This window comes from Salvelinus fontinalis, chromosome 21 (assembly GCF_029448725.1).
Source record: "Salvelinus fontinalis isolate EN_2023a chromosome 21, ASM2944872v1, whole genome shotgun sequence".
Taxonomy (NCBI): Eukaryota; Metazoa; Chordata; class Actinopteri; order Salmoniformes; family Salmonidae; genus Salvelinus; species Salvelinus fontinalis.
Genome location: NC_074685.1, coordinates 38,105,826 through 38,250,004, shown reverse-complemented (window position 1 = coordinate 38,250,004; position 144,179 = coordinate 38,105,826). Strand labels below are relative to the sequence as shown.

Below are 144,179 nucleotides of genomic sequence, written 5' to 3'. Positions count from 1 at the left end.
TATGGGTGTACTAGGCTAGATAAAAGGTCCTGTTAACCTGTTTTAAGACAACAACAACTCACAGCTCAGAGTATGTTTTAGGATGGTGTTAAACACTGCTCAGACAAACTCTGAATAAGGAGTAAAATCAACTCATAAAAGTTTCTCAGCTGGTAATCGTGACGGTTTGAGGTAAGGCAAAGGAAAGATAGTGATGACACTCAATGACAGTGTTACAAATAGTGGGGAATAACCAATCGCGATGAGGCATCGCCACCTGTGAACTCGAAGCACTCCCACGGTGAATGTGACTGTAGCCTACATCAAATGTTGCAATGGTAAAACGTTTGATAGCTATACATTTCGCCTGACACGACGACTTTGCCTACTCTTAATTCTGGCCTAATATGTTGGCATGCATAACCAATTCTGACCATTGTAATGACAGTATCATGGCTGTTGATATTTTTATAATATGTATTACCTTTTATGGTGTTTTCTGCAATGACCTTAGTGATCACTGTTTTACAGCCTGTGTTCGAAATGGCTTCACAGTGAAACAACCGGTCCTGATATGTCATAGACACTTGCTAAAAAACGAGTGAGCAAGCCTTCCTTCATGAACTGGCCTCTGTACAATGGTATAGAATCAGCTTGATCCCCTCTGTCGAAGACGCTTGGACCTTCTTTTTTTCCAGGGGTATTGTTAACAAACACACCCCCATAAAGAAAATGAGAATTAAAAACAGGTTCAGCCCCTGGTTCGACCGTGATCTTGCAGAGTTACGCCACCTCAAGAATTGCATTTGGCGAAAGGCTCGGCACACGCATACTCAGGCTGACTGGCTCTCGTTCAGGTAAATGAGAAATAAGTGCACTCAGGCTATCCGGAAGGCCAAAGTTAGTTACTTTAAGGAGCGGTTCTCCCTCTGTGTGTCTAACCCCAAGAAGTTCTGGAAAACAGTTAAAGACCTGGAGAAAAAACCTCCTCCTCACAGCTGCCCATCTCCTGTAATGTTGATGTTGTGGTTGTTACTGACAAGAAGCACATGGCTGAGCTCTAATCACCCCTTCATTAAGTCAGGATTCCTATTTGACTCAGCCATGCCTCCCTGCCCGTCCAACATTTCCTCATCTCCCACCCCTTCTAATGCGACTATCCCCCATGCTTCTCCCTCTTTTTCCCCTGCCACGCTACAAAGTTTCTCCCTGCAGGCAGTCACTGAGTCCGGGGTGCTAAAGGAGCTCCTTAAACTTGACCCCCAAAAAACATCTGGGTCAGATGGGTTAGACCTGTTCTTCTTTAAGGTTGCTGCCCCTATCATCGCCAAGCTTATCTCCAACCTTTTTAACCTGTCTCTCCTTTCTGGGGAGGTTCCCATTGGTTCATCCTTTATTTAAAGGGGGAGATCAAGCTGATCCTAACTGTTATAGGCCTATTTCTATTTTGCCCTGTTTATCAAAAGTGTTGGAGAAACGTGTTAATAATCAGCTGACTGGCTTTCTTGATGTCTATAGTATTCTCTCGGATATGCAATCTGGTTTCCGCTCAGGTTATGGATGTGTCACAGCTACCTTAAAGGTCCCCAATGATGTCACAATTGCCCTTAATTTGAAGCAATATTGTGCTGCTATTTTTATTGACTTGGCCAAAGCTTTTGATACGGTAGACCATTCCATTCTTGTGGGCCGGCTAAGGAGTATTGGTGTCTCTGAGGGGTCTTTGGCCTGGTTTGCTAACTATCTCTCTCAAAGAGTGCAGTGTTTTAAGTCAGAAAATCTGCTGTCTCAGCCACTGCCTGTCACCAAGGGAGTACCCAAAGGCTCAATCCTAGGCCCAACGCTCTTCTCAATTTACATCAACAACATAGCTCAGGCAGTAGGAAGCGCTCTCATCCATGTATATGCAGATGACCCCTCACCAGATGTTGTGTTAAATGCTCTACAACAAAGCTTTCTTAGTGTCCAACAAGCTTTCTCTACCCTTAACCTTGTTCTGAACACCTCCAAAACAAAGGTCATGTGGTTTGGTAAGAAGAATGCCACTCTCCCCACAGGTGTGATTACTACCTCTGAGGGTTTAGCGCTTGAGGTAGTCACCTTGAGGTAGTCACCTCATCACCTCAGCTTGAGGTAGTCACCTCAAGTACTTGGGAGTATGACTAGACGGTGCACTGTCCTTCTCTCAGCACATATCAAAGCTGCAGGCTAAAGATACATCTAGACTTGGTTTCCTCTATCGTAATTGCTCCTCTTTCACCCCAGCTGCCAAACTAACCCTGATTCAGATGACCATCCAACCCATGCTAGATCACGGAGACATTGTTTATAGATCAGCAGGTAAGGGTGCTCTCGAGCGGCTAGATGTTCTTTACCATTCGGCCATCAGATTTGCCACCAATGCTCCTTATAGGACACATCACTGCACTCTATACTCCTCTGTAAACTGGTCATCTCTGTATACCTGTCGCAAGACCCACTGGTTGATGCATATTTATAAAACCCTCTTAGGCCTCACTCCCCCCTATCTGAGATATCTACTGCAGCCCTCATCCTCCACATACAACACCCGTTCTGCCAGTCACATTCTGTTAAAGGTCCCCAAAACACACACATCCCTGGGTCTCTCTTTTCAGTTCGCTGCAGCTAGCGACTGGAACAAGCTGCAACAAACACTCAAACTGGACAGTTTTATCTCAATCTCTTCATTCAAAGACTCAATCATGGACACTTTTACTGACAGTTGTGGCTGCTTTATGTGATGTATTGTTGTCTCTACCTTCTTGCCCTTTGTGCTAAACGACTACCGTCTGCAACACGTGTGTAGATACCTGCATTCGGTGTAGTTACGTAGCTGCGCAAAATCGGGTGGTGTAGGTGTCCTGGAGGGCAGGTAGTTTGCCCCCGGTGATGCGTTGTGCAGACCTCACTACCCTCTGGAGAGCCTAACGGTTGTGGGCGGAGCAGTTTCCGTACCAGGCGGGGATACAGCCCGACAGGATGCTCTCGATTGTGCATCTGTAAAAGTTTGTTACTGTTTTTGGTGACAAGCCAAATTTCTTCAGCCTCCTGAGGCTTCTTCACCACGCTGTCTGTGTGGGTGGACCATTTCACTTTGTCTGTGATGTGTACGCCGAGGAACTTAAAACTTTCCACCTTCTCCACTACTGTTCCGTCGATGTGGATAGGGGGTTGCACCATCTGCTGTTTCCTGAAGTCCACGATCATCCCCTTTGTTTTGTTGACATTGAGAGTGAGGTTATTTTCCTGACACCACACTCCGAGGGCCCTCACCTTCCCCCTGTAGGCCAACTCGTTGTTGTTGGTAATCAGGCCTACCACTGTAGTGTCTGCAAACTTGATGATTGAGTTGGAGGCGTGCATGGCCACGCAGTCATGGGTGAACAGGGAGTACAGGAGAGGGCTGAGAATGCACCCTTGTGGAGCCCCAGTGTTGAGGATCAGCAGGGTGGAGATGGTTCCTACCCTCACCACCTGGGGGCAGCCCGTCAAGGAGTCCAGGACCTAGTTGCACAGGGCGGGGTCGAGACCCAGCTTAATGACAAGTTTGGAGGATACTATGGTGTTAAATGCTGAGCTGTAATCGATGAACAGCATTCTAACATAGGTATTTCTCTTGTCCAGGTGGGTTAGGGCAGTGTGCAGTGTGATTGCGATTGCATCATCTGTGGACCTATTGGGGCAGTAAGCAAATTGGAGTGGGTCTAGGGTGTCAGATAAGGTGGAGGTGATATGATCCTTGACTAGTCTCTCAAAGCACTTCATGATGACGGAGGTGAGTGCTACGGGGCGATAGTTATTGAGCTCAGTTACCTTAGCTTTCTTGGGAACAGGAACAATGGTGGCCCTCTTGAAGTATGTGGAAACAGCAGACTGGGATAAGGATTGATTGAATATGTCTGTAAACGCACCAGCCAGCTGGTCTGCGCATGCTCTGATTACGCGGCTAGGGATGCCGTCTGGGCCGGCATCCTTGCGAGGGTTAACACGTTTAAATGCTTTACTCACGTTGTCTGCGGTGAACGAGAGCCCGCAGGTTTTGGTAGCGGGCCGTGTCGTTGGCACTGTATTGACCTCAAAGCGAGCAAAGAAGTTGTTTAGTTTGTCTGGGAGCAGTACATCGTGGTCCGCGACGGGGCTGGTTTTCTTTTTGTAGTCCGTGATTGACTGTAGACCTACATACCTCTCGTGTCTGAGCCGTTGAATTGCGACTCTACTTTGTCTCTATATTGACGCTTAGCTTGTTTGATTGCCTTGCGGAGGGAATAGCTACACTGTTTGTATTCGGTCATGTTACCGGTAGCCTTGCCCTGATTAAAAGCAGTGGTTCGCACTTTCAGTTTTGCACGAATGCTGCCATCAATCCACGGTTTCTGGTTGGAATGTTTTAATAGTTGCTGTGGGTACAACATCACCGATACACTTGGTAATAAACTCGCTCACCGAATTACTCATCAATACCGAATCAGCGTATTCATCAATGTTGTGTTCCAACGCTATGCGGAACATATCCCAGTCCACGTGATCAAAGCAATCTTGAAGTGTGGAATAAGATTAGTCTGACCAGCGTTGAACAGACCGGAGCATGGGCGTTTCCTGTTTTAGTTTCTGTCTATAGGCTGGGAGCAACAAAATGGAGTTGTGGTCAGATTTTCCTAAAGGAGGGCGGGGGAGGGCTTTGTATGCGTCGCGGAAGTGGAGTCTTTGACAATTTTTAGGGTCTTCCTCTGACACCGCCTGGTATATAGGTCCTGGATGGCAGGGAGCTTGGCCCCAGTGATGTACTGGGCCGTACGCACTACCCTCTGTAGTGCCTTGCGGTCGGAGGCCGAGCAGTTGCCATACCAGGCAGTGATGCAACCAGTCAGGATGCTCTCGATGGTGCAGCTGTAGAACTTTTTGAGGATCTGAGGACCCATGCCAAATCTTTTCAGTCTCCTGAGGCGGAATAGGCTTTGTCGTGCCCTCTTCACAACTGTGTTGGTGTGTTTGGACCATGATAGTTTATTTTTGATGTGAACACCAAAGAACTTGAAGCTCTCAACCTGCTTCACTACAGCCCCGTTGATGAGAATGGGGCGAGCTCGGTTCTCTTTTTCCTGTAGTCCACAATCATCTCCTTTGTCTTGATCAAATTGAGGGAGAGGTTGTCCTGGCACCACACGGCCAGGTCTCTGACCTCCTCCCTATTGGCTGTCTCATCGTTGTCGGTGATCAGGCCTACCACTGTTGTGTCATCGGCAAACTTAATGATGGTGTTGGAGTCGTGCCTGGCCATCAGTCATGAGTGAACAGGGAGTACAGGAGGGGACTGAGCACACACCCATGAGGGGCCCCTGTGTTGAGGATCAGCGTGGTGGATGTGCTGTTACCTACCCTCACCACCTGGGGGCGGCCCGTCAGGAGGTCCAAGATCCAGTTGCAGAGGGAGGTGTTTAGTCCCAGGGTCCTTAGCTTAGTAATGAGCTTTGAGGGCACTATGGTGTTGAATGGTGATCTCTAGTCAATGAATAGCATTCTCAGTGTTCTACCCTGATTTTCAAAATAAGAATACATATTATTTTTGAGACCTTCAATTAGCTGCTCAGTGTTGATCTGTGGCTTGAACATGTTCGGCCTGGCAGACTCTCTACATCGCTCACGTAATCTTCAATGGGATCAGTCCCAGTCCCAAATTCATCATGAGACCAATTCTCATCTAAGTTGGAGCTTTAAAGCTCTCTGTGGTTTCGGCAGATGTGTGACCGATAGGCGCTGAAACATCTATTTGTTTTCCCACACCCACTAAGTCCACAGGTAATTAGAACATGTGGTACATGCAGGTGATAGAAGACAATATGTGTGAGTAGTCTGGACACAGAGAAAGTATGTTTTTTGCAAAGTGGACAATTGAATAGAGTTGGCATTCTTCAGACAGATTGTGAACCTTGGAATGATGGGATGGAATCATGACGATCATTGCTACTCAGCCACTTGCAGACATCCTCATTAAGGGACCAGTCTTCCACAGCCACTCTCAAGTTGACACTAAAAGCAAAAGTGAAATGTATTAGTGTTGAGGCTAAAACAAAACCTATACCACTCTTTCTAGACAAACCACCTGTCCTCCTAATTTGTAGTTATGGTTGTTCTATTATGAAGCAGAGCTTGTCAGGAAAGGTGAAGATGTCTCTCTCTTATTTATCTGACGCCATATTCCTTAGTATGGGACATTATGGGATTCTGCAGTCCCACGTTTAAGTGTTGACTCAGATAGTGTGATTCTCCAAATGGGGCATTACATTCTTCTTCCGTGTCAACCCGAATTGGCCTATTGGAGTTCTTAAGAAAGAGAGCCTATTTGGGCAGTTATAAAGGCTTCTTGATATAATTACATGTCAGGGAGCTTTAATCCTCTCATCTAAGTCTTTGCCTGAAGGTTCTGTCTTGCCCTGATCTGTTTCACTTGTCTTGTACTAGTCTCCACCCCCCACCAGGTGTCTCCCATTTGTGCCCATTATCCCCTGTGTATTGATACCAGTGTTTTCTGTTGTCTGTTGCCAGTTCATCTTGTTTTCATCAAGTCTTACCAGTGTGTTTTCCGAGTCTTTCTAGTTGCTGTTTTCTAGTCTTCCCGGTTCTGACCATTCTGCCTGCCCTGACCCTGAGCATGCTGTTCTGTCATTGACTCTGCCCTGGATTACTGACTTCTGCCTGCCCTCGGCCTGCCCTGGCCTGTCCCCTTGTATAATAAATGTGACAAGTGTACTATCTACCTCCTGTGTCTACATTTGGGTCATATCCGGAGTTGTGATAGGTTCACCCTTGCCATTTTAATAGTTCAAATAAACTGATAATCATTTTGTCTATGGTGTTAAAGGTGTAGGCAGATATGGACAGTGGAAACATGCTGATAACAGAATTCAGCTTAAGAGCTATAAGCATCTTTATAATATGTGGCCTACCCCACAATTATTATTTGTAGCTTATCCCAGTGAAACTGGAGTTGAATTTTGTTCAAAAATACAGAATGGAAATAAACATTTCCCTTCCCCTCCTAAGAAACAACTTCTATTCTCACATACAAAGAAGACAAAATGACCACATGGCCAAAAGTATGTGGACGTCGAACATCTCATTCCAAAATCATGGGCATTAATATGGAGTTGTTCCTCCCTTTGCTGCAATAACAGCCTCCACTCTTCTGGGAAGGCTTTCCACTAGATGTTGGAACATTGCTGCGTGGACTTGCTTCCATTCAGCCATAAAAGCATTAGTGAGGTCAGGCACTGGTGTTGAGCGATTAGGCCTGGCTTGCAGTCGGCGTTCCAATTCATCCCAAAGGTGTTTGATGGGGTTGAGGTCAGGGCTCTGTGTAGGCCATCCAAGTTATTCCACACTGATTTCGACCAACCTTTTCTGTATGGACCTCGCTTTGTGCACGGGGCATTGTCATGCTGAAACAGGAAAGGGCCCTTCCCCAAACTATTGCCACAAAGTTGAAAGCACAAAATCGTCTACAATCTAGATGCTGTAGCGTTAAGATTTCCCTTCACAGGCTTAGCCCGAACCTTGAAAAACAGCCTCGGACCATTATTCCTCCTCCACCAAACTTTAAAGTTGGCACTATGCATTGGGACAGGTAGTGTTCTCTTGGCATCTGCCAAACCCAGATTTGTCTGTTGGACAGCCTGATGGTAAAGCAGGATTCATCACTCCAGAGAACGCGTTTCCACTGCTCCAGAGTCCAATGGCTTTACACCACTCCAGCCGACACTTGGCATTGCGCATGGTGATCTTAGGCTTGTGTGTAGCTGCTCGGCCATGGAAACCCATCATGAAGCTTCCAATGAACAGTTATTGTGCTGACGTTGCTTCCACTCAGTGGTGTGTGTTGCAACAGAGGACAGACAGTTTTTACGCGATATGCACTTCAGCACTCGGTGGTCCCGTTCTGTGAGCTTGTGTAGCCTACCACTTGTTGGAAAGGTGGCATCCTATGATGGTGCCACGTTGAAAGTCATTGAGCTCCTCAGTAAGGCCATTCTACTGACAATGTTTGTTTATGGAGATTGCATGGCTGTGTGCTCGATTTTATACACCTGTCAGCAACGGGTGTGGCTGAAATAGCCGAATACACTAATTTGAAGTGGTGTCCACATACTTTTGTATATATAGTGTACTGTATTGATTGATTGACTGTAAATACATTCATTCACCATTCAGTATTGGAAAATACAAAGGAATTATACAGAAGACACAATAATCTAAATGTATTGATTGATTTATTAATTGACTGTAAATACATTCATTCACCATTCAGTTAGTTTTGGATAGACAAAGGAATAACACAGAACACACCATCATCACACTGCAAATGCATCCAAAGACTTTACAGAGGCTAACCTGTTTGTAGATCCATAGTGAGGTTTAAACATGGCCTTGCTTTGGTTTGAAATATAGAGGACAGAACAGGCCGCCCCAATACACCAACCTGAAAGACACAAACACAACATGAATTTTCAATATCAAATGCATCTAACGAATCTGATCTGTTTTATATATTCTTTTTTTTGTCAAGTTTAACATAACCTATACAGACATCTTCCATAAGCACAAAAAGCTTATTTCTCTCAGATTTTGCGCACAAATTTGCTTACATCCCTGTTAGTGAGCATTTCTCCTTTGCCAAGATAATCCATTCACCTGACAGGTGTGGCATATCAAGAAGCTGATTGAACAGCATGATTATTACACAAGTGCACCTTGTGCTGGGGACAAAAAAGGCCACTCAAAATGTGCAGTTTTGTCACACAACACAATTCCACAGATGTCTCAAATTTTGAGGGAGCATGCAATTGGCATGCAATCTCAATCGCACTCCACACTGCCCTTTCCCACCTGGACAAAAGGAACACCTATGTGAGAATGCTGTTCATTGACTACAGCTCAGTGTTCAACACCATAGTGCCCTCAAAGCTCATCCCTAAGCTAAGGTCCCTGGGACAAAACACCTCCCTCTGCAACTGGATCCTGGACTTCCTGACGGGCCGCCCCCAGGTGGTAAGGGTAGGTAACAACATGTCTGCCATCTGATCTTCAACACAGGGGCCTCTCGGGGGTGTGTACTTAGTCCCCTCCTGTACTCCCTGTTCACCCACGACTGCGTGGCCAAACATGACTCCAACACCATCATTAAGTTTGCTGACGACACAACAGTAGTAGGCCTGATCACAGACAACGACGAGATAGACTATAGGGAGGAGGTCAGAGACCTGGCCGTGTGGTGCCAGGACAACAACCTCTCTCTCAACATGATCAAGACAAATGAGATGATTGTTGTTTTGTTATAAGATCCGCATCGGTGATTCTCACGTACTTGGTATTTGTCTTGGTAGAGTGAAAACAGACACTGTTTTTCTTCTTTTGTAACGGATAACATACTATCTCAAATTATTGTCTGTTAAATCAATCATCTTTACCTTTCAGATTTTATGATTTTTTAAATGTATTTCCCAAGACCATGCACAAACAACTCTAATTACCATAACACTTATAAAGTTAGGAAAGAAACATAGCAAGGTGAAAGTGTTGCAAATGTTTTGAATGGCCTAAAAATACAGAAGTTAAATATAAAGAGCAAATTACACATTTTATGCACAGCTCAAATATTTGTAAATCTGTAATATTATTCAAGGAATATTTTATCATTGATGCATTTCGGTAATGAGATACATGTTTTGGTAGATGCGAGACCGCAGCAAAACATATCATTTGAAACATATTAATTAACCATCTGAAGCATTAAGAACAACAAATGAATCATTAACTCCCCACCACTGCCCAGCTCCACCACATCTCACCCTCCCAGTGCTTCATGTTTCTTTGTGTTATTTAGGAGTTAAGTCTGTCTGTAACGGCTCTCTTTCGGTGAGTGAGTAGACCAAGGCGCAGCGGGTGATGAATACATAATGTTTATTTGACAAGACGGAAAAACACGAAACGAAATACACTTGAATGATAAACAAAATAACAAAACGAACTAGACAGACCTAAACTATGAACTTACATGAAACGAGGAAACACATGAACAGACAGGAACGACCGAACGAACGAGACGAGACAGTACCGTGTGGTGCAAAATACACAGACACAGTGACAATCACCCACAAACAAACAGTGAGAACAACCTACCTTAATATGACTCTCAATTAGAGGAAAACGCAAAACACCTGCCTCTAATCAAGAGCCATACCAGGCAACCCAAAACCAACATAGAAACGGAAAACATAGACTGCCCACCCAAAACTCACGCCCTGACCATCACACACATACAAAACAACAGAAAACAGGTCAGGAACGTGACAGAACCCCCCCCTCAAGGTGCGAACGCCGGGCGCACCAGCACAAAGTCCAGGGGAGGGTCTGGGTGGGCATCTGACCACGGTGGTGGCTCAGGCTCCGGACGCTGTCCCCACACCACCATAGTCACTCCCCGCTTCTGTATCCCCCTCCCAATGACCACCCTCCAACTAAAACCTCCTAAATGAAGGGGCAGCACCGGGATAAGGGGCAGCACCGGGATAAGGGGCAGCACCGGGATAAGGGGCAGGTCCTGGCTGAGGGACTCTGGCAGGTCCTGGCTGAGGGACTCTGGCAGGTCCTGGCTGAGGGACTCTGGCAGGTCCTGGCTGAGGGACTCTGGCAGGTCCTGGCTGAGGGACTCTGGCAGGTCCTGGCTGAGGGACTCTGGCAGGTCCGGGCTGAGGGACTCTGGCAGGTCCGGGCTGAGGGACTCTGGCAGGTCCGGGCTGAGGGACTCTGGCAGCTCCGGGCTGAGGGACTCTGGCAGCTCCGGGCTGAGGGACTCTGGCAGCTCCGGGCTGAGGGACTCTGGCAGCTCCGGGCTGAGTGGCAGCTCCGGGCTGAGTGGCAGCTCCGGGCTGAGTGGCAGCTCCGGGCTGAGTGGCAGCTCCGGGCTGAGTGGCAGCTCATGACTGAGTGGCAGCTCATGACTGTAGGGCAGCTCATGACTGTAGGGCAGCTCATGACTGTAGGGCAGCTCATGACTGTAGGGCAGCTCATGACTGTAGGGCAGCTCATGACTGAAGGGCAGCTCATGACTGAAGGGCAGCTCATGACTGGAGGGCAGCTCATGACTGGAGGGCAGCTCTGGCAGCTCCTGACTGGCTGGCGTCTCTGGCAGCTCCTGACTGGCTGGCGTCTCTGGCAGCTCCTGACTGGCTGGCGTCTCTGGCAGCTCCTGACTGGCTGGCGGCTCTGGCAGCTCCTGACTGGCTGGCGGCTCTGGCAGCTCCTGACTGGCTGGCGGCTCTGGCAGCTCCTGACTGGCTGGCGGCTCTGGCAGCTCGTGGCAGACGGATGGCTCAGAAGGCGCTGGGCAGACAGATGGCTCAGACGGCGCTGGGCAGACAGATGGCTCAGACGGCGCTGGGCAGACAGATGGCTCAGACGGCGCTGGGCAAACAGATGGCTCAGACGGCGCTGGGCAGACAGATGGCTCAGACGGCGCTGGGCAGACAGATGGCTCAGACGGCGCTGGGCAGACAGATGGCTCAGACGGCGCTGGGCAGACAGATGGCTCAGACGGCGCTGGGCAGACAGATGGCTCAGACGGAGCTGGGCAGACAGGCAGTGCAGAAGGCGTTGGGCAGACGGCCGACTCTGCCCTGCTGAGGCGCACAGTAGGCCTGGTGCGTGGTGCCGGAACTGGAGGTACCGGGATGACGGCACGCACTTCAAGGCTAGTGCGGGGAGCAGGGACAGGGCACACTGACCTCTCGAAGCGCACTATAGGCCTGGTGCGTGGTACCGGAACTGGAGGTACCGGGCTGAGGGCACGCACCTCAGGGCGAGTGCGGGGAGAAGGAACAGTGCGTACAGGGCTCTGGAGACGCACAGATGGCTTAGTGCGTGGTGCCGGAACTGGAGGCACTGGGCTGGAGACACGCACCATAGGGAGAGTGCGTGGAGGAGGAACAGGGCTCTTAAAACGCACTGGAAGCCTGGTGCGTGGTGTAGGCACTGGTGGTACTGGGCTGGGGCGAGGAGGTAGCGCCGGAAATACCGGACCGTGTAGACGTACTGGCTCCCTTGAGCACTGAGCCTGCCCAACCTTACCTGGTTGCATGCTCCCCGTAGCCCGTCCAGTGCGGGGAGGTGGAATAACCCGCACTGGGCTGTGTTGGCGAACCGGGGACACCATGCGTAAGGCTGGTGCCATGTAAGCCGGCCCAAGGAGACGTACTGGTGGCCAGATATGTAGGGCCGGCTTCATGACATTTGGCTCAATGCCCAATCTAGCCCTACCAGTGCGGGGAGGTGGAATAACCCGCACTGGGCTATGCACCCGTACAGGAGACACCGTGCGCTCTACTGCGTAACATGGTGTCTGCCCGTACTCCCGCTCTCCACGGTTAGCCTGGGAAGTGGGCGCAGGTCTCCTACCTGCCCTCGGCCCACTACCTCTTAGCCCCCCCAAGAAATTTTTGGGTAGTACTTGCGGGCTTCCAGCCTTGCTTCCGTGCTGCCTCCTCATAATGTCGCCTCTCCGCTTTTGCTGCCTCCAGCTCCGCTTTGAGGCGGCGACACTCCACTGGCTCTTCCCAGGGTCCTTTACCGTCCAGGATCTCTTGCCATGTCCAATCCTCCTTTTCCCACTGCTGCTGTCGTTGCTGTCCGTTTACCCACTGCTTGATCTGGGTTTGGTGGGTGATTCTGTAACGGCTCTCTTTCGGTGAGTGAGTAGACCAAGGCGCAGCGGGTGATGAATACATAATGTTTATTTGACAAGACGGAAAAACACACAACGAAATACACTTGAATGATAAACAAAATAACAAAACGAACTAGACAGACCTAAACTATGAACTTACATGAAACGAGGAAACACATGAACAGACAGGAACGACCGACCGAACGAACGAGACGAGACAGTACCTTGTGGTGCAAAATACACAGACACAGTGACAATCACCCACAAACAAACAGTGAGAACAACCTACCTTAATATGACTCTCAATTAGAGGAAAACGCAAAACACCTGCCTCTAATCAAGAGCCATACCAGGCAACCCAAAACCAACATAGAAACGGAAAACATAGACTGCCCACCCAAAACTCACGCCCTGACCATCACACACATACAAAACAACAGAAAACAGGTCAGGAACGTGACACTGTCACAGACTTTCTCTTTCGTTTTTGGTACCTGTGAAATTTGGAAATTAATCAAATTACATTTCATGATAGCCACTCTTTTTAAAAATATATTAACAGTCCCTCCCTATTCTTCTTGTGTAATTACTTAAACAGCTAAACAGCTAAACTGCATTAGTATAATATGGTATAATATAATAGTATAATATAATAATATGATTACAGTGTTACTACTTCAGGCTAACTACAGTGTTACAACCCGTGTTTAAAATAATATGAATCGGCTAGCTAAATGCCCATTTTGCTAAATGCACTAGCTAGGGCAAAGCAAATGTTAGCTCTAACAGGTTGCTACCAGTGGTGGTGTAGATCAGCATGTTGTTTGTGCATGTTCTGAATCAGATAGGCTATTCTAAAATCTTTGTCTAAATGCTATTAAAATATGATTAGGGTCCCCTGGGAAACACCAAACACTTTGGTTCCTACACTGTCATAAATCCTACCTGGATTGTAATTTGTTATCATGCCAAACAACACCAACCATAGAATTAGAATAATCATTCTATTTCTACGATTCTAACAGTTAACCCCCCAATTTTTTTTGTGGTTTTGCTTAGCATTTATATCACAAACTCAATGCAAGTGGATATCCCAGAAATAAGCATTTTCACGTTCCATGTCCAAATCATTGCAAAGTGTAAAAAATTGATTGTATAACTCAGTAAAGTTACTTTGAGATGCTTTTGAGAGATGCTTTGGAAAAGTAATACGAAAAATTATAATATCAGGGATACTCATTTACATAGGTTTTGTGCTATAAATGCTTAAAAGTTTGGGACAGTGACCAGGTAAACAAAACCCAGGCATGGATTGCTGTCTTATCTCATTCATAGATCTGCTTACAGGGTAAGGGAATCAATGCGTCATTTAGTAATTTATGTGAACTATCCCTTTAAGTCCACATCCCAGGCCGTTCATTGTGTAGTGTAAGGGGTGCGAACTGGCGGCAGAGAAGTCAGACGCAGGAGAGAAATAACTGTGTTTCCAACGGCGCAGTTTATTAACAAAACCCACCTTGGCATCATACTTAATTCCAATCTCTCTTTTAAAAAGCATGTGAAAAAGGTAATTCAGATAACCAAATTCAACCTAGCTAATTTCCGATTTATACGAAATTGTTTGACTACAGAGGTAGCAAAACTGTACTTCAAAGCTATGATACTCCCCCACTTTACATACTGCTTGACTAGTTGGGCCCAAGCTTGCTGTACAACATTAAAACCTATTCAGTCTGTCTACAAACAAGCTCTCAAAGTGCTTGATAGGAAGCCCAATAGCCATCATCACTGTTACATCCTCAGAAAGCATGAGCTCCTGAGTTGGGAAAATCCTGTGCAATACACTGACGCATGTCTTGTATTCAAGATCCTAAATGGCCTGGCTCCCCCTCCACTCAGTATTTTTGTTAAACAGAAAACCCAAACATATGGCAGCAGATCCACAAGGTCTGCCATGAGAGGTGACCGTATAGTTCACTTGAGGAAAAGCACCTTTAATAAATCCGCTTTCTCTGTGAGAGCTTCCCATGTCTGGAATACACTGCCATCAGACACACATAACTGCACCACATATCACACTTTCACAAAATGCTTGAAGACATGGCTAAAGGTCAATCAGATTTGTGAACATGGTCCCTAGCTGTGTGTTGCCGCTTTCCATGTCTGTTGTCTGTAACTTGTGAGGTGTGGAAACACTTTGTTGCTTTTATGAATTTTGTCTTGCTGTTTTTTGTTCTATGTTGCTCTGTCTGTATGCTACGTCTTGCTTGTCCTATGTTGCTCTGTCTGTATGCTACGTCTTGCTTGTCCAATGTTGCTCTGTCTGTATGCTACGTCTTGCTTGTCCTATGTTGCTCTGCCTGTATGCTATGTCTTGCTTGTCCTATGTTGCTCTGCATGTGCTCACTGCTCAATGATTGTCTATATTGTAATTGTTTTTAATAACCTGCCCAGGGACTGCGGTTGAAAATTAGCCGTCTGGCTAAAACCGGCACTTTTACTGAAACGTTGATTAATGTGCACTGTCCCTGTAAAAATAAGATAAACTCAAAACAGAATAATAAAATAAATGGCTACATAACCCAACGCAAGCCAGGACAGACGTACACAAGCACTTACAATAAACAATCACAGACAAGGACATGAGGGGGAACAGAGGGTTAAATACACAACATGTAATTGATGGGATTAGAACCAGGTGTGATGGAAAACAAGACAAAACCAAAGTTAAATGAAAAGAGGATCAGCGATGGCTAGAAGGTCGGTGACTTCGGCTGCCGAACGCCGCCCGAACAAGGAGAGGGACCGACTTCGGCGGAAGTCGTGACATGTAGATACATCTACAGTATATACAAAAAACATTATGGAAAAAATAAGCGCCAAATAAGATCTGGAAATGAAATGGTGTTAATCTTTTCCTGATGGTGTTGAGGCATACAGCTTATATCAAAGTTTGTCCGATGTCTTCGGACCTCAAAAGTAATGTCCACATCACATGCTAACAATTAGAACATCATGCTACAGTGCCTTCATAAAGTATTCACACCCATTGACTTTTTCCACGTTTTGTTGTGTTACAGCCTAAATTTAAAATTGATTAAATTGATTTTTTTTTGTCACTGGCCTACACACAATTTCCCATCATGTCAAAGTGGAATTTTTACTAATTAATAAAAAATGAAAGCTGAAATATATCGAGTCCAGTATTAAACCCTTTGTTATGGCAAGCCTAAATAAGGAGTAAAAACTTGCTTAACAAGACACATAATAAGTTGCATGGACTCTGTGTACAATAATAGTGTTTAACATGATTTATTTATGACTATCTCATCTCTCTACCCCACACATACAATTATCTGTAAGGTCCCTCAGTCGAACAGTACATTTCAAACACAGATTCAACCACAAAGACCAGGGAGGTTTTCCAATGCCTCGCAAAGAAGGGCACCTATTGGTAGATGGGTAAAATAAAAAGCAAACATTGAATATTTTGGGCATGGTGAAGTTATTAATTACACTTTGGATGGTGTATCAATACACCCAGTCACTACAAAGATACAGGAGTCCTTCCTAACTCAGTTGCAGAAGAGGAAGAAAACCGCTCAGTGATTTCACCATGAGGCCAATGGTGACATTAAAACAATTACAGTTTAATGGCTGTGATAGGAGAAAACTGAGGATGGATCAACAACATTGTAATTACTCCACAATACTAACCTAAATGACAGTCTGAAAAGAAGGAAGCCTGTACAGAATAAAAATATTCCAGGTTTGCAACAAGGCACTAAAGTAATACTACAAAGAAACTGGCGAAGTCATCGACAAATCCAATACAACACATTACTGAGTACCAATCTCCATATTTTCAAGCATAGAAGAAGCAGCATCATGTTATGGGTATGCTTGTAATCGTTAAGGACTGGGGAGTTTTTCAGGATAAAAAAGAAACGGAATGGCACAGGCAAAATTCTAGAGGAAAATCTGGTTCAGTCTGCTTTCCACGACACTGGGAGAGTAATTCCCCTTTCAGCAAGACAATAACCTAAAACACACAGCCAAATCTACACTGGATTTGCTTACCAAGAAGACAGTGAATGTTCCCAAGTGGCCAAGTTACAGTTTTGACTTAAATATACTTGAAAATCTATGGCAAGACCTGAAAATGGTTGTCTAGCAATGATCAACAACCCATTTGACAGAGCTTGAAGAATTTCTTAAAGCATAATGGGCAAATATTGCATAATCCAGGTGTGGAAAGCTCTTCGAGACTTACCCAGAAAGACTCACAGCTGTAATGTACTTCTACAAAGTTTTGTAGATTACATATTTCTGTATTTAATTTACAATAAATTAGCAAAAATGTCCGGGTTAGGGCTTGGCCAGGGTAGGCCATCATTGTCAATAAGAATTTGTTCTTAACTGACTTGCCTAGTTAATTATAAATGTTTTTAACCTTTATTTAAGTAGGCAAGTCAGTTAAGAACAAATTCTTATTTACAATGACTATTACTATGCCTGAATGCATAGTGCCATCTGTAAAGTTTGGTGGAGGAGGAGAAATGTTCTGGGGCTGTTTTTTTTGGTTCGGACTAGGCCCCTTAGTTCCAGTGAAAGGAAATCTTTAAGCTACAGCATACAATGACATTCTAGACAATTCTGTGCTTTCAACTTTGTGACAATAGTTTGTGACAAAACCTTTTCTGTTTCAGCATGACAATGCCCCCGTGCACAAAGTGAGGTCCATACAGAAATGGTTTGTCGAGATCGGTGTGGAAGAACTTGACTGGCCTGCACAGAGCCCTGACCTCAACCCCATCGAAAACCTTTGGGATGAATTGGAACACTGACTGTGAGCCAGGCCTAATCGCCCAACATCAGTGCTCGACTTTACTAATGCTCTTGTGGCTGAATGGAAGCAAGTCCCAGCAGCAATGCTCCAACATCTAGTGGAAAGCCTTCCCAGAAGAGTGGAGGCTGTTATAGCAGCAAAGGGGGGACCAACTCCATATTAATGCCCATGATTTTGGAATGAGATGTTCGACGAGCAGGTGTCCACATACTTTTGTATTCTGCAATAGCTTATGTGCCGGGGGGCTAAAGTCAACTTGTCTTATCTGGACCCATATTCATAAAGCATCTTAGAGTAGTACTGATCTAGGATTCGTTTTTTTACTTTTATTTTTACTTTTAGATCATAATGAATCAAATTATATTGACTGGTGGGACCACCTAACCGTAGATCAGTGTTTAACCCAAAAGGCTCAGACATTTCAGTGTCTCACTGGGCCATGGCTCCGGCGGACCTGCTGTCCCTTGGAGCCAAAGCCAGGCCACTGGTGCTTTTTAGCCTGCATTTACATAACAACTGTGAACTTTAACACCTCACAAAGCAACTGTTTCGATTATGCAGAGGTTGTTGATTCTGCTCTTCACAAGTCCTCCCTTTTAGTCCTAGCTATGGAAACATTGTCCCTGGTATAACATAGAGGTGCAAACACAAGTGTAACACTGATGTTACAGTCTAAAAGCAGCATTGGATGCTCTGTGAATATGAGCCCTGGTGTAATGTGTGATCTTTGGCATGCTCCCACTAATCCCTCCCCCCAGTTTGCCTCTCTGTGTCTCCCCTCCCGGAGGACCTGAGCCCCTGGTTGTGCCGCCGTATCCGACTGCAGCTATGGACCCCTGGCCTGATTTCACCAAGCGTTCTAGCTTGTCCCAGACCCCTGCTGATGAAATTTAGTCAGGTAGTCACTCTGCTTCTGCCTCTGCATTGCTTGCTCTTTGGGGTTTTAGGCTAGGTATCTGTGACACACTTTGTGACTGTTGATCAGGGCTGTCTTGATTAACATGAGACCATAGTCATGCATTTGTAACAAGAATAGTGAATGTTGTATGTCTTTATTTTGCAAATGCAAACGTTTAGCTGATCTGGACGACATTTGAATGTATATGATTTGATAGGATGGCTGACATCCATCATTATCCATGACTACCATCCACATGCAATCCACCACCACTTAACCAATGAACACTCCTCTTCAAGAACAACTTCTTCTGTGTATTTAATGATTCATATTCCCTTTTGTCGATTACAGCTTCTACACATCATGGCAACATACTTGACTGAAAAAAAAATTCTTTCAACATGTCTTTAGACTTCATGGAGGTTGTTTCCCATCAGATTTCATATTATGCCAATATGTCAAAGTTATCAATTAGGAAGATGGTGCTGTTCAGAACGACAAGTTCGTGACTGTTGACGTTCACGGGACTCTCCAAATGCTATGTTGAACGAGCACCACGGATGAAGGAGGGGGAGGAAAACAGACAGCATGTGTTTGCGTCATGAACAATCTTCAAAAATAATATATAATAAAAATAATTCCTTCTGGGGTTTTTTATGCGGGATGTGAGTAATTTAGCAGGTCTATAGTATAAGGTATTATTTTTTAAATGTTTATTTAATATATATTCAGTCTCAAATCAATTGGATTATTTTATGTTGCTAAGTATGTTTTGTTACTTTGTACATGGTGAAACAGTCTAATTTTACCCCGTTTTTCTCCCCAATTTCATAATATCCAATTGCAATCTTGTCTCATTGCTGCAACTCCCCAACGGGCTCGGGAGAGGACTAGGTCGAGTCTTGTGTCCTCCGAAAGTCCCCCGGCCAAACCCTCCCCTAACCAGGACGACACTGGGCCAAATGTGCGCCGCCCTATGGGACTCCCAGTCACCGCCGGTTGTGACACAGCCTGGGATCGAACCCCAGGCTGTGGTGACACCGCAACACTGCCTTAGACCGCTGCGCCACTCCGGAAGTCCCTGGGATGATTTGAACAGTGCGATGCCACACAGGTAAGAGGGTATTAGAAATAAATGAATAAAAACACAAAACTAATTAAAGAGCACACAGACACCAAAAATATCCCTGGCATCAATATTTTCAACTGGCTCGGCTCGCTATTACAGCACCACCAATTTCCATTAAAGACGGGTAATATTCCTATTGAGAAGGGTGGCTGGAAACAGCCAATGAATCTGCCAAAAGCTCCAGCACTGTTTGTTAAAGTGTAAATCAGGTGATACCCTATTTGTTTAATTAAGCTCCTCTGCAAAAACCTGTTACAGAGTCTAGCCTTTGTGTAGTATGGCTCTGTCGTTGACTCCCTTGGGAAGAGGAAGAGAGCACCATGATCATGGTGAAGTAGAGGATGGTAGTGGTCACACTGATGACCTGCGGCTTGAAGAAGAAGTAGCGCATGTCGTAGACAAACTGGTAGACTGCCGTGAAGAGGCTGGTCAGGAAGGAGGACCACCACCAGCAAGTCTGTATACAAAACAAAGCACAGTCTTTAGGTTCGGCTCAATACATTTTGTTAACACTGTGTTCAGTGCTTTGGATCGATGAGCAGTGATAAATTGAGTGATATGAGAAAGGAGCTTTTGCATCCTTTAGAATGTTTTCATAAAACTAAAATAGATGTACTGTTGACACGAAGACTTCACAATTGGTAGTTAAACATACCGGCACAGATCATCTGGAAAACTGGAAATGCGTGTTACAAATATTACACAATGCATTTACATACAAAGAGAGTGAGCACAGCATGCCATTATTGTGATCCATGTACGTATGGGTGCACACAAGTGGAACTAGCACAGCAGCATGGTGGCCTTGGAGCAGGTGAGGAGGAAAATGATGAACAGAAAAAAAATTAAAAAAAATAATTGAATGTATTTATATAGCCCTTCTTACATCAGCTGATATCTCGAAGTGCTGTACAGAAACCCAGCCTAAAACCCCAAACAGCAAGCAATGCAGGTGTAGAAGCACGGTGGCTAGGGAAAACTCCCTAGAAAGGCCAAAACCTAGGAAGAAACCGAGAGAGGAACCAGGCTATGAGGGGTGGCCAGTCCTCTTCTGGCTGTGCCCGGGTGGAGATTATAACAGAACATGGCCAAGATGTTCAAATGTTCATAAATTACCAGCATGGTCAAATAATAATAATCACAATAGTTGTCGAGGGTGCAGCAAGTCAGCACCTCAGGAGTAAATGTCAGTTGGCTTTTCATAGCCGATCATTAAGAGTATCTCTACCGCTCCTGCGGTCTCTAGAGAGTTGAAAACAGCAGGTCTGGGACAGGTAGCATGTCCGGTAAACAGGTCAGGGTTCCATAGCCGCAGGCAGAACAGTTGAAACTGGAGCAGCAGCACGGCCAGGTGGACCGGGGACAGCAAGGAGTCATCATGCCAGGTAGTCCTGAGGCATGGTCCTAGGGCTCAGGTCCTCCGAGAGAGAGAAAGAAAGAGAGAAAGAGAGAATTAGAGAGAACATACTTAAATTCACACAGGACACCGGATAAGACAGGAGAAGTACTCCAGATATAATAAAATGACCCTAGCCCCCCGACACATAAACTACTGCAGCATAAATACTGAAGGCTGAGACAGAAGGGGTCAGGAGACACTGTGGCCCCATCCGATGATACCCCCGGACAGGGCCAAACAGGAAGGATATAACCCCACCCACTTTGCCAAGGCACAGCCCCCACACCACTAGAGGGATACCTTCAACCACCAACTTACCATCCTGAGACAAGGCCGAGTATAGCCCACAAAGATCTCCGCCACGGCACAACCCAAGGGGGGTGCCAACCCAGACAGGAAGATCACGTCAGTGACTCAACCCACTCAAGTGACGCACCCTTCCTAGGGATGGCATGAAAGAGCACCAGTAAGCCAGTGACTCAGCCCCTGGAACAGGGTTAGAGGCAGAGAATCCCAGTGGAGAGAGGGGAACCAGCCAGGTAGAGACAGCAAGGGCGGTTCGTTGCTCCAGAGCCTTTCCGTTCACCTTCACACTCCTGGGCCAGACTACACTCAATCATATGACCCACTGAAGAGATGAGTCTTCAGTAAAGACTTAAAAGTTGAGACAGAGTCTGCGTCTCTCACATTGGTAGGCAGACCATTCCATAAAAATGGAGCTCTATAGGAGAAAGCCCTGCCTCCAGCTGTTTGCTTAGAAATTCTAGGGACAATTAGGAGGCCTGTGTCTTGTGACCGTAGCGTACGTGTAGGTATGTACGGCAGGACCAAATCGGAAAGATAGGTAGGAGCAAGCCCATGTAATGCTTTGTAGGTTAGCAGTAAAACCTTGAAATCAGCCCTTGCCTTAACAGGAAGCCAGGGACAGGAAACCAAACATGTAGTACGTCTGATGAGATAAAATACTAGAAAATACTCAACAATCAATCAGATTACATCTCCTTGCTTAGAGGCTGAGTTGACCTTGGTTCAAAGAAATGATTAGGTATTTACTTATTCGTTATAAATGTTAATTACACATGAATAATCAATTAATTACTTGTGTGTTTCTTTATGAGTCATTATACAAGCACCACTAGGCTAATTCAGGGTCATGGTTGAGTGGCAGACTTGATCCTCGATCTTACCAGATGCTGTTGAAGAGCTGGATGACGATGCAGCCGAATGGAAGGATGCGCCCCATGACCGTTCCAGGCACGGGCTTGGCGAAGAAGAAAGGACAGTGAATATGTCACAGGAAAAATGGGCAACATGTTTAAATATTTTTTTTGCAGTCAAGCATGGTGCCATGACGTGTAGAAGCTGTTATATGACAAAAGGGAATATGAATCATAAATACATGGAAAATGTGGTGTTCCATGTACAATAGACTGAGAAGTGTTCATTAGAAAAGTAAGTGCGGACTGGATTCACAGAAGATTTACCAGTCGCAAGTTTAGTAAACGAGTTGCGTTCATTCTCAAATTGTGTTGCATGCTTGCAAATCTTATTGAATGTATTCACATATCAACTTACATGTTTGCAAGTGTTGCTGTACTTATTCACACATCACGTTATGTGCTGTCAAGTGTTGTTGTACATATTCACACATCACGTTATGTGCTGTCAAGTGTTGTTGTACATATTCACACATCACGTTATGTGCTGTCAAGTGTTGTTGTACATATTCACACATCACGTTATGTGCTGTCAAGTGTTGGTGTACTTATTCACATCAACACTGTCAAGTGTTGTTGTACATATTCACACATCACGTTATGTGCTGTCAAGTGTTGTTGTACATATTCACACATCACGTTATGTGCTGTCAAGTGTTGGTGTACATATTCACACATCACGTTATGTGCTGTCAAGTGTTGTTGTACATATTCACACATTACGTTATGTGCTGTCAAGTGTTGTTGTACATATTCACACATCACGTTATGTGCTGTCAAGTGTTGTTGTACATATTCACACATTACGTTATGTGCTGTCAAGTGTTGTTGTACATATTCACACATTACGTTATGTGCTGTCAAGTGTTGTTGTACATATTCACACATTACGTTATGTGCTGTCAAGTGTTGTTGTACATATTCACACATCACGTTATGTGCTGTCAAGTGTTGTTGTACATATTCACACATCACGTTATGTGCTGTCAAGTGTTGTTGTACATATTCACACATCACGTTATGTGCTGTCAAGTGTTGTTGTACATATTCACACATCACGTTATGTGCTGTCAAGTGTTGTTGTACATATTCACACATCACGTTATGTGCTGTCAAGTGTTGTTGTACTTATTGACACATCACGCTATGTGCTGTCAAGTGTTGTTGTACTTATTGACACATCACGTTATGTGCTGTCAAGTGTTGTTGTACTTATTGACACATCACGTTATGTGCTGTCAAGTGTTGTACTTATTCACATCTCACGTTATGTGCTGTCAAGTGTTGGTGCATTTATTCTCCAAAGACGTTACATGTTTGCAAATATCTTTTGCAACTACATAACTCATATTTGACATGTGCAAATCATTCTTTACATGCTTGTTCACCATTTTACCTCCACCATTTACAACTGGTGGACAGAACTACATAAAATGACATGAATACATGATACATGAATACATGAATATACAAGTAAAGATCTACATGGATAAAGAATCAAACTAATAAAATAACAATACATAGCATTAATAGACAGGTACAGAATTACATACATTTGAAATAAGAATGCACACTTTCATAATTTGTATGCCTTTACAATTTAGGCTACAACACACAATGTATGAATATGAAGTATTTAACAGCTGAATAGTCGGCATAATCAAACAGCACACACTCCTTATTGTCTATGTGGGAGACATTATGTTTACAAATTTAGAACAAGATTTGTTTCTATAAATTTCAACCTATTGCCTGTAGAGGGAAGCATTGAGTTAACATTCCAAAATCAGTTAACCAATGAACAGTTAGATATTCAAGGACAGGAAGAGAGACCAAGCGACACTGTGAAGGAAGGTATAATCAGGAAAGAAAACAGAGCCAGAGAGTGAAAGACAGACAGACAGAAAGAGAGAACGGCGTGGCACAGATCAGAGGAGAAGAAGAAAGGAAGGATGAAAGCGATCTAAAATGAATTTAGGAAGCTTTGGGAGGGCCTCCATCAACGAGCCGGCCACAGCACTCAGGTTGTTGGAGGGACAATCGAGTGTTGCCCTGCTCTCTGGACAGGGGACCAAGAAGGTCAAAGTGACCTCTATTCATGATACCCTGTCACACCCCCTGACCCCCCATGACCCGGTGGCCACTTTCCCAGCACCCTCTGCAATAGCAGATCTGGAAGAGTTCAGAAACTTTTCACTGCTTGGGTTAGAGGTCAGGGTTTAGGGTCAGTGCTGTGGTGTGGTGGGGTGGCAGGGTGTGGAGAGAGGGCCAAGGGGTCCCGGGCCAATAGGTTCACAGCAGAGCTAGATGGAGAGAGACTAAATATTTATTCAGTGAATGGAAGGGGTGGAGGGGAAAGGGGAGAACTCGGTTGAGGGGCCCTTGTCCCTCACTCACAGACAAATGTGCTCACACACACGCACCCAGCACGCAACACACACACACATGACACGTAGTGGGGGGTCTGCCAGCCAGGGCCCCTACTGATACATACTGCCCTCCCATCACTGTCTACCAACACCAATCTCCTCTCTCTTTTCAACCTCAAGTCCCAATCCCTCCAGGGGGCCCCAGTCGTGATGCTCTGAAAACCCTCTGGAATCTTTATTGCCGTGGCGACAATCAATAACCGCGTTCTCACACCGACGTCTCAGGGCTCGCTGGGTCAATAACTGTCATTCACGCTCCCACGGCTGGCACCTACATTCTTACTCAGTTGCAACGTCAACGTATTCCAAGAGACATTTAGGCAGTGGCATGGTTGGGGGTGTGGGGGGGGGGGGGGGTATTGGGGGTACAGGGGTTAGAGGAGTGCAGGAGACCAAAAGGACTGAAGACAAGGTCCCCAAAACATTCTATGAAGGCACAACTTTGGGAACAGGAAGTTAGTCTTGAGTCCAGAGTGCAAAACGAAAAACACAATCCTGCAATCAAACACCTGCTATGTAAAGACACTGACACGTATGTATATCTGGCTTGCGAAAGTATTCACCCCCTTTGCATTTTTCCTATTTTGTTACCTTACAACCTGGAATTAAAATTGATTTTTTGGGGTTTTGTATCATTTGATTTACACAACATGCCTACCACTTTGACGATGCAAAACATGTTTTATTGTGAAACAAACAAGAAATGAGACAAAAAAACAGAAAACTTGAGCGTGCATAACTATTCACCCCCCAAAGTCAATAGTTTGTAGAGCCACCTTTTGCAGCAATTACAGCTGCAAGTCTCTTGGGGTATGTCTCTATAAGCTTGATACATCTAGCCATTTGGATTTTTGCTGCTCCAGCTTCTTCAAGTTGGATGGGTTCCGCTGGTGTACAGCAATCTTTTAGTCATACCACAGATTCTCAATTGGATTGAGGTCTGGGCTTTGACTAGGCCATTTCAAGACATTTAAATGTTTCCCCTTAAACCACTCGAGTGTTGCTTTAGCAATATGCTTAGGGTCATTGTCCTGCTGGAAGTTGAACCTCTGTCCCATTCTCAAATCTCTTGAAGACTGAAACAGGTTTCCCTCAAGAATTTCCCTGTTTTTAGCGCCATCCATCATTCCTTCAATTCTGACCAGTTTCCCAGTCCCAACTGAGGAAAAACATCCCCACAGCATGATCCTGCCACCACCATGCTTCACGGTGGGGATGGTGTTCTCGGGGTGATGAGAGGTATTGGGTTTACACCAGACAGCGTTTTCCTTGATGGCCAAAAAGCTACATTTTAGTCTCATCTGACCATCTGACCTCATCTGACCATTCTTCCATATGTTTGGAGAGTCTCCCACATGCCTTTTGGCGAACACTAAACGTGTTTGCTTATTTTTATCTTTAAGCAATGGCTTTTTTCTGGCCACTCTTCCGTAAAGCCCAGCTCTGTGGAGTGTACAGCTTAAAATGGTCCTATGGACAGATACTCCAATCTCAGCTGTGAAGCTTTGCAGCTCCTTCAGGGCTACCTTTGGTCTCTTTGTTGCCTCTCTGATTAATGCCCTCCTTGCCTGGTTCGTGAGCTTTGGTGGGCGGCCCTCTCTTGGCAGGTTTGATGTGGTGTCATATTCTTTCCATTTTTTAATAATAGATTTAATGGTTATCCGTGGGATGTTCAAAGTTTCGGATATTTTTTTATAAGCCAACCCCGATCTGTACTTCTCTACAACTTTGTCCCTGACCTCTTTGGAGAGCTCCTTGGTCTTCATGGTGCCGCTTGCTTGGTGGTGCCCCTTGCTTAATGGTGTTGCAGACTCTGGGGCCTTTCAGAACAGGTGTATATATACTGAGATCATGTGACAGATCATGTGACACTTAGATTGCACAAAGGTGGACTTTAATTAACTAGTTATGTACTTCTGAAGGTAATTGGTTGCACCAGATCTTATTTAGGGGCTTCATAGCAAAGGGGGTGAATACATATGCACGCACCACTTTTCCGTTTTTCACTTTTTTCACCAATTTGGACTATTTTGTGTATGTCCATTACATGAAGTCCAAATAAAAATCAATTTAAATTACAGGTTGTAATGCAACAAAATAGGAAAAATGCCAAAGGGGATAAATACTTTTGCAAGGCACTGTATATCAGGCTCACACATACAAGCATGCACACCATGTTTAGGATTATGTTAGTCTATTCAGCCATTTCTAACAGAAACAAGGCCTATAAGGGTTCCACCAACACAGCAGCAGAGCAGAGCAGAGCGGTATAGCTGAATCCAAACTGCCATGGACATAGCACTAGCACATTACCCTAGCAGCACATAATCCTAGCGGCACATTGCCCTAGCGGCACATAGCCCTAGCGGCACATAGCCCTAGCGGCACATTTTCCTAGCTGCACATTTAACTAGCGGCACATTTCCCTAGCGGCACATAGCCCTAGTGGCACATTGAACTAGCGGCTCATAGCACTAGCGGCACATTGAACTAGCGGCTCATAGCACTAGCGGCACATTGAACTAGCGGCTCATAGCACTAGCGGCACATTGAACTAGCGGCTCATAGCACTAGCGGCACATTGAACTAGCGGCACATTGAACTAGCGGCACATAGACCTAGCGGGGGGGGGGTTCGGTAGGGCTTCGAATCCTGGTATCATATAAACACAAATAAGACATAGAAGACTTTGTAGGATTGTAGTAGATTAGCTGTAAAACAGCAAAACAATGAGCTGCCCCTTGAAAAATGTGTAGAAATATAGGAAATTAGTAACATTTTCTCTCCGCCGACTCGAAGGGTATGAACAGTTTGGTGTTGCATGGGTTGTGAGATGGGGATTTGTTAATACACCGATAAACGACAATATCCATCCGGACCTTTGCCACCTAGGAAATGTGTGACTGGACCTTCTCAAATAGTACTTGAGTACCCCTGCTCTAGCAGAGCAATACTCTAACAGCACATTTCCCTTGCGGCACATTGCACTAGCAGTACAATGCACTAGCACTAGGGCTGAGAAAGATCACACTACTTGACTACTAGTAACTACCAGGTCAGCAAAGGAGCAGAGACGTTTCAAACTGCAGTCTACCCCATGCACATTTCACTACCAGCACATTGTTCTAGCAGAACATAGCACTAGCATCACATTACATTAGCAGCAGGGTAGAGATGCCTTCATCTGAGGAGGCTTATTATTATATGTATTATTAGCCAGCAGCATACCACCCTGCATACCACTGCTGGCTTGCTTCTGTGACTAAGCAGGGTTGGTCCTGGTCAGTCCCTGGGTGGGAGACCAGATGCTGCTGGAAGTGGTGTTGGAGGGCCAGTAGGAGGCACTCTTTCCTCAGGTCTAAAATATCCCAATGCCCCAGGGCAGTGATTGGGGACATTGCTCCGTGTAGGGTGCTGTCTTTCAGATGAGACATTAAATGGGTGTCCTGACTCTCTGAGGTCATTAAAGATCCCATGGCACTTATTGTAATAGTAAGGGTGTTAACCCAGGTGTCCTGGCTAAATTCCCAAGCTGTCCCTCATACCATCACGGTCACCTAATCATCCCCAGTTTACAATTGGCTAATTTATCCTGTAACTATTCCCCAGGTTGTTGCTGTAAATTAAAATGTGTTCTCAGTATAATATATTAGAGGGCTCCTCTACCTTCATCCTAACCATCTCTCCCAGGGATGAGTTCATTGGCCACCCTGTTGCTTCAGCCCCCTCCCCCCCACTGCTCTTTTCAGCCAGTGAGCTGAACATTCATTTGTGAATGGAGAGGAGCCCAGTGGCACTGAGGAAGGGATGTCCCCCCCACTGTTTCTGTGTACAACCACCAAGTAACATAAAAGCAAACTGCTTCTGCTGTCTTGTCCTGGCTGGCTTCAACAACTCACATACTTGACCTGGCTCTAGTGCCTTTTTAGTCAGGTTTCCCCAGACACAGTCCCATGTTCATTGAAGATTCTTCACGTAAAGTGCTTTTTAGTCCAACACTAGGCTTAATCTGTGTCCCTTCAGGTGTTCTTTTGTATTATTTAAAGGAAATGAACCACCATATAAGGGCTTGTCTTTGGTCTAAGTTTTAGGCTACTCCCGAAGAGTAACAATGAGAGGGCTAAATGAATCCTCAAAACTCTGATGTTTAAGACAGAATAACCTGGAGCAGTTCATATTCTTTATTAAAACCCTCCTCATATCAGACAGAAACTGTCCTGCCACATCTAGGCCGACTCTATTTCTTCTTTCTGGAATAAAAGTTGACCTGTACAGCCACCCAATCATCCTCTCAGTAGAAAAGAGAAATTAGGAAAATGTCACATTTATTTACAGACTAGTCTCTGAAAGAGCATAGATGGTGGTGATAAACAAGGCCTGAGGTAGCCTGGTCCCAGATCTGTGTGATGTCTTGCCAACTGCAGGCAGCACACACAGATCTGGGACCAGGCCTGAGGAGGCTCCACTGTTAGCCTACTTCCTCTCAGGATTCCTTCTCTCTAGTCAGAACATGAAAAGGGGAGGGGGGGGGGGGGGGGGGGCATGAAGCAGCTGTTGGTGTGGATTAGAGGGAACATGCTGTAGGAATGGCCCAAGCTCTTTGTCCAGGGAGATACTGTGTGTGTGTGTGTGTGTGTGTGTGTGTGTGTGTGTGTGTGTGTGTGTGTGTGTGTGTGTGTGTGTGTGTGTGTGTGTGTGTGTGTGTGTGTGTGTGTGTGTGTGTGTGTGTGTGTGTGTGTGTGTGTGTGTGTGTGTGTGTGTGTGTGTGTGTGTGTGTGTGTACGTATGTGTGTGTGAGGAGAGCCCACCAAGCCGATCAGGAGAGGTTAACTCTCCTCCTTGAGACGAATGAAAAGGAAAAGGGTTTTACTTTAAGGAGGAGGCCCCCCATGCCTGAGGGCAGGCTCTGCCCAGTGATTTATCTGCTAGAGGAGAGTGGCTATGCGCTGGCTGGGGTTCCTTCTCTAGCATGTTACTGAGCATATATGCTGCACACACACACACACAACAGGGCCACATTTAGTTGACAAACGTTGTTGAGCGTTACAGATAGAAATGCCATGAATAGAGACGACATTATTCCTTGTTCTATATGTAGGAGAGGCGTGTTTGTTCTACATAACTCATTTCTTTCTGAACGTTCCGTAACGTTGCGTTCTCCTGAACGCTCCCCTGGCTAATGTGGTGATGTTTAGAACATGTGGATGGAATTAGTTGTCAAGGGTGAAGGGAGTGCAGGTGGAAGGCCTACCTATAAGGGTTAACGGTGTGTTGCTTGCTATTATTATGTGAAAGCGTTTCAGTTGAATCAATATCAAATGACCAGTTAAGACGGCTCTTATGCAAAATGTCATAAAGGTTTAAGTTTACGTAATAGTACTATCTAAATTCTACATTATTACTACAGTAAAACAACATGCTATAACTGTAGTGTGACCCATCTAAAACCTATATCCTTTGTCAAAAGAGTACTTGACATGTTTTCAGATTCTATAATACAATGTTATTCATTGATTCACCTACCCCTGTCAGTGTATAGGCTTAGAGGTACACCACAGACCTAGTTGAATAACCAGATTTTATTCCAAATAACCTTTGAAATAACATCAACTCATAATATAAGATTTAAACTAAATATAAAAGCGTAACCCATTCACAATGCAATCAGAATGTGGTTATGGGTGATCTATAATATATGTATTTAACTAGTTTAATTTGTTTGTAAATGTTGTGACATTTAAAAGCCGATGATTGTACTAATTCACATCCTTTCATACATTTGCACGCCATTCTTCGTATTGGCCTTTTACACTTTACAAAACGCTACAAAATGCTTTCAAGGGACTGCTTTATGTCCAAGTGCCTGGATACTGCATTGCACTTGTGTTCTTACAAAAAAAACAGAGAGCACAGAGCAAACAAGCGTCGTGCAGAGTTGTCAGAGTGGTTTGGCGCTGAATAAACAGTGTACGAATTGTAATCCCTTTTGGCTAGAAAATAGGACTGTTGTGTCTTTAAGAGCTTGCTGGTCCCCTCGCTCGCAGCTGCTGGCTTGTGTGTGTGCCCATAGAAGACGGTTGAGATTCATTACTTCTACAGCACAATGGACATTTATCGTCCACCCTGTGGTGTTATTCAAATTCAGTACCAAGCGAAGAGCATCCCCACTCTCTCTCGCCGTCCGTATTGTTACGGGAGTCTAAGAAAAGAGCCAGGAGAGGAGCGACGGTCCCAGAAAGTCAATTGCTGCGGAGGTACTGCAAGCCGAGACGCGAGCTTAATGCAACCAGCAACCCGCTCCGAGCATCATTCTTCCTCTGCACGCGTTCCCATCTTGCCTTGAGCGTTAGGAACGATGATCCAGGCTGGGCTGCGCACGTCGTGGGAATAGAGAAGAGAACGCACACAGGACTGAGTGGTTTTCTCGATTTCATCACCTCTTCTCACAATCGCCAGAGGACAGAAACACTACTACTCCAAATCCTAATATTGTTCATTATTTTTTAAAGATAACGTTTTTTTGGGGGAAATGGTTTATTTGCAGCAGATTTGTTTTTAAGATGACCATCAAGATTCTGACTCTTTCCTGACGCGGTGTGGAAACTACGTGGATGTGCGCCCTTAACAGGTGCAGCAGAGATGGCGAAAACGTTTTCGTTGTATCAACACAGCTTGGACATTGAAGAAGGGTGTCTTGGTTCATTTAAAACTATTTTACATGACTCATTATATAACTAATTGAGAATAGGCGATATTTCGTAGATGCTGTTTCTATCAGTTTAGGGCCACATAAAGATATTAGTGAAAGGCAAAGTGCGTTTACATTGCCTCTCATTAACGCACTTTTCAGTTCGTTTACTTTGCCTCGCACTAATCTCCTTTTGCGAGGAAAGAAAAATCACCTGCAAGTATTTGAGGGCTTTGAACTGTGGTAGACTGGTAAATATGAGTAGAGATCGTTTTAGGCCTAGGCCACCACATAACATTGAATTGTGAAGCCTACTTTTCCGACCGATGGGAATGAATTAATGAATGAATGAAACAGCAAGTGCATTCAACTTTTGATGCCATAATGTGTATTTCTTTCTATATACATGTTCCATCGAAACGAGACACTTGCTCAGTTAGAAGGCTTTTAGTTGGCTATAGGCTACTGTATTTGTTATTGAATGTTTGGAAATACACATTTATAACTTGAATTCAGGCTCATCTATGGCTCCGATGGTTGAACATGGAAGGACCATGGAAGCATGTGACCATATACAACGCAGCAAAAGGAATGGAAAAAAATATGCACAAGTGCAACTTTTCTTGTTTCCTCTCTCCCTCTATCTCGTTGTCTTTAGAAAATGATGGGTTGTTTTCCAACAATGAATGTATATATTTAGCAAATCATTTTGAAATGGAAGTATGTGCATTTTGTAGGCCTAATACTAATCTATGCATTTGTGTTGAATCGAATTAATGCCTGGATGTGTTTTTTCGAGAAGGCCATTTTAGAGTGTTAGCGACTGATTGTCCAAACGCAATTCTTGAGCAAAATCAAACGAAACCCCAAGAATTGTGCATGGACATCTGTTGCTGAAAACTCAAATTCATCCTGGCTTTATCCAAACGAAAAATCCAGAACATTCAAGAAACAAAATATGACAACAATTTTATAAAAATGTCTCAATGCAGGTAAGAATAATCCACATTTTTTCAGCAGATTAAAATGGGTTTGATTCGATATAAACATATATGAGATTATGTTGGGCCAATAAAGGGAAGAAAACCAATATGACTGCCTAATGTACTGTATGTTTCCTGGTGTATGTTTTGTGTAGACCCGATGGATCCACCAATTGGTGTTACACTTAGTCGAAAATCGAATTAAATCGGTTTGTTTTAAATGGCAACTATGGATTGGAGTCATGGATATATCGAGTGCTTTGGCCATTTGTACAATGCAGTTACTTGACCAGCCACACAGGCCTTCAGAGAGATTCGTGTCATCTGTAAAATTAGCCTATTCAAAGGACAAAAGTTATCAAAATGAACGGTGGCTTTAGGGCTCTATATCATTAAATGGCTAAAATGATCAAGCCATCCTAAAGTCTTGCATCTAAAATGTATGGATATGAGTTATTTCTTCACTATGCCATTGGGCAACCTGACCTCGCGACGGTTTCGGTTAGATGTAAATCAAGAAAACAGGCCTGTTTTATTTTATAGGTGTTTTTAATTCTATTGGTTTAACCGTTGTTTTTTGAGATAATAATCCTCATAATAGGTCTAGTAAAAGGTTGTCTTTGATCATGGCAATATCAAACATGATTCAGTATCAAAGTATCAGTCTGGTTTATGTAGCTATTTGCATAATTTACAGAACTGTCGAACTAATATGTAAACATAAACGATCTCATTTTAAAAGAGGGATGGTCGTGTTTTTAATGGTACCGCTAATTCCAAAATAAATTCCGATATTTTAGGGCAGGCCTAGGATTTATAGGTATATGGCCTATTTTAATTATAGTAGAACAGCTTGTTTTCATTTGGTTTGAAATATAACTATAGGCCTAAAACCTAACCTGTAATCTTTACATAATAGTTGATTGCACAACTGTAAACCCATGGATTTGCAGTACACTAGGTGTCAAGAGAGTTTGGCTGGATAGAGAGCAGTAGAATGCCAGTATTAGGGACCGTTTGATGAGGCTAGGGGCCAGAACACTTGGCCTGAATTTAGTTGCATGACACTTGAATCACGTAAAACAGTCCTTGGCCTAATTTGACGGTCAGTTGTAGTTTCTAAATTAAACGTTTGGTTAAAAAATATATTTAAATATGTTTTAGATCCGTTTAAATAAATTATTATTATTATCAACATCCTGAGAAGTGCTGCATGTGTATGAGAAAACTTGTAAAGAAGTATGCCTTCATAAGTTACACAATGCCTGTTCGATTGTATATGAGGATCAACATTTTTTAGGTCTCTGTCACGCACGCACGCACACACACACAAGATTAAACAAGGTTTTTGTACAACAAAGTATAGTTTAACAAATATCTGACAGACAACAGGCCCATTTATCAATTGTGGTTATATTTCTCCAGCCCCATCACTCAGCTTTGCCTGCAATTTGGCTGAAATACAAATTTAATGGTTGTGAATTTAAGAACAATTTAATATTTTTCTGAGATATTTGTTTTTGGTTATGTAACATTTACCAGACTTGAGAAATACGTTTTTGTGTTTTACACATTGGTAAAAAAAAAAAAAAACGAGCCATACCATTATTAATAATAAAAATCATGCAAATATAATAGTAATTTCATACAATACATAGCCTAATATTTATAGCTTTAACGTTCAAATAGTGTTAGTAATACGCTTATATTTATAATAGACAATATTATATAATCTTAGCCAAAGACTTAAGTAATGTGGTAGAATTGGGGTCGTCTTCTAACCATATGACATAGGAGAGGCCTACAACCTTGATTCTTTAATTTGCTGGTCAAACATAACCCCCCCATTTATAAATGCAGGATGCAGGGCATCATCTCACATCCCCCGATTCCCTGTATCCTCAGACTGAAGGTGCATTGATGTAAATTAAGGCCCCATCATTCACCTGCTATTATGGTTGGTTTGGGAGTGTTATTTTAGCTGTCAACTAAAAAACGATGCAAGGAGGTAACTGGAAGAAAAAAAATGCTTTAAAAATATATATATTTAGCCAATAAAACGCAGGGACCAGATTTTTTCTTTTTTGGGGGTCATGAAAACGTATAGGACTAAATGCTAAAACAAAAAAGCGTGCATAAGGTCCTATTAATAGTTATGAAGACTACAATAAAATGGATTTATATTTCTAAACATAACCCTATTCAACTTCCATAAATGCAGCGTTGTCCAAACTCGGTCCTCGGGACCCCAAGCAGTGCGCGTTTTGATTTTCACCCTAACACCACACACAGCTGAATCAAATTATCAAAGCTTGATGATTAGATGATTATTTGAATCAGCTGAGTAGTGCTGGGGCAAAAAAAACTAACTTTCACGCCGAGTTTGGGAAACCGTGCATAAATGGAAAGGTGTGAAAAGCTCGTTTATAAGATACAGTAATTTAAATATAAAAATCAGCTCACATATAGACCAGGCTTATGCAAGGAATCCAAAAATACCCCTTTCGTCTTACATTTAGAAGAATCCATCCATAAAGGCTTTAACACAATCAACTGATTTAAAAAAAAAGTTAAATGGTAATAATTAATAATTATTTAATTAGAACAACCAATGCAATCGTCAAATGTATTTGGTTATTTTATTTAGGGCCCTAGTCTATTTCTCACACTCGTTTATGGTTCAATAAGATTTAATTAAAAAGTTTGGGATTAAAACTCAATTACAATGTGCCGCTATTCTACAAATCACTTGGATAAATACACGCAGTAAAACGTCGTGCTAAAACAAGCCGTTTCTTTGGCTGGCTTTGAGTCTTTGATAATTATCCAGTGTTTTGTGGAGCCCAACCGACTCATGGCCTCTCGACAGGTCACGCCGCGGGGTGCACCGTGTGTTCTTTTCTCAGCCCTTTCTCCCCCTCAAAAAAAGGCTTCCACTCGCGCCACACACACGCGCACTCAAATTTGCAGCCCAACCTTCAAGCACTGACTGACACACCATATTTCTCCCTCTCGCAAAGCTCATTTGCATTGGCATTATTGCTACTATTATCAGATGGTTTCCCGTTGCAAATCCGAGTCCACAACCGCCGTGGTCTTTCTTTCAGGGTGATCTTATGAATATTCTTCGTGAAGGCTCTGAGGAGAAATAGTCCTTAAATCCCCGCTGTAATCAGCCTATAACTCCAATCCGATACCCCATTTACATCGATCAGTTTTAAATCACGATAGAACACTTTCAAATGCTTATTCTCGGCCTATATGGGCCGTTATAATAAACATATGCCATGCCATAATAATAACATTGTCAAGCAAATCATTCAAATGCGTGTAACTATAGGGGAATGGGTAAGGATAGACGACATAAAACAACGATGTAAACAGGTTGTGTATGCTTAGACATGTAGAGTGAGGCATAGTAAATTATGACCTATCATTCAAGTAGACTTTTGTTCTGTACTGCAGCAAACAGAAAGATGTCGTTGAAAGGGAAAGTTAGACAATTTGATAGGTAAAAAAATGAGTTAAAGTATGCAATCCTTTTCTTTTATTAATATGATCTAGTAAGTCAATTAAACACATTTGTTTATGGTTACATCATTGCAGCAAGCTAAATGCATATTTTTTTTGACAGATTAATCGTCTCAATTTCCATTGTCTCAAGACATACATTGTAGGATTGAAGCAGCAATTTGTCGGCGAATTTTTAAAAAAAAGTTAAAAAGGAGATAAATTATTATGATTCTTGACCAATCACACGCAGAGTTCAAGGCAAAAAAAGTATCAGCTCAAGTCCTACTGTCTCTTCTGAATCTATTTGAATGGACTCACGCCATCACCACAGAGTCCCTCTCCGTAGATGAAATCTTCTCCTCACTCCACAAAAAAAAAAAAACATTCTGGAGGACCAGCACCAATATTTAAAATAAACAAGTCGGAGTGCTGATCTAGAACCAGGCCCACCCTGTCCTTATAATTATAATAATTATGATCAAAAAAAAAAAAAGAGATCCTAGATCAGGAATGAATACAGGCTGAGGTCTTGGGAGAACCTAAAATCGTAGCATCCCAGTGTTCTTTTCAGTGGTTGGTTGGAGCGGAGAGGTCTTAAGAGTCCAGAGAGGTTGGTTTTGTGATGGAACAATAGCAGTAGGAGGAAGTGAGGGGAACTGTGTGTGGAGCTGCCTGTGGACATCTACACCCAGTGTATTCTAACCTCCATGGAGAGTAGAGATGAATACTACGTTGTCCTTGTCCTGTAGCTCGTACTCCAACTCGCCCTTCAGAGATAGAGATTTCATTCATTCAATTTATATAAAAAGGTGGGTGACACACATGCATGCTAGGGATATTTAAAACATACAAATACATATGTTTAAAGAAGGAAAGAGAGACACATGCAAACAATCAGACATTCACACGGATGCTATGACATGTCAATAGAAAAGACATGGAGGAAATAGACAAAAGGATTTGCTTCTGTAGATAAACACAGAAATGGTATCAAAAGGGTGCTCAAATAGATCTATTTTTAAAATGCATTTAGTTTCAAAAGACAGGTATAGTTTTTAGATGTACGCCGTAGCAGAATCAGATACAGAATCCATATACCGTGCAAATGAAAAACGTTGCGTGAGCTTTTTGTGGTTAGTCTTTTACACCCAATACACACTCTGATAGAACACCCACCATCAATTCCCAGTCGGCATCATTGATGAGTACCAAGATCCCAGGCCTCCTATTAAAATCAAGGAAAAAAGACATTGCATTGAACACCTCAGAATACCTCAGACACACAAGTAAGGCAATCTAGTCTGAAGAGAATTCTACACGATGAAGAAAAATCGAAGAAAAATCCCATGCATGTGTTTTACACATCACAGGAGGATGCAGATCGGGTGTGTGTGATCATGTGTTGTAGACGGGGCGTTGGGGACTGCGGTAGCCCGCTTAAATCTGACTATGGTAGCTGAAGGCATAGCGACATGCGCCACAACTGCGGGTCGTTTTTTCCCCCTCTTGCTGTATGTAAGAAGTTGCCTCCATCCCCACCGCGGTCGGTGAGCTCTTGACGTCACAGAGTCAGAGGGCTACACGCGATGCTCTGATAGGCTGCTTAACCTTCCAAACGCACTTCCCCTTTTCCATACTGCATAAAATACATAACCTCCCCTGACATAGCCAGTACACCTCAAAACATAGTCCTGTGTGACTCAGTTGGTTAAGGTTGTGGGTTCGATTCCCACGGGGGACCGGTACGAAAAAGTATGAAAATGTATGCCCTCACTACTGGAAGTCGCTCTGGATAAGAGCGTCTGCTAAATTACTAAAATGTTTAAAAAAAAATGTAAGCATTAAAAACAGCCTCCACTAATGTGGTGCAGCTGTTAAAAAAAATGTCTGTTTTCAGGTTAAAAGCAAACAATCCCCATTTGGAATACAATGAGACCTACAATGATTAAGAGTAGACAGATCTATAGGTAGTAGCACAGATTTCCTCCCTCTCTCACATGTCCTCCCTTCATTAGCTACTTACCCCTATAAATAGACCCCTATAAAAAAGGAAGAATAAAAGCCTATAATGGGTGAGGAGGACAGAGCATCCACAAACCACAACTCCTGTCTGTCCGGTAGTATCCAATCTCCTTTAATGGTGGCTGTGCCTTTTTGAACAAATATAAACATTTGTCTGCATCGCTCCTTTTGTAACTGTTTCACCCTAAAAATAATAAATAGCCGATCACTAAAACATGTATTGCGGTGTGTGTGTGTGTGTGTGTGTGTGTGTGTGTGTATAATACTCACACAGTATCTCCCTGGACAAAGAGCTCGGGCCGTTCTTTCAGCATGTTCCCTCTGATCCACACCAGCAGCTGCTTCATGTCCCCTACACACACACACACACACACACACACACAAACGCGTGCACACAGGTACACAGACAGAAGCAGAGACAGGGGTCAGAGTTCAAGGTGCATGGTCCAGCCCCCCCCGTCCCAGCCGGTCGATGTGACGCGACAGAGGGACCAGGGATCACCAGAGATCACGGTGTGTGTGTGTGTGTGTGTGTGTGTGATGCTGAGGGGGATGGAGAGACACACGTCTCGAAGCCAGCCATCGCCCTCATTCACCTCTGGGACATGAGGTTTTATATTAGGGTCTCTTGGTAAACAAAGAGGTTAAATATTAAAGGAGCTTTTTTAAATGGATAACATCCTGACATATATAATCCTCCACTTCCTAAATTGAGGTGTGCATGGTATGCATGCAGTGCTGTCCTCGTCAACCCGAAAGGTCCGGTTTCCCAGATTCAGATCAAGCCTATTCCTGTATTAAGAACGAAATAAATATTTTCTGTTGATTGAAATGTTCTGCCTTTTGAAAGAGAGAAATAATAGCTTAATCTCTGTCCTGGAAACCGCTCCTAAACGGAGATTAGTAATTGATTGACAGAAAATGCAAAGGCCAAATTAAGGAACTCACATTATGGTGTGTCTATATGCATTTGAAAATAAAACACGTGTATTTTTTAAGAACTTGAACGTCAGTGATATTTAAACATTTTCCATGAGTCTGACCTCTGGAACAATCGGCTGTTGTTTGGAAAAACGACCTCGCGTTAACAATGGCTTGAGCTACTTGAACCGTCAGGCTACAGAGAACAACATATACCGAACCGTCGGGTTACGAGAGCAACACACACACACACACACACACACCACAGGCAATTATAATATCCTCTCTCCGCCATTCGATATGATTCCATATACTGTAACCTAAGCATTCATTACTGTCCGTCAACGTGTGTGTGAATGCTATGTGTGGTTCCTTATTTTAAAAAACAATGTGTTCTTATAAGATCATGGCCGTCTGCAGATGTACAGGAGGACAAGGCCTCGCGATGGCTTACGAGAGCACGACTGGCACTGCAGTTTCCCATATCACAGAAACACACACACCAGCCTCCCCATCTCTAACACAGCATCATCAGCCTCTCTCACCGGATCCAACCAGTTCGCTCAGTGCTGATATGGATGTGAGAGGGAGGGAGGGACAGAGAAAAGGGGAGAAAGAAGGGAAAGGACATATAAAATAGCAAAAGTCTACGTTGCGGCGGAAACGACATCCGGAGGTAGGGCGCTTGATGAAATGTGACGAGGCTGTGCTCGACGCTTACTAAAGCGTAGAATCATTTCATTATTGCCATCTCCACTGACGTGCTATTCAGATCCATAACCTCTGAACAGGACATGTCACAGAAAGGACATGTAAAAGAAGTATAGGGGCCAGTCTACAGACAGACAGCCCTGGCCCATCAGACAGAGACAGAGAGAAATCCCTTCACAGAGCTAAGCACCACTCTTACTCTTCACTAGTGACTCTGGACATCGATAAAGCGGAAACCATGTGTAGGAGTTGTGGAATCCAGCCTGTCTAAAACATCTAGGCTCTCTGCTCGTTACAAAACAGTCCTAGTACCTGCGGGTACTGTATGGGTTTTGGAGAAGTGTTTGGTGGGGCTTTATAGTGCACCTCTGAGGCGTGGGGGGCAGTATCAGGTTAATTGGATGGCTGTCAGACCTCTTCACGAGTGCAATGATCGGCCTACCTTCCTTCCACCCCCCCCTCCCTCCCTGCCTAGAACCACCGCTCTCTCTCTCTCTCTCTCTCTCCTCTTCCCTCTCGCCAGCACCTATAAAGAAGAGTGATGCAGAGCAAAGGCAATGAATATTGACTTGTACCTCAGCACAGTTCTAAAAAAAGAAGCCAATCACTCCACTCTCATAATTTCGCCTTTGTGGGAGCAAGATACTCTCTACTCTCTCGCAAAACCGACTGAAATCTATCGCAACCCCCCCCCCCCCCCCCCCCTCCGCCGCCCTGACTGTCGACTTTCCTTCAGAGAGACAGAGGTCAGGGTGGCTGAGGGGCCAGAGATGAAGGTTCTCCTGGACTCTGGTCTGCTTTCATCGTCCTGGGTCGTACTCATTAGGATATGCAACAGAAAACAAGAGGTTCTTATTGGACAAGTTCAGGTAGTCCCTCCCCGATTCAGCCAGTCTTCTGTCGTTTGGTGCCTAGTGAATAAGACCCCGTTTGTGTTTCAGCCCATCCATAGGCTGTAGGGGTAGGAGCGCGCAGGCGGGGCGGGCCGAGGATGATGGAGGACAACAATGGAGAGGAGGAGGAAAATGTGGAATGTGCGTCACAGGCTCCACGCAGGTGCATTATGGGATAGCGCTGTTTGGGTCGGAGGGGAGAGGGCGTCTGAACGGCGGGCTCAAAGCATTCCCTCTCTTTTTCTTTCCTCTTAATTCCCCCCGTTCTCTACCGTGCTTTGCACTATTATTGTTATGGTGGTTATCTGTGGGTGGGAGGAAATAAAGTCATCCATCTTGCTGGAGATGTGTGATGGGACATTTTCTGTGATGTGTGTGGGATAGGGGGGGTTGGGATCTTAGGCAGGGGGGGGAATTCAGAGCCAGGGTCATCAATCACTCACAGGGGTTAAAGAGAAATATTGAGGATTCAGAAAGGGATTATCACACACACACACACACACACACACACACACACACACACACACACACACACACACACAGAGGTCCAGCGGACAGCAGATCAACAAGGTCATCCTAGGCTCGCATTCTCCGCTCTGGCCAACTTTTGTGTTAAGGTTGTCCTGGAAACTACATCGCCACGGAGACCAAATCTGTGTTTGTAGTGGTCAGAACAACCCTCACAGTTCCCTCTACCATGGGGTCTAGCAGGGGAGTGGACATTCACACACGTCAACGCGGTCACTCACACACACAGTCATTAAACAGACGCACATATTGACAAACAAACAAACAAAAAACGCACGCCACACACCTACACTAACGCTCAAAAGTTTGGGGTCACTTAGAAATGTCCTTGTTTTCCATGATACGGTCGAGCTGCTCCCACTACAGCTCAATAGGGTTGAGATCTGGTGACTGTGCTGGTGTAACAGTATAACTTTACGTCGTCCCCTCGCCCCGACATGGGCGCGAACCAGGGACCCTCTGCACACATCGACAACAGTCACCCACGAAGCAGCGTTACCCATCGCTCCACAAAAGCCGCGGCCCTTGCAAAGCAAGGGGCAACCCTACTTAAAGTCTCAGAGCAAGTGACGTAACTGATTGAAATGCTACTAGCGCGTACCCGCTAACTAGCTAGCCATTTCACATCCGTTACACTGGCCACTCCATTATAGACAAAATACCAGTTGACTGCTTCTTCCCTAAATAGTTCTTGCATAGTTTGGAGCTGTGCTTTGGGTCATTGTCCTGTTGTAGGAGGAAATTGGCTCCAATTAAGCGCCGTCCACAGGGTATGGCATGGCGTTGCAAAATGGAGTGATAGTCTTCCTTCTTCAAGATCCCTTTTACCCTGTACAAATCTCCCACTTTACCACCACCAAAACACCCCCAGACCATCACATTGCCTCCACCATGATTGACAGATGGCGTCAAGCACTCCTCCAGCATCTTTTCATTTTTTCTGCGTCTCACGAATGTTCTTGTTTGTGATCCGAACACCTCAAACATAGATTAGTCTGTCCATAACACTTTTTTTCCAATCTTCCTCTGTCCAGTGTCTGTCTTTTCCATCGTAGCAAAACGTTTTGCAACGAAAACGTAGGTCCTTCCTACTTTGGTTTCGTTTATGAATAGAATGCAATGTCACTGATTTATCTAGATCTAGACCCGAGATGACTCTGAGGTGCTGTACTATGAATGAAAGGAGTAAATCACAGGAGGTGGCTCTGAGGTGCTGTACTATGAATGAAAGGAGTAAATCACAGGAGGTGGCTCCGAGGTGCTGTACTATGAATGAAAGGAGTAAATCACAGGAGGTGGCTCTGAGGTGCTGTACTATGAATGAAAGGAGTAAATCACAGGAGGTGGCTCCGAGGTGCTGTCCTATGAATGAAAGGAGTAAATCACAGGAGGTGGCTCCGAGGTGCTGTACTATGAATGAAAGGAGTAAATCACAGGAGGTGGCTCCGAGGTGCTGTCCTATGAATGAAAGGAGTAAATCACAGGAGGTGGCTCTGAGCTGGCAGTGAGCTGCAGTTCCACTGCTGTAGGCCTCCTCCTCTAGGGATGAGCTAGGCAGTTTTAGGAGACCTATTCCTCCATTCTACCTACTTTCACCCCCCTATTTCCACCAGGAGAGCACAGGAATAGACAGATAGAGAGAGGAAACAGGGCCACTCGTCCATCCCGCCAACCCCCCAAAATGATTTTACACAAAAAGAACTTGGAGGCTTTGTCACAATTGTCCCCAAATACCCAAACACCCCTTCCTGGGCCCCCTTCCTTCTCCTTCTCCTCCACAGCCACCCCTTCCTCTCCTTTCCTCCCTGACTCTGCGTTGTGGATGGAAGACCCAACAACAGTAGCGCTGGCTGCATTTACAAGTGAATGAGGCCTAATAATGGCGCAGTTAGGAGGAGAATGGGTCAAGGCCCGGGGTGGCTCACAGATGTTGGTGGTGCTGGAGAGGGAAGGAAGGAGGGGGCTCCAACACCATGGTTACTGAGGAAAGACTGGAATGAGAGAGGAGAGGTGAGGGGGTGAGTGGACTGTTTTATACCCGATTTTCAATGGAGAAGGAGGGGAGGTGTTGGGGGCGAACTGAGGGGCCAAGGCAACCAGACAGGCAGGCAGGCCACTGGCTAGCATGGCCAGCTCAACAGCTGTCCAGGCACCATGTGAACAAGGGCTGAGAGAGGTCAGAGAGAGAGTGATGGAGGGAGGGAGGGGGAGAGAAGGGAGAGGGCAGACGCAAGGACAACAGTGGTGGGAGAGGGAGATGGATGCAGGAACAAGAGAGAGAGAGCAGAAAGATAGAGCAGCACGATTTAGTATGATTTGTACTGGGGGTTTTGTCTCTGCACATTAGCTCCCGCTGAGTAGGGGCCATAAGAGTGGCTGACGCACAACCCCCTCCTCCCTTTTAGCCGGGGTTAGAGGAGATGTACTGAACTAATGAAGTCATCTATGCACGTGACTGTTGAGTTTTGTTTCGTCACATGGAAGAGAAAGGCTATTTTCTTGGGATCAATTAAGAGGGGGGAGGGGAGGCAATCAGAGGAGGCAGAAATACCACACCTCCATCACCCTTCAGTCACTGAATTTAAACTGAATTCAGTTAGTGGTCTGTTTTAAAACAGAACTGTGCAGAATCAGTCTGTACTGCATAATCAGGGCCTATCCTTGGCTTCAAGTAATGTCTCTTAAAAATATATAGTAAATGAGAGTAAATATTCATTGACAATTGATCAACAACAATGTTGATAAACAAGTTGTACTCACAGGGTGCTGATTGGTTGGGCAGGGTCACATGATGCTCCTTCACGCTGCCAAACAGTAGCTCCGCCCCTCCCCTAGGAAGTAAAGGGCATTTAATGACATATCTGTTCCGTAGTTATTACATAGGTTGGTAGAGTAACTTTGCAGTGTCATATTGAATTGGTAAATAAAAAGTGCAGCCAGGGTGGTATTAGATTAACATAATCTGGAATTAGAGGGCATGGCGGCGAGTTAATCCCCGAGGAAAGGAGAACAGGCTGTGGAGACTAGAGACACTGAAGAATAGGAGAAGATATGGTAAGGAAAACGGGGAAGAATGGAGATGGGGAGAGAGGTGAGACCCTGAAGAACAGGGAGATGTGGCTCCCCTGCGGTGAACTAGTGTGTGGCATCGGACGCCAGCAGAGACAATTCAATAAAGCACGAGTGGACGCATATCATATCACAGCTGTGAGCCTCCACTTCAGACCATTACAACAGGTCCCACTGGCCTCCCTCAACAAGGACAGAGACAGACATCCAAGAGGCAACTGACAGCCACCACCCAAGAATAGGGACTATAAGGGGACCATCTATTTGCGAGGGACTAGGCTATAAACTGTGCATTCGGAAAGTATTCAGATCCCTTGACTTTTCACACATTTTGTTACGTTACAGCCTTATTAAAAAATATATATAATAATCCTCATCAATCTACACACAATACCCCATAATGACAAAGCAAAAACAGTTGGAACGTTTTTGCTAATAAAAAATAAACAAATAAAAATGAAATATCACATTTACTTAAGTATTCAGACCCTTTACTCAGTATTTTGTTGAAGCACCTTTGGCAGCGATTACAACCTCCAGTCTTCTTGGGTATGTCGCTATAAGCTTGGCACACCAGTATTTGGGGAGTTTGGATGGTTGGATGGAGAGCATCGCTGTACAGCTATTTTCAGGTCTCTCCAGAGATGTTTGATCGGGTTCAAGTCTGGGCTCTGGCTGGGCCACTCAAGGACTTTCAGAGACTTGTCCCGAAGCCACTCCTGCGTTGTCTTGGTGGTGTGCTTAGGGTCGTTGTCCTGTTGGAAGGTGAACGTTCACCCCTGTCTGAGGTCCTGAGCGCTCTGGAGCAGGTTTTCACAAGGATTTCCTGACTAGTCTCCCAGTCCTTACCGCTGAAAAACATCCCCACAGCATGATGCTGCGACCATGCTTCACCGTAAGGATAGTGCCATGTTTCCTCCAGACGTAACGTTTGGCATTCAGGCCAAATAATTAAATCTTGGTTTCATCAGACCAGAGAATCTTGTTTCTCATGGTCTCAGTCTTTTAGGTGCCTTTTGGCAAACTCCAAGCGGGCTGTCATGTGCTTTTTATTGAGGAGTGGCTTCCATCTGGCCACTCCACCATAAAGGCCTGTCCATGATGACATCACGGAGCTGGTGGATGTTAGAGACCTTGCACTCCTCCACCTTCCGTTTGAGGATGCCCCACTAATGCTCAATAGGGTTTAGGTCTGGAGACATGCTTGGCCAGTCCATCAGTGGAAGAGGACTCCAGTGGCAACCTGTGAAGCTCTGGTGAACTCCGTGCCCAAGAGGTTTAAGGCAGTGCTGGAAAATGATGGTGGCCACACAAAATATTGACACTTTGGGCCCAATTTGGACATTTTCACTTAGGGGTGTACTCACTTTTGTTGCCAGCGGTTTAGACATTAATGGCTGTGTGTTGAGTTATTTTGAGGGGACAGCAAATGTACACTGTTATACAAGCTGTACACTCACTACTTTACATTGTAGCAAAGTGTCATTTCTTTAGTGTTGTCACATGAAAAGATATACTCAAATTTTTACAAAAATGTGAGGGGTGTACTCACTTTTGTGATATACTGTATATAAGCTTAGTTGCACAATTAAAGCTCACTACACTGCATTTAAACAGTCAGCAATAATCGAATGAATTCAAAACTTGAAAAATGATACCTAAGCTAAATAAAAGCATTCCACAACCACTAATTATTTCAACAAAATAGTTTAACCTGCTTTTTTGTTGTAATAATGACTGATCTGGCTTTCAAATCTGTCCATGAAAATGCTTTTTGTTACAAATGTAACCAGAACCATGCAGTCCGCCACCAACAATGACCTACTTCTTTTAGCGGGTATTATAGAAAAATGAACACAGGTCACATAAACAATATCTCAAGAACAAGCCCACGTGCTCGTGAGTAGCCAGCTAACAGTTATATTTCAAGTTTGGCCAACTCTGATCTATTTCGTAGCTAACACGGCAGAACCAGTTGATCTGATATGAACACACCCACCTGTCCGTCTCCACCTGTTTGAACAGCATGCTAGCCTGTCCACTTTGTTCAGACGTTGAAATCAAGTGGAGAACGAATAGCTAATTCCTTATGCGCACGCGCGTCTCTATGTTCATCGCACATTGATAAAACACAGACTAGATAGCTAACACATAACAGTCTGTGGCTAAAATGCTGACAACGGTACACGGTGCCACATTTTGCCTAGCGACAGAAACAACATTTATTTGATATATCGCGCCAGCTCTACCGTCAACCCGCATAGTAAGCAGGTAGTGAACACATCCTAGTAAACAGACCAGCAATGACTAGCCTGCCAGCATGAGACAAACATTAGTCGCCTCTCTCCCTGCGTGGCAGAGAGAGGAGGGTTAATAACATTTCAAACGTCTTTCTCTTTTGAAACTGTTCTGAGTGTTTAATGTTAACTGTTAATACGCAAAAAGGCCAGAGCAAGTGAAATAAACTATTTAAACATATGAGCGCGCAAGAGATAGAAAGAGAGCGGGTCAAGTGCAAAGATAGGGTGAGAGCACAAGAGATAGTAAGGGGACAGATCAGAGAGGGATGGAAGCAAAGATAGACTGTGCGTGTGTGTGTGTCTGGCTGCTGCAGGTGCAGGCCGGGTCATTATAAAGAGAGCTCACATCGCCCGGAGAACGCAGAGTTGTCATTCAGATGCTCTGGTGCTGAGCTGGCCTAGAGCCCAGTATATCTATGCAAAGAGAGATCGAGCGAGAGAAGCACGCCTAGTAATGAATCACTCACTCTCTGGGGGTCAACGAGTTTCAAGCAAACACTGTGTTCGCTCATCGACTACAACATTTTAAAAGCATTCATCCATATCCTATATAGTCTATGACAGAGAACTGCATTTATCCTATACGATTGAGCAAAGTTCCTGTATGCCTACTGGAACACTCCCTCACTGGGGTCAACCAGTTCTCTCAGTCTCAAACACTACTTCTCTCATCTCCTACAACATCTTAAAGTATTCATCCCTCTCCCTATATGACAGACAAATGTTGTGATCTCATGGCAGCCCAGTCAGGACAGAATAAATGCTTTAAGGCTACAATCACAGACGTCCTGTATGCCTTTTCTTAGTGCAGTGTTTCACACACTGTGAAGCAGTATTCTTTTACAGAATGCAACACTGTAATTAGATTTGACAATTGCTGCTGCATAACAGTCAGAGAAGTGATGCCCTCGGTTGAATCTTGCACTAGCTTGTGACAGCAACCTTGGGGTACCTTGTCCAGAAATGCTTCTTTAATTTTCCTTCGTATTACTGCACAGTTGCTAGAGTGTTAGATAACTTGTCTCTCTGTTCAGGGTGTAATTTCTCAAAAATACGAAATGATCGACTTTTGAGACCTTTGTTACGGACAGACTAGCTCCGGTCCAAGCGCTTGCGGCAGATATAAAAATCCGATGTATATGAGTACCGGAGCTAATCTGTTGACATACACCCTACACTTTTAAAAAAACATTTTTTTACAACGAGCACTCACAACATCTTTACTTGGTGAGTTGCGAAAGTACATTAATTGTAAAAAATACATAACAAAAAAAGCAGAGGCAACTATTTATTGTCGTCGCGCGATGAACCAGAACAAAGCTAGTAATTCATAATAATCTATTCCAGCTAGGTAGATAACTAACATTAGTTTGTTAAACTATAGACATGCATTGGTTTAGCGTCAACGTTAGTTTGCGACTGCACGAGTCCTTATCTAATGCACTGTAGCGCTAGCGACACATTTGCGATAGTTAAAAGCAACAATGTATTTTCTGCCTTTTGAAAGTAAGACGACGACTGGGAACAGACGACGTCTTGTTAAATGTGTTTGAAAATGTTCAAAGGATGTGTCAAACTAACAAAAACGTATTTTATACCAACCCAAACTCCAGGTGTATCGCTATGGGCGCCGCCATACTGTTGTCGTCGGAAGCAGGAAGTTAACACACCAGCGCTGTAAGTGACGCTGTCCAATGATCTTCTCCCCTTTGAAGAAAGCTTTCAATCCCAAATACTACACTTCTAGTGTTACATTTATTGTTGCCTATCCCAACATTGTCTGTTGAAAATGAAGATGTAAGTCTGAAATAAGCTTTTTTTCTTTGCCTTTTTGTTTAGGGGCATTTCTAATAGCCTACTAGTTGAAGGAAGGTAACAATATCTGACTAACTGTCTCATAACAACACCATATGCAACAAAATGAGAAAACTCATACTTTATGTTTTGAGAAAGATGGGTGGTTGAAGTAGTAGTGTGTGTGTGTGTGTGTGTGTGTGTGTGTGTGTGTGTGTGTGTGTGTGTGTGTGTGTGTGTGTGTGCGCGCCATGTCAAAGGCGCAACCCCCCTCCCCCTGTCCTCTCTGTCATCGGTGACAGCCCTGTCCCGATATGGGTGGGGGAGATTGAATTGCAAATCTCCTGCCTTCTGTTAGCGTCCAAGGCTGCGGTGGCCCTTTCCAGGCGCCATTCATGTGGTAATGAGAAAGTCCAGGAGTAGAGGCTGGGTGGATGGGTGAGGATGCTGGGGGGGGTTGGTTCAGAAAGCGAGGGAAACGTAGACTGCAGACTGACTGATGTCCAGAGAAAAGGAGATCACAGACTGTCTGATGTCAAGGGGAGTGAACAAGACATCCTCTAGGGCTAAACAAGCACAATCCTTTTAGGGACGTATAATTATATACGGGCAAGATTTAAATTGGGGTTTCGTAGCCGGTGGAACTGTCCCGGCTCTCCTCACAACTCAATGCTTCCAATCGTAAAATTGTGAACACCTCATGTAACACTTGGTTTACAGGGCCAGACCAAACTAATTACACATTTGCAGACTAGTTTTAACAATATTATAGAGTGACACAGTCATTTTCTACTGGAGAGCAATGGTTCAGACCATGTGTGTCGCATGTGGCGTGCCTGTGACAGGAGGGGCGGCTACAAGGAGTCCCCATAGATTCTGATAGCTAAGTATTACCATATTAGTATTAACCCATCAGTGTGATGTCACTTCACATTTGCTAGGCTTGCTTGAGTTCTTCCTCAGCTGTTACCACCATCCCGTCATAACACACTGGCACTGATCCCAGACCAGTACATAACCTAGGCCCGTATTCATAAAGCTAATCTAGGATCAATTTTGCCTTTTAGATTGCAATGAATAAGATTACATGGACATTGTAACCTGATCCAAGATCAGCACTCCTCCTCTGATACGCTTTATGAATATGGGTCCTGGTTTACCACAACATTGCAAACGCACGCTCACGTATCTCAAGCCAACTTCACATATCTCATCAACACATTTGATCCGATGCGTTTGATGGTGGTGCATTGAACCCACATAGACACAACACAATTGATGCTGCTTTGTGATAAATCAGATGTGATACATTCTGTGATATACTGCCATGGACGTGCAGCTATGTCACACATGGATAGCTGACAATGGAGAACACAATGGATTTGCAGTGAAAAGAGGCAGAGAGGATTAGATTAGTAGTGAATTGGCGAGGTTTGGATGGGTTTGGGGCAAAAAGGAGCCATGGTCTGTTTGTGATCACATAAAGAAATAGAAGAATTAACATGTTACATGGATCATGGATCTTGGAGGCAGGGGATAGCAGAGAGAATGCACTCTGTGTGGCCTATTGTCATTTACACCCCCCATAGTTACTGCTGCGTAGGTTAAATAACTAATATGAAAATATATAAACTCCTTTCCTCACTTCCTCAGAAGTAAAACACTTGCTAGCTGGCATTTCCTCGTGGCCTTTTTTAATAGTTTCACCAGAATAAAACTTATGTTTGAGATTATTTCTCTGCCTCCCAAGCCTGTGACTCGCACAGGCTCACACTGACGTATGAGAGACAGCCTGGCCGCATTGTCTTCTTGGCGTGGGGGAGGGGGGAGAGACAGAGAGGGCTGCATGGGGGACATCGGCGGCAGTGCCCCTGTCTCTCCCGTCTCGTCCTAACCAGGGCGGAGGGAATGGCTGCGTCATTGTGCCAGACAGTGCAGCTCAGCGCGCCCCTTCTCTGACTGGCACTGGCCCACAGCTGCGTGGTCTGAGTCTGACTCTGAACATCTGTGTGCTACACCCCCCCCATCTCTACCACCACCTCACTCTAACGCACGCACACACACACTGCTCTGCCTGTTCTGTTCATCCCCATCTCCACCATCTTGTCCCCGCCCGCCCTGACCATAGTCACGTGACCCTGACGCACCCCTGTTATCTAATACTCATGCCCTGCCCTCAGCTGCAGTGCACATGCTCCGTAGCTGAAATACAGGCGAGCACACACACTCACACACCACACACACACACACACACACAACAGCATAGCCAGACATTTTAAAATGGAAACTCATCACATCCTCTTTGATGTCAAGTAGTTCTAAGTATCGCACTAGTATGCAACACCTTAACTGCACTAATGTCTGTACCCATGAAGCTAGCTGAAACACTGTGTACACAAGTAACAAGACAAGGATCAATTCAGGGATGATGATTTGACTTTCACTCTGCATCAGCGTTAGTGAGGCAGTGCTGCCATCTAGCGGTTAGTACCACGAACACATAGAATGAGTAAATAGAATCAAGTCATACAAGCGTCATTGACTCGAGCTTTATTTTATTTGAAAAACAAGTGAACCATTATGTACAGTACATAAAAAAACATGGGGTCACAAACATGGGAGTTTTTTGTCCTTTTTCTTTATAGGTTCATCATTTCAGAATGACTATTTACAACAGGAAAAAAGTACACATGTAATCTGTACAACATAAGGTGAGACAAACATAATTACATACAGTACATCATCAAATCGTTCCTAAACCAGTAGGCCTTATTAATAAATCGCAAAAACACACAAAAAAAAGATTCAAATCAAGATGCCTTCTATTTTATTTTATTTTTTTGCTTACTGAACTATAGTCCCCTCTACTGGACAAGAAAGGCAATTGGACTTTGGCTCTCCCCTTTATTCTCTGGCTGATTGGGGTCGTGTTCACTAGGGCACACTGTAGCAAAACGTTTTGCAACAGAAAACAAAATTGATAATCCATCCCCGTTTCAGTATGTTTTCCTTTGTTTGGTGCCTAATGAATACGACCTGGGATGCACTTTCTGGCTGGCTGGCACTTATGCTGCATTCAGAACCAAGTAGGAAGGTGGTTATTACCAGTTGAGAAGTCATAAATACCAGTTGGATGCATTCACGTGCTTTGAACTCATTGAGAAATGCTGATTGGCTCAACCATAAACTAAAAGTACAGCTATCATGCTTGTAAACCAATTATAGTGTTCAAAACCCATATTAATTGATTGCTTTTTATAAATTGTTTTGTTGTTGCATTGAACTGTCAAATGCGGTTATCAAGGTCATTTTCTTAGTAGGTGACGTCAGAGGTCAGCATGTGAGAGAAGTTGTAGCTCAGAGATGATAGACGAGTTTCCCCAGTAGTACATACCAGTTAGGAGGGGTGTTCAAATGGATTGTTCCCAGTAGTACACAACTCACATCCTCAGGGGCAGCAGTGTCTACTCTGCTTGTTTTCTATGGGACTCTTAATTGATTTAAAGTGATTGCATAGATCTGAGAGTCAGCTCTCTATCTCAGGCCTAAATACATCATGGATTGGAAGTCAATCAGCAGACACTGACACTTCAACAAACAGATCTAAAAGAAATCATTATCTTCATTCATAGTGCTTTTGTGTTTCAACGCAACACTGCTTAGGAGTCGGCGGAGGAAAGGTTGCCAGGTATTATTTGATCAAAAGGTCAAAGGTCACACTGTATTTAGTTCCAAGGAAGTTGACAGATTCCTTTAAGCCCTCATGTTGATGTTGCATTTTACTAAAGCATTTCAGCAACAATACAATTGAAAGAGACCATTTTATGAATTTGAGTGAGTGAAAAATCGCACGATCCTACAGTGAATATGTGAAATCAAAAACGCTTTTGATGGTTTTAAAATCTAATGTCCTTTTCAACACTCTGTCCATCTCATATCAAACACACAAAGCAAAACACATCATACAGTCACTGAGGGGGTCTGAGGTAGCCTGATCCCACATCTATTCATGTTGTTTTGCAATCTCGTATAGTTTCTTTGGCTGACAATGACCAGAGAAGTTGGCAGCACAAACAGGTCTGGGACCAGGCTAGGACTGAGGGGGCCTCCATTCTGCCCTGAGAACATTCTGATCACTTTCAGACTAAAGCGCATTCATTCACACCGGTTAAAACCTGAATCCTATACGGCAACAGCAGAGGCTCAAACATGTTACGTTACCATGTCAACAAAGTCTTCAAACATGTCACCATGTCAACAAAATCTGCCGGTCAGCAATAAAATCACACAGAAAAATGTCATCTAAATCAAGTTGAAGAAAATAGTAGTCAGTGTTTTTACATGGAAAAACAAATGTGCCTGAAGGACATTAATTCACACAAACAGGTCAGAGTGCTTTAAGGATATTTCTAATGGTGTGTTTGTGACAAGTGAGGACAAGGCAAACATGCTCATATGATGTAAATGGGACAGGAGTCATTATGAAACATTAATGGCATGCCAGAAATAAGGAGAGGGGAGGGAGAGGAATGCTTCCCAAAATAGCCCCTATTAAAATAAAGACTACCAAACAGTACTCAAACAAAATCAGAGTCATGAAAAATTTATGACATGCCAGAAATGAGGAGAGGGGTGCTTCTCAGAAGAGCCTCAATAAGAGAACTGCTTCTGAACAGCAGACAAACAAAACCCACAGAGAGAATTGCTTAGTCTCAAACAGCTGATATGATTTGGCAACATATATTATTGTGTGTTGTGGCGCAGATAAGTGTCTGTCTGTATGAGCACACTGCGTGTGTCATCAACAGGGGACCTGATGGACTATGTGATGAATGAATGGCAGCCACACAGAGAGTCTATACAAGAAGAACAGATTCTAGAGCACACAACCTCTCAGTCTAAAGCGGAGGTCCGATGAGACAGGTCAGAGGTCATAGAGATAGATGCCGATGTATCTCTGTGGTACTGGTGTCCTGAAGTACACACACACACGTTGTGTTTAATAGGACTGTCTCTTCAAGTCAGACAGAACACACACATTGTGTTTACTATTACTCTCTGACAGAACAGTGTGCGACAATGAGCCAGTAAGTACAGATGTAATAGTACAGGTAATAATGAAGGTATTGAAGACAGATCAGAGCTTCATGTGATCTACCAGAGAACAACTAGATCCAACCTCTCACGCACTGTTTGACCCTCAGCGCACACCATACCTGTAGTTCTTTGTAGCTTGCTGATGGGTAGAAGAATACCCAATTTCCCCACTCCTCCTCGACCCACTCTGTCTTTCAGCATTTAGGGAGGGAAATATTACAGCCTATTGAAGAGCTCTGAAAAAGCCCTTTGTGCCTTTTTTTGGGATATACAGTGAGATGCTCCTTCTCGCCTCTTGTCTTCTCTAAGTACACTCTTTTGTCTCTGTTTAGTCGGCCTCCTCCCCTCTTATTCACTTTGGACATCCACATCAAGGTGCCTTGCAGTATGGGGAGGCAGGTCGTAGCACTGTGAGCGCAGTGCTTTGTATAGGGGTGTTCAGTGAGATGGGTGCTATAGTTCGCTGTGGCGTACAGGAGGCTCCAGCTTGTGAGACAGAGCGGTCAGGACTTTGTTGAACTTCTCATAGCGTTCCGATTGGCTGCCCTCCGAACCCCTGCTTCCCCATAGCAACCGCATCTGGAACTCTGTCCGGAAGATCTCCAGAACTTCCTGACTCTCCTGGAAGCCTGGTGGAGTAGAGAGAGAGAGAGGAGAGAGGACAGAACAGAACATAAAAGAGAAGAAATCAATATTAAAGACATTGTGGAAAACCGGCTAGTTAAGGTAGTCATTGACATCCTGCTCAAAACACCAGTCCTCGCCAGGGACTGGAATCAATAAGAACACAATAAGGTAAACATACTGTAACCATCACACATCACACTGTACGCAACACCTCAATCATCATTTCAGATCAATGACAATTGAAGCATAACATATTCGAACACACCCACACCGTCAGATGTTACGATGCGTCAGCATCAGGGAGCAACATAACAATTTAACATGTAACGCAACACCACAGTTATTACTCGGTCAAATAAATCAATGCACACCAGACACTACTCAGACAAGGTCTTAGTGGTTAGTCCATAACAATGTCAATCAAGCTGACACCGCACACTACTCTATAATACTATTATATGCTCTATGGACGGATTCCTGGACCTGGATTAAGCCTAATCCTATCACTAGACTAAAAAGCACTTCCGACGGAGATTGAGTCTGTGATTCTTTGAATGACGAATGAGCAGTGGCGATTTTAGCATGTAAATCTTGGTTGGGCAAACTCAACAACAGCACAAATTGGATGCATGCCAGCAAAGCCACTACACAACACGACACTGAACAATACATGAATTGCACGATAATGGTGACAAACGGTGCCCACTGTTAGGGCCAGGGCCTACATAAAGCTGTCCCAACAGCAGAGCTTTCTTATCAGCAGCATGGAGTGAATCCTTATCCCCGCTACACCTGGCCATTGTCTGGCAGCGAAACCGTTCATTCAGCCTAATTTTTAAAACATAGCTGATATAGCTGCCTTGCTTAAACAAATGTGGTTTCTACTGACTATTCATATGTACAAACTATGGCATAAGGGGATGATGAGCGGATAAGAGGCAGTCCGTAATTTCGATTAAGACATTAACGAGCGAGCTAAAACAGACGTAGTCAATATAACTATTTGTTCAGCACTTTTGAAATGTACAGCGACAGGATTCAGAGCATGGGCCATTCTTACAGTATTCTCCCTGTACACCAAGTCAGAACCGTAGGATAAATAAAGGGGGCGTATGAGCAGACAATGAAAGCTTACATTATTCAATGATGACATTTCTCTAAAACAGGCTATAGGCTAAATGTGCACCACCAAGTCAGAACAGTAGGCTAAGGTATGAGGGGAAAAGGGAGCAAATTATTAAGCTGAGGCACATGGGCTACTATCAGTTTACTACACAACATTCACTTAGTATTACTTTGTTAGCTACAGTATACATACTGTATCTCCCTGACATATTACATAATTTATGCAGCAGCATAAAATACATTATTGGACTCACAGTTGTGCTATGCTCACTTGAACAGGAAAGTGGCGCAGCGGTCCTTCTTGTGGGAAAATTTGGTCATGAAACGTTGTCATCAAAGTCTGGCATTCTCTGGATTTATGATGCTTGCAACAACTGGGAACTCGGAAAAACATGGTTGAATCATAACTTCTGTGATCTTCAGGTCGGAGCTCTAGAAAGAGGCCAGAGTTCCCAACTTGGAATTCCGAGTTGGATGACCCTTCAAAACGTATTTTCCCAGTCAGAGCTAATTTTTCCCCCTGAGTTCCTAGTTGTCTTGAACTCACTGAAGTCTGAGATTTCCCAGTTCCGAGGTTCCAGTTCTTTTGAATGCAGCAGAGGTCATGCTGGATTGACAGCATGGCCAATGTATTCAACCTTTTCTGGTCCATGGCGTTGCGTGTGAATGTTTATCCTTCTAAGCTTGAAGAGACCCTTAAAACCTAGACCACAAACCCTCTCCACCGAATAGCAGACAGGGGAAGCAAAATAGGGATTGCTTTGCAACGCTTGCAGTTAGCCACTGATTCCTTCCAAACCACTCATTGTTGAATTTGTGATTTCCAACTTGTTGTGTAATGTTAATGTCCAATGGCCGATGAGCACCGATTCGTTTTATCTATCATTTCTCTTCATATGACAAGGATTGAAAAGGATTTGCCAGTAGATTGTCAACGTGATTCATGATGATGACTGCTTGTCTAGCTTGCCAGCTAAGATTGTGAAAGTATGATGTTGACATGATCAGTCCAATCAAAGCTATGGTAGATAAACAGCAAAAAAAGAAACGTCCTCGCACTGCGTTTATTTTCAGCAAACTTTTGTATGAACATAACAAGATTCAACAACTGAGACATAAACTGAACAAGTTCCACAGACATGTGACTTACAGAAATGTAATAATGTGTCCCTGAACAAAGGAGGGGGGGAGGGGGGGGTCAAAATCAAAAGTAACAGTCATTATCTGGTGTGGCCACCAGCTGCATTAAGTACTGCATCTCCTCTTCATGGACTGCACCAGGTTTACCAGTTCTTGCTGTGGGATGTTACCTCACTCTTCCACCAAGGCACCTGCAAGTTCCCGGACATTTCTGGGGGGAATGGCCCTAGCCCTCACCCTCCGATCCAACAGGTCCCAGACGTGCTCAATGGGATTGAGATCCGGGCTCTTCGCTGGCCATGGCAGAACACTGACATTCCTGTCTTGCAGGAAATCACACACAGAACGAGCAGTATGGCTGGTGGCATTGTCATGCTGGAGGCTCATGTCAGGATGAGTCTGCAGGAAGGGTACCACATGAGGGAGGAGGATGTCTTCCCTGTAATGCACAGCATTGAGATTGCCTGCAATGACAACAAGCTCAGTCCGATGATGCTGTGACACACTGCCCCAGACCATGTCGGACCCTCCACCTCCAAATGGATCCCTCTCCAGAGTACAGGCCTTGGTATAACGCCCATTCCTTCGACGATAAACATAAATCCGACCATCACCCCTGGTGAGACAAAACCGCGACTCATCAGTGAAGAGCACTTTTTGCCAGTCCTGTCAGGTCCAGCGACGGTGGGTTTTTGCCCATAGGCAACGTTGTTGCCGGTGATGTCTGGTGAGGACCTGTCTTACAACAGGCCTACAAGCCCTCAGTCCAGCCTCTCAGCCTATTGCGGACAGTCTGAGCACTGATGGAGGGATTGTGCGTTCCTGGTGTAACTCGGGCAGTTGTTGTTGCCATCCTGTACCTGTCCCGCAGGTGTGATGTTCGGATGTACTGATCCTGTGCAGGTGTTGTTACACGTGGTCTGCCACTGCGAGGACGACCAGCTGTCCGTCCTGTCTCCCTGTAGCACTGTCTTAGGCGTCTCACAGTATGGACATTGCAATTTATTGCCCTGGCCACATCTGCAGTCTTCATGCCTCCTTGCAGCATGCCTAAGGCACGTTCACACAGATGAGCCTGGGCATCTTTCTTTTGGTGTTTTTCAGAGTCTGTAGAAAGGCCTCTTTAGTGTCCTACGTTTTCATACCTGTGACCTTAATTGCCTACCGTCTGTAAGTTGTTAGTGTCTTAACGACTGTTCCACATGTGCACGTGTTCATTAATTGTTTATGGTTCATTAAACAAGCATGGGAAACCGTTTTTAAACCCATTACAATGAAGATTTGTGAAGTTATTTGGATTTTTACGAATTATCTTTGAAAGACAGGGCCCTGAAAAAGGGACGTTTATTTTTTTTGCTGAGTTTATAACGTGATTTGACGTCATTTTATCTGTGGCCAATGACCTTGAGCTTACTTGGATGGGCACATCTAATGTAAATCAATGGCAGCACCCAAAGTGGCTTGAACTTTCAAGCTGTCAGATTTTGCAGCGACGTAGTGTCCCCATGAGTGACAGAACACTGAGCCAATCACGGCGCAACCAGTTTCTGTTAGCTAAAACATTTAAATTTTTTACATTGTTTGCAAAGTGGTATGTGACACAAATTAATGACAAAATAACATGCAAACCAGGCTAACGAGTGGTGGTCTATGGCACTGCATCTCACTGCTAGAGGTGTCACTACAGACCCTGGTTCAATCCCGGGCTGTATCACAACCGGCCATGATCGAGAGTCCCATAGGGCAGTGCACAATTCTCCCAGCGTTGTCCGGGTTAGGGGAGGGTTTGGCCGGGGTAGGCCGTCATTGTAAAAGAATTTGATCTTAACTGTCTTAGCCTAGTTAAATAAATAAAAATATATTTAAAAAACAATAAAAACACACACACCAGTGACACACACACAGACCAAACCCTTACCTTGTAGTTTGGTCTCAGCGTTGGTGCGGTACAGCACCCCGTGGTGAGCGATGGTCCGGGCCGCCTCCAGGTGTGACATCACCACATCAACGCCCGCCTCCACGTTCTCCCAGGGTTCTATCCCCGCCCCTGGCCCCTCCCCCACGGCCACACCCTTCTCCAACAGAGACAGCAGAGGAACCACGTGAGGGAAGGACGTGTTGGACAGCACACTGCTCTCTTAAATACACACCGAGGACACACAGATACAGAGAGTTAGAAACACTGGTCACTGAAATACTATATAACATATAGTAGACAGGTAGAGAGACACTCAGACTCCTCTATCTTGAGACTTTTTCAATAGTGATTCATCTTTTCATTCCTTCACCGTGAGATATACATCATGCTTTGTGCGCTGTGCTCTCCTGTGACAGAGTGCCTTGTAAAAGAAGTGCTATCTGAGCCACCAGCTCCATACCTTTGCCATCGTTCATGTTCTTCATGAAGGGCTTGAGCTTCTTCTCATAGAGGATGGCTCCCTCTGTGTGTCTCTGACGCAACGTCATCCACGTCTGCTCCAAGCGAGAAATCTGACAGAGAGGTAGAACAGCATGAGTACTGCCAATTCAAATATAATTATAACGTGTGTGTGTGTGTGTGTGCATACTGTATGTCCATGTACCTGTGGCAGCTCCAGTGCTCTCATCACAGCGGCAAAGCCAAACATGTTCCCCAGGTTGCTCTTGAGTTCAGCAGCCAGCTGGATGGTCTTATGGAGCAGAGCAGCCCTCTCCTCTGTACTGCCTGTACACCCCAGCAGGTCCACAGCCATCATTATAGACATGGTGTAGAACCTGGGGAGGGCGGGGTGGTAGATGAAGGAAGCGAGAGATGAGTAGACAGAGTAGATGAGGACACAGTCATGGTTGAGGAGCACAATTGACTTATCATGACGAGAGTTCACTCGTCCCAAGGCTAATTGCGACAAAGAAAGAGTTGTCTGGGGGACGAGAATATGACGGGAGGGACATTTCAATTTCCCAGCGTATACTCTCTGGCTGTTTTATGTCCAGCATTGAGCTGAACCCTAACCTCTCCATCAGGTCCAGTCTCAGCTAACCCAAACACTAGCTTCATGTCCACATCTCAGTTCAACCCTTCATGTCTATATCCTAGCCTCAACCACAATCCTAACCCTAGCTTCATGTCCACATCCACGCTCAACCCTAGCCTCAACCACAACCCTAAACCTAGCTTCATGTCCACATCCCAGTTCAACCCTAGCCTCAACCACAACCCTAAACCTAGCTTCATGTCCACATCCAAGTTCAACCCTAGCCTCAACCACAACCCTAACCCTAACCTCAAACCTAACTTCATGTCACATCCCAGTTCAACCCCAGCCTCAACCACAATCCTAACCCTAGCTTCATGTCTACTTCCCAGTTCAACCCTAGCCTCAACCACGACCCTAACCCTGGCTTAATGTCTACATCCCAGTTCAACCGGGAGCCTCAACCAAAACCCTAACCCCAACTTCATGTCCACATCCCAGTTCAACTCTAGCCTCAACCACAACCCTAACTTCATGTCCACATCCCAGTTCAACCCTAGCCTCAACCACAACCCTAACTTCATGTCCACATCCCAGTTCAACCCTAGCCTCAACCACAACCCTAACTTCATGTCTACATCCCATTTCAACCCTAGCCTCAACCACAACCCTAACTTCATGTCTACATCCCAGTTCAACCCTAGCCTCAACCACAAACCTAACTTCATGTCCACATCCCAGTTCAACCCTAGCCTCAACCACAACCCTAACTTCATGTCCACATCCCAGTTCAACCCTAGCCTCAACCACAACCCTAACTTCATGTCCACATCCCAGTTCAACCCTAGCCTCAACCACAACCCTAACTTCATGTCCACATCCCAGTTCAACCCTAGCCTCAACCACAACCCTAACTTCATGTCCACATCCCAGTTCAACCCTAGCCTCAACCACAAACCTAACTTCAGGTCCACATCCCAGTTCAATCCTAGCCTCAACCACAACCCTAACTTCTGGTCCACATCCCAGTTCAACCCTAGCCTCAACCACAAACCTAACTTCAGGTCCACATCCCAGTTCAACCCTAGCCTCAACCACAACCCTAACCTCATGTCTTCATCCCATTTCAACCCAAGCCTCAACCACAACCCTAACCTCATGTCTACATCCCAGTTCAACCCTAACCTCATGTCTACATCCCATTTCAACTCTAGCCTCAACCACAACCCTAACTTCAGGTCCACATCCCAGTTCAACCCTAGCCTCTACCACGACCCTAACTTCATGTCTACATCCCAGTTCAACCCTAACCTCATGTCTACATCCCATTTCAACTCTAGCCTCAACCACGACCCTAACTTCAGGTCCACATCCCAGTTCAACCCTAGCCTCTACCACGACCCTAACTTCATGTCTACATCCCAGTTCAACCCTAGCCTCAACCACGACCCTAACTTCATGTCTACATCCCAGTTCAACCCTAGCCTCAACCACGACCGTAACTTCATGTCTACATCCCAGTTCAACCCTAGCCTCAACCATAAACCTAACTTCAGGTCCACATCCCAGTTCAACCCTAGCCTCAACCACGACCCTAACTTCATGTCTACATCCCAGTTCAACCCTAGCCTCAACCACGACCGTAACTTCATGTCTACATCCCAGTTCAACCCTAGCCTCAACCATAAACCTAACTTCAGGTCCACATCCCAGTTCAACCCTAGCCTCAACCACAAACCTAACTTCAGGTCCACATCCCAGTTCAACCCTAGCCTCAACCACAACCCTAACCTCATGTCTACATCCCAGTTCAACCCTAGCCTCAACCACAACCCTAACCTCATGTCTACATCCCAGTTCAACCCTAGCCTCAACCACGACCGTAACTTCATGTCTACATCCCAGTTCAACCCTAGCCTCAACGATAAACCTAACTTCAGGTCCACATCCCAGTTCAACCCTAGCCTCAACCACGACCGTAACTTCATGTCTACATCCCAGTTCAACCCTAGCCTCAACCACGACCCTAACTTCATGTCTACATCCCAGTTCAACCCTAGCCTCAACCACGACCCTAACCCTAGCTTCATGTCCACATCCCAGTTCAACCCTAGCCTCAACCACAATCCTAACCCTAGCTTCATCTCCACATCCCAGTTCAACCCTAGCCTCAACCACAATCCCAACCCTAACCTCATGTCTACATCCCAGTTCAACCCTAGCCTCAACCACAACCCTAACCTCATGTCCACATCCCAGTTCAACCCTAGCCTCAACCACAACCAGAGCTTCATGTCTACATCCCAGTTCAACCCTAGCTTCAACCACAACCCTAACCTCATGTCTACATCCCAGTTCAACCCTAGCCTCAACCACAACCTCATGTCCACATCCCAGTTCAACCCTAGCCTCAACCACAACCCTAACCTCATGTCCACATCCCAGTTCAACCCTAGCCTCAACCCTAACCCTAACCTCATGTCCACATCCCAGTTCAACCCTAGCCTCAACCACAACCCTAACCTCATGTCCACATCCCAGTTCAACCCTAGCCTAAATCCTAACCCTAACCTCATGTCCACATCCCAGTTCAACCCTAGCCTCAACCCTAACCCTAACCTCATGTCCACATCCCAGTTCAACCCTAGCCTCAACCACAACCTCATGTCCACATCCCAGTTCAACCCTAGCCTCAACCACAACCCTAAACCTAGCTTCATGTCCACATCCCAGTTCAACCCTAGCCTCAACCACAACCCTAAACCTAGCTTCATGTCCACATCCAAGTTCAACCCTAGCCTCAACCACAACCCTAACCCTAACCTCAAACCTAACTTCATGTCACATCCCAGTTCAACCCCAGCCTCAACCACAACCCTAACTTCATGTCCACATCCCAGTTCAACCCTAGCCTCAACCACAACCCTAACTTCATGTCCACATCCCAGTTCAACCCTAGCCTCAACCACAACCCTAACTTCATGTCTACATCCCATTTCAACCCTAGCCTCAACCACAACCCTAACTTCATGTCCACATCCCAGTTCAACCCTAGCCTCAACCACAACCCTAACTTCATGTCTACATCCCATTTCAACCCTAGCCTCAACCACAACCCTAACTTCATGTCCACATCCCAGTTCAACCCTAGCCTCAACCACAACCCTAACTTCATGTCTACATCCCAGTTCAACCCTAGCCTCAACCACAAACCTAACTTCATGTCCACATCCCAGTTCAACCCTAGCCTCAACCACAACCCTAACTTCATGTCCACATCCCAGTTCAACCCTAGCCTCAACCACAACCCTAACTTCATGTCCACATCCCAGTTCAACCCTAGCCTCAACCACAACCCTAACTTCATGTCCACATCCCAGTTCAACCCTAGCCTCAACCACAAACCTAACTTCAGGTCCACATCCCAGTTCAACCCTAGCCTCAACCACAACCCTAACTTCTGGTCCACATCCCAGTTCAACCCTAGCCTCAACCACAAACCTAACTTCAGGTCCACATCCCAGTTCAACCCTAGCCTCAACCACAAACCTAACTTCAGGTCCACATCCCAGTTCAACCCTAGCCTCAACCACAACCCTAACCTCATGTCTTCATCCCATTTCAACCCAAGCCTCAACCACAACCCTTACCTCATGTCTACATCCCAGTTCAACCCTAACCTCATGTCTACATCCCATTTCAACTCTAGCCTCAACCACAACCCTAACTTCAGGTCCACATCCCAGTTCAACCCTAGCCTCTACCACGACCCTAACTTCATGTCCACATCCCAGTTCAACCCTAGCCTCAACCACAACCCTAACCTCATGTCCACATCCCAGTTCAACCCTAGCCTCAATCCTAACCCTAACCTCATGTCCACATCCCAGTTCAACCCTAGCCTCAATCCTAACCCTAACCTCATGTCCACATCCCAGTTCAACCCTAGCCTCAACCACAACCTCATGTCCACATCCCAGTTCAACCCTAGCCTCAACCACAACCTCATGTCCACATCCACGCTCAACCCTAGCCTCAACCACAACCCTAAACCTAGCTTCATGTCCACATCCCAGTTCAACCCTAGCCTCAACCACAACCCTAAACCTAGCTTCATGTCCACATCCAAGTTCAACCCTAGCCTCAACCACAACCCTAACCCTAACCTCAAACCTAACTTAATGTCACATCCCAGTTCAACCCCAGCCTCAACCACAATCCTAACCCTAGCTTCATGTCTACTTCCCAGTTCAACCCTAGCCTCAACCACGACCCTAACCCTGGCTTAATGTCTACATCCCAGTTCAACCGGGAGCCTCAACCAAAACCCTAACCCCAACTTCATGTCCACATCCCAGTTCAACTCTAGCCTTAACCACAACCCTAACTTCATGTCCACATCCCAGTTCAACCCTAGCCTCAACCACAACCCTAACTTCATGTCCACATCCCAGTTCAACCCTAGCCTCAACCACAACCCTAACTTCATGTCTACATCCCATTTCAACCCTAGCCTCAACCACAACCCTAACTTCATGTCTACATCCCAGTTCAACCCTAGCCTCAACCACAAACCTAACTTCATGTCCACATCCCAGTTCAACCCTAGCCTCAACCACAACCCTAACTTCATGTCCACATCCCAGTTCAACCCTAGGCTCAACCACAACCCTAACTTCATGTCCACATCCCAGTTCAACCCTAGCCTCAACCACAACCCTAACTTCATGTCCACATCCCAGTTCAACCCTAGCCTCAACCACAAACCTAACTTCAGGTCCACATCCCAGTTCAACCCTAGCCTCAACCACAACCCTAACTTCTGGTCCACATCCCAGTTCAACCCTAGCCTCAACCACAAACCTAACTTCAGGTCCACATCCCAGTTCAACCCTAGCCTCAACCACAAACCTAACTTCAGGTCCACATCCCAGTTCAACCCTAGCCTCAACCACAACCCTAACCTCATGTCTTCATCCCATTTCAACCCAAGCCTCAACCACAACCCTAACCTCATGTCTACATCCCAGTTCAACCCTAACCTCATGTCTACATCCCATTTCAACTCTAGCCTCAACCACAACCCTAACTTCAGGTCCACATCCCAGTTCAACCCTAGCCTCTACCACGACCCTAACTTCATGTCTACATCCCAGTTCAACCCTAACCTCATGTCTACATCCCATTTCAACCCTAGCCTCAACCACAACCCTAGCTTCATGTCTACATCCCATTTCAACCCTAGCCTCAACCACGACCCTAACTTCAGGTCCACATCCCAGTTCAACCCTAGCCTCTACCACGACCCTAACTTCATGTCTACATCCCAGTTCAACCCTAGCCTCAACCACGACCCTAACTTCATGTCTACATCCCAGTTCAACCCTAGCCTCAACCACGACCGTAACTTCATGTCTACATCCCAGTTCAACCCTAGCCTCAACCATAAACCTAACTTCAGGTCCACATCCCAGTTCAACCCTAGCCTCAACCACGACCCTAACTTCATGTCTACATCCCAGTTCAACCCTAGCCTCAACCACGACCGTAACTTCATGTCTACATCCCAGTTCAACCCTAGCCTCAACCATAAACCTAACTTCAGGTCCACATCCCAGTTCAACCCTAGCCTCAACCACAAACCTAACTTCAGGTCCACATCCCAGTTCAACCCTAGCCTCAACCACAACCCTAACCTCATGTCTACATCCCAGTTCAACCCTAGCCTCAACCACAACCCTAACCTCATGTCTACATCCCAGTTCAACCCTAGCCTCAACCACGACCGTAACTTCATGTCTACATCCCAGTTCAACCCTAGCCTCAACCATAAACCTAACTTCAGGTCCACATCCCAGTTCAACCCTAGCCTCAACCACGACCGTAACTTCATGTCTACATCCCAGTTCAACCCTAGCCTCAACCACGACCCTAACTTCATGTCTACATCCCAGTTCAACCCTAGCCTCAACCACGACCCTAACCCTAGCTTCATGTCCACATCCCAGTTCAACCCTAGCCTCAACCACAATCCTAACCCTAGCTTCATCTCCACATCCCAGTTCAACCCTAGCCTCAACCACGACCCTAACCCTAACTTCAGGTCCACATCCCAGTTCAACCCTAGCCTCAACCACGACCGTAACTTCATGTCTACATCCCAGTTCAACCCTAGCCTCAACCACGACCCTAACTTCATGTCTACATCCCAGTTCAACCCTAGCCTCAACCACGACCCTAACCCTAGCTTCATCTCCACATCCCATTTCAACCCTAGCCTCAACCACAACCCTAACCTCATGTCCACATCCCAGTTCAACCCTAGCCTCAACCACAACCAGAGCTTCATGTCTACATCCCAGTTCAACCCTAGCTTCAACCACAACCCTAACCTCATGTCTACATCCCAGTTCAACCCTAGCCTCAACCACAACCTCATGTCCACATCCCAGTTCAACCCTAGCCTCAACCACAACCCTAACCTCATGTCCACATCCCAGTTCAACCCTAGCCTCAACCACGACCCTAACTTCATGTCTACATCCCAGTTCAACCCTAGCCTCAACCACGACCCTAACTTCATGTCTACATCCCAGTTCAACCCTAGCCTCAACCACAACCCTAACCTCATGTCCACATCCCAGTTCAACCCTAGCCTCAACCCTAACCCTAACCTCATGTCCACATCCCAGTTCAACCCTAGCCTCAACCACAACCCTAACCTCATGTCCACATCCCAGTTCAACCCTAGCCTCAATCCTAACCCTAACCTCATGTCCACATCCCAGTTCAACCCTAGCCTCAACCCTAACCCTAACCTCATGTCCACATCCCAGTTCAACCCTAGCCTCAACCACAACCTCATGTCCACATCCCAGTTCAACTCTAGCCTCAACCACAACCCTAACCTCATTTCCACATCCCAGTTCAACCCTAGCCTCAACCACAACCCTAACCTCATGTCTACATCCCAGTTCAACTCTAGCCTCAACCACAACCCTAACCTCATGTCTACATCCCAGTTCAACCCTAGCCTCAACCACAACCCTAACCTCATGTCTACATCCCAGTTCAACCCTAGCCTCAACCACAACCCTAACCTCATGTCCACATCCCAGTTCAACCCTAGCCTCAACCCTAACCCTAACCTCATGTCCACATCCCAGTTCAACCCTAGCCTCAACCACAACCCTAACCTCATGTCCACATCCCAGTTCAACCCTAGCCTAAATCCTAACCCTAACCTCATGTCCACATCCCAGTTCAACCCTAGCCTCAACCCTAACCCTAACCTCATGTCCACATCCCAGTTCAACCCTAGCCTCAACCACAACCTCATGTCCACATCCCAGTTCAACCCTAGCCTCAACCACAACCCTAAACCTAGCTTCATGTCCACATCCCAGTTCAACCCTAGCCTCAACCACAACCCTAAACCTAGCTTCATGTCCACATCCAAGTTCAACCCTAGCCTCAACCACAACCCTAACCCTAACCTCAAACCTAACTTCATGTCACATCCCAGTTCAACCCCAGCCTCAACCACAACCCTAACTTCATGTCCACATCCCAGTTCAACCCTAGCCTCAACCACAACCCTAACTTCATGTCCACCACCCAGTTCAACCCTAGCCTCAACCACAACCCTAACTTCATGTCTACATCCCATTTCAACCCTAGCCTCAACCACAACCCTAACTTCATGTCCACATCCCAGTTCAACCCTAGCCTCAACCACAACCCTAACTTCATGTCTACATCCCATTTCAACCCTAGCCTCAACCACAACCCTAACTTCATGTCCACATCCCAGTTCAACCCTAGCCTCAACCACAACCCTAACTTCATGTCTACATCCCAGTTCAACCCTAGCCTCAACCACAAACCTAACTTCATGTCCACATCCCAGTTCAACCCTAGCCTCAACCACAACCCTAACTTCATGTCCACATCCCAGTTCAACCCTAGCCTCAACCACAACCCTAACTTCATGTCCACATCCCAGTTCAACCCTAGCCTCAACCATAAACCTAACTTCAGGTCCACATCCCAGTTCAACCCTAGCCTCAACCACAACCCTAACTTCATGTCCACATCCCAGTTCAACCCTAGCCTCAACCACAAACCTAACTTCAGGTCCACATCCCAGTTCAACCCTAGCCTCAACCACAACCCTAACTTCTGGTCCACATCCCAGTTCAACCCTAGCCTCAACCACAAACCTAACTTCAGGTCCACATCCCAGTTCAACCCTAGCCTCAACCACAAACCTAACTTCAGGTCCACATCCCAGTTCAACCCTAGCCTCAACCACAACCCTTACCTCATGTCTACATCCCAGTTCAACCCTAACCTCATGTCTACATCCCATTTCAACTCTAGCCTCAACCACAACCCTAACTTCAGGTCCACATCCCAGTTCAACCCTAGCCTCTACCACGACCCTAACTTCATGTCCACATCCCAGTTCAACCCTAGCCTCAACCACAACCCTAACCTCATGTCCACATCCCAGTTCAACCCTAGCCTCAATCCTAACCCTAACCTCATGTCCACATCCCAGTTCAACCCTAGCCTCAAGCCTAACCCTAACCTCATGTCCACATCCCAGTTCAACCCTAGCCTCAACCACAACCTCATGTCCACATCCCAGTTCAACCCTAGCCTCAACCACAACCTCATGTCCACATCCACGCTCAACCCTAGCCTCAACCACAACCCTAAACCTAGCTTCATGTCCACATCCCAGTTCAACCCTAGCCTCAACCACAACCCTAAACCTAGCTTCATGTCCACATCCAAGTTCAACCCTAGCCTCAACCACAACCCTAACCCTAACCTCAAACCTAACTTAATGTCACATCCCAGTTCAACCCCAGCCTCAACCACAATCCTAACCCTAGCTTCATGTCTACTTCCCAGTTCAACCCTAGCCTCAACCACGACCCTAACCCTGGCTTAATGTCTACATCCCAGTTCAACCGGGAGCCTCAACCAAAACCCTAACCCCAACTTCATGTCCACATCCCAGTTCAACTCTAGCCTTAACCACAACCCTAACTTCATGTCCACATCCCAGTTCAACCCTAGCCTCAACCACAACCCTAACTTCATGTCCACATCCCAGTTCAACCCTAGCCTCAACCACAACCCTAACTTCATGTCTACATCCCATTTCAACCCTAGCCTCAACCACAACCCTAACTTCATGTCTACATCCCAGTTCAACCCTAGCCTCAACCACAAACCTAACTTCATGTCCACATCCCAGTTCAACCCTAGCCTCAACCACAACCCTAACTTCATGTCCACATCCCAGTTCAACCCTAGCCTCAACCACAACCCTAACTTCATGTCCACATCCCAGTTCAACCCTAGCCTCAACCACAACCCTAACTTCATGTCCACATCCCAGTTCAACCCTAGCCTCAACCACAAACCTAACTTCAGGTCCACATCCCAGTTCAACCCTAGCCTCAACCACAACCCTAACTTCTGGTCCACATCCCAGTTCAACCCTAGCCTCAACCACAAACCTAACTTCAGGTCCACATCCCAGTTCAACCCTAGCCTCAACCACAAACCTAACTTCAGGTCCACATCCCAGTTCAACCCTAGCCTCAACCACAACCCTAACCTCATGTCTTCATCCCATTTCAACCCAAGCCTCAACCACAACCCTAACCTCATGTCTACATCCCAGTTCAACCCTAACCTCATGTCTACATCCCATTTCAACTCTAGCCTCAACCACAACCCTAACTTCAGGTCCACATCCCAGTTCAACCCTAGCCTCTACCACGACCCTAACTTCATGTCTACATCCCAGTTCAACCCTAACCTCATGTCTACATCCCATTTCAACCCTAGCCTCAACCACAACCCTAGCTTCATGTCTACATCCCATTTCAACCCTAGCCTCAACCACGACCCTAACTTCAGGTCCACATCCCAGTTCAACCCTAGCCTCTACCACGACCCTAACTTCATGTCTACATCCCAGTTCAACCCTAGCCTCAACCACGACCCTAACTTCATGTCTACATCCCAGTTCAACCCTAGCCTCAACCACGACCGTAACTTCATGTCTACATCCCAGTTCAACCCTAGCCTCAACCATAAACCTAACTTCAGGTCCACATCCCAGTTCAACCCTAGCCTCAACCACGACCCTAACTTCATGTCTACATCCCAGTTCAACCCTAGCCTCAACCACGACCGTAACTTCATGTCTACATCCCAGTTCAACCCTAGCCTCAACCATAAACCTAACTTCAGGTCCACATCCCAGTTCAACCCTAGCCTCAACCACAAACCTAACTTCAGGTCCACATCCCAGTTCAACCCTAGCCTCAACCACAACCCTAACCTCATGTCTACATCCCAGTTCAACCCTAGCCTCAACCACAACCCTAACCTCATGTCTACATCCCAGTTCAACCCTAGCCTCAACCACGACCGTAACTTCATGTCTACATCCCAGTTCAACCCTAGCCTCAACCATAAACCTAACTTCAGGTCCACATCCCAGTTCAACCCTAGCCTCAACCACGACCGTAACTTCATGTCTACATCCCAGTTCAACCCTAGCCTCAACCACGACCCTAACTTCATGTCTACATCCCAGTTCAACCCTAGCCTCAACCACGACCCTAACCCTAGCTTCATGTCCACATCCCAGTTCAACCCTAGCCTCAACCACAATCCTAACCCTAGCTTCATCTCCACATCCCAGTTCAACCCTAGCCTCAACCACAATCCCAACCCTAACCTCATGTCTACATCCCAGTTCAACCCTAGCCTCAACCACAACCCTAACCTCATGTCCACATCCCAGTTCAACCCTAGCCTCAACCACAACCAGAGCTTCATGTCTACATCCCAGTTCAACCCTAGCTTCAACCACAACCCTAACCTCATGTCTACATCCCAGTTCAACCCTAGCCTCAACCACAACCTCATGTCCACATCCCAGTTCAACCCTAGCCTCAACCACAACCCTAACCTCATGTCCACATCCCAGTTCAACCCTAGCCTCAACCACGACCCTAACTTCATGTCTACATCCCAGTTCAACCCTAGCCTCAACCACGACCCTAACTTCATGTCTACATCCCAGTTCAACCCTAGCCTCAACCACAACCCTAACCTCATGTCCACATCCCAGTTCAACCCTAGCCTCAACCCTAACCCTAACCTCATGTCCACATCCCAGTTCAACCCTAGCCTCAACCACAACCCTAACCTCATGTCCACATCCCAGTTCAACCCTAGCCTCAATCCTAACCCTAACCTCATGTCCACATCCCAGTTCAACCCTAGCCTCAACCCTAACCCTAACCTCATGTCCACATCCCAGTTCAACCCTAGCCTCAACCACAACCTCATGTCCACATCCCAGTTCAACTCTAGCCTCAACCACAACCCTAACCTCATTTCCACATCCCAGTTCAACCCTAGCCTCAACCACAACCCTAACCTCATGTCTACATCCCAGTTCAACTCTAGCCTCAACCACAACCCTAACCTCATGTCTACATCCCAGTTCAACCCTAGCCTCAACCACAACCCTAACCTCATGTCTACATCCCAGTTCAACCCTAGCCTCAACCACAACCCTACATACTATATTACTATTAACCCTTACCTCTCCAGTAGGTCCAGTCTCAGCTGATGTCCGTGAGGTAGAGTCAAAAGCTCCAGTCCTGAACCTACTCCCATCATCCTCTGCATCTCCTTGGTAACGCCCAGTATCCTAGCAACCTGCAGACAGACAAAAGGAGGAAGCACAACACAGAGGGAAGGAGGAGTGAGTGAAGGAAGCAGAGAGGGCAGGAAGGAGAGGAGAGGGCGAGAGAGAGGAGATAGAAATGACAATAAACCCTTCCTATCTTAATGTATTCATGGTCACTGCAACGTGTGGTTAATTGGCTCTTAATTCAAATGTTATCAAATAATGAGTTAAGTAAATAGTGCTGAGAATAGCATAGTCATCCCTGTATTAACCTCAGGTTGCTCTCTGCCGCTCTACCATTAACAGGAGTTAATTGAGCAACACTCTGTGGCGGAGTAGTGTGGCTGACCGTAGGGGATTAGTGACATCATTGAGTTACGTTCAGGGGTCCAGGGTACACAGTGCCAGAATGCTGCTCTTATAACCCTATTCAAAGTCCTATGGGTCCATACTGTATGCACGTGTGTCCATACCGTGCAGTCAGCCATTGTGATGTGTTTAGCAGCCGTCCTAGCGTCCACCTCAGCCAACAACTCCTTGACTCTCTTCAGTACGCTCATCTCTAAGGGCTTGTTCTCCTGGGGGATCAGGGGTGACAGGTACTTCCCTGGTCTGAAGGAGGAGGCAGTCTCCACCAGGGGGACGCTGAACGCCTCTCCCCCAGCCCCTGCTCCGTTCTCCCTCCCCGGGGCAGGCCCTCGGCCCTCCTCCACACGCAGCCGCTCCACGTAGCTCTTAGCTGGAGGTGTCGGGGGCATGCCAGCGGCACACGGAGCCCCGGGGCATGGGGCCGGGGAGGGTCTGAGGTCGCAGTAGCTTCCCTCTGTTTCAGTGCCCACTGCTGGGGCTGGGCAGGAGCAGTGGGCCGGGGTGGAGTGGGAGCTGGCAGCTAGCATGTCGGGTAGGTTGTTGTTGGAGCCAGGGCTGAGCTGGGGCTCGCTGGAGCGTCTCAGGACTGGTGAGGGGGGCACCACTGCCAGAACTCTACCCCCTGACTGGGTTCTGTGTCTGTGGACTGGGGAGATAAGCAGGGGGTTACACACATGTATTGTATAGTCAATACGAGGGTTCAATTCGTCCTGTTTTTGTTAAGCTGTGCTTGATTGAGCTCGCCCGGGGCAATGGAACTAATGGAATTGTCTCAAAAGTGCAAACCCTACCCCTACCCATCTTACACTGTAGACAGGCATGTTCAATCAAATGCACCACGCCACCACGTCATAAAATAATCTGCATCTCCATGACAGAAACACTCACTGTGGCTGTATGCTGGGGAGAGGGGTGTTTCTCCTACAGGAGACAGGGGACAGCGATACTCCTGGATCTGATCCATACTCATGGCACAGTTCCTCATCACATCCTTGTGGTTGTGAATAGTAGAAGGGCTGCAAACACAAACCAACACAGTCATTTCCAATTGTTTTTTTAATATGGCTGGGTTCCCATGAACCGTGTGAGAGTTGTCATGGGATTATCTTTGATTTGATTAATGCCCCAAAATGTCTATATTTTAACTTAAGTGCCAGATATACATTTTTCCCTATTGGTCTATTAAGAAGAGGTGAAACAGGTCAGCCTTAGCCTGGTCCCAGATCTGTTTGCGCTGCACGGCCAATTCACATGGTCAATGTCATGTTTGGCATGACAATGACCATACGAGTTGACAAGACAGCACAAACAGATCTGTGACCAGGCTAAGCTTGACCTCTCAGCTTGACCTCGGGTTGCTGTGCCGAGGAGGAGGAAACAGACAGTCGTGCATTATAAGGATGTGCAGACACTTCAGTGTCAGAGTGACCGGTGTAGCAACTAGTTTAACATCGAGCCATATTGTACAGAGTCTAAAGTATGGCTCGGATCTAGCATGCTCTTCAGTGAATCAGAGGCAGGGGGTGAGAGTGAGAAGGGGTCAGTACTCTGTCATAACACTGCTGTTCTGACCCAAATGGGCTTACACACACCACCTGCACCCCATGACAGCAGCTTTCACTTCTGGCTTTGGTACCACTGGTACGGGTGGAGCTACTGGGACTGGTACTGGGAGAACTGGTGGTTCCCCTGGACTGATGGACTCCACATCACTGACCGCACAATGGGAATGAATGGGCAATGAAACATCTGTTTTACAACGCTGAGACGCGCACACACACACACACACACACACACACACACACACACACACACACACACACACACACACACACACACACACACACACACACACACACAGAACAAGACTGTCGTAGAAGAAGAGAATATAATAATGATACTATGTCAGTCCGTCTCTCACCTGTGAGGTATCAGCTTCTCTGTGGTCAGTCCGTCGTTCATGGTTACGCTCCGCCTCTTGATGTACGCTCCTCTCTGACTGGACGGTGAGTGGGCCAGGCTGTGCCTGCTATTGGCTAAGGCAAATGTGGCCTCCAGGTAGCGCAGGGGTAGGGTGCGTATGATTGGACAGTAGATCTGGGCTCCACTGGGCTGGGAGACAGGCCGCCGCCCGGCCACGTAGAACCTCACCAGTTCAGGTATGGAGTCGAAGCTGTCCTTCTCGAACAGGTACTGGACCTTAAGATAAAATAAGAAAAACTTAGTTGTCTAATCATTGCAACACAGTCACAAGGACAAAAAGGCGACGATCAACAATACAAGTAGTCAAATCAGATAGCAGCATAAAACGTCAACAGTTCATATACAATAATCAATAGATCATAAAAATATGTAAATAGTTTATCCGTAGTCACCTTATGCACTAGGCTTGTCATTAAATCTTTAAGGCCCGGTGCAGTCAAAAACGGGATTTTCCTGTGTTTTATACACTACCGGTCAAGAGTTTTAGAACACCTACTCATTCAAGGTTTTTTTTTTTTTTTTTTACTATTTTCTACATTGTAAAATAATAGTGAAGACATCAAAACTATGAAATAACAGATATGGAATCATGTAGTAACCAATAAAGTGTTCAACAAATCAAAATATATTTAATATTTCAGAATCTTCAAATAGCCACCCTTTGCCCGATGACTTGTCAACAACAACAAAAAAGTAGTTGAGAAGTGCCTGACTGTTTATGAGCAGAAGAAGCCACACCAGATTGCCTCAGTCTTGGATCCACGCTTTAAAACTGGCATGGTGCAATGCCACATCAGACATCAATGATCTGGACACAAGGTTCACCAGCACAGCATAGGATGTCCCACACAGTGAGCCATCACCACCAACAAAGTCGCTTGGACACACTGTTTGGTTGAATAGAACAACCAAAGAATAGAGAAATTGATGATTACTGTCAGGTTTTGGCCAGGACTGTTCAGGTTTTGGTCACTAGATGTCCCCATTGCACCTTTTTTTAACCTTTTGTTTTTTCCTTGCTCTTATTATTGTTTGCACCTGTAGGTCGTTCCCTTGTTTGGTATTTAAACCCTGTGTGTTCCTCAGTTCTTTGCTCAGTGTTTGTTCGTTAGCACCCAGCCCCAGCCCTGCTGTTAACTTTTTCTCTTGTTGGAGTTTCCAGAGATTCTCTGGTATTGTTCTTGTTTATTTTGGATTAGTCTTTTGAGGTTTGTTTTTTCCCTTGCTGTTCTTACCACTTTGTGGATTTTCTTTGTATTTTTGAAGAAAGCTATTTTTGTCTCTTGGCTTTTGTTTTGGACGTTGTGGATTTATATTTTTGCCGGAAGATCTTTCCTTTGATTAAACCACCGTCTCTAGTACTGCTGTGTCTGCCTCATCTTCTTTTATGGTGGGCCACCAGAACTTACGCTGGATGAACTCCAAGGTGCGACCTATGCCCGGGTGACAGGTGAGGCGAGAGGAGTGCCCCCACAGAAGGACTTGGGACCTTGCTGCCTTGGGAACAAACAACCGATTGGCAGGACCCCCTCCAGGACCCGGTTCGATGGCTTGAGCTTGTTTCACGGTATCCTCCACTTGCCACGAGATCGGAGCCACGATCTTAGCGGCAGGAAGGACAGTCATGTCAGTATCTTCTCGAATGGCAGGAGAGTAGATTCGTGACAAGGCGTCCGGTTTGAGATTCTTCGACCCGGGTCTATAGGTGAGGATAAACTGGAATCGGCTGAAGAAAAGAGACCATCGAGCTTGTCTGGAGTTCAACCGCTTCGCCTGCTGGATATACTCCAGGTTTTTGTGGTCCGTAAGCACTTGAAATGGTTGAGAAGCCCCCTCGAGCCAGTGTCTCCATTCCTTCAATGCCATCTTAACCGCTAGGAGTTCACGATCCCCCACATCGTAATTCCTCTCGGCCGGGGTAAGCCGGTGAGAGAAGAAGGCGCAAGGATGAAGCCTCTTGTCTTCACCCCTCTGAGACAGGACAGCTCCAACCTCTGATGCGTCTACCTCCACCACAAAAGGTTCATCCGCCGTCGGTAGTGTCAGGATGGGAGCAGAGAGGATGCGCTGCTTGAGTCCTTGGAAGGCCGTCTCAGCTTCTCTTCCCCACAGAAACCTTGTGTTGCCACCCTTGGTTACAGCTGAGAGAGGGGCTGCCACCGAGCTGAAGTTCTTGATGAACTTGCGGTAAAAGTTAGTGAAGCCCAGGAAACGCTGAACTTCCTTAACGGACTTGGGGGTGGGCCAATCCGCTACCGCCCCTACCTTCTTGGGGTCCATCTGGACTCGACCGGGTTCCACTACAAATCCCAGGAATTGTACTCGAGAGGAATGGAATTCACACTTTTCCGGCTTAACGTACAAATGGCTGTCAAGGAGGCGTTTGAGCACTTGTCTGACATGCTTAGTGTGTTCTTGAAGGGAGCTCGAAAAGATGACGATGTCATCCAAGTATAAAAACACGAAAATGTTAAGCATATCCCTAAGCACATCGTTTATGAGCGCTTGGAACACAGCCGGGGCGTTGGTCAGGCCGAAGGGCATCACCAAGTATTCGTAGTGACCAGTAGGCGTGTTGAAAGCGGTCTTCCACTCGTCACCGGGTTTGATCCGCACAAGATGGTATGCGTTCCGTAGGTCAAGCTTAGTGAAGACCACTGCTTCCTGGAGCAGCTCAAAGGCTGTGGCCATAAGGGGTAGCGGGTAGCAGTTACGGACGGTTATGGCATTAAGTCCCCGGTAGTCGATGCAAGGACGTAATCCACCGTCTTTTTTGGCCACAAAGAAAAACCCTGCTCCTGCCGGTGAGGTGGATGGACGCATGAGGCCTGCTGCCAGAGCGTCCTTGATGTAGGTATCCATAGCAGCTCGTTCGGGAGGAGATAGGGAAAAGATCCATCCCCTGGGGGGGCAGGTGCCCGGAAACAGGTCGATGGGGCATATCGTAAGGTCTATGGGGTGGTAGTTTGGTGGCCCTCTGTTTGCTAAATACCGGTTTGAGGTCATAGTAACACTCGGGAACTCGGGACAGGTCGATGGATTCTAGAGACTCGGGAGGGGAACTCGGGGAACTCGGGAAGATACAAGTGGCTTGGCACGTAGGACCCCACTGCTTGATCGTGCCCACAGACCAGTCGATGTGAGGGTTATGGCTGTGAAGCCAGGGGTATCCAAGGACGAGAGGGAACTCGGAACAGGAGATCAGATGAAAGTTCATCACTTCCTGGTGTTGGGAAATAGAAAGTCGCAAGGGGGTAGTGGCACGAGTGACAAGTCCAGATCCCAAAGGGCTTCTATCCAACGTAGTAACCCTTATGGGGTCACTTAGAGGTTCAGAGGGGACGCCATTCTCCTTCGCCCAGACCCCATCCATGAAGTTACCTGCGGCTCCAGAGTCTACCAAGGCTTGAAGGGGAAGCTCGTAGTTGTCCCAGGAAAGGGTGACTGGAATGAGCAGGCGGGAGTTGGATGGATGGGAGGAGGTTATATTTCCCGTTACAGTCCTCCCAGGCCTGCACGGGAGAGTGCGTTTCCCTGGAGCCCGGGACACGTGGAGCGGAAATGGCCCGGTTTGCCACAATATAGACAGCATCGTTCCCTCATCCGGCGGTCTCTCTCAGCCTGGGAGATGCGTCCAATCTGCATGGGTTCCGGTGGAGCCAGCGAGGATAAAGGTGGAGACTCGGAGCTGGGGCCGATAGGAGCTAGGGTGAGAGGTCTACGGTTGAGTTCTCTCTCTCTCAGACGCTGGTCTATGCACGAGGCCAACTTGATCAGGGACTCGAGGTTGTCCGGTGGTTCCCGAGTGGCCAGTTCATCTTGGATGGTGTCGGAAAGACCCTTCAAAAAGCACACTGTGAGCGCCTCGTCGTTCCAGCCACTTGCTGCTGCCACAGTGCGGAACTGGATGGCATAGTCCGTCACGCTGCGCCGACCTTGGCGGAGAGTCAGGAGCTGTTTGGCTGAGTCAGGGCCGTTGGTAGGACCTTGAAACACTCGCTTGAATTCTTCAGCAAAGGTAGAGTAGCTGGCACAGCAGGGACTTTGGGCATCCCACACAGCAGTAGCCCAGGCTAGGGCTTTTTCCGACAGCAGGGTGATGATATATGCTATCTTGGACCGGTCGGTGGGAAACGACGATGGTTGCAGCTCGAAGGAGAGAGAACATTGGGTGAAAAACCCCTTACAAACACTCGGATCACCTGAGAACCGTTGGGGAGGCGGCAGACGAGGTTCAGCCAGGGGGTTAACTGCCACGGGCACTTGAATCTGATGTACTGGAGCAGAAGCGGTTGCCGGGGAAAGTCGATCAGAAATCTGCTTTATGGAAGTCAGCATCTCTGACAGAAGTTGAGAATGTCTAGCCATTAAGGCCTCTTGCTGAACCAGAGCAGCTTCATGGCATTGGACAGTCACCTCGTGGTGGGACAGCATGGAAAAAAAATCCTGGGTACTGGCTGCCTCTGGGTTCATTATGATGGCTCAGTGTTTCTGTCAGGACCCGGTGTGAGAAAGTCACTAATAATCAGCAGAACCCAGAAGATGAGGCAGACACAGCAGTACTAGAGACGGTGGTTTAATCAAAGGAAAGATCTTCCGGCAAAAATATAAATCCACAACGTCCAAAACAAAAGCCAAGAGACAAAAATAGCTATCTTCAAAAATACAAAGAAAATTCACAAAGTGGTAAGAACAGCAAGGGAAAAAACAAACCTCAAAAGACTAATCCAAAATAAACAAGAACAATACCAGAATCTCTGGAAACTCCAACAAGAGAAAAAGTTAACAGCAGGGCTGGGGCTGGGTGCGAACGAACAAACACTGAGCAAAGAACTGAGGAACACACAGGGTTTAAATACCAAACAAGGGAACGACCTACAGGTGCAAACAATAATAAGAGCAAGGAAAAAAACAAAAGGTTCAAAAAAGGTGCAATGGGGACATCTAGTGACCAAAACCTGAACAGTCCTGGCCAAAACCTGGCAATTACCTCATCACCCCATATCTTCCATCAAGCTGATTCTCTGAAAATCTGGAAGACACGCCCAACACTGAGCAGAGTTGCTGCTGTGTACCTACATGTCCGAGCTGTGGAGCGGCTTTACAGCATTGGGGGGTGTATCTTCAGAACAGATCGCTACTCAATGTCTGATGAGCTTTTTGAAACTCTGATGTTTAAAAAATATATATATAACATGGCATCTTGTCCCTCTATCATGAGACACCAATGTAAAGTATGGGCTGCATATTGTGATTTAAACAGTGAAACAAGACCTATATAATGTTAAATTGTTTGTTATTTCAAATAAAATTACGATGGAATTATTTTCAAATATTTATTAGAAATGACTGTCTTTCAAATACTTCCAATGATATGTATTTGAAGGAATTGTAAATACATGACAATACTTTTCAAATAGTCTTTTCAAATGCATTTACATGTTCAACTACTTGTTTTTTCAAATACACTTGATTTAAAACTTGTTTTGAAATGTATTGAAAAGTAATTCAAATATCTGAAATAGTATTCGAACCTAGGTCTGCAAGTTACAATTACATACCTTCGACTCAGTGCTGGACTTGACCAGGACCTTGGTGATCTTAAAATGCAGAACCTCGTGGTTCCAGCGGGTCGTTAGGACGTAGTCGCCCATGTTAATCAGCGAATCACGGACCAGGAAATCACCGTTCTGCAGGACTACAGTCTCCGATAGCTGGAGGTCGACAGAAAGGAATTAGGAGGGTTATTTCATAACATTGTTAAAGTTATTATACCATTGTTAGATTGTTATGAGGTCCATAACATTGTTAGAGTGACATTTTTAGAAGACGGTTTGATCTACAGTTGAAATCGGAAGTTTACATACACCTTAGCCAAATACATTTAAACTCAGTTTATCACAATTCATGACATTTAATACAAGTAAAGATTCCCTGTCTTAGGTCAGTTAGGATCACCACTTTATTTTAAGAATGTGAAATGTCAGAACAATAGTAGAGAGAATGATTTATTTCAGCTTTTATTTCTTTCATCACATTCCCAGTGGGTCAGAAGTTTACATACACTCAATTAGCATTTGGTAGCATTGCCTTTAAATTGTTTAACGTTTTGGGTAGCCTTCCACAAGTGTCCCACAATAAGTTGGGTGAATTTTGGCCCATTCCTCCTGACAGAGCTGAGTCAGGTTTGTAGGCCTCCTTGCTCGCACGTGCTTTTTCAGTTCTGCCCACACATTTTCTATAGGATTGAGGTCAGGGCTTTGTGATGGCCCCTCCAATACCTTGACTTTGTTGTCCTTAAGCCATTTTGCCACAACTTTGGATGTATGCTTGGGGTCATTGTCCATTTGGAAGACCCATTTGCGACCAAGCTTTAACTTCCTGACTGATGTTGCTTCAGATGTTGCCTCAATATATCTACATCATTTTCCATCCACATGATGCCATCTATTTTGTGAAGTGCATGTCACGTCTGCTCCCGCTCTTCCCTTCCCCTGGCGCTTGAGGGCGCCAGATTACCCTGCATCACGCACTCCTGCCATCCATCACCCACACATGCTTTCCCTCGTCACTCGCATCAGCGTAATTGGACTCACCTGGACTCACTTATCACATGTTCATTTCCTCCCCTTTATCTGTCTGTCCCCTGCTACTGCATTGATTGTTTTTGTCTTTAGTTTTAGTTCTTGACGCTGTTCCTGTCTCGTGTTATTTCAGTTATTTATTAAATGTTACTCCCCGTACCTGCTTCGTCTATCCAGCGTCAACTCATGTGACAGTGCACCAGTCCCTCCTGCAGCAAAGCACCCCCACAACATGATGCTGCCACACCCCCGTGCTTCACGGTTGGGATGGTGTTCTTCGGCTGGCAAGCCTCCCCCTTTTTCCACCAAACATAACGATGGTCATTATGGCCAAACAGTTCTATTTTTGTTTCATCAGACCAGAGGACATTTCTCCCAAAAGTACAATCTTTGTCCCCATGTGCAGTTGCAAACCGTAGTCTGGCTTTTTTATGGCGGTGTCACGTTCGTTCTCCTCCTCGTCTGAGGAGGAGCATGGATTGGACCAAAACGCAGAGTGATATGAATACATATTCTTTTATTAGAGCCGAAGATGAAACGAACACTATACAAAAACAATAAACGTGAAGCTACAAACGAAAGTGCACACACAGCTACTAACGTTAGACATAGACAATTACCCACAACAGCCCAATGCCTATGGCTGCCTTAAATATGGCTCCCAATCAGAGACAAATGAATGACAGCTGTCTCTGATTGAGAACCATTCAGGCAACCATAGACTTACCTAGACACCTACACTCAACACATACCTATACACTCTACCAAAAACCCCTATACCATACAACCACCCAAGACAAGACAAAAACACAAACATACCCCCTGTCACACCCTGACCTAACCAAAATATTACAGAAAATAAAGATAACTAAGGCCAGGGCGTGACAGGCGGTTTTGGAGCAGTGGCTTCTTCCTTGCTGAGCGGCCTTTTAGGTTATGTCCATGTAGGACTCGTTTTACTGTGGATATAGGTACTTTTGTACCTGTTTCCTCCAGCATCTTCACAAGGTCCTTTGCTGTTGTTCTGGGATTGATTTGCACTTTTCGCACCAAAGTACGTTCATCTCTAGGAGACAGAACCCGTCTCCTTCCTGAGCAGTATGACGGCTGTGTGGTCCCATGGTGTTTATACTTGCGTACTATTATTTGTACAGATGAACGTGGTGTTTGGAAATTGCTCCCAAGGATGAACCAGACTTGTGGAGGTCTACAATTTTTTTTCTGAGGTCTTGGCTGATTTCCTTTGATTTTCCCATAACGTCAAGCAAAGAGGCACAGAGTTTGAAGGTAGGCTTTGAAATACATCCACAGGTACACCTCCAATTGACTCAAATGATGTAAATTAGCCTATCAGAAGCTTCTAAATCCATGACATAATTTTCTGGAATTTTCCAAGCTGTTTAAAGGCACAGTCAACTTAGTGTATGTAAACTTCTGACCCACTGGAATTGTGATACAGTGAATTATAAGTGAAATAATCTGTAAACAATTGTTGGAAAAATGACTTGTGTCATGCACAAAGTAGATGTCCTAACCGACTTGCCAAAACTATAGTTTGTTAACAAGAAATGTGTGGAGTGGTTGAAAAACGAGTTTTAATGACTCCAACCTAAGTGTAAGTAAACTTCCGACTTCAACTGTACAACATTGTGCGACGCAGGTACCCTTTATTCTATACGCCTGAAAAGTACATAAAGTGGCTCGAAGTCAATGTTAAGCACACATCTAGTGTGGAAACATAGCTTACACAACTAAGATTTCCTGTGAGAACTGTTATGAAGAGGCATCCTATAATAGGGGACATAGTGAGGAATACACATTGCCAGCAGCATACCACCCTGCATACCACTGCTGGCTTGCTTCTGAAGCTAAGCAGGGTTGGTCCTGGTCAGTCCCTGGATGGGAGACCAGATGCTGCTGGAAGTGGTTGGAGGGCCAGTAGGAGGCACTCTTTCCTCTGGTCTAAAAAAAAAAATATATCCCAATGCCCCAGGGCAGTGATTGGGGACACTGCCCTGTGTAGGGTGCCGTCTTTCGGATGGGACGTTAAACGGGTGTCCTGACTCTCTGAGGTCATTAAAGATCCCATGGCACTTATCGTAAGAGTAGGGGTGCTAACCCCGGTGTCCTGGCTAAATTCCCAATCTGGCCCTCAAACCATCATGGTCACCTAATAATCCCCAGTTTACAATTGGCTCATTCATCCCCCTCCTCTCCCCTGTAACTATTCCCCAGATCGTTGCTGCAAATGAGAACGTGTTCTCAGTCAACTTACCTGGTAAAATAAAGGTAAAATAAATAAAAAATAAATAAAAAATTGTCGAAAGGTGAAATTCCATAGTAAAGCCTTTCTCCATATGGCCAGCAGGGAGCGCTGTTACTACAGGCCAGACCACCACCAGCAGCAGGGACAGACAGACACAGACAGGGGTGCTGCAGCTTGCGGCTGGCTGCGTGGGAGCCCATCACCATGGAGACAGTGCATTGTTTTAGCAGTGAGGGTGAGCCACGGGTTCCCCCTGTTCGGTGTGTTTACTCCAGTGTGAATGTAGCATTATGTTAATGTGCTGAAGCATCGCAGACGGAGGGAGGGAGGGAGACTCACAGATGGTTTTACTCACACTACAGAGAGAAAGCGAGGGAGGAGTGCGGATGGGTGTCAGGAGGACTGTGGGGCCACATCGGTGTGTGTGTGTGTGTGTGTGTGTGTGTGTGTGTGTGTGTGTGTGTGTGTGTGTGTGTGTGTGTGTGTGTGTGTGAGGAACGTTTCACAAGTTCTGGATTTTGCCGTTTTTTTCCTAAGACTAAGAGCATATGGAAGGCTGTTCATTATGCAAATGAACCAGTAAGAATGTCAATAAACACTACAGTGGAAGGTATAAGTTGGCAAAGAAATGCACGTATGGGACTTTTATTGTGCACGAAACATCACTAACGCAGAACACAACAGTACGCATGTCGATAACCACTCTTCTTTGTGTGTGTGTGTGTACTCTGTGTGTGTGTACCTCTCGAGGGATGTGTCCATGGTACCAGCCATGGCTCCTGATGTCGCTGCTGCAGAGTTTCAGCTCCTCTTCCAGCTCCTTGCGTAGTTTCTCCGGTGGAGACTCCAGCAGGTATTTCTCCTTGGAGAACTAGAGGGAACAGGAAACACGCCCCTGTGAGACAGACGCTCACACCTCAGGCTAGCAGGACAGCAGTGATTCTGGTACTATTCAGTGATACTGGTACTATTCAGTGATACTGGTACTATTCAGTGATACTGGTACTATGCACACACACACACACACAGTACCCTGCAGTACATGGAATTCAACACTCATTGACCTGATTTCATAGAGGGTCTGATTTCCCCCATTGTGAAACCTTTCTAAATAAAACTCTTTCTTACGTGTGTGTGTGTGTGTGTGTGTGTGTGTGTGTGTGTGTGTGTGTGTGTGTGTGTGTGTGTGTGTGTGTGTGTGTGTGTGTGTGTGTGTGTGTGTGTGTGCGTGCGTGTGTGTAGGCTACAGTACTCTGCCTGTCTTTACCTTTCTGTTATATAGTAATCTATGACCTAACTTCCTCCATTCCTACGCACAGGAACACAGCACAGCATAACTCAAGCACCACAGTCCCGCCAACAACCATAGTTACACAATCAGAATGCAAGACTTTACAGTATTACACATTTCAACAGTACTGTTTTAAAGTTATGTTGAGACCACCGTGACGACAAAGACAGTTACATTTGAGTCCAGATCTAATGAGGAAATGTGCGGCCAGGAGGACAGAGAGAGGGACAGAGTGAGAGAGGAACTGAAAGAGAGAGACAGGGAGGACAGAGAGAGGGACAGAGTGAGAGAGGAACTGAAAGAGAGAGACAGGGAGTGGGAGGTGAGAGAGAGAGCATAGCCTTGCTATTGAGAAAGGCCGCCGTAGGCAGACATGGCTCTCAAGAGAAGACAGGCTATGTGCACACTGCCCACAAAATGAGGTGGAAACCGAGCTGCACTTCCTAACCTCCTGCCCAATGTATGACCATATTAGAGACACATATTTCCCTCAGATCACACAGATCCACAAAGAATTCGAAAACAAATCCAATTTTGATAAACTCCCATATCTACTGGGTGAAATTCCACAGTGTGCCATCACAGCAGCAAGATTTGTGACCTGTTGCCACAAGAAAAGGGCAACCAGTGAAAAACAAACACCATTGTAAATACAACCCATATTTATGCTTACTTATTTTAACTTGTGTGCTTTAACCATTTGTACATTGTTACAACACTGTATATATTTAATATGACACTCGTAATGTCTTTATTGTTTTGAAACTTCTGTATGTGTAATGTTTACTGTTAATTAGTTTTGTTTGTTTCACTTTTGTGTATTGTCTACCTCATTTGCTTTGGCAATGTTAACACATGTTTCCCATGCCAATAAAGCCCCTTGAATTGAATTGAATTGAATTGAGAGAGAGAAGGGGGAAAGAGAGAGAGACAGTGAGAGACAGGGAGTGGGAGGTGAGAGAGAGAGAGAAGGGGGAAAGAGAGAGAGTGAGAGAGAGAGACAGAGAGAGAGATGGAGAGAGAAGGGGGAAGAGAGAGAGTGAGAGAGAGAGACAGAGAGAGAGAGAGAGAGAGAGGGAGACAGAGAGCGAGAGAGAAAGAAGGGGGAAAGAGAGAGAGTCAGAGACAGAGAGCGAGACAGAGAGAGAGAGAGAGAGAGAGAGAAGGGGAAAAGAGAAAGAGTCAGAGAGAGAGAGAGGGAGCGATGAGAGCGCGAGAGAGAGAACGGGGAAAGAGAGAGAGTCAGAGAGAGACAGAGAGCGAGAGAGAGAGAAGGGGGAAAGAGAGAGACAGAGAGCGAGAGAGAGAGAGAGGGAGAGATGAGAGCGAGAGAGAGAGAGATGAGATAGAGAGAGGGAGAGATGAGAGCGAGAGAGAGAGAGATGAGATAGAGAGAGAGAGATGAGATAGAGAGAGAGAGGGAGAGATGAGAGCGAGAGAGAGAGAGATGAGATAGATAGATAGAGAGAGAGAGAGAGAGAGGGAGAGATGAGATAGAGAGGAGTAAACACACTGACAGCATCTCTATACTACCAGCAGAGGCACAACCACCAAAACAAACAATAACAACACCGTCTCTATGGACACAGGGATGAGATGCTAAATGGAAAGATATGACGTTATCTGACACCCACTGGGAGTCAACACTATCCAAGTGCACTTCTACAGATGTAGGATCTTAATTTGATCACCCTTTTGTTACAGGGAATATTCCTGTAGTGTGTTTGAGTTTTAAAAAGGGTTCTAAAGTTTGCCATTTCCACTTTGAAATGTCAGACTTTATTTGCCCAAACGAAAAATGTATCAATCCCCTACAGAAATGTCCATGAATTATATTCCACATAAATATTCACATTTCCTGTTGCTGCAGGATTATTTTCCTACTGTAGAAAATTACAATCCTACATCTGTACTATACAAACAAGATTTGACTACAAGTGAGACTATCATTGAAAGTACTGTATCTCTTCGTGTGTGTGTGTGTGTATGTGTGTGTGTGTGTGTGTGTCCGTCCATCCGTCGATCCATCCATCAGTGAAGCTGTCTATCTGTCTGTATGAGTGAGAGAAAGAGATGAGGGGGCTTCAGAAGGCAGACAATCAATACCATATCGCCCCGGGTCACTGTATGCTTCTGGTCTCCCCCCCGTTCTTTCCTCTTCTCTGAGATAAGTTGATTAAACCCACACTTTCTACTTCACCTCCTCCTCCTGCTCTTCTCTTTTGCCTCTCCTCCTCTAGGGAAGGATGGAGGGATGGAGGGATGGATGGAGGGGGGCAGGAAAATCGCAGCAGTTTCCACTCAGATTAGATTTGACGTCACGTTTCTGAAGTGAAGTGGGCGTGAAGTGTGTGTCTGTGTGAAAGGGATACTGGGCAATAAAAGAGCAGCAGGGTCAAGTGTGGAGTTATTGCTTTTCCTCGTCTCCGTGGTGACCCAGGAGAGACTAGCCCTGCCGCTGCTGAGCTGACGGACCCTCCTGTAATTGGGTTTTACAGTAGACACACACTGTGTGTATGTATGTATGTGTGTGTGTGTGTGTGTGTGTGTGTGTGTGTGTGTGTGTGTGTGTGTAGGTGAGTAGGTGGTGGGCAAATTGGAATAGCAGGGCTCTCTATGATTTGACTGAGACCAGAGAGGGAGACAGACCGACTGACAAACCGAGAGCGACAACGAGAAAGAGGGGCAGAAAGAGAGAACGAGTCAGAGGGACCAGGATGTGTGTGTGAGAGAGGACCAGGTTTTTTTTTCTCTTCCGACTCCCAAAGAGGGAGTTTGGGTTCCGACACCCATCCATCCTCTGGCTGAGCCCCATGTTATGTGGCCCAGTTACAGTGCTTCCCTGGTGGGTGGCCACACACTCCTTACTTTCCTGGAAAGCACAAACCCAATACTTTTTGTTAATGCAACATCAGAGAGACACAGACAGACAGACCCAGGCGAGAGACAGCGAGAGAAACAGCGAAGTAGAGAAAAGCCAGGTGACATTCATCGATACAGGGTGGGGAGAGAGAGAGTAATAGAGGAAGTACAATGGAGTGTGAAAGACTATGCCATTCATCTAACCCCCCCCCCCCCGCTACTGCAGCCTTGGTTGCTATGGAAACATATCAATGTGTGTGAATAGGCCAGGTGCCGGGCGACGTACAGTGAGTGCAGCATTCCTGGGTCCAACAGCACGCAGCTGGGAGTCTTGACACACACATACTTATACACACACACACACACACCGTCCTCCTCATGCATATTAGATGTTAAACACAGCAGCTCATTCATCTCAATATGGAGCCAGAAAGCCATTAGCTTTGGCTGTCTTACTGTAACTCTCTGACCACACAGTAATATCTTACTGTACATACCACTACGAATACATCACATTGGAGGTAGAGAACAACAGACGAACAGTGCATACCAACTTCATCATTCTTTTAAGTGCTCATTTTGTCTGTGGACTGGAGGCACAGAGGTGTCAGGTTTATTGAAGAGATGGGATGCTTAGGGACAGGGACAGACCGCTGGGTCTTGGTTCTTTTCCCCCCCCCCCAGCTGATTCTGGAGTAGGACATTAGGGGATGTGGGGGTTGGGCTGGAGATGGGTGTGCGGCGCAGGGCTAGGGACGGATGGAGATGGGGGGGCAGGTGGGAAATACGGGGGTTAGCTGGGGATGGATGGGGGTGCAGGTGGGGGGGGGGGGGGGGGGGGGGGGGGGGGGGGGGGTTGGACTGTGTCCCTGCACTCCCTGATGTCATGAATAATAACACTGGATGATCCATCACCTCGTTTACCCAGACACCTACTACCCTCCCACTTCCTCACTGCTGACCAATCAAATCGCACCAACTAATGACATCCCCCCCACCCCCTCCAGCAGATCACCAAACCAGAGGTGGCATTACCATCAGTCAAACTCACAGACCTTTCGACTGGATCCAAGATACATACAATCTACCAAATGCAATCTACTACCAAAAAAACAAACCCCCTCTCTGGCCCAAATGGTACAATGCAAAGCAAGGAACAAGGGATGCACTGAAACAGACAAGAAGTGCTCTTAGATCTAAACCCATGATAGAATGTAGAGCCTTTCTCTTTCAGCTTCCCCCTGCCCCTACCCCAGCCGTTGCTATGGTAGCAGCCTGAGATTGGGGGACCCCACCTCCTCCCCATCCGCTGGGCCAGAGCAGAGGTCCCTCTCTGTACCCTCTATCCCTCCCTCCCTCTTTCCATCTGCCCCCCTCTAAGGGGTTTAGGGGCCTGGATTACTGCTTAAAACCCTCCCATCCAACCCTGCCTCCCACCGTCTCAGCCTTATCCCATTATTTCACATGCTCCTGATCTTACCTGATCTCCTCTCTCTCCTCCTAGTCCTAACACTATCACTCCCCTTCCACGGACTCGCGGTACTCTGAGAAGCCACGTTGCAGTGTAAGGAATGTTAAAGGACATACAAGGCTTAAGTTAGACAGACTGTAACCCAAAGTAAATCCCATAGCTTTAAGGATAACCACCAAGCTCAACTGATTAATTTCTTCGGTATGTCCTTCACATACAGTAACTGCGTTATGTAGACGGTTAGCTAAGGAATCGCCGAGGAGCAACGTATCCCTCACCCTCTCCCGCCAACCAGATATACATCTAGTTACATTGTATGAATTCCATACTCCAGTCACTCTTCGGTCGACCCCTACTCCTCGTGGGTGTCTTGTCCTGCTGCGCCCCCTCTGTAGGGATCATCTCTGCAGGCTATAGTTTACATCCCCTCTGTAGGCTGATACATCTGTAGGCTGGGGTCTGGAGGTGGGACTGATAACTGGGACCTCCACTGTCAACACTGGCTCCACTACCACTACTGCCGGTATACACAGACACACACAGCTACTGCTTGCGACAGAGTGGCAGAAAAATCCTCATTCCTTTCCTCTGTCATGCCCTGTCTAACCCCCCTTAGGGCTGCTCAGTGCTGGCACACACACACACACACACACACACACACACACACACACACACACACACACACACACACACACACACACACACACACACACACACACACACACACACACACACACTCCCCTCCAGAGCTTGTCACTCAGCATGGTCTCAGTGCCTCTACCCCCACACTGACTGACAGCTGGGCCACAGGATATGACACGCTCCTGGACTCCCACTGTGGAACATCCATCTATTCTCTTTTGCTCTCTCTTCCAAACTATTTCCCTCTCTCCATCCCCCCCCCCTCTCTCTCTTTCTCTGTCTGTCTGTTCGTCTCTTTCTCTCCCCCCCTTTTCTCTATCTCTTCAAAGCATTTCTTCCTCCTACTCTCTGGTTCCTTAATGACAGTTGATTAAGATACTGCACATGATGGGTGTGATTTATGATGATAAGGAAAAGACAATATGATCTGAGTGGGTGAGAATGAGATGGTGTGGCTGAGATGTGTAGTGTGTCTGTGTGTGTCTCCCACCCCACTATCACACACACACACACACACACACACACAAAGTGAGAGAGATACAGAGATGCACTCAGCTCTAATGATTTCTGACTGTAAGTATGTCTCTGAGCTGATTCTCTTCCCCCTGACTCTCAGCCTCTGTTTTTACGGTTAAACACACCTGTAGGGTAGCAGAGTATGTTCAGAAGTAAACACACACACACACACACACACACACACACACACACACACACACACACACACACACACACACACAACCCCCATCCCCCAAAAGAATGCCTCTGGATGGCCACAACATGCTTCCAGGCTGCTTCCCTCCTGCATCTGGAAACATATTGGTATAGAAAATAGGTAATCTTTAACTCACTCTTTGTGTGTGTTTGTGCGTGCATGCGTCCATGCTAGACAGCCTTGTGACCCTACCAAAGGGAACAGGTCCTTTTTTGCGTTTAGATAAACTCATCACAGAGCCAGTCCTGTCAGGGGGAATCAGCCTCTACTCTGCAGCCTCCACCCACCCCACAGTGGGGGTCACTTTGTGTTCCCTCCACTGACCCCCGCTACCATCCTTTCACTGGCCCTGGGGGGGCTGCTGGCTGGGGAAAGGCCAGGATTGGAAGATTGGGGGCTGCTGGATGAGACTGAGGCAAGGCCACAGTGGGGTCAGGGGCTGGAGAAAGAACAGGGAGAGGGCTTGGGGTTTTGGGACTGGGGACTGGAGGCTCCATCAGGGCATGACTACCCAATTAGGAGAGGACAGCTGAGAGGTTTGACAAAACGCAAGGCTAGAGGTCTCACGCAACACATCTACCATCATCAACCAAGCCCTTTCCTCCCTCCCCCCTATCCGTCTCAGGAGACCCAGCAGGACCACACCGTCTACCATCATCAACCAAGCCCTTTCCTCCCTCCCCCCTATCCATCTCAGGAGACCCAGCACGACCACACCGTCTACCATCATCAACCAGCACCTTCCACCAACCCACTGCTTCCTTCCTTCCTTCCTTCCCTAGCCTACTCAGCAGGGCCACACCTGGGAGATACTGCCTTGGTAACCCCTTCCCCTCCATGGTGGCGCCCCCCTCCCTCTCTCCCCCCCTCCCTCCCTCCCATCCCTCCTAGAAGCTGGTGGAGAGGAGACTGAAAGGGTTCATGTGCACTGTCACGCCGGACTGGGCCTTGCCGGGCTGGGCTTTGCCGGGCTGGGCCTTGCCGGGCTGGGGACGATCCTGCAATGTGCACTGGGGTGAACTGAAGGGGAAAACATAGCTGGGTGTGGCCAACGCTTTCCTCTGATCTGCTACCCCATGGTCTGGGTCTCCACTAACCAATAACAGTAGACGACATACATGCACAGTCAACCTTGACTCATAACACTACCGTCCGAGGTACAGCTCTCTCCACGGCACGACACCACTACCTAATAAGACTTCCCCGGCCCTCCATTTACCAACAACATATCTCAACTACCCGACTTCTCTGTAACACTGAGATAACACGGCCCCATCTTCTCTACCCAAAACCTTGCTTTGTCACTGCTCAGCCTCCAGCCCCAGCAACAGCCTCCGGTCCACCTCCTCAGTACAGACAGGCAGTGAGTAATCTGCCAGGAATGGCTAGGACGGAGGGAGGGATAGAGGGAGGGCGAATGAAAGGGCACTTGTCTCACTTACCTGCTTCTGCTCTCTCTATTTCACTGCCTTCTTCATCCTCCTCTCTCTCCCCTCCTCTACTTTCCTTCATCCTCCTCTCTTTCTCCACCTGTCTCGCTATCGCCTCCCTCCCCCATCTATCTTTCCCACCTGCTCCCTGCCTGTCAGCGTGTGTGCTCTGTGTAGCAGCCTGTATCAGAGTGTGTGTGTGTGTGTGTGTGTGTGTGTGTGTGTGAGTGAGTGTGTGTCAGTGTGTGTGTTTGGTCCAGCAGTGAGACTGGTCGGCCCATTACACTGACAAGAACAGGAGCAACACACTGATGACTGGGCTCCGGGGAGAGAAAGGGAGGAGAAAAGGAGAAGGGGAGGAGGACGAGGAGGAAGAGGAAGAGAGCGAACAGGCTTACAGGGATACGGGTGGATAATCTACACACTAGAGAATGAGAAAATTGGCCGGATTAAACCCTGGATGGCTGTCGGCTGAATTTCATTGTTCAGGTCATATGAGGTTCCCAAAAACCCACAAACCTCCTCTGACTGGGATTTATTATTTTTTTCCTATTAAGAAAGATTCCCGCTTCACAAATTGGTATGGATTAATTTTGTTTACAGACATATCGACCGCAGAAATGATATAACACTCTGTTGGGTGATACCATAACCTGCCCGTCTGTGTGAGACGAATATCAAAATAAATGGAGTAGTCAGGAATAGACCGTGCTTTAGCCCCTCTCCTCACACACAGAAAAACACACACACACTGAAAGAATGGCCCATTAATGGCCAGTTTAAAGGCTCTCAAGGGTCAGGGGTCAGGGCCCTGATGGATTGTGGGTCTTGGTGCCTCATCAATACTAACCTGCTACTGCTCCTCTAGCCCAGCGGTGTCAGTGTGTGGGACGTTTTGTGTGTGTGTGTGTGTGTGTGTGTGTGTGTCGGCTGGGAGCCAGAGGCCAAGGCCAGAGGCTATCTGTTACCACGGTGACAAGCGGTAATGTGTTAAGCCGAGGCCATGGGATCTTTTTGTTGTTCTTTATAAATGGAGGCCTTTACACTGTCAGATAAACCACAAGTCCCACGATGCTCCTCTCTCTCCCCACCACCCCAAGGCAGGAGAGGAGGAAGCAGCAGGAGGAAAGAGTCAAGCGGAGCAGAAAGTGTGTGTGTGTGTGTGTGTGTGTGTGTGTGTGTGTGTGTGTGTGTGTGTAATGGAGAAATACAGAGATGCTGCATCCCTTCCATTGATTAATCAATAAACGCCAGGCCTGAATTAATTGTTGCTGCCTAAAAGACACAGCGGGCTGGAATTATGAAGATGTAGAAAGCCAATAAAAGATGGGAGATTTCATCTCCCCCCCCAAAACAGAGACTTATGTCCCTGATGAGGAGTCAGGAACACACGAGGGATCTGACAGACAGAGGCCGAGCAGATGAGACCAGACATTGACTGAACTGACTCCCTTTGATGCTACAGCCAGGCAGACACCAGATCGCTTTCCGTTTTAAACAACTCAACCCCTTTGTCACCACCTTCCATAGCGTTTATGACCACGACAAAGGAGTTGGCTAGCCTGGAATCCAAACTGAACCGTTTCATGGTGAAGCAAAGGGGCTGGCTAGAGACAAATCTGCCTACCACACTATCAGTCCATCATGGGTTCGTACACTTTTTCAGCTTGAAACCCAAATGAGAAATTGACCATCCTGCTGTGACCCAAATCATCCTTTAATGACTCAAATTAAGTTGAAATAGTGTGTATTATAGATGTATTCTCATAACTCGCAACCCATCTCTCACATGCCCAGGGCCAACATTGGGTCCCGACCCATAGTTTAAGAAACCCTGGTCTAACTTGCTGTATCATTCAATTCAGGGAGACATTTTTCTTCTTTTTTTTTTTTTTTATCTCTAGAGACTCCCTGGTGAAATTAAGGATAAATAGATTGCGAAACACAGATTGAAGGATTGTTTCTGTTTCAGACACCGAATGAATGGATTTACTCTGATGGTCAGTAATATATCCTGCCCCCACCCCCATCCCATCATTCAGAGGAAATTGATGAGAGCATCGTAACAGCATCTCATCCCTCTAAATGACTGACCACTCCCAATCCCTATCCCAGCCACTCGCTTCAGGCCTGAGGGGCAAGGATGGACAAGAGAGAGGAGGAAGGAGAGGAGGGAAAAGAGGGAGAGGACGGAAAGGAAGCGAGAACGGAGGGACGGGCCTGTCACATCAATCATCATCCATCACATCAAACCACAACAACGGAGAACAGCAGCACGTCTATTGTTGCTCGTACATTCGTCTCGATGTACCACAACAAAGACAATAGCAGATACAAAGCAATATGACTTAATATAGGGAGCCCCTGACAGCCTAAGCATTATTTGTAGCTTTGGCTGTAAGTGTTGCTATTTGATATAGTTTTAATATCTGATCGTCACACCCTTTCTGCTTTTATTTTCAGTTGTGCCTTTATGCTTTTGGTGTGGCCAAGGGCCTTTGTGGGTCGACGGTGTAACCGCCCACCAGTGCATATAAAAGGCTAACGTTGGAAAAGATCTCCTGTGTGTGTGTGTGTACATGCTGATGAGCGCACAGGAAGAGACAGGCAAGCACATGCACAACACAACACACAGACACACGCCAGTCGAATCGATACCTGGACACACCCTGCGGTGGGACGTTTTGCTTTGTGAGGGCGAAAAGAGGAAAAGCATCAATGCCGCTGACTGGCCGCGCGGTCTGCCCGGAGTCGACAGTCAGACACTGACACCCAAGGCTATACAGTCCTCGGTCTGTCAGTACACAAACAAACACAGGGTGACCTATTGACGGGCTTGACGCTCTGCACACAAACACACAGACCAGGGTCATAGGAGAGACGGGGAGGAGAGGGAGAGAGAACGGAGTGGGTGGGTGGGGGGGGGGCAGAGAGGGAGGAAAGTCGGGTGAAAGGGAGTAGAGAGAGAGAGAGAGACGTCGGCAGGTAGCCTAGTGGTTAGAGCATTGGGCCAGTAACCGAAAGGTTGCTGTATCGAATCCCCGAGCTGACAAGGTAAAAATCTGTTGTTCTGCCCCTGAACAAGGCAGTTAAAACACTGTTCCCCGGTAGGCCGTCATTGTAAATAAGAATTTGTTCTTAATTAACTGACTTGCCTAGTTAAATAAATAATACAAAAATATATAAAAGATGTCATCCCTATATGATACATATAAAATAAACAGATTATAGAAAGGGGAGACCATGCAGAGGCCAAGTCCTCACGTACACACGGCCTCTCCTCCCCATGTCCACTACTCCTCTGCTGATAATGATATGGTAATGAGGCAGCGTTTGATCTGATAGGTGGACTGGTGATGCATATAAATCAGGGGTGTGAATTAGCCAGGCCCTCTGATGGGCCGAGTACACGCACACACACAGCCCTGTCTGGCCGTGATAGAACCATGTCTTGCCCGATAAAGAACATCGAGTGTGGGGGTTCTTGACATCTACTGTTCTTCAGAATTCTAAAAGGTTCTTGAAATGTATGGAAGCCTGCAGATGTGTCCCTTTCACTATGTTAACTAGTGTTGATTTTTCAGTGTACCATTTCTAGCGTTGATTCGAGAGTTAAATTAACACAGTGGTGTAAAAGAATTAATTGGCATTAATTGGCATTAATAACCAGAGTTGAAGCAAAATCACGCCCATCATTATCATATTTCCCAGCATGCTCTATTGCAAGTTGATTTAAGAATTGTTTTGTTTCAATATCTCTATCGTTTCTGCATGTACACTACTCAAATATAAATGACATACATTTTCCTAAACTATTCCAATCTGTTACTTGGACTTATTGCACTAGTTACTGAAATGGTTCAGTTTAGATATTTAAGGTAGTCTCATATCTTAGCCTTCCCAAAATTCCAAACATTTGATATCCCCACTCTGGCTGGATTCCAATAGGAATTACACATCACTTTGCTAGCCAGCATAATGTGGCTTGCAGGCCTGATGTCGCCTGTAAACCAAGAGTTTCAGGCCACTGTATTATGGTAAAACTACGCCTTCAAAAGGAGGCCTTATGAAATATGTATTGTGTCTCAAATAATGACATTTAAATGACAACATATTCACTTCAGATCTCACTTGGTGAAGGCCACAGGACTGAAAATGAAGGAATGCAAGAACCATGTCTGTGTCACTAGCGAACACAGTCATGGAGGGTACTAGTAACTTTAAAATTCACTTGAAAGTCACCAAGGATATGCAATATGAATATGCAAATAAGGCTTGAAAACTCTACAGCAGGGATATCGAATTCTGGTCCTGGAGGGCCGAAACTTGTCTGGTTTTGCATTTTTGGATGGTTCTTCAAAGAACTATCCCATTATAAAGGTGCCTCAGAGACCCTAAAATGGTTCCACTATGGCATCGCTCTCACAAACCTTATTTGGTTCCAACTTGCACCTTTATTTTGAAGAGTGCACACAGAAATACCTCTGAGCCTTATAGCCTGTTTGAAATCTGGGCCCTGCTATCTCCCGTTTGCACTGTCAGTACAATATTCTCTCATTTCTCTCCATCCTTCCCTCTCCCCTTGTCCCAACTGATCATCGTTGGAGCTGCAGCAAGCAGCAAGCCCCAGAGCTGCGATGCTATTGGCTAGAGATGATGTCATTGTTTCCAGGAGGCAAGGTAGCGCTGAGTGCTATTGGCTGGCAGGGAGGAAAGGCTAGACAGTACGGGAGCGCTGAGGTATCACTTTCATTCATACAGAGCAGAGAGAGTGAGCAGAGCTCTGTGTGCCCGCTGCCACACATCTCACACAGACAGACACACGGGCGCACACACTCACTCACACACACACATTACGGTACAGCTCTTGCACAGTGTCTGAGGGTGGGGCAGGGAAAAGCTTTGATGGACAGCTAGTAACCCCTCAGTTACCTCAGACACAGAGGGCCATTTAAATTGACAGACTGAGATAGGAGCATCAGTACTGTACCAATACTAAACACACACACACACACACTCTCTTTCTTCCCCACAGACAGTATAATCATTGATGGGGGTAGGGATAGAGGGATAGGGGAGGTGGGTGTTGTCCTTGTGTGTGTGTACTAGGCTGTCACCATGGTGATGTTCAGATGGAGCCCTTCTTGCTGGCTTGAACTCGCGCTGTTGGAGAGGAGGGAGGAGGGGAGGGCCTTCCAAAAACACAACACACATCCCTTAAGATCAGTAATGCCCTTGCATGTCCGGACTCTCATAGCACACCGAAAGCAGCCTAAAATATGTGTGTGTGTGTGTGTGTGTGTGTGTGTGTGTGTGTGTGTGTGTGTGTGTGTGTGTGTACACTCCCGGGGGGAAACACTAGCCCTGCCTGCACACGATCGACGTGTTATTCCGAGAGACACTCATGGGAAATTAGCCTGTGATACCCTGCTGTGGTGTCACCCTTACCCGCCTTCATTCTTCCCTCTCTCACCCCCCTTCCTCACCTTCCTCTGTCCATTTTCCCATCCAGGGAACTATGTCATAGTTTTCTGCAAGTTGCTGTTGTCTAAGCTCCGCTGAGATGCATACACACTGTATCTAAAGAGAGAGGGACAATCATCCCTCCATCTCTCTGTTGAGACTGCTATGTGGCAGTCTCTTCATCTTTTCAGGAGCATGAGGGGATACCCCCCCACACGATGGTGTTGCCTATGGCACAGCTCATGAAGATGCATGGGGGGGGGGGGGGGGGGGTTTGTGTGTGTGTGTGTGTGTGTACCAGCAGCATCAGCGTCTGCTGTTCAGTCACACTAAATTAGTCCTAAACGTTCAGAGTCAGCTCAACACTTCAGCAGAGCATACTGTTGCCTCTCTGAACGCTGAAAAGCATCTAATCAGGGTAATTCTCTCCGTGTGTGTGTTCCCTCTGAACACGATCTAATCAAGGATAGTCTAATCCTTAGTCTAATCTAAATTGAAACACATTCAAAGCTTTTCAATTGAATTGTTTCATCTTTAGAGAATGTCTAACGAAATGTTATTCATTAATCCCTAACGTATCTTTATGTTAGATTCGATTACTTTAATCGTTTGGGTATCAACATTTTCATCTTTAGTCTCATCTTTTTCAAAATGAAATTGAATCCGTCACAGAAACGGTTGTTTAAATGTTTTCTGACTTCATTTTTGAAAATGGTTCAAACTAGTTTTATTTCGACGTTATCAGTAACAATGTGTGAAAAACATAAATTCTCCATCTCCTATGTCTTCTCTTCCACCATGATCAAACATATTGTCTGCTGCTGTGGAGCTATTCTCTGTCCTAGGCTGCAAATCACCTAGTTGCACTTTAATTGCCTGGGGTCCTTTCATAAAGTAAACTGAAACATTAAGAAATCCACCGGGACTCTGGTACCCAGTAACTCACAAAGACCTTTTTGGGGCCATCGCTGGAAGAGGATTTATTTCTGGTATAAATGTCAGTGAGGGAGATAGATTCCAGAGAACCTACAGCGTAACGGGAGACCTAGGTTACTCGTGCCTTCTGTTCAACCTTTACCTGTCCCACTGATGTCAGAAGACGTCTCCAGGGAGACCTGGAGTCCCGTCGTGCCATAAATAAACAATGCTAGTCTGAGGAGTACTGTGACCATGTTACCTCAAACTCCCCTGGCTGACCCACTAATCCTCACACCCATCTTATTATTACTAGTGCCTTAAACCTTAGCATGGGCCCGCCATCTGTAGTTGACGTACTGCTACAGCCAAAACCTTCTACTGCTAAAGCCGCGTCCAGTGCTAGTTTGAATGCAAGCGGTACTCCGAAGAGGTACAAAAACGGTTAAGAAGCACAGGGCTGAAGCACATCGAGAGCTGTGACCGCTAGGTTACCATAACCTTCCCTACCCTCGGCCCACTTATCCCCAGGCCTCTGCTCTCACCAGAGCGGCTCAGTAAGAGTGGTTCAGTCATATCTGGCCGGGCTGAACTCTGGCCTCCTGCTGGCGACCCCGAAACCTCTGACCCCCGGGGTCAAAGGTCAAGTGGACACACAATAGAAACCCTTCCCTTGACCCCGCCTGCCTAAATCCTCACTCCAGATTCCCTCCCTCTCTAACCCCATCAGAAACACACAGGATCAGAAGTCCACAACAGCAAACGGTCCACCACGTCAACAATGAAATGATGTTTATCAATGTTCAATAATTAGGAATTTAACAAGATATAGACCTACTGGTAGATGAATAGCTTGTGAGGCAGTGTATAGTGAGTTGGAGAGCGGGGGTTGGGGGGTGTACAGAGCAGGTGGGGGTAGAAGTAAGTTCCAGACCAAGTCTGTGATCTCAGCAGTGCTGTGCTGCTCTGCTCGCTAAAAGAGCCACACACACAAAGACTTCTGAGGGGGAACCATGCAGGCACCATGAGGGGTCCTTTAGATCTCTCTGTATGGCACACACATACACGGATGCATGCAACAACCTCCAATCCCTTTATGTAGCACCTGGATCCGAGACACACACACACAGTCTCTCTGGAGTGGAGCAGTTAGTGTGGGTAGCAGTAGTGTGAGTAGTGTGACTGAGGTGAGTCCGTCTGTCAACACATTCACACCTCCACAACTCTACCTGGTACAGTGGTAGATGCCCCTGTTCCAGCTGTATCCAGCACACCCGTTTCATTTAAAAATGTTCACCAGTCAGTGCCTCAGCCCTTCTTATACCGCACACGCGCACGCGCACACGCGCTCTCCCTCTCACATGACTCTGCTGTTCGCTATGTCCTCCAAAATGCCATCTGCAACCACCCTCCCACTGGTTCGTTGTAGTACAGTCCAGGGTGACACCCTCCTCAGCTCCTCTAAACCCCTACTAAATACTCACAGATGGATCGGTCCATTATATCTTTGGATCAGAAGGTTCCCGTGGGATACATTTCAGGTACTATCGAATGGCACTTAAACACGCAAATCCGCATCCTACGTTCTGACACGAAAGCTTGAACAGAGCCAACTATAAGAAACTGAAACGGGAGGTTTTTGAACTGACAAAGGACAGATTGGCTAATTGGGAGAAAGGTGAGAACCAGTGAGTGGGAGCAGCTACAGACCCTAATCCTGACCTGGGGCTATGGATCTGTGGGAGTGTCTCTGCTCTGCTCACTCTTCAGATCCCAGCATCCCTACCATTCCTCAGTCTCTAGTCATGTGTAACCCCTTGTGCTCCACTGTCTACCCTCTTCGCTGTATTCAGCTACAACTCCAAGCAGTTAGCCTGGGTAACAGTCTGTTTATGCACTCTTTTGTGGAATTCTCACGACAAGAGAGTAGATACAGACTGGCCCCCAGGCTACAATGCACTGGCATAGGGGTTTTGGGGAAAAGGCACTCATGGTTAGGACTCCGAGCAACAGAAAGAAAAAGAAAGCTAAGCGTGTCTCATTACTAGTGAAAACATCCCAGTGTAATTAGCTTCCTCTCTCTCGGTAACAGGCTGATTTTCTCTTGAACTTTAGCAGTTAAACAGCCGCTTAGCCCCTCGCTGTCCCGGGGGGAGTGACAGGCGGGCGAGGCGAGGCGGGCGCTGCAAAGAGGATTTGCTGTGAAAAGGATTCGGAGGAGGAGAGGAGCGCCGAGACGAGACACGAGAAGAGTGGAGCAGGGGGGGGATTACACAGAGGGTCGCATATTACAATACTCCGGCATGCCAAATCGGCTGCGGGCGGCGCAGGGTTGATGCTACCTAACGTCGCTAACGCAAAACGTTTCAGTACAAGCTACGGCTTCTGCTACGCGTGTCAGACGGGTGGGGTTGAACATGGTTAACCGACTCTGCGGAGGTTGAAAGAGCCCCCGAGGTAACTGGTGGTACGGGGCCCTGGGATAATCGGTGGCTGTGGTGGCCCCTAGAGCTCCCCTCACGATGGAAGGCAGCGGAGGCTACAGTGTCACTTGAATTCAGGGGACATGTTTGATACCGTTCATTCCTTTGAGCCGGTCCTCCAATTTAAAGTGACACCAGCCTCCACTGGTTGGGAGCCGTGGTGCCAGGCCATGGGCTCTGGGGTTGACAGAGAGGCTGGCAAAGCCACAGAGTGGATCGCAGCTGTGTCACTCTGGAGATAAACTGTGGCTACGCTGCCTGGATGGTTGGAGTTAGCCTGGCTGGCAGACACAGAAAGGGGGGATTAAAATCAAGAGAAAACAAAATGCACGGAGGGTGGAGAGAGGGGCAGATGGGGTTCAAGCGCTGATCTGCGAACAAACAGGGCTGTAACATCACAATGTCCCAGTTAGAGACCGACTGGGACAGCAGTGGTCTTAATTACAGACACAATGGTAGCACTGCCAGCATGCACTCCCATCGACCATACGAACAGTAGTAATCTCTCTGCTGGGAGTTTAAAGCACGATATCAGCTGGAAATTGAAAACAAGCTAATGGTTGAACTGAAGTGTTGGAAGCCTGCTATTTTGTTCCCTGGCCCGGGGCACTGAAATGAACCTCAATCAGATTTGTATTTTTGAGAATGTAGTGGTTGAAATGTTCCAGCATCGCCCTGGAGTCGAGGCTCTTTTCAACGCGAACTGTCACTGACAGACAGTGTCTCAGCATTTCTTCCTGTCCTGGTGCTGGTCTGAGATCAGGTGATGTAAACAGGACACACAGGTCAACAGACGGAGGATGTTACCAGACCATCTATCAGACTCCTAACTACAAATACTCAAATTAGCCCCTTCACTGAACATACTCCCACTTTCTGTACCAAAGTAACACACACGTACACACATCAGGGTCATGTTTTATTTCAAAGCCACCACTCTGCTATAAATCCTGTTACTAAACTCTGAATACTGCCACAGAGACTCTCCAACAGACAAGGAACAGTTGAGAGAGTATACTGACAAAATACAGAACAGTGAGTAGCAACATATTACAGTGAGGTCTCATACTATCACATACTAAAGCTTTCAATAACAATACACTACATTGAGGTTTCGTACTATCAGATCCAAAAGGCATGACTTTCAGTGGTGAGCGAATGTAATTCGCCTCCCTGCTATTCTCTCTCTGTTACAATAGAAGATCTGGCCACAACGTGCCAACAGCACACCCTTAGGTCATCTGTCAGGAATCAGCCATGCTCATGTTTCTCCGGCTTCTAAATTAGACAAGCACAAGTAGATAGTCCTGCCCGTATCGTATCTATGATATCACCAGTTAGCTGCTGGCCAAAACAGGAATGAACACACTCAAACACAACCGTTACACACTCTCATGCACTCTCACGCGCAAAGACGAAACCGCTAACAGAAACGTCCAAAAATTCACAAGCCAATATACAGATTCTGTTCAAACCCAAAACTCTCCAACAAAAACACTTTTTCTTTGAATCACAACCTCTCTCGCTTTCATTTCTCAAACACACACCTACACAAACCTACACAAACCCACACACACACCCTCACCTGCACCTGCATGAAGGAGCCTCTGTAGAAACAGCAGGCGGCTGCCGACAGGGCACTCCATAGGCTACAGCGTTCAGTCATGATTCCTCTCCTCACGGCTCAGCTCACGGCTGTACCCCACCCCGAGGACCCCAGCACCAGCTCTCCTCTCCTCTGTCACTGTCCCAAAGCAGGCAGGCAGCGCTCCTCTCCTCGCTAGCAGCCCCGGCCCCAGCAGCGGCTCATCTCACTCAAAACCGTGTGGCTGCTACGCTACTAACGCTAGCTAACACTACAGTTGCTACTGCTGCTGGTACTGCTGGTCAGGACTCCAGCTCCTCGCACTCTGCTGCTACTGACATCTCTCTCTCTCTCTCTCAGCTACGCACAGGCTCCTTCTCGTACTGCTTCTCTCTCTCTCGCTCACACTCTGGCTGTGCTTCACGAGCCCTCGCAGGGATTACCTCATCCCTTTCTGATGAAAGGAGTGGGTGGGGGAGGGTGGAAAGGAGGGAGGGATAGGGAGGAGGAGGGAGAGATGCTAGCAGGCACTGGCGGAGTGCTGTCGAATTGCTGGCAAGGCAGACCCCACCCACCCCCTCCTTCATGACCACAGAGAGACAATACAGAGAGAGAGAGAGAGAGAGAGAGAGAGAGAGAGAGAGAGAGAGAGAGAGAGAGAGAGAGAGAGAGAGAGAGAGAGTGGAGACTGGGAGAGAGAGAGACCGGGCGGAGAGAGAGCGAGAGAAAGAGAGTTAGAGAGAGGGGGGGTAGGAGAGTGAGTGAAAGGGGGAGAGAGAAGGAGCAAAAGAGAGAGAGGGGGGAGAAGGAGAGAGACACAGAGAGAGAGAGATGGGGGAGAGAAGGAGAAAGCGAGAGAATGAGAGAGAGGGTTAGAGAGAAAGAGAGGGGGGGTAGAGAGAAAGAGAGAGAGAATGAGAGAGACGAGGGGTAGAGTGAAAGAGAGAGAGAGAATGATAGAGAGGTGGGGTAGAGAGAAAGAGAGAGAGAGAATGAGAGAGAGGTGGGGTAGAGAGAAAGAGAGAGAGAGAATGAGAGAGAGGTGGGGTAGAGAGAAAGAGAGAGAATGAGAGAGAGAGAATGAGAGAGAGAGGTGGGGTAGAGAGAAAGAGAGAGAATGAGAGAGAGGTGGGGTAGAGAGAGAGGTATGCCTCTTTAGTTTCAGCACCTTCTCAAAGGAATCTGTCCTTTATTCCTAGTTGAAAGGAATTGCAGGGTAGCAAGAGGGGGCAAAGAATGCATTCACATACATTTGAATACACACACACATTCAGACTCTTTCCCTTACACACCCAGTACATCTTAACTTGTTTGTTCGGTATGGAACATCGGAGCAATATTTTCTGTCTACGAGTAAGTGTTTGCGGGCGTGTGCTCTTCTGCTTGTATGTTGTGAAAGGGTTGGTGTCCTAAGTATAGAATGTGTCTGAGGACATAATTCATGTTCTGTTTTTGAGAATCCGAGAAAGGCAGGGTGTTGTAAAAAAAATATATATATTTAGCGAGTGTGCGAAAACAAACACTACACACACACACACTACACACTCAATAACACATACACACCGCCACATGCACACCAATCTGAGTCGTCACGTCGTCTTGAGCAGTGGAGAGGTGGGGCTTTGTCCCCTGGGGAACTGTGTGACATCACAGAGGACGCCTCGCCATGGCAACGGATCTGGAGTCATGACAGCATCCTAAATTCCGGGAGCTTTTGATAGCCCTGCACTGCAGAGACCTCACAGGAAAGGACATGAAGGGTTGAGAGATTCTCTCTGCTTTATCGCCGAGGTCACCTCTACTACTACTACTACTACTACGTGTGTGTGTGTGTGTGTGTGTGGTGTACCCCAACACACACAAGAGCTAATCAGCGTGCTAATCTTGTCTTTGAATACATGGGAATAAAACAACCTATCAGAGGGAGAGAGAACGGCACACAAAGAGAGGAGACACAGGAGAGATTCATTAGCCAAGGAGTCTTTTCTTAAACAAATCTCCCTAAAGCAGCGCTCGGTAGGCGGATTACACTTTGTGAGCACAAATAATCCCATGCGGATGCATGCGTTTCCCGATCTCTATCCCTGAGCGTCCTGCACGGACAACCACGGCGTACCAGTGTCTGTGCATCCCATCACAGCCTCTGCTCCCGCTGCCATGGCTGTGTGAACACCAAGAGAGATAGATAATCCTGGGAACATGGGGCGTGGTAGGGTAGGGGAGCTAGTGTGTATAACATGCACAGATTACATATAGAATGGGATGGGCACTGCGTATTATATATGCATGAAGCACAGTGTTTCACTGTAGATATAACCACTGTAGCTAGTGTGTATGTGTGTGTGTGTGTGTGTGTGTGTGTGTGTGTGTGTGTGTGTGTGTGTGTGTGTGTGTGTGTGTGTGTGTGTGTGTGTGTGTGTGTGTTTGATGGGAGAGTGCATCGCAAAGTCACTATTCTTCTCTCTCTCCCTGCACCCTACCCCCCCTAACCCACTTATCATCTATCTCCCACTGCACTCACTGATTCTCCCACCCACCTTCTCTTAACAATAACACAAGGTAATTTAGACCAATCTGAAAGGCTCTCTCTGTGCTCTGCTCTCCGTCAACCCTTAATCCCCCTGTGTGCCGATCTCAGATCTTGTTTTTCCATCTCCATTTCTTTTTTCCTCTCTCCATCTCTGTTTTGTGTCTCTACACCCCTCTCCCACTCTCTACTTTCCCCGGAACCTTCTCCTTCTACAGTTTCTCTCCACACACACTCCCCGCCCTCTTTCTCTCTCCCCCCCATCTCCCCCTGCACTCTGTCTGTCTTCTTCAGTTAAATATTAATTACTGATCCTCATTCTGACGCTGTCCTGGGGGCGGATTGGGGAGCAGGAGCCCCTCACACACACAATGGAGAAGAGGGGAAACAAACCTGCCCCCCCTGTTCCCTGCCTCGGAGCACCACAATAATGGGGAGCTGGGGAGTGTGTGTGTGTGTGTGTGTGTGTGTGTGTGTGTGTGTGTGTGTGTGTGTGTGTGTGTGTGTGTGTGTGTGTGTGTGTGTGATCATCTGATGATCCATTAGTCTCAGATCCCCATCAGCATTTAGGGCTGCTTCTATTCATTGACTCCTATTCATTATTAATCCATATAAAGCCTCTAGATATTTGACTCAAACACCTTCAGAAACAAAGGCCCTGTAATACAGTGGAGCGGTTGGAGACGAGAGAGGGTTTGAATGGGAACTGTGGAGCCTGCTCTCACTGGCGCAGATTGTGCAGATAACGGCTATTTTTGAGGAAGCTTTTTCTTGCAATGAGTGTGATATGTGGTTGTTTGAGCTTCCTTTACTTGTATACACTGACTGATTGTAAGAGCTTGTGATAAATGGCTCAAATGTAAATGCAGATCTAGGTGGCTCAGTCGGTAGAGCATGGTGCTTCCAACGCCAAGGTCGTGGGTTCTGGGGTCACCCATATAAAAATGCATGCACTACTGTAGTAGAATTTGGGTGAGAGCATCTGCTGAATGACAAAAATCTAGGCCGAAATGAAAATACATAAATCAGCTGCAATTAGACACTAACTAGACTGTGCCTGTTCTTCCTGGCCAGTGGTGTAAAGTACTTAAGTAAAAATACTTTAAAGTACTACTTCAGTAGTTTTTCATGGTATCTGTACTTTACTATTCATATTTTTGACTACTTTTACTTCCCTATATTCCTGAAGAAAATTATGTACTTTTTACTCCATACATTTTCCCTGACACCCAAAAGTACTTGCTACATTTTGACAGGAAAATAGTCCAATTCACGCAAGAGAACATCCCTGGTCATCCCTACTGCCTCTGATCTGGTGGACTCACTAAACACAATGCTTCGTTTGTAAATGAATGTCTGAGTGTGCTAGTGGCTATGCTTAAATGAATTAAAAACAAGAAAATGGTGCCGTCTGATTTGCATAATATAAGGAATTTGAATGAATTACTACTTGTACTTATGATGTATATTTAGCAATTCCATTTACTTTTGATACATTAGTATATTTAATAAAACCAAAGACTTTTACTCAAGTAGTATTTTACTGGGTGACTTTCACTTTTACTTGAGTCATTTTCTATTAAGTTATCTTTACTTTTACTCAAGTATGACAATTGAGTACTTTTTCCACTATTGTTCCTGGCCCGCAGACAGTGTGTGTACTGTATACTGTGTACTGTGTACTGTGTATTTGTATTTTATTAGGATCCCCTTTAACTGCTGCCATGATGATCAGCTGTGCAGTCAGACGAACACCCCTTTGGCCTCATCCCTCTCAACCATACCATTTTTCAATTCCTTTAACAGTCATTTTCTTAATGGGTGTGTGCTTATTAGTAACTGGAATAAGCAATTCCATAAATGTGTCAAGTGCAGCATCTGGTTGCTCCTCATTACACACAACAGCCCAGCAAATAATCTCCACATCTTCAACATAGGAATCACTACAAAACTTTGTGTGATCTCTTATACACTATGTTAGGCCCAGCTTTTGGAACTTTGATTTTCCTAGATATGACTACTATTTTATGATCACTACATCTGATGGATTTGTATACTGCTTTAGAGCAGATTTCTGCAGCATTAGTAAAGATGTGATCCGTACATGTGGATGATTTCATTATTTTGCGGTTTGTAAATACCCTGCTAGGTTGACTGACACTAGTTACAGTTTGAAGCTTTTTCTTGAGTGGACAGAGGAAAACCAATCAATATTTAGGTCACCCAGAAAATATACCCCTCTGTTGATATCACATACATTAACAAGCATTTCACATTTATTATCCAGATACTGACTGTGAGCACTTGGTGGTCTATAGCAACTTCCCACCAGAATAGGCTTTAGGTGAGGCAGGTGAACCGGTAGCCACATTACTTCAACAGTCTTCGACATGAGATCTTCTCTAAGATTTACAGGCATATGACTCTGCATATAAACAGCCACACCTCCACCATTGGCATTTCTGTCTCTTCTGCAGATGCTCTAACCATATACTGCTACCACCGTATCATCAAATAAATGATCGAAGCGAGTCTCAGAGAGAGCCGGTGTATGAACGCTTTCCGCTTCTAGCAAGTTATCGATTTCACGAACCTTCTCAGGCTACATATGTTAACGTAACACTTTCCCAGGCTGCTTGATTTCTTCCACTGCTTCACAGCGGAGGTAGACATGACAGTGATATTTATAGATGAGCCAATAGTGAAAGGTTACCTGCTCACAGCGGGCGTTTTACTACGACACACCTTCTCGGTGATAAACAGTATAACTCTGGTTGGTAGACACACGATCGTGGCTGACTGTAGCCGTCTGATCGACAACGGCATTTCGAGGAACATAAATGAGGTTACTTACATTATGACACACCCCTAGGAAAACGTATATATGCAGCAGCCCCGCGACAGTTCAGCGACCCAACGGTAGGGATTACCTGAGCAGGGCTCAGTTTGCTAAGTGACGGAAACCCAAGACTATAAGAGACATGTTAGCAAGTCTAGCCCGGTCGATTTACACTCCCTCAGATCAATGAAGGCACAGGCCTAACTCAATCTGCCGTAGGACTCGGTGAAGCAATATCGCAGAAAGACTGTGTGTGTGTGTGTGTGTGTCTTGCGTAGCCTTATCATCACCGGCAGTAATACTGGAGAGAAACTATGGAGTGTGAACTGGAACCAGCTAGAACCCCACCCCCTATACCACCACTGCAGCTGAGCCCCTAAACTAGCACACACACACACACACACCATGCATGAGGCACACACTCTCCCAAGAAGCATGTGCGCCCACTCCGCATGCAGCCGGACGCACACGCACACACACACACACACAGACACACACACACACTGATGAGGCTTCATTAAACCACCAGTGTGTCTTGTGCCAGACATATGTTAATTAACTGCATATAAAACAGCCCAACCTCTCCCTCCAGACCCATTATGCCCATACAAACCTACAAAAGATACAGTGTCAGAGGCACTCTCTAGGATTCTGTGCTATAACGCACACTCACAGACATACATCTAGGCCATATTCATATGTACCCTACACCACTCGGGCTCCCGAATGGCGCAGCGGTCTAAGACACTGCATCTCAGTGCAAGAGGCGTCTCTCCAGGCACCCTGGTTCAAATACAGGCTGTATCACAACCAACCGTGATTGGGAGCCCCATAGGGCAGGGCACAATTTGCCCAGCGTTGTCCGGGTTTGGCCGGTGTGGGCCGTCATTGTAAATAAGAATTTGTTCTTAACTGGCTTGCCTAGTAAAATAAAAACTGTTAAAAAATAACTATACTTCATAACTATACTCTATACTTTAGAACTAACTACACTTTATATATCCATATATACACTACAGGCCATATTCAGTCTGGATTCATGTCCACGTTTCCAGGATAAAAAGCTGAACCTACCTACCAAGTCGAGTTTCTTCCAGCATATGAAGAATGATATTTAAAACCCACAATCTGTCATTTTTTTTCTTCAGCAAAATGGCAGCCCCACCACTTTTTTTTTGCTAAAAGCAGATTCCTGATTTAACTTCTTTGGGGTAGGGGGCAGTATTTTCACGTCCAGATGAAAAGCATGCCCAGAGTAAACGGCCTGCTACAAACCCATAAAAGCTAGAATAGGCATATTATTAGTATATTTGGATAGAAAACAATCTGAAGTTTCTAAAACTGTTTGAATGTCTGTGAGTTTAACAGAACTCATATGGCAGGCAAAAACCTGAGAAGAAATCCAACCAGGAAGTGGGAAATCTGAGGTTGGTCGATTTTCAACTCAGCTCCTATTGAAGATACAGTGGGATATTGGTAATGTTGCACTTCCTAAGGCTTCCACTAGATGTCAACAGTCGTTAGAACCTTGTCTGAGGCCTCTACTGTGAAGTGGGGCTGAAGGAGAGAGGAATGAGTCAGGTCTACCATGACCTGACCATGCGCGTTCACATGAGAGCGAGCTCTGTTCCATCGCACTTCTGAAGACAACGGAATACTCCGGTTGGAACATTATTGAAGAATTATGTTCAAAACATCCTAAAGATTGAATCAATACTTCGTTTGTCATATTTTTACGGACTGTAATATAACTTTTTGAACTTTTCGTCCGTACTTTCCGCTGGACCTGCCCGTGCGTTTGGAAAGTGTACTGAATGCTAGAACAACAAGGAGGAATTTGGACATAAATGATGGACATTATCGAACTAAACAAACATTTATTGTGGAACTGGGATTCCTGGGAGTGCATTCTGATGAAGATCATCAAAGGTAAGTGAATGTTTGTAATGTTACTTCTGACTTCTGTTGACTGCATTATATGGCAGCTATATTTGTGTCTTGATTGGGCTCTGAGCGCCGACTCAGATTATTGCATGGGTTGCTTTTTTCGTAAAGCTTTTTTGAAATCTGACACAGCTGTTGCATTAAGGAGAAGTGCATCTATGAGTATTCCTGTAAATTGATGTGGCTCTCTGCAAAATCAAAAGGATGTTTTGTGACTTCTGAACGTAAGGCGCCAATGTAAACTCAGATTTTTGGATATAAATATGAACTTTACCGAACAAAACATACATGTATTGTGTAACATGAAGTCCTATAAGTGTCATCTGGTGAAGATCCTCAAAGGTTAGTGATTAATTTTATCTATATTTCTGCTTTTTGTGAATCCTCTCTTTGGCTGGAAAAATGGCTGTTATTCTGTGAATAGGCACTCACCTAACATAATCGTTTGGTTTGCTTTCGTCGTAAACGCCTTTTTGAAATCGGACACTGTGGCTGGATTTACAACAAGTGTATCTTTAAAATGGTGTAAAATACATGTATGTTTGAGGAATTTTAATTGTGGGATTTCTGTTGTTTTGAATTTGGCGCCCTGCAGTTTCACTGGCTGTTGAAGAGCTAGGACGCTACCGTCTCACGTACCCTAGAGAGGTTAATTCCCATTAATGTATTGATTGATTGAATAAAGCACTGTGCTTCCACCCAGTGTAAAACTTACAGTCCAGGCCGGGCCAGTCCAGTCTAGTCGAGTCCAGGCCAGCCCAGCCCAGCCCAGTTCAGGCCAGGCCAGGCTGTCTTCTTCCCCCTGAGAGGTCTGTACCATAACACTGAACATTCAGGTCAAGTGTTTATTTAAACATAAGTGTCATAAATGTTTCAGAGAGAAGCGATGTTGTTGAGAAAACGAGGGACTGCAACACAGAGGGGAGGAGGGTGAGAGAGGAGGAGAGAGGAGAGCAGGAGGGAAGGAGGCTCAGAGGAGGGGAAGTGGGGAGGAGGAGAGGAAAGGGGAGGAGGGTGAGTATGGGTGTGTGAGGAAACTGGAAGGGGAGAGGTATCACCGCACAGAGAGCGATAGAGACTATATTACACCAGATGGATATATGGGTCAGTGTTAGTACTTTCTTCTGACACCAGTTCTTTTTGAGTTCCAACCAAAAACAGACAATGGATCCCAAGTGTTCAGTCAGAACTGAGTCAGAACTGAGCACTTGTGTGGATGGATTCAACCCAGAAACCAGGCTTACAGTGTCACCTAGCAGCCTGGTCCTGAACTACACCCAGCACACTGGAACCCAGAAATGCTGAAGCAGCGCTGTTGACTTTGGATTACATTTCCTAAATGGCAGAATGAATGAGGCTAAAACGCTGAGAGAGACTGCTGAAATGGGCAGAATCGCAAAAGCGCAGGGACGTAATCAACTACAATTACATTTCAAAGACCACATTAAAATGGAAATCCAATGTAACTAGAGAAAAGGACTTTTTTTTATAAGACCCTCAAGTCTGAATTCTGCAGAGTATTACATTATGGTTTGTGAAGTCACTTACTTTAAAACAGTTCAACTTAGATATTTTTTTAAGTTAAAAACGCAAAACAAGAGAAAACTTGGAGAGTTTGGCTTGTGAAGGTATCCCACAACTTATTTGTTTAGAAACAAGGCCTTTGGCCAAGATCCTGCTTCCTGCTCGGTTGCCCATGGAAACAAACATCATTCCCCAGCAGCCGATCGACTGTAGCAGAGCAGAGCCGAGCGGGGGGGCACTGAGCCTCTTTGTGCTACTGATCCTAATTCAATTACAAACACTGGTCCTGGAGTCAGGAGCTCAACTAGAGGTCCTCTTAAACTTCACTACAAAGCCAAAGCAGGGAGAGGAGATCAACTCACGCTGGTCCCCGAACCACACTAGAAAGACCAACTCATTGAACTCACCCTGATGCTAAATGGTTACCACTGCTCAGATGGGTTTTAGCTCTCAGTCCCTTCCTTTTCTCAGATGCTGAAGCCATTTCTGGGCCTTCTGAGTAGGAACCATGATGCTAGCAGAACCAGCCTACAAACTAACAGAAAGACATACTGTAGGAGGAATACAAGTAAGGAAAGAAAAAAATAAGTCTTACCTTGACATGTTCACTCTTGTTGTCTATATGGCCCATGTGACTGCCGGGAAGAGGACAGAGAGAACTTGATCAATGTGTGTGCAGATGTACAATGATAAACATATACCGTACCACACACAGTGGGCATATTCCCCATGCAGAAGCTACAGTGTTTTTAACTGTATCTCAGGGGATAAGAGATCACATATCAGGGTCTCGTAGAGAAGCAGGGTACGATCCCTCAAATCTCAAGGGCCCCATAACATTTCCACATAACTTACATGAAGAGAGATCAAATGTCAAGGCCCCACGGTGGAGCTGGGAGGAGACATACTGTATAGGCCTCATGGTGCAGCTGTAGGCCCCACAGTGTAGCTAGATCATATGACCCTGGTAATTACATGCCCACTGAGGACAGAGTTCAAACACCCTGTTAGTTCTCATAGTACACACACACACACACACACATCTCATTACATAGGTCCTGTAGCGGAGCTGGGCAATTCCCATTTTTTTTTACTTTAAAATGTATGCCAAATAAAAACCATTGATTTAAAAGTTTCAAAAAGTGTAATGACTCTCCTGATCGAGGATCCAAGGCCCCAGATCAGCTTGGCAAATGGCTGACATATAGCCAGACCGCTTTCTCTCCCACGGGAGAGGACAGGGGGGGCCGGGCCGGTTTTATGACACCTCGCGCCAATCGTAAGTATCAACCAAAGGAATGCCTTTGTCCTCCAGGAAACTTTTGCCGCCAAAACTATAACGTCCAAAAAAGTGAATATTGGAACAATATTTCTAAGATAGGAATGGTAAGAATGGTCAGTGGGGAGCTAAAGAATAATCACAACATATTGCTTTTCATTTTGTGATGTTATTAAAAACTGTATAACCAAAATACTGTAATTTGAAGAGCTTTCACACTGTGTATGTCAGGTTTACATCCTTTACGTTGTGTAGGAAATACGAAGTATGATGAACCTATTTTTGTTAAGATAGGAATGTGATTTTAGTTTTCTAACAAGATCCTTGCACATTATGACCATTGCCCATTAACTAAGCCACACCCCGAATGAAGTCAGAAGAGCGTGTCAGCGTGATGGAAACGCCCTTTTCGACCAGAGTGCTTAAAAGGACTTGCTAAGAATTAACTTACCAGACCAGCAGACGTGAAGCTTGAGCTAAACGTTACAAATGGTTGAAACTCCCAGACCAAAAGACGTGAGACCGTGGTCCACACGTCGAAATGGTTAGAAACTCAAACTCAACACGAATCAAAAAAGATAAACCCACTAGACCAAAACATTTAGAGTCTGCAGCTGTGCATGTAAAGGGATCAAGAACTTTGACTATCTACCTGAGAAAGGAAGGAGAAGATCCCATATCAGACAATCATTGGTGCATCTGAAGATCTGTTCTGTTTGAACACCCCACGACAAGACCAGGAAAACTACGAAGGACATTGTGACCTCTGGGGGACAACCAGAGCCTTACACCCATTGAACCCTTCCCATGGAAGGACTGATTGGTTGAAACAGGGAGACGACAAACAAAGACATCTGCACGTAAATACATTACATTTCTTACCCAGACGGACGGTGGTTCCTTTGCAAGGTATATGATTAATGTGAGAATAGTTATAGAATGTAGCCCCGATAAATGTCCCTTTCTCTACAGTGCCTTGCAAAAGTATTCATCCCCCTTGTGTAACGGCAGTCGTAATCCTCCTCCTCGGACGAGGAGAGGCGAGACGGATCGGACCAATACGCAGAGTGGCTAGTTTCCATAGTGATTTAATAATTAACAACAACAATATGCGATACAAAATAACTACCGTGACAGTCCTGTGTGGCGGAACACTGACACAAGAACAAACACCCACAAAACACACGTGAAACCCAGGCTGCCTAAGTATGATTCTCAATCAGGGACAACGATTAACAGCTGCCTCTGATTGAGAATCATACCCGGCCGAACACAAACATCCCAACATAGAAAATCACACATAGACAAACCCACCCAACTCACGCCCTGACCAACTAAATAAATAAAAGACAAAAGAAAACAGGTCAGGAACGTGACATAACCCCCCCCTTAAGGTGCGAACTCCGGGCGCACCAGCATAAAGTCTAGGGGAGGGTCTGGGTGGGCGTCTGTCCACGGTGGCGGCTCTGGCGCTGGTCGTGGTCCCCACCCCACCATAGTCAATCCCCTCTTCCGTAGCCTCCTCCAAATTAACCCCACTAGATTAAGGGGCAGCACCGGACTGAGGGGCAGCACCGGACTGAGGGACATCACCGGAATGAGGGGCAGCTCCTGGCTGGCTGGCTCTGGCGGATCCTGGCTGGCTGGCTGGCTCTGGCGGATCCTGGCTGGCTGGCTGGCTCTGGCGGATCCTGGCTGGCTGGCTGGCTCTGGCGGATCCTGGCTGGCTGGCTGGCTCTGGCGGATCCTGGCTGGCTGGCTGGCTCTGGCGGATCCTGGCTGGCCGGCTCTGGCGGATCCTGGCTGGACGGCTCTGGCGGATCCTGGCTGGACGGCTCTGGCGGATCCTGGCTGGACGGCTCTGGCGGATCCTGGCTGGACGGCTCTGGCGGATCCTGGCTGGACGGCTCTGGCGGGTCCTGGCTGGACGGCTCTGGCGGGTCCTGGCTGGACGGCTCTGGCTGGTCCTGGCTGGACGGCTCTGGCTGGTCCTGGCTGGACGGCTCTGGCTGGTCCTGGCTGGACGGCTCTGGCTGGTCCTGGCTGGTCGGCTCTGGCTGGTCCTGGCTGGTCGGCTCTGGCTGGTCCTGGCTGGACGGCTCTGGCTGGTCCTGGCTGGTCGGCTCTGGCTGGTCCTGGCTGGACGGCTCTGGCTGGTCCTGGCTGGACGGCTCTGGCTGGTCCTGGCTGGACGGCTCTGGCTGGTCCTGGCTGGACGGCTCTGGCTGGTCCTGGCTGGACGGCTCTGGCTGGTCCTGGCTGGACGGCTCTGGGCAGGCAGGCAGCTCAGACAGCGCTGGGCAGGCAGACAGTTCAGACACTGGCTGCGCTGGAGAGGAGGAAGGCTCTGACAGCGCTGGACAGGTGGGAGCAACTGGAGAGAGAAGACGGAGAGACAGCCTGGTGCCGGGAGCTGCCACCGGAGGGCTGGTACGTGGAGGTGGCACCGGAAAAACCGGACAGTGAAGGAGGACACGCGCTCTTGAGCACCGAGCCTGCCCAACCTTACCAGGTTGAATGGTCCCCGTAGCCCTGCCAGTGCGGCGAGGTGGAATAGCCCGCACTGGGCTATGCTGGCGAACCGGGGACACCATTTGTAAGGCTGGTGCCATGTATGCCGGCCAGAGGAGACGCACTGGAGGCCAGATGCGTTGGGCCGGCTTCATGACATCCGGCTCGATGCCCAACCTAGCCCTACCAGTGCGGCGAGGTGGAATAGCCCGCACTGGACTAAGCACGCGTACTGGGGACACCGTGCGCTTCACCGCATAACACGGTGTCTGACCAGTACACGCCCTCTCACTCCACATTAAGCACGGGGAGTTGGCTCAGGTATCCTACCCGGCTTTGCCACACTCCGCGTGTGCCCCAAATCCTACTGAGTTAATTGTTACATGATTAATTTAAATCGGGTAACAATTAAACATAGTTAGTTTATTCAATAAATAACAGTCATCACATTAAACAAAAAGTCACATCACAACAAAACTCTGTTTGTTACGAATCCCGCCGAGGATGGTGCCTCTTCCCGTTCGGGCGGCGCTCAGCGGTCGTCGTCTCCGGTCTACTAGCTGCCACCGATCCCCTTTTCTGTTTTCTTTTGAGTTGGTCTAATTGGTATCACCTGTTTTGTGTTTAGGTTAGGGGGTATTTGAACCCAGTTGGCCCGCCGACTTTTGTGCGGGCTTGTTTTTCTGTTTGTTGGTGTGGTGTTTTTTGTATAGTGGATTTCAGTCCTATTCATGTTGGACAGTATTTTGACGCGCCCGTTGTTTGTGTGGCGTCGCCGCTTCTAAGATTATTTCTGGGTGAAATAATAAATCCACTTGATCAAGATTACCCTGCTCTCTGCACCTGACTCCTTCCTTTCCACCATCGGAATTGTGACACTGTTAAACATCTGCTCTGAATTAAGATTTAAAGATGTCTGCAGAAAGACTAGGGTGTCAGCTATGACATGAAAAAATATAATTTGGTTGTTGAACTACAGTAAATTAAAAGGATTTACACCTGATAACAGAATTACGGTAGCAGAATGACATCATGGTTCCCTTATTTGGACAACACAGAAATGCATAATTCTGGATATGAATGTCATTCTCTTCATGGTGATGTGGGTCGTACAACCAATTAGGTACCTTTTGAGAAGTAAAACATGCAACAACAAAAATAAAAAGGGATTTCACAAAATGTTTACATTCTGCCATCAAGAGCACATTTTCCCATTTCAACAGGTTAAATAAAAAATAATGACTATTGTAAGTACCTATTAAGTGCCAAATAAAATAACAGGGTTGACCGTAACAGATTTCTTCTTAAAAATCAGCCATATGTGCAACAGGGAGTGGCAATTGCATGCAAGCTTCACCCCCAAAAAATTGAATTGTTAAAACATTTCTAGCCTAATAAATAATGATGTTCAGAAATGACTGTCAAAGCAACAAAATAACTAGGGACTATGATGGAGAAACGTGGAGTTATTTGGAGATAAGTGACAAAGGGTTGATGGAGGGACATGTCAAAGTGCTGCATTTTGGCAATTTAACAAGCCTTTATGCATATAAAATAAATTGGATTTATTGATTTCTCCATGTGGTCTATATTAAAAGGGCACTTAATATAACAGGCATTTAAATTCAATATTGGTGCACAACGTCTACTTAAAATATCAAAGGGAAGCAAGAATGCACTCTTTTCATGGAATGACGCAGGTAGAAATATGCAATATCATCCTTTGCATATATGGGTATTATTCTACACACATTCTACATGTTATTATTCTAATGAGCTCCGCACCCAAACAAGACCAAATTTGGTTGGTCCGGACCAAATCTGAAACCAATCATAGATCTATGTTTATGTTTCACAAGTTTGGACATCACAGCACAGCACAGTAGAGTACAATAGACTACAGTATAGTACATTATACTGTACTCTACGCCAGTGTGCTCTACTGTCCTGTGCTGAACTATACTCTACTTTTCTGTACTCTACTGTATTGTACTAATCAATACTCTACTGTGCCTCACTGTACTGTGCTGTACTTTACAAAAAAATGGCACCTGGGGACATTGAAATCAAGGCCAGAGCGGACTGACCACATCCAGTGTCTGTCGGTGTGGATCCTGGCTACAGTAAATGGAAAGAGAGGGGGCTCATGGGTAGGTGTCAGTAAGAGCTGGGAGAGATAACGAGTGATAACGAGAGAGAGAGAGAGAGAGAGATTTTGTAACATTTTGTTACGTTACAGCCTTATTCTTACATGGATTAAAGTTTGGAACCACCAAGACTCTTCCTAGAGCTGGCCGCCCGACCAAACGGAGGAGCAGGGCCTTGGTCAGGGAGGTGACCAAGAACCTGATGGTCACTCTGACAGAGCTCTAGAGTTCCTCTGTGGAGATGGGAGAAACTTCCAGAAGGACAACCATCTCTGCAGCACTCCACCAATTAGGCCTTTATGGTAGAGTAGCCAGACGGAAGCCACTCCTCAGTAGAAGGCCCATGACAGCCCGCTTGGAGTTTGCCAAAAGGCACCTAAAGACTCTCAGACCATGAGAAACAAGACTCTCTGGTCTGAGGAAACCAAGATTGATCTCTTTTGCCTGAATGTCAAGCGTCACGTCTGGAGGAAACCTGGCATCATCCCTACAGTGAAGCATGGTGGTGGAAGCATCATGCTGTGGGGAGGGTTATCAGCTGCAGAGTCTGGGAAACTAGTCAGGATCGAGGCAAAAATGAACGGAGCAAAGTGCAGAGAGATCCTTGATGAAAACCTGCTCCAGAGCCAACAGTACAACGACCCTATGCACACAGCCAAGACAAAGCAATGTCCTTGAGTGGCCCAGCCAGAGCCCAGACGTGAACCTGATCGAACATCTCTGGAGAGACCTGAAAATAGCCATGCAGCAACGCTCCCCATCCAACCTGACAGAGCTTGAGAGGATCTGCAGAGAAGAACGGGGGATACTCCCCAAATACAGGTGTGCCAAGCTTGTAGCGTCATACCCAAGACGACTGAAGGATATAATCGCTGCCAAAGGTGCTTCAAGAAAGTACTTAGTATAGGGTATGAATACTTATGTAAATGTGATATTTCAGTCATTTATTTATATATTTTCTTTTATTCATAAAAACCCGTTTTTGCTTTGTCGTTATGGGGTATTGTTTGTAGATTGATGAGGAAAATCTATTTAATCAATGTTAGAATAAGGCTGTAACGTAACAAAATGTGGAAAAAGTCAAGGGGTCTTAGTTTCCGAATAGTTTCCGAAGGCACTGTATGTGTGGGTTTGGAAACAGGATTACAAAGCAATGTTTCTTAAACTTACAGAAGGCAGAACATTTATTTGGCTTTGATGTATTTCTAAGCCATTATGACTTATGCCACAATTATTTGATGAAAATGATTGAAAAATGTATCTGTGCTTTCATTTCCCCAAAATATAGACTCTTAGATTCCATTTGACACCTAATTTGATAAGCTCCTATGAACGTCACAGTAAGCGTTTCACAGTAAGGTCTACACTTGTTGTATTCGGCGCATGTGACAAATAAAGTTTGATTTGATTTGGTGCTCATGGGTCCTTTTACATGGAAATGACCAGCTACACTACACATGTTCACAGTGAACCAAGATCAAACAGTGCCGGTAGAGCAGAGCTGGGATTTTGGAAATCCTAAGCATGAAACACACGGAGAATATGACTGCCTATAGACTGCCGTTCATTATCATGCTAGAACAAAAAAACGTACCTGCTGCGTACCGACCTGGTACACACGAACCTGACGTTTCTACTTGTAGAATCGCTATGCTCGGCAGTGGCCGACAACTTGACTTTGAGCCAATCAGAGAGCACGAATTCTCCACGTGGGGGAGCTGACAGGAGTGGCAAGAAAAAGAGGGCACTTTTTCTGGTCTAATCCACCACCTTTTCATCAGGATTGATCGAATTAAAAGAATAAAGCTGCATAACACTTTTTTTTCTTAAGCAAGTCTTTACGTCTTTCACGTCTACCTACTGTTCCCGAAATGGCAGCTTCTTGTCATAGTCGCTAGCTACACTGTATGTGGCCATTCAGAATCACAACAACACACAGACTTCTACCCAATTGAAGAGTGCACATCGTTTTCGTGGCGTTGTCAGCTAACCCGTCTATACCGGTGGCCATCTGGTTAGTATCAACAAGGGCTTTCTACAACAACAGCAGCATTAGCGCAGCTAGCTAGCTAGCTGACACTGACTAGACCATAAAGCACCATACATGGAAATGCATTGCCAAACAACGCCGCTGCCACCTTCCAGTTTGGAGTATTTGTAACGAGGCTGAGTGGCTGACGACTTCAAGGTCTTTGCTGTGTGAACACAATTTGACTGCCGACACTGTTCAGAGGTGCTGTGTACTGTTGGCAAGCAAACGTTTGACAACCCTACAGGTGTGTCTGAGCTCTTATAGGCCTTGTGGTGGAGAATGTGCAGAGAAGCTTGACTGGGAATTGTGTTTAGGCCCCACAGCAGAGCTTCATTCCACATAATAGCCCTCATGGTACTGAAGGGATAAATTAACCGTATGTTCACAACTGTGAACTGAATTCCGATGCCTGGTGCAATTCTTTTTGCAAAAAGCCCCTCACATACCAACAGTCTACATACCCAAAGAATCCAATCACTGGGCTCCTTGTTAAATGAGACAGGCACACCGCATGTGCAGATGCAGTATCTAATTTGAGACAGTTTCACACGTGTCATTTAGCAGACGCTCTTATCCAGAGCGACTGCGGTTAAGTGCATTGCTCAAGGGTACATAGACAGATGTTTCACCAAGTCGGCTCTGGGATTCAAACCAGAGACCTTTCGGTTACTGGCTCAACACTCTTAACAGCTAGGCTACCTGCCGCCTGTAGGGAAAACAATCCTGCAGCAACAGGAAATATGAATTGTTATGTGGATTATAATTAATTAACATTTTGTCGATACATCTTTCGTTAGTGCAAATTAAGCGTGACATTTTAAAGTGGAAATGACTCACTTTAAGCATGAATCTGACTGCCGATTGACTGCCAATAGGTATTTATCACAGTAGAAAGTCGTTCCTTCTCTTGCTAAAGCAAAATTTATATCTGCTGTGTACAGCCCTGGTACCGACAAACCTACATCTCACAAAGTCTCCCGCTGCTGCACTAGATAGGTCTGTCGCTCATGCACAGCGAATTTGATTACATCACCAGTTTACCATGGATGACCACCATCGTTAAAGCGAGAAAGAGACTCGTTTCCGCTACCTTCTTGCCTGTAATTGACTATGGCGACACATTGTATATGTATGCACCTGTAGCGTCATTTTGTATGCTGGACACTGTGTACCATGGCCACTGAGGTTTGTTACAAACTCTAAAGCGCTCAAACTTAAATAAATCATCTCCAAAACTCTCACCCATCACTGTACCCTCTATATGATAGTGAGCTGGCCATCCTTAGATCTTTGGAGACTAAGTCATTGGTACATTTTTATTTTATAAAGGCCATACTGACACAGCTCCCATTTTACCTGTGTACATACGGTACATTGTCAAGCAGACTAATGACAAACATCGCCTACACTCACAGGACTGTAATTATACGTATATATTTCTATGGGGAACACCTAATATTGAGTTGCACACCCCAAAGTCAATCCCTTGTTCCCAGTGCAGTAAGCACAGTCGGCATAGTGGACAGGGGCCCAGAGACTCGTTGCAGGATATCAAGTGGGGTCCATTTGTCCTCATTGGAGCCGGAGCGGGCAAGTGACATTAAACTCAGCTTCCACCAAATCTGTTTTGCTTCGATCCAGCAGTAGTTTCACCTTTTTTACAATTAGAAAGTCATGGCTCTCTGGGTCAAAGGCACGCAGGGCCTTCACAAATTGTCTGTTATTTCCGCTGAATCATTCAGACATTTCACCAATGACAGTCTTTTACACTCAATATTTTCTCCTCTGTCCTGCTGGCCTACTCTACTATCCACCACATGTTGCTGGAGATTTGTACTTACAGTTGAAGTCGGAAGTTTACATACACCATAGCCAAATACATTTAAACTCAGTTTTTCACAATTCCTGACATTTATTCCTAGTAAAAAGTCCCTGTCTTAGGGTCAGTTAGGATCTTCACTTTATTTTAAGAATGTGAAATGTCAGAATAATAGTAGAGAGAATGATTTATTTCAGCTTTTATTTCTTTCATCACATTCCCAGTGGGTCAGAAGTTTACATACACTCAATTAGTATTTGGTAGCATAGCCTTTAAATTGTTTAACTTGGGTCAAACGTTTCGGGTAGCCTACCACAAACTTCCCACAATAAGTTGGGTGAATTTTGGCCCATTTCTCCTGACTTTGCTGGTGTCACTGAGTCAGGTTTGTAGGCCTCCTTGCTTGCACACGCTTTTTCAGTTCTGCCCAAAAATGTTCTATAAATGTTCCACAACTTTGAGAGTATGCTTGTGGTCATTGTCTATTTGGAAGACACATTTGCGACCAAGCTTTAACTTCCTGACTGATGTCTTGAGATGTTGCTTCAATATACCCACATAATTTTCCTCCCTCATGATGCCATCTATTGTGAAGTGCACCAGTCTCTCCCGCAGCAAAGCACCCCCACAACATGATGCTGCCACCCCTGTGCTTCACGAATGTTCTTCTGTTTGCAAGTGTCCCCATTTATCCTCAGAAAATAACGAGTTCAATTTTTGTTTCATCTGACCAGAGGACATTTCTCCAAAAAGTACGATCTTTGTCCCCATGTGCAGTTACAAACCGTAGTCTGGCTTTTTTTTGGCGGTTTTGGAGCAGTGGCTTCTTCCTTTCAGGTTATGTCGATATAGGACTCGTTTTACTGTGGATATAGATACTTTTGTACCCGTTTCCTCCAGCATCTTCACAAGGTCTTTTGCTGTTGTTCTGGGATTGATTTGCACTTTTTGCACCAAAGTACGTTCATCTCTAGGAGACTCCTTACTGAGCGGTATGATGGCTGCGTGGTTCCATGGTGTTTAAACTTGCGTACTAATGTTTGTACAGATGAACGTGGTTGTGACGTTCCTGACCTGTTTTCTGTTGTTTTTGTATGTGTTTAGTTGGTCAGGGCGTGAGTTGGGGTGGTCATTCTATGTTATGTGTTTCTATGTTGGGTTAAATGTGTTGCCTGATATGGTTCTCAATTAGAGGCAGGTGTTTGACGTTTCCTCTGATTGACAACCATATTAAGGTAGGCTGTTCTCACTGTTTGTTTGTGGGTGATTGTTCCTGTGTCTGTTGCAGAACACGGGACTGTTTCGTTTGTTCGTTCAGTTGGCTAGTCTTTCCTGTTCGTGCGTTCTTCGTGTCTATGTAAGTTCTCAAGTTCAGGTCTGTCTACGTCGTTTATTGTTTTGTAGTTTGTTTAAGAGTTTTTCGTGTTCGTCTTGTCTTTAATAAATATCAATTATGTCTGCATAGAACGCTGCGTTTTGGTCCGACCCTTACTCCTTCTCCTCATCCGAGGAGGAGGAATTAGACAGCCGTTACAGTGGTACCTTCAGGCATTTGGAAATTGCTCCTAAGGATGAACCAGACTTGTGTCATGCACAAAGTAGATGTCCTAACCGACTTGCCAAAATTATAGTTTGTTAACAAGAAATTTGTGAAGTGGTTGAAAAACTAGTTTTAATGACTCCAACCTAAGTGTATGTAAACTTTCGACTGGTGGTGTGTCAGTGTCCGAATGGCTTTGTCACATGCACAGAATACAACAGGTGTAGACCTTACAGTGAAATGCTTACTTACAAGCCCATAAACAATGCAGTTTTAATAAAAAATAAAATAAATAAAAGTAACAAAAAATTAAAGAGCAACAGTAAAATAACAATAGTGAGGCTATATGCAGTGGGTACCGGTATAGAGTCAGTGTGCGAGAGTACTGGTTAGTCGAGATAATTGAGGTATCGCGTACATGTAGGTAGAGATATTAAAGTGACTATGCATAGATAATAACAGAGAGTAGCAGCAGCGTAAAAGAGGGGGGGGGACAATGCAAAAAGTCTGGGTAGCCATTTGATTAGATGTTCAGGAGTCTTATGTCTTGGGTGTAAAGATCCGTTGTTTTTGCCTGGAGTCATTTGTTGTTTGGAGGATCGAGAAGACTGAGGATTCTGGGCACCAAGGTGGCTGTGAAAAATCGGGATCCGTCACCGCCTTCGGCAGCCTCGAGTCTTACTTCTGTGTTGTACGAACACGTGCATTTGATGTCAGAGAGGAACTTCACAATGCTGTCACAACTTTTAACAACCACTGACACAGTAGCTAGGTGTCGCCTTCTCCTTTGGCTTTGTTTAGGTACTTTCGCGAAGCCAATTTCTGAAATCCATTGTGGCAGTGTCAGATTAGCTGGTTCGAGCTAGCTAAATAGGCTGAGGGTAATAACACTAACGCTTTTTACAGCTAGCTAAGAAGCTAACTAATCTCACTAGTGGTGGGCATGAGGCAGAGTTGAGAAAAGCAGCTTCAACTGTAAAAGTGACCCAGCCTTTACAAATCCAAATAAAATATTACAGATGATGTTTTTCACTTAGCCTACCACAGATGAGAAACGCTTTTTATGGAAACCCAAAGGAGTCATACCTAAATGGCCCGCTGGCTTTCCATTGTCCCCCTACACACACACACTAGTATTGCTTTAGAGCCAATAAACCAGCTAGATCGTTCAAATATACAAAAATATCTGAAATGTGGCCGTACACATCAACAACCGCCGTTTTATAGAATAACACAGAAAGATATTCGCTCCCCTACGACATACAAGTAGATTCGAAATGCAAAACATGGCTATCGAATTTGTTACACTACACAATGAGCGTAACCAAGCCGCCACTTCTCCAGGTGCGCAATATTTTCTGTGTGGGAGAGTTTCACACACACAAGTTCTATAGCAAGAGAGCAGGGAGGGGGCGCTTTCATATTATTGACATCATGCAAATGAATAATAGCGTAAACGTTTGCCTACTTCCTTTAGTAGGCTACACGCAGTATTGGTCTTACTACTGCGACATACAAAATAAAATAAAAATGAGGCCTACTGAAATGCAGGCATATACACAACAACTGTCCTTTTACACACAAGAAAGCAAGCGGTGTTGAAGAGATGCCCCACGAAGACTGTTAGCCCAAGATGCGCTCATTAAAACAGCACACACCACACACCGTAACCATCGATTCAGGACCGTGGACAGAAGGCTACCGCCAGTCAGCTTGATGAAAGGATAACATTTGTGGTGCTGCAAATTTCAGCACCACCGGAGTGGACAGCCAGGACAACAGGAGCACTGCGCCAGGACTCACCTCAGAGCACAACCAATTAGGCTACATTGGTAATTGTCCCTATACCCATCAAAAAACAAACAAAGCTGTATGTCTCTCAATAGCAATTCCACCCACAAAAGCAAGTAGCCTAATGACATTAAGAATCACAGATCAATCTAAAAGATGCACTGAAGGAGCCTCCTGAGTGACGCAGCTGTCTAAGGCACTGCGTCACATCGCTAGATGTGTCACTACAGACCCGGGTTCGATCCCATGCTGTGTCGCAGCCGGCCGCGACTAGGAGACCCATGAGGCAGTGCACAATTGGCCCAGCGTCGTACGAGTTGGAGGGTTTGGCCGGCCGGGATGTCCTTGTCCCATCACGCTCTAGCAACTCCTTGTGGCGGGCTGGGCGCATGTACGTTGACTTCAGTTGCCAGTTGTAAGGTATTTCCTCCGACACATTGGTGCGGCTGGCCCGCTTCCACTGGCTGAGTTTTGGTTAGATAGCAGGTCGTCAGGTGCTAGTGGCTTGGGTAACGGAGGTGCAGGTGCTTGTTGTGATGTTACCCTCATGCTGCTGGTGCTAGGCCCTGGCTCTTTCGATCTTGTTGGTCAGCAGGCGGAGTGGGGGATGGGCGGTTATTACATTTGATGCTAGGCTCCTCAACCTCAGTGGTTGGGGCTGTTGCAGGCTGGTCGCTGAGCTTGGCATCGCTCTTGACATGGTGGTCCTCAGTCTTTTTTGCTCTTGGCGGTGCCCACCTATTTTCGGCTGATCAAAGCTTAGCCAACTAGCTATAATTGTTCAGCGCGCCACTACCAAAACCTAACGTAGCTAGCCTATTATTAGCTGTAGCTGTCTGCAAAAGTGAACAACATTTTCCTCTCTCTGTCAAAAAAAAACCTGCCCTGAGATCCCATGAGCTTCCTAAACAAGGTAATTGCCCAATCAGAATGCATTTTAACGACTAAATATTACATTATTACATCCCCCCTCCCTCACCCCTCCTCAGATCATGAGTGCACACACGGCATATAGCCTCTGTCCTTGTCTGCGTTACTGGCAGGCCTGGCAACGCTACATTGGCAAAACCGGGCAGGTTAATTCATATACTCCTTATTTTGTTTATGGGGAAACAAAACTGGGGGGAGGCACACATTCTATCTGGGAGGTCCATGCTTGGCTTTGCCACCCCGTAGAGCCAGCACTCTGTTTATAGTCATGACACAGCGGAGATAAAGATTTTGCACAAACCTGTCACTCAATCATGTGAACTTTATTGCTATTCTTATATAGGGACATAAAACTAAAACTGAGGGCGCACAAGCCCCCTTTTGCCCCCTCGTGGAACCAGGCCCATTAAGTAGGCTTGATTGTGTTAAACAGACAAGGGCAGTGCCTCAAAATGGTCTATGCCTGGGACTTATCACTAAATTCACCCCTGCACACACACACCCTGTGTAACACGATCCATGTAGTAAATCACAGCACTATCACGCCTCAGACATGGAAGTTGAGTAGACTATAACCAGGGAAAAGTCACTGGGACAAGTTCCAGACCCCTCAGAGCCTGATAGTCTGGCTGTCATGTTGTGTCTATCACCCAGGCCTGCCCCCCCCCCCCCAACCCATTTTCTCTCTCACACAGTGTCAGTGACATCCTCACGTTTACACACGCACGCACACACACACCAAAAATACCCTTTAGGAGCAGAGATTGATTCTGACAATAAGGGGGCTCTCTGTGTCAAGCCTAATGATAAAACAATTCCCTCAACAGCCTTGCATTAGACTCACTAGACCAGTGGTTCCCAAACTTTTTATTGTCCCGTACCCCTTCAAACATTCAACCTTCAGCTGTGTACCCCCTCTAGCACCAGGGTCAGCGCACTCCCAAATTTTGTTTTTTTGCCATCATTGTAAGCCTGCCACACACACACTATACACTATACATTTATTAAACATAAGAATGAGTGTGAGTGACACAACCCGGCTCGTGGGAAGTGACAAAGAGCTGCTATTGGACCAGGGCACAAATAATAATATAATAATAATAATAATTTTGCTCTTTATTTAACCTTATCTTACATAAATCTTACATAAAAAACCTTATTTGTTCATCAAACATTGTGAATAACTCACCGCAGGTTAATGAGAAGGGTGTGCTTGAAAGGATGCACATAACTCTGCAATGTTGGGTTGTATTGGAGAGAGTCTCAGTCTTAAATCGTTTCACACACAGTTTGTGCCTGTATTTTGTTTTCATGCTAGTGAGGGCCGAGAATCCACTCTCACATATGTACGTGGTTGCAAAGGGCATTCGTGTCTTAACAGCGTGATTTGCCAAGGCAGGATACTCTGAGCGCAGCCCAATCCAGAAATCTGGCAGTGGCTTTTGATTCAATTCTATTTTCACATAACCGCTTGTGGCAATTTCAATGAGGCTCACTTGTTCAGATATCGGTAAGTGGACTGTAGGCAGGACATGGAAGGGATAATGAATTCAGTTGTTTGTGTCATCCGTTTCGGGAAAGTGCTTAGGTGCTTCGCTATATCACATTTGACAATGTCCGTAAGTTTGAGTTTATTTGCACACAAAAAATCATACAATGATGGAAAGACCTGTGTGTTGTCCTTGTTAATGCAGACAGAGAAGATATAGTTGCGGAAAATCCCTGTAATCCTAGATTCAGATCATTCAGACAAGAAAAAACATCACCCAGATAGGCCAGTCGTGAGAAACTCGTCATCATGCAAGCGGTCACCTAAATGTATAGCTCCGTTGGAAAATATAAATTAACTGTTTGAAAATGTGAATTTTTGGGGGAGAATGCCCCCAACGGCATTGCGCGTACCCCAGTTTGGGAATACCTGCACTAGACGAAGAAGTCACAGAAATTAAGCGATATCATTGACTTACACAACACATAAAGTTGTTCAAGCAAAGTTATCGCCTAAGAGTTATTTAATGCTATTCTTTACCTTTTCGCAAATTGAAAAAAGGGCCCACGATTTTCTCACCCAACCAAGAGTTCTGCTGCACACGAATCAATTCCTTTCTGATGGTCTGTTCACCGGCAACATGCCGCAAGTGAACTGGCCGGCCGTTGGAATCGGTTTTGAATAGTGAACGGAGGATGCTCGAGATGATAGCACCACCCTTTGCGTCACTGGTTGCATTCCGGGACGTCTTTACTGCAATCGTGCTGCGCATCTTAAAAGATTGCTGCTATAGTAATGCTGCTATACCCGTGTCCCTTTTGCAACACTTTTACTCTTGATCAATACAAGTTCGAGACACATTTTGCCATAGTCTCAAAAGTTAGTTTAGGATAGGTTAGAACTCGAACTCTGTGATATTTATATTCTCCTATAGGCCTTCCTGTAAAGGAGTGACATCATGAAGAATGCAGAATGTCCTCGGACAGAAAGACACACTATTTTCTTTCAAAGGCCAGGGGAGCTTAGTCATCAGTCTGTCTGTAGTACAGAGGCATCCAGACATCTTAGAAGTGTATATATCACAGATAATAGAGTTCTATATGTTTGATCTACACAAGAGATAGACAGTAATCAATTAGGAATCAGTCTGCTGTAGTACAGTTTTTCCACATCCAAAATGGCAGTTATGGTTGATATTCAATAAAATAATAAACCTCACCTGTCCACAGGTATAACAGCCTGGCTTTCCCTCTGAAGACCCTCTCCCAGGTCTCTATCAGTAGAACCACTGGAGGCGGGCAGGAGGCTGGAGTTACTGTCTGTACCCAGGTTATTGGCTCTCTTCATGGGGAGGCCCTCCTCGATCTGATGGGTGACAAGGGTGCCAGGCTGCTGCAAGCTTTTCTTTGGAAGCTTGGGGGTTGGAGATGGCTCTGTGTGAATAGTTTAGTTTATTAGGATCCCCATTAGCTACTGCACGTGCAGAAACTCTTCCTGGGGTCCACATAAAATGGACCCCAGGAAGAATGTAAAAAAAAAAATGTACAATTACACGACAAAGTACAGAACAAGAACTATATAAGATATTACATTAAATTCTAAATAAAAGTTATATTGGTAAGACACCAAGAGACCACAAACATACTATTTTAATACTATTCATATACACTGAACAAAAATATAAACGCAACAAGCAAAAATATCAAAGATTTGACTGAGTTACAGCTAAACTTGCTTTTTGCCTGAATAACCTCTGGTGGCAGAGCATTCCACGATGACATGGTTTTATACATACCTGATGGACGCATTAAATTCTTTTTTGTTTTGGAGAAACCTCTAGTGGCGTGTCTGGTGGGGTATGTACAGTTGAAGTCGGAAGTTTACATACACCTTATTCAAATACATTTAAACTCAGTTTTTCACAATTTCTGACATTTAATCCTAGTAAAAATTCCCTGTTTTAGGTCAGTTAGGATCACCATTATACCCATTTGGAAGACCCATTTGCGACCAAGCTTTAACTTCCTGACCGATGTCTTGAGATGTTGCTTCAATATATCCACATCATTTTCCTGCCTCATGATGCCATCTATTTTGTGAAGTGCACCAGTCCCTCCTGCAGCAAAGCACCCCCACAACATGATGCTGCCACCCCCATGCTTCATGGTTGGGATGGTGTTCTTTGGCTTGAAAGCCTCCCCCTTTTTCCTCCAAACTTAACTATGGTCATTATGGCCAAACAGTTCTATTTTTGTTTCATCAGACCAGAGGACATTTCTCGAAAAAGTATGATCTTTGTCCCCATGTGCAGTTGCAAACCGTAGTCTGTCTTTTTTATGGTGGTTGTTACGTTCCCCAGTTTCTGTGTTGTGGTTTTGTTTGCATGTGTGTGTTTCAGGATGGATTCCTGAAATTCCCCCAAGCAGCTGATTGGTCGGCCCCATTGATGTTTGGAGCTGACCCCGCCCTCTCGTCAGAAACAGCTGTCTTCAATTACCGACTCCTTCTGAAGCTATATAAGCCAGTGTTCTGTTGCGCAGAAGAGAGCTGATTGGTATGTCCTGTGTTTCTGTTATTCTGTTTCATTTGTTCCCAGGGGGGAAGGGGAAGGCACCTAGGAAGTGCTTTTTATTTATTTACTGTCTACACACTAGGTAAGACCTGGGCGGACCACCCCCTGTATTTTGGTTAGCGCACCAGGTAGTGCTAACCTGTTGAGGATAGAGGGCGCTATTTTCACTTTGGGGGAAAATCGTGCCCAATTTAAACGGCCTCGTACTCTATTCTTGCTCGTACAATATGCATATTATTATTACTATTGGATAGAAAACACTCAAGTTTCTAAAACCGTTTGAATTATATCTGCAGGTAAAACATAACTCATTTTGCAGCAAACTTCCTGTCAGAAAGTGAAAAATCTCAAATCGAGACTCTGTTCCAGGCCCTCCCTATCATTTTGCTTGAGTTTTATGACTATACATGCACTTCATACACCTTCCACTATATGTCAATAGGCTGTGAGAGGTGAAATGGGGTCTCTAGCTCTTTCTATGGTGAAAAGAGGCCTCTTGGAATGACAGGACCCCAATTTCCTCTGTTCAGGATGACGCGGGATGGACATCAGCTTTGGCTTCTGAAAAGCTTTCCCTATAGACGTGTAATATCTCCGGCTTTGATTTTATTTAATAAATGTGACAATATCATCGTAAAGTATGTTTTTTCAATATAGTTTAATCAAATTATTGCATTTTTTTTCTGGAGTTTTTGCGTGTTCCGTTCACTGCGTTTGTTCAGGAAGGAGAGCTTAGCGGCACTTGGCTAGTTTTGCTTGCTAATTCGCGAGGGAAAAGGGCAATTCTAAAACCAAACAACGATTGTTCTGGACAAAGGACCCCTTGTACAACATTCTGATGGAAGATTATCAAAAGTAGGACCCATTTATGATATTTCATATAGCTGTCAAATTGTTTACTATTAGTTTGCGCCCAGATTTTGGGTGCTCTCTCGCCATAACGTAAGCTGGATGTCGTACTGAAGTTATTTTTAGAATTCTAACACGGCGATTGCATTAAGAACTAGTGTATCTATCATTTCCTATACAACATGTATTTTTTAGTCAAGTTTATGAATAGTTATTTGGTCAGAATAGGTGAGTGTCAGAAATAGATCCGGACATTCTGGGAAAAAGATGCTACATAACCACGGAATTCAGCTCTAAATATGCACATTTTCGAACAAACAATATATGTATTGTGTAATATGATGTTATAGGACTGTCATCTGATGGAGTTTGAGAAGGTTAGTGAAAAAATTAATATCTTTTGATGGTTTATTCGCTATGCTAATGTGCCTAACGAATCAATGCTGTTGTGTGGTTGGCTATTGTAGTAAGCTAATATAATGCTATATTGTGTTTGCTGTAAAACACTTAAAGAATCGGAATTATTGTCTGGATTCACAAGATGTTTGTCTTTAATTTGCTGTACACCATGTATTTTTCATAAATGTTTTATGATGAGTATTTATGTATTTCAATTTGGTCTCTGTAATTACTCTGGCTGCGTCGGTGCTATTTCCGATTGTAGCTGCAATGTAAAACTATGATTTATACCTCAAATATGCACATTTTTCGAACAAAACAGATTTATTGAATAACATGTTATAAGACTGTCATCTGATGAAGTTGTTTCTTGGTTAGTTTGGTTGGTTATTGGTTAGTTTGGTTGGTTTTGTGCATGCTACCTGTGCTGTGAAAAATGTCTGAGCTTTTTTGTATTTGGTGGTGAGCTAACATAAATATACGTGGTGTTTTCGCTGTAAAACATTTTAAAAATCGGACATGTTGGCTGGATTCACAAGATGTTTATCTTTCATTAGCTGTATTGGACTTGTTAATGTGTGAAAGTTAAATATTAAAAATATATATTTTTTTAATTTTGCGCTCTGCCTTTTCAGTGGAATGTGGGAGGAGTGGTGCTAGAGGAACCCCTTTCCTAGACAGGCTAAGATGGGTAAGTAGTGGGTAGGCAGGTAAGGTAGGAGAGGGGGCTTTGACATTTACTTTCTTTGCTTCCGTTCAGCCCCTTTTCCCCAAAATTTACAGTGTGATGGAATAAATTCCCAGTAAACAGTAAATTCTCTGCCTTTGTCATCCTTACTCACACCTACAATCCCGTACCTCTTTCACTCCACGGGGAGTTGAGTTGTAGCAGGGTGTTGCGTTCCCTCTTCCTAGAGGCGTACGTAACAGCGGTTTTGGAGTAGTGGCTTCTTCCTTGCTGAGCGGCCTTTAAAGTTGTCGATATAGGACTCGTTTTACTGTGGATATAGATACTTTTGTACCCGTTTCCTCCAGTATCGTCACGAGGTCCTCTGCTGTTCTGGGATTGATTTGCACTTTTCGCACCAAAGTACGTTCATCTCTAGGAGACAGAACATGTCTCCTTCCTGAGCGGAATGATGTCTGCCTGGTCCTATGGTGTTTATACTTGGGTACTATTGTTTGTACAGCTGAACGTGGTATCTTCAGGTGTTTGGAAACTGCTCCCAAGGATGAACTTGAATTGTGGTCTACAATTCTTTTTCTGAGGTCTTGGCTGATTTTTTTGATTTCCTATGATGTCAAGCAGACGCACTGATTTTGACGGTAGTCCTTGAAATACATCCACAGGTACACCTCCAATTGACTCAAATGTTGTCAATTAGCCTAGCCATGACATTTTCTGGAATTTTACAAGCTGTTTAAAGGCAGTTAGCTTAGTGTATGTAAACTTCTGACCCACTGGAATTAGCGGAACCCCGGGGCAAGACAGGTTAAGGCTTGCAGCTTTGTTTTGAGCCATATGCAGCATTACTAGGCCTTTATTTGCTGTATCTGACCCTATTTCTGGACAGTAATCAAAACGGGACAATAGTCTGAACAACTAATACAGTTGATCAGTGTCAAACAGGATCTTTTTATAACAGATATACCTCACCCCAACGTCGCTACAACTTGAACCAAATTCCCATTCTGACACTGACTAACTCCTTGCTAAGATTCTAAGTGAGCTCATTGGCTGTAGGTGCTGATACGTAGTGTGCAATCATTAGCATACATAGTCATTTATGCTTGTAAGTTGCAAATTATTTGCAATAGAGAAGAGTAAATGCCCAAGGCAACTGCCCTGAACATACCTGAGAAGCTTCCATTGAAGAATTTATTGGATAAGTACCTAGAACTGTGTGAATGGCAGGTGATGTTAATCTGTAACAAGTTAGTTTTTTTTCAACAATTTATGAACAATACTCAGACTGCACTAATGAGTTGGACGAGAGGGATTTACTCCAGACACCTGACGGAAATGGAGATATCGCGGAAGGAGATCGGGGTGCCTTGTAAGGATCCAGCGATGAGTGGCTAATCTGCCTTTGTACGTTAGCCAATAGTACCGATGGCAATCTCTGGATATTAAAGTGGACGAACGACAAGCACGTACATCCTACCAATGAGATATTAACTGTAATATCTTATGTTTCACCGAGTCGTGGCTGAACAACATACAGCTGGTGGGTTACACACTATCGGCAGGATAGAACAGCAGCCTCTGGTAAGACAAGGGGTGGCGGTCTATGTATATTTGTTAAAGACAGCTGGTGCACGATATCTAAGGAAGTCTCAAGGTTTTGCTTACATAAGGTAGAGTATCTCATGATAAGCTGTAGACCACACTATCTACCAAGAGTTTTCATCTATATTCTTCGTAGCTGTCTATTTACCACAAACCGATGCTGGCACTAGGCCCACACTCAATGAGCTGTATACGGCCATAAGCAAAAAGGAAAACGCTCATTCAGAGGCAGCGCTCCTAGTGGCAGGGGACTTTAATGCAGGGAAACTTAAATCTGTTTTACCTCATTTCTATCAGCATGTTAAATGTGCAACCAGAAGGGGAAAAAAACTCTAGACCACCTTTACTCCACTCACAGAGACGCGTACCAAGCTCTCCCTCGCTCTCCATTTGGCAAATCTGACCATAATTCTATCCTCATGATTCCTGCTTACAAGCAAAATCTAAAGCAGGAAGTACCAGTGACTCGGTCAATAAAAAAGTGGTCAGATGAAGCAGATAAGCTAGAGGACTGTTTTGCACAGACTGGAATATGTTCCGGGATGGCATTGAGGAGTACACCACATCAGTTACCGGCTTCATCAATAAGTGCATCGATGACATCGTCCCCACAGTGACTGTACGTACATACCCCAACCAGAAGCCATGGATTACAGACATCCGCACTGAGCTAAAGGGTAGAACTGCCGCTTTTAAAGAGCGGGACTCTAACCCGGAAGCTTATAAGAAATCCCGCTATGCCCTCTGACGAACCATCAAACAGGCAAAGCTTCAATACAGGACTAAGATTGAATTGTAGTAAACTGGCTCCAACGCACGCCGGATGTGGGCTTGCAAACTATTACAGACTACAAAGGGAAGCACAGCTGTGAGCTACCCAGTGACACGAGCCTATCAGATAAGCTAAATTACTTCTATGCTCGCTTCGAGGCAAGTAACACTGAAACATGCATGAGAGCATCAGCTGTTCCGGACGACTGTGTGATCGCTCTCCGTAGCCGATGTGAGCAAGACCTTTTAAACAGGTCAACATTCACAAGGCCGCAGAGCCAGATGGATTACCAGGACGTGTACTCCAAGCATGCGCTGACCAACTGGCAAGTGTCTTCACTGACATTTTCAACCTCTCCTTGTCTTGAGTCTGTAATACCAATATGTTTCGTGCCCAAGAACACTAAGGTAACCTGCCTAAATGACTACCGACCCGTAGCACTCAAGTCTGTAGCCATGAAGTGCTTTGAAAGGCTGGTCATGGCTCATATCAATACCATTATCCCAGAAACCCTAGACCCACTCCAATTTGCATACCGCCCCAACAGATCCACAGATGATGCAATCTCTATTGCACTCCACACTGCCCTTTCCCACCTGGACAAAATGAACAGCTATGTGAGCATGCTATTCATTGACTACAGCTCAGCGTTCAACTCCATCGTGCCCTCAAACATCATCATTAAGCTAAGGACCCTGGGACTAAACACCCCCCCATGCAACAGGATCCTGGACTTCCTGACGGGCCGCCCCCAGGTGGTAAGGGTAGGTAACAACACATCTGCCATGCTGATCCTCAACACGGGAGCCCCTCAAGGGTACGTGCTCAGTCCCCTCCTGTACTCCCTGTTCACTCCCGACTGCATGGCCATGCACAACTCCAACACCATCAAGTTCACAGATGACACAACAGTGGTAGGCCTGATCACCAACAATGACGAGACAGCCTATAGGGAGGAGGTCAGAGACCTGGCCGTGTGATGCCAGGGAAACAACCTCTCCCTCAACGTGATTGTGGACTACAGGAAAAGGAGGACCGAGCACTCCCCCATTCTCATCGATGGGGTTGTAGTGGAGCAGGTTGAGAGTTTCAAGATACTTGGTGTCCACATCACCAACAAACTAACATGGTCCATGCACACCAAGACAGTTGTGGAGGGCACTACAAAACCAATTCCCCCTCGGGAGACTGAAGAGATTTGGCATGGGACCTCAGATCCTCAAAAGGTTCTACAGCTGCACAATCGAGAGCATTCTGACTGGTTGCATCACTACCTGGTATGGCAACTGCTCGGCCTCCGACTGCAAAGCACTACAAAGGGTAGTGTGTATGACCCAGTACATCACGGGGCCAAGCTTCCTGCCATCCAGGACCTCTATACCAGGCGGTGTCAGAGGAAGGCCCTAAAAATGGTCAAAGACTCCAGCCACCCTAGTCATAGACTGTTCTCTCTACTACCGGAGTGCCAAGTCTAGGTCCAACAGGCTTCTAGACAGCTTCTACCCCCAAGCCATAAGACTCCTGAACATCTAATCAAATGGCTACCCAGACTACCCCCCCCCCCCGTATTTTACGCTGCTGCTACTCTCTGTTTATTATCTATGCATAGTCACTTTAATAACTCTACCTACATGTGCATATTACTTCAATTACTTCAACTAACCGGTGCCCCCGCACATTGACTCTGTACCGGTACCCCCTGTATATAGCCTTGCTATTGTTATTTTACCGCTGCTCTTTATTTGTTACTTTTATTTCTTTCTTTTTTTCAGGTACTTTTCTTAACTGCATTGTTGGTTAAGGGCTTGTAAGTAAGCATTTCACTAAGGTCTACACCTGTTGTATTCTGCACGTGTGACAAATTACATTTGATTTGAAACAATAGAACTTCAACTATCATCTTATTATTCATTTTTTTAGCCAATCAGAGTCAGTGCAGTATTTTGTAAGTTGAATATCCTTCCCTATATGCATGCTGAAAGTCAGTAGTTAACTTGTTCTTTGAAAAATAGCATTGTATTTTTTCAAACACAATTTTCAAACACTCCTTCACATCACTCAGAACAGGCCAGCAAAGGGTGCTTTACTATTTTTAGTAAATAGTGGTATCCAATTGGTAGTTTAGTCTTGTCCCATCGCGGCAACTCCTGTACGGACTCGGGAGAGGCGAAAGTCGAGAGCCGTGCCTCCTCTGAAATACAACCCAGCCAAGCCACACTGCTTCTTGACACAATACCCGCTTAACCCAGAAGCCAGCCTTCATCAATCTGTTGGAGGAAACACCGTACACCTGGTGACCGTGTCAGTGTGCATTGCGCCCGGCCCGTCACAGGAGTCGCTAGTGCGCGATGGGACAAGAACATCCCTGCCGGCCAAACCCTTCCTATCCCAGACGACGCTGGGCCAATTGTGCGCCGCCCCATGGGTCTCCCGGTCGTGGCCGGCTGCGACAGAACCTGGACTCAAACCAGGCTCTCTATTGGCACAGCTAGTACTGCGATGCAGTGTCTTAGACCACTGCGCCACTCGGGAGGCCCCCGGCTTATCATTATTGATGGACAACAGGTGCATGTTAGAGCCCTGGCTCTATGATGAGATGAAATCAGACTGACCAGGAACAGTAGAAAGGTTCCTTCTAGCCACACCAGTTGAAGCTGTATCTGAAGATGCACCCTGATCAGTGGTGAATGTGTGTTCTTTGGAGACGTCTTCACAAGTGAGCGGAGGGGCGTTAGAGGTACTAGACCCCACATCCTGAGCTGACATAAGCTGCCCTTGGTGTGGTTCTTCTTCCTCACAGTGGGCCTGTGGTTCTCCATGTTCATTCCTATCGAGTGATCCTCCTCTGGGGATGGGAGGCAGCCCTTGGTCCCTTTGGGGCCTTGGACCAGGACCAGCCTGGCTGGATAAAGGTGAGAGAGGCTGGTCCTTCCTGGAGCCAGGCCGGCTGGATAGTGCCATGAGCAGGGGAGAGCTACACACACGGTCCCCTGCCGGCCGCTGGCTCTGACTCCTGCCCAGCCTTGCCCCTGTCTTCTCCTTGATCTTCTTGGTCCCTATTTTCTCAGAATTCCCACGCTTGTCTCTCTTCCTGAGGAGGAAGCGGGGAAAGGTGCCCATGTGGGTGTAGTTGTCGCTGGAGCGGGCGGAGCTGAATGTGCATGGATGCATCATATCCATGTCGTCAACAAATGTCTCCACATCGATGGTGGAGGATACCACGTCCAGAGCCCCAGCCCCATCAGGATCGGAGGAGGACGACTTGGAGTCGGATTTGTCAGACAATGAGCTGCGACGGAAGAAGTTAGGGAGAATCCCAAACCACTTTAAACCTGTTGAGGGAGACAAGACAGATCATGTCATACATTTACAGTAGTACCCTGGAATGCTCTTCAAATAAAATTCCACTCAAAAACATTTGGTATTTGTTTCATTAATCCATTGTTGATTTAGTCCCAAAAATGTTTTGCATGTCAGCAATCGGTTCTTAATGTTTTAATCTTTCTTTTTTTTATATAGTCTGTTGACTATATAAAAACATGATTGGTTTTATACACCGTTTAAGTGTTCTAGAATGTTGAGTGTGTTCTAGAATGTTGAGTGTGTTCTAGAATGTTGAGTGTGTTCTAGAATGTTTGGAACGTGACCCCCTGGGTTGTTGGAGTGCAAGAGGTGACTGCTGGCATGTATAGGTTTTTCTTTTCTTCAGAAATGTCAAGCTGTTCAAAGTTAACAGTATAACAAGGTCAGATTGACCATTGGTGGGAGAGCCAGAACAGCCTCTCGGGGTCCAGGGGAACAATACATAAACACTGGGCAGGAATGGAAACCGCCTGTCTGAGGTGTATGAGCTAACTCGTTCTTTTGAAACAATTATTTCAATTGAATATCGAGGAAGGTGATGTGTTGCACTAGCAGCCTATTTAGTTGGTGTGGAGCAGCAACAGTTGAGACAGTACCGGTAGATCAAATGCAAAATAGGTGGTAGGCTATTTAGTCTATTTACAGTGCAGATGATTCTGAAGACCTGTTTACAAAAATGTACAAACTCCAGATCCAAATGGCAACAATGACTTAAGGGCCCAGTGCAGTCAAATTTGATTTGCCTTTGTTTTATATATATTTCCACACTGAGGTTAGAATAATACTGTGAAATTGTCAAAATGATGATAATGCCCTTTTACTGTTCGAAATGACCGCCTGAAATTCCTGCCTGTTTTGGTTGGAGTGAGTTGTGGCCTGCATGATGACATCGCCAGGGGGTAAATTAGTTAATAGACCAATAAGAGTTTCAAACCTCTCTGCCAATAACAGCTAGTTTTCAGTTTTCCCCTCCCCACTCAGACCACTCCCAAAAAACGGGGACCCCTTTTGTGATAGCAAATTCATAATCAAAACAACTCGAGCAAGATAAAAATAGCATCTTCACAGCAAATTCTCCAGTGTTAAATCAACACTGAGAAGTTGGGACCATATGCACTCTGGAACCAGTGTTAAATTAACACACTGCTTAGTTAAGAGTCTATGGACGCACCCGTGCCTAAGTAACATCATTTTAAAAAACAAATCAAAATCCATCAGTTTAAACAAAAAATATCTGTTTCGCGTGGGCTGCGTCTCCATCCACCTATATTGGCCGTCCGCAACTGCAGGAGAAAGTAGCAGAGCTATAGGGCTGTTTGTCAGACCAGGAGACATCGTGAAAATCTATCTTCTCACGAAAACGTCTGTAGCGTCCGAGCGGTTTGGCCTACTAATATGACCACTCTAAGATGAGACTCTCTGTAGGAGGTGCGTGACTGGGAAGGGAAGTCAGGCGCAGGAGAGCAGAACTGGGTAATAACCGGAGCAGTTTAATATGCAAAACCAACGGCACCCTGAACAACAAAATATGAGTACAAAATAACCTTTTGGGAACCAGTCAGTGCACAAACACTTTACAACAAACAATTTCACACAGAGACATGGGGGGAACAGAGGTGTGTGTGGGAAAGCAAGACAAAACAAATGGAAAATGAAAGGTGGATCGGCGATGGCTAGAAGACCGGTGATGTCGCCCGCCACCCGAACAAGGAGAGGAACCGACTTCTGCGGAAGTCGTGACACTCTCGTGAACACGATGGTGTTCTCCGTTTTGCTCTAAGACCCCCAAAAGTGTAACGGGACTCCTCTGAAGGTACAGGTTGACATTTTTTAAATGGAATTATCGAGTTAGTTTTGTGCAACAAAAAAAAGGGGGGTTAAATGTGTCCAAAAAACTAAGATATTTCACTTCAAAACTTTATTCCTTATGATTTTTCTATACTGTCTGTTGTGCCATTTATTAATGTGTTATTCAATGTGTTTCTATGGGCTACAGAAGGTCCTAACATTTTCAATCAGATAATGGAATTATCCATGGTATGACCCTCTTAAAACAATTCCTAGCCTTGTAGAACCCCCCCCCCCCCCCCCCAAAAAAAAGAGGTTAAAGCCTTATTCAAATATTTCCTATAGAGTGCCTTGCTTTGAGTGAATTGTAGAGTTACCAACCATGACTGTATTTGTTAGTGCAGCGGTTCCAAAACTAGGAGTAGCGACCCCGTGTGGAGTCCCCTGATATGAAAATGGGGTCACGGGAGAATCTCCAATATCCGGAAGAAAAAAAACATTTACAAAAAATATACACTATCGTTCAAAAGTTTGGGGTCACTTATAAATGTCCTTGTTTTTGAAAGAAAAGCACATGTTGTCCATTAAAATAACATCAAATTGATCAGAAATACATATTGTATTACTGTTGTAAGTGACTATTGTAGCTGGGAACGGCTGACTTTTAATGGAATATCTACATAGGCGTACAGAGGCCCATTATCAGCAACCATCACTCCTGTGTTCCAATGGAACGTTGTGTTAGCTAATCCAAGTTTATAATTTTAAAAGGCTAATTGATCATTAGAAAACCCTTTTGCAATTATGTTAGCACAGCTGAAAACTGTTGTACTAATTAAAGAAGCAATAAAAACGGCCTTGTTTAGACTAGTTGAGTGTCTGGAGCATCAGTATTTGTGGGTTCGATTACAGGCCCATATGCTGATTGAGGCCCTTATTCCTGACGAATGGGTTTGTTTTTTAAGACTGTTTTTCTTTCTGCTTGCATTTCTTATTTATATTTTGTGTATTTTCTGTAATTTATGTATATCAGGGATCCTCTGTAAAAGAGACCTTGATCTCCGTATGACTCCCTGATCAAATGAAGGTTAAATAAAATTAAAATAAATGTAAACTTCAATGGGGTAGGGACATCCCAAGGATTCCAGATAGCACATATCATTAGAGGCTGCTGCCTATATACATATACTTCAAATCACTGGCCACTTAAATAATTGGAACACTAGTCACTTTAGTAATGTTTACATATTTTGCATTACTCATCTCATGTATATACTGTATTCTATTCTACTGTATTTTAGTCTATGCGGCTCTGACATTGCTCATCCAAATATTTATATATTAATTCCATTCCTTTACTTTAGATTGTGTGTATTGTTAGATTTTACTTGTTAGATATTACTGCACTGTTGGAGCAAGATACACAAGCATTTCGCTACACCCGCAATAACATCTGCTAAACACATGCTAAACACGTGTATGTGACAAATAAAATTTGATTTTAAATCGTGAGTTTATCGTAAGTCGTGAGTTTACCGGCGAGCCAGTTCACAACGAATAGAACAGTTTGACGTTTCAAACAAAGCTAAGTAAATGCCATGATTACCAGCAAGGTTATTAGAGTAAATTAAAAATAATCCGAAAATGAATCATGAAAAAACAATTCAGTAAAATAAAATAAAAGAATTAACAAACCTGTTTGAAAAACTAAACGGAAACTATTATCTATAACGAACTCAAATAAAATAAATTATGTCCCGTTTAGTTTTTTCCCCTAAGCTTTGGGTAAAAGTTGAATACGTTTTTAAATTTTTTTTGGTGGGGTTTCAAGCTACTGAATCTGGCAAGTAAATGCTGCCAGGAGATGGCTATGTTTCAAATAGGCCTACCCCATTCATAGACGCTAACTACTTTTGCGCCTATTGACGATAGTATCTTCTGGCCGTGGTAGTTTTGTTAAGAGCCCTACGCTTGCTCTAAACATTAACGCTCATCACTTGCAGTATGTTTTGCTTTTTTTCTTACAAACCGCTGGAAATCAAGGGTTTTCGAGAGCTAAAATGGCCTAGCTTGTGTATCACTAGCCATTACTAGCTATCAAGGAAAAATTATCTAGATAGCAAAATGGATTCTTCTTACATGCACTACTAAAGTTAAAAAGCATTTAATTGGTGTAAACCCTTATACCTCATTGGCGTAAACATGGGCGAGCGAGAATTTCCTTCCACCAATTTAACCTAACCTTTGACATGACCCAAGACCTTGGCTACGTTCAGTTGCCAAACGTTCTCCAACGTTGCAGATAAAAATGCCATGATTAGAGCTGATGTGATTCCGTACTCTACATGTCAGAGGCATGTTTGTTCTACATAGGTTATTTCTATCTGAACGTTCCAAAACATTGCATCCTGCTGAATGTGCCCCTTATGTATGAAAGTGACATCTTTTCCAGGAAGTAGCCTTGTAGTTTTTGAACATTTGTAGGCTTATTGAATGGTTTTCAATGGGCAAAAACATAGCTCAATTTTAGGAGCAAAAACTTCATAAAAGGCATCAGGCAGTAAATTCATCCACAAACTTAATATAATTGTATATGTATCTTACATGTCACTTGCGCATCGTATTACTGGCCCCCGGTTGCGAGAATTGACATCCCAAAAAACACAAAAAACAAAGACACTATACAACACAAATGGCCCCCAGTCATTATTTTCATTACTGTCCCTGTAATGATTCTCGTCAGGTGCAGGAGAAGAGGACCAAAATGCAGTGTGGTAAGTGTTCGTCATATTTTAATAATAACCGAACACGCCAAAATGCAAAAATAACAAAGTGAAATATAACGAAAACCGAAACAGTCCTGAATAGTGACAAACACAAAAACAGGAAACAAACACCCACAACCAAAATGGGGAAAACAGGCTACCTAAATATGATTCTCAATCAGAGACAACGATCGACAGCTGCCTCTGATAGGGAACCATATCAGGCCAGACATAGAAATACAACATAGAAAACAGAACATAGACTACCCACCCCAACTCACGCCCTGACCAACCTAACACAAAGACATAAAAAGAAACTAAGGTCAGAACGTGACAGTTCCGAACACTTAAATTAAAACAAACGAAACATTTAAAAAAACGAAATATAAAAATGTTTATACAACTAAATAAAAACTAGCAAATAAGATCCGACTGAAACTAAAAACTGAATTTCAAATAAAGATCGAAAAACGAATAGAAATAAAAACAAATATAAAAAAACAAAACTATAATAACCTTGATTACCACACTGACATTTGTTAATTGACATGAACAAAAGCATAATGTTTGAAGTGATTAGTAATAGGATTAGCCATAGGTTTGCAAGGGTAATTAACACTGTTTGTTGCACACAATTAGTCCGTTAGTGTGGGGGGAAATGGAGGGAAAACATCTCACGTGATGATAGGCACATCACATGATGACGCGGTGGTGATGGGGAATGTAGGCCTTGTTGTATTTCTTATTTAGCCTGCTTTTTAATACCTGTGATTTCAGAAAGTGAGGCTACAGTAGGCTCCTAAACTTTCAAAGTAATTGTTCTATACACTTTCTCTAGACTCCCATGTGTGTTTCTGTATAAAGACCATTTACTGAGAGAACTCTGATTCAGACAGAACCACCAGAACTAAATATAATAAAATAGACTCTGAAGGGACAGTCAGCTCTGTACTGGATAGGAGAATGAAACATAAACTACATGTTTGGTCTTTACTTTGTCCTCAAAGAGGCAGTGGCCACTATTACGTTCCCCAGTAAGAAACCAAAAAATTGTCGCAAAATCAGAAGGGGAACTAAAAAAAGAGTCACGGACAGCAACCAAAACGAAACAGGTGGGGTTCTAGGAGGGGTTCTGAAAGACACTAATGGGGGTGTCCACTGAATGTTGACTAGCAACAACAACTGGGACATAAAAAAAAAAAAAACACCACGAGCACCCACTAAATTTGCCCAAGAAGAGACAAACAAAATACAAACCCACACCATACTTAAAGACAGGAAGCAAACCAAAAAGTGGAGAAAATTAAAACAGGAAGATCAGATAAAGGATAGATTTTTTTTTAAATAAATCAAATAGTGAGAGCCAACTGAAGGTGTTAACCTTCCACATCTCTCAACGCAACTGGAGCACTGGGCCAGCCGCTCTTAAATATCACCTGGGACAGCACAGGTGAAACACCTTCTGACTAACGAGAAACGAGGTGACACCAATCGGTGCGCCCAACGTGCTAACGTGCTAATGTCCAACCTCGAAATATAAACAGAAAAACCAAAGCCTGTAACACCACTAAAGGATACTTTTGTAGATGTGACATCTTCCATATTATCGATCTACACTGTAGAGTAAAGCACATTCAAAGGTAACAGTTGAACCAATGAAACTGAACTGTTTCCTGTGCGGGCTGCTGCTGCATCTATCTTGGAAGTCCTGTGGTGTGTATGCGCACGCATGTGTGGTATTCTCACACTTCCTCCTCCTCTTCCCCTCAGTGAAGTACAAAAATAAACCTAATTTCTCCCTTAAACCAGGCTGAGGTCAGGACCTAAGACCAATAATAGCCTATCATATACATGTATATAGCGTATACATTCTAATACAATATAAACTGGGTGGTTCGAGCCCTGAATGCTGATTGGCTGTCAGCCGTGGTATATTTAAGAGATAAGGCCAGAGGGGGTGTGGTATATGGCCAATAGACCACGGCTAAGGACTGTTCTCAAGCACGACGCAACGCGGAGATGCCTTATTGCTATTATAAACTGGTTACCAACATAGTTAGAGCAGTACAAATAAATGTTTTGTCATACCCATGGTATACGGTCTCATTTACCACGGCTGTCAGCCAATCAGCTTACAACAGACCGTATACCACGGCTATGACAAAATATTTATTTGTACTGCTCTAACTACGTTGGTAACCAATTTATAATAGCAATAAGGCACCTCTGGGGTTTGTGGTACTTGGCCAATATACCACGGCTAAGGGCTGTATCCAGGCACTACGCGTTGGGTCGTGACTAAGAACAGCCCTAAGCCGTGGTATATTGGCCATATACCACAGCCCCTCGGGCCTTATTGCTTTAGTATATGATGTCTATTGTGTTGTCATGTATGTACATGGTCTATAGTCATGACTCACGTTATTGCAATGGTGTAGGCTAGCAGCTGTAGCACACCCTTCAACTAGATCAGAAGTGCATTATTTACTATGTCCCTCTTAATTTATTCATCAGAAAGAAGACTGTATCTAGGTCAGCCTAAAAAGATAGATGTTACACTGTAGATATTTGTTTTGCTGTTGTACTGTCTAAAGCTTCATTTGCATGAGACCAGTGAGAGGAATGGCAGGTGTCTCAAACACAGATCTCTGCATACTACTGTCACTAGCATGACGTAATCGTAAGAGAGGTGCATTTAGTTAATGATTAACGTGAATCCTCAGCCTCTAACCACACACACACACACTGAAGTGGTACTCCACACACACCGTAGTAGGCTACTCACTCAGTTTCCGTTTTCCGCTCATGGTGAGGCTGTGGGGTCCAACTTCAGGCTTACTGACTAACTGACTGGGGAGGAAGAGAGCAGAGAGCTACTCGATCTCCGGTGCCAAGTAGACTGTCTTTAAGAGCAGGAACTAACCACTCCTTTAACCAACCAACCTCTCCTCTATCTAGACACAGTTCAGTTCCGCTCCACAAGGCAGATGTGTAAATGTATGCACGCAGAAGAAGCTGCGTAGACAGGCCTCTGTGCTTCCTGTGTTAGCCAGTGGGGAGTAGGTAACAGGGAGGTGAGAGTAGAGGAGACTGTAGGATGTCACTGTATTGTGGCTATACAGAAGTAGTGCAGCGGTGTGCGGTATATGTGTGTGCGTGTGGATGTGCGTGTGCCAATCTTAGGTGTTGACAACCGGCCCTACCTGTATGTAACAGACAGTGCCTGACAGAGGCTGATAGTTCTGCCTGCATGTGAGACCTTTTCCCACAGACTGAAGTTAATAATGAATGATTTCTTAATGAAACTGAAAGCCCCAGCTGCCTATCAGATCTCTGGTCTGATATCATATCTCTGAGCTGTTGTTGTTGTTATTTTATCCTGGGAGTCTGGGACCACTAGTGAATTGTTGAGGGACCGTTTGTACATACGAGATGGCTACAGTATATCTGATTCTAGGCCCATCAATCTGACACGTACGAATACAGATTTCCATGCAGTGAAGATATACTATGAACAGTGAGTCCAATGATATGATGAAAGGCTTTCCCCACAGACTGTCTATGACAGTAAAAAGCATCAGCATGCAAAAAAAATAAAAACATTAAAGTATTTGTTTACGGAGTTTTCAATTTCCTCCATATGGAAATATGAAGCTATATATATATGTCAAATAATGAGGAACATGTTGTGCATGTTTTTAAGAGCTGAAATGACACTTACATTTAGAGCTGGGCGATATGGACAAACATCGATATCGCGGTAAATTTCCTGAATTGATGCGATAACGATGAGTTTATGACGTTAATGTGCACCACCGATTTTTTTTATAATTTAAACTACTAGTTTGATGGTTTTAGCCATCATTTATCCCATTCATTTAACAATCCCCCATATTAGCAAATGGACTTCATTTCAAACTTCACATTTCTCTAGTATAGGCTACTTTGCATAATGATTGGCGGCCTGGTGGCGTTATCTGAGACAAGTGCAAAGTGCCTCGTCCTATAGGTTTGTGCCGAAATGTTTGGAGTTCAGTTTAGATAACTTATAGCTACTTTACTTACATTCCAAGCTTGTTTACGTGGGTATCTATGTCAGCCAGGTGTCCCTGCTTGTGTTCAACTATTCTGTTCGACGTGTAGAGAAAGCTCTTTTATGGCTCCGGTTTTTACTTGCAGTATTCTAAGTGAACACTAGAATGCAGCAGAGATACAGCA

At 45.4% G+C, this 144,179-nt stretch overlaps 2 protein-coding genes across 4 annotated transcripts; both read right to left on the bottom strand.

Moving 5' to 3' along the window:
* Positions 1-35,837: 35,837 nt before the first annotated feature.
* Positions 35,838-48,172, bottom strand: LOC129818843 (ubiquitin-related modifier 1-like). Of its 2 annotated transcripts, none has more exons than XM_055875114.1 (5): positions 47,867-48,172; positions 43,656-43,726; positions 38,113-38,194; positions 36,997-37,045; positions 35,838-36,587 (listed from the first exon to the last, which is right to left on the bottom strand). In XM_055875114.1, exons 1-5 carry the CDS (start codon positions 47,899-47,901, stop codon positions 36,519-36,521), a joined length of 306 nt encoding a protein of 101 aa, XP_055731089.1. In that variant the 5' UTR covers positions 47,902-48,172; the 3' UTR covers positions 35,838-36,518. The 2 variants fall into 2 exon arrangements, with proteins under 2 accessions (XP_055731089.1, XP_055731090.1); XM_055875115.1 differs by lacking the exon at positions 47,867-48,172 and adding an exon at positions 45,964-46,104.
* A 2,419-nt stretch (positions 48,173-50,591) lies between these two features.
* Positions 50,592-101,339, bottom strand: sh2d3ca (SH2 domain containing 3Ca). Of its 2 annotated transcripts, none has more exons than XM_055875113.1 (11): positions 100,798-101,339; positions 82,680-82,808; positions 78,649-78,801; positions 73,026-73,303; positions 71,993-72,120; positions 71,209-71,750; positions 70,649-70,764; positions 58,630-58,801; positions 58,426-58,537; positions 57,966-58,184; positions 50,592-53,784 (listed from the first exon to the last, which is right to left on the bottom strand). In XM_055875113.1, the coding sequence occupies exons 1-11, from the start codon at positions 100,870-100,872 to the stop codon at positions 53,609-53,611; spliced, it is 2,100 nt and encodes a 699-aa protein (XP_055731088.1). In that variant the 5' UTR covers positions 100,873-101,339; the 3' UTR covers positions 50,592-53,608. The 2 variants fall into 2 exon arrangements, with proteins under 2 accessions (XP_055731088.1, XP_055731087.1); XM_055875112.1 differs by having other exon boundaries at positions 100,792-101,338.
* Between the last annotated feature and the right edge of the window lie 42,840 nt (positions 101,340-144,179).

Bases quoted from the DNA above. Each gene is read 5' to 3' on its own strand.
- LOC129818843 (XM_055875114.1), bottom strand. From the start codon at position 47,901: ATGGCGGCGCCCATAGCGATACACCTGGAGTTTGG. The intron at 38,195-43,655 runs GTGAGTACAACT...GTGTGTGTGTAG, and splicing joins GCCCAACCAATCAGCACCCT to GGGACATGAAGCAGCTGCTG. The intron at 37,046-38,112 runs GTGAGTATTATA...TGATTTTAATAG, and splicing joins TTTGTCCAGGGAGATACTGT to GAGGCCTGGGATCTTGGTAC.
- sh2d3ca (XM_055875112.1), bottom strand. From the start codon at position 100,872: ATGACTGAACGCTGTAGCCTATGGAGTGCCCTGTCGGCAGCCGCCTGC. The intron at 58,802-70,648 runs GTAAGGGTTAAT...CGCCCTCCCCAG, and splicing joins AGACTGGACCTACTGGAGAG to GTTCTACACCATGTCTATAA. The intron at 53,785-57,965 runs GTAAGGGTTTGG...CTACTCCACCAG, and splicing joins CGCTGAGACCAAACTACAAG to GCTTCCAGGAGAGTCAGGAA.